The sequence below is a fragment of the Letharia lupina genome, assembly GCF_014066315.1.
Source record: "Letharia lupina isolate WasteWater1 chromosome Unknown contig_10, whole genome shotgun sequence".
In the NCBI taxonomy this organism is placed as follows: Eukaryota; Fungi; Ascomycota; class Lecanoromycetes; order Lecanorales; family Parmeliaceae; genus Letharia; species Letharia lupina.
Window position 1 is genome coordinate 433,829 of NW_023502979.1, and position 139,384 is coordinate 573,212.

At 40.9% G+C, this 139,384-nt stretch overlaps 31 protein-coding genes across 31 annotated transcripts; 15 read left to right on the forward strand and 16 right to left on the reverse strand.

The window, feature by feature from the left end:
* Window positions 1-1,183: 1,183 nt before the first annotated feature.
* Window positions 1,184-2,366, forward strand: HO133_000145 (uncharacterized protein; the record flags this gene model as incomplete). Its single annotated transcript, XM_037291085.1, has 2 exons — window positions 1,184-1,488; window positions 1,574-2,366. The coding sequence occupies 2 exons, from the start codon at window positions 1,184-1,186 to the stop codon at window positions 2,364-2,366; spliced, it is 1,098 nt and encodes a 365-aa protein (XP_037152520.1).
* A 149-nt stretch (window positions 2,367-2,515) lies between these two features.
* Window positions 2,516-6,141, reverse strand: HO133_000146 (uncharacterized protein; the record flags this gene model as incomplete). Its single annotated transcript, XM_037291086.1, has 7 exons — window positions 2,516-3,350; window positions 3,399-3,528; window positions 3,587-3,920; window positions 3,970-4,818; window positions 4,874-4,962; window positions 5,021-5,193; window positions 5,264-6,141. 7 exons carry the CDS (start codon window positions 6,139-6,141, stop codon window positions 2,516-2,518), a joined length of 3,288 nt encoding a protein of 1,095 aa, XP_037152521.1.
* A 1,466-nt stretch (window positions 6,142-7,607) lies between these two features.
* HO133_000147 (uncharacterized protein) lies at window positions 7,608-9,425 on the reverse strand (the record flags this gene model as incomplete). Its single annotated transcript, XM_037291087.1, has 1 exon — window positions 7,608-9,425. One exon carries the CDS (start codon window positions 9,423-9,425, stop codon window positions 7,608-7,610), a length of 1,818 nt encoding a protein of 605 aa, XP_037152522.1.
* Window positions 9,426-9,710: 285 nt separating this feature from the next.
* HO133_000148 (uncharacterized protein) lies at window positions 9,711-11,024 on the forward strand (the record flags this gene model as incomplete). The annotated part of the gene is made up of 1 exon (XM_037291088.1): window positions 9,711-11,024. The coding sequence occupies one exon, from the start codon at window positions 9,711-9,713 to the stop codon at window positions 11,022-11,024; it is 1,314 nt and encodes a 437-aa protein (XP_037152523.1).
* A 99-nt stretch (window positions 11,025-11,123) lies between these two features.
* HO133_000149 (uncharacterized protein) lies at window positions 11,124-12,327 on the reverse strand (the record flags this gene model as incomplete). Its single annotated transcript, XM_037291089.1, has 2 exons — window positions 11,124-11,843; window positions 11,920-12,327. 2 exons carry the CDS (start codon window positions 12,325-12,327, stop codon window positions 11,124-11,126), a joined length of 1,128 nt encoding a protein of 375 aa, XP_037152524.1.
* A 12,668-nt stretch (window positions 12,328-24,995) lies between these two features.
* HO133_000150 (uncharacterized protein) lies at window positions 24,996-27,193 on the forward strand (the record flags this gene model as incomplete). The annotated part of the gene is made up of 7 exons (XM_037291090.1): window positions 24,996-25,095; window positions 25,305-25,700; window positions 26,101-26,167; window positions 26,296-26,527; window positions 26,678-26,722; window positions 26,841-26,924; window positions 27,071-27,193. 7 exons carry the CDS (start codon window positions 24,996-24,998, stop codon window positions 27,191-27,193), a joined length of 1,047 nt encoding a protein of 348 aa, XP_037152525.1.
* A 387-nt stretch (window positions 27,194-27,580) lies between these two features.
* Window positions 27,581-28,034, reverse strand: HO133_000151 (uncharacterized protein; the record flags this gene model as incomplete). Its single annotated transcript, XM_037291091.1, has 2 exons — window positions 27,581-27,797; window positions 27,940-28,034. 2 exons carry the CDS (start codon window positions 28,032-28,034, stop codon window positions 27,581-27,583), a joined length of 312 nt encoding a protein of 103 aa, XP_037152526.1.
* A 2,732-nt stretch (window positions 28,035-30,766) lies between these two features.
* HO133_000152 (uncharacterized protein) lies at window positions 30,767-31,835 on the reverse strand (the record flags this gene model as incomplete). Its single annotated transcript, XM_037291092.1, has 2 exons — window positions 30,767-31,362; window positions 31,724-31,835. 2 exons carry the CDS (start codon window positions 31,833-31,835, stop codon window positions 30,767-30,769), a joined length of 708 nt encoding a protein of 235 aa, XP_037152527.1.
* A 1,737-nt stretch (window positions 31,836-33,572) lies between these two features.
* On the forward strand, window positions 33,573-34,291 carry HO133_000153 (uncharacterized protein; the record flags this gene model as incomplete). The annotated part of the gene is made up of 2 exons (XM_037291093.1): window positions 33,573-33,745; window positions 33,820-34,291. The coding sequence occupies 2 exons, from the start codon at window positions 33,573-33,575 to the stop codon at window positions 34,289-34,291; spliced, it is 645 nt and encodes a 214-aa protein (XP_037152528.1).
* A 2,075-nt stretch (window positions 34,292-36,366) lies between these two features.
* Window positions 36,367-37,070, forward strand: HO133_000154 (uncharacterized protein; the record flags this gene model as incomplete). The annotated part of the gene is made up of 2 exons (XM_037291094.1): window positions 36,367-36,657; window positions 36,951-37,070. 2 exons carry the CDS (start codon window positions 36,367-36,369, stop codon window positions 37,068-37,070), a joined length of 411 nt encoding a protein of 136 aa, XP_037152529.1.
* Window positions 37,071-37,359: 289 nt separating this feature from the next.
* On the reverse strand, window positions 37,360-38,039 carry HO133_000155 (uncharacterized protein; the record flags this gene model as incomplete). Its single annotated transcript, XM_037291095.1, has 3 exons — window positions 37,360-37,537; window positions 37,721-37,943; window positions 38,003-38,039. 3 exons carry the CDS (start codon window positions 38,037-38,039, stop codon window positions 37,360-37,362), a joined length of 438 nt encoding a protein of 145 aa, XP_037152530.1.
* A 479-nt stretch (window positions 38,040-38,518) lies between these two features.
* Window positions 38,519-39,699, forward strand: HO133_000156 (uncharacterized protein; the record flags this gene model as incomplete). Its single annotated transcript, XM_037291096.1, has 2 exons — window positions 38,519-38,799; window positions 39,339-39,699. 2 exons carry the CDS (start codon window positions 38,519-38,521, stop codon window positions 39,697-39,699), a joined length of 642 nt encoding a protein of 213 aa, XP_037152531.1.
* Window positions 39,700-39,771: 72 nt separating this feature from the next.
* HO133_000157 (uncharacterized protein) lies at window positions 39,772-41,098 on the reverse strand (the record flags this gene model as incomplete). The annotated part of the gene is made up of 2 exons (XM_037291097.1): window positions 39,772-40,829; window positions 40,906-41,098. The coding sequence occupies 2 exons, from the start codon at window positions 41,096-41,098 to the stop codon at window positions 39,772-39,774; spliced, it is 1,251 nt and encodes a 416-aa protein (XP_037152532.1).
* A 1,546-nt stretch (window positions 41,099-42,644) lies between these two features.
* Window positions 42,645-43,225, reverse strand: HO133_000158 (uncharacterized protein; the record flags this gene model as incomplete). The annotated part of the gene is made up of 2 exons (XM_037291098.1): window positions 42,645-42,971; window positions 43,079-43,225. The coding sequence occupies 2 exons, from the start codon at window positions 43,223-43,225 to the stop codon at window positions 42,645-42,647; spliced, it is 474 nt and encodes a 157-aa protein (XP_037152533.1).
* Window positions 43,226-47,186: 3,961 nt separating this feature from the next.
* HO133_000159 (uncharacterized protein) lies at window positions 47,187-48,692 on the forward strand (the record flags this gene model as incomplete). The annotated part of the gene is made up of 4 exons (XM_037291099.1): window positions 47,187-47,285; window positions 47,472-47,647; window positions 47,751-48,295; window positions 48,346-48,692. 4 exons carry the CDS (start codon window positions 47,187-47,189, stop codon window positions 48,690-48,692), a joined length of 1,167 nt encoding a protein of 388 aa, XP_037152534.1.
* A 939-nt stretch (window positions 48,693-49,631) lies between these two features.
* Window positions 49,632-53,447, forward strand: HO133_000160 (uncharacterized protein; the record flags this gene model as incomplete). Its single annotated transcript, XM_037291100.1, has 6 exons — window positions 49,632-50,340; window positions 51,003-51,479; window positions 51,547-51,704; window positions 51,758-51,803; window positions 51,853-53,132; window positions 53,190-53,447. 6 exons carry the CDS (start codon window positions 49,632-49,634, stop codon window positions 53,445-53,447), a joined length of 2,928 nt encoding a protein of 975 aa, XP_037152535.1.
* Window positions 53,448-62,336: 8,889 nt separating this feature from the next.
* On the forward strand, window positions 62,337-70,080 carry HO133_000161 (uncharacterized protein; the record flags this gene model as incomplete). Its single annotated transcript, XM_037291101.1, has 7 exons — window positions 62,337-63,873; window positions 63,926-65,702; window positions 65,753-66,513; window positions 66,574-67,479; window positions 67,542-67,839; window positions 68,224-68,690; window positions 68,741-70,080. 7 exons carry the CDS (start codon window positions 62,337-62,339, stop codon window positions 70,078-70,080), a joined length of 7,086 nt encoding a protein of 2,361 aa, XP_037152536.1.
* Window positions 70,081-74,584: 4,504 nt separating this feature from the next.
* Window positions 74,585-80,078, reverse strand: HO133_000162 (uncharacterized protein; the record flags this gene model as incomplete). The annotated part of the gene is given in 3 exon segments (XM_037291102.1): window positions 74,585-75,355; window positions 75,407-76,670; window positions 76,690-80,078. 3 exon segments carry the CDS (start codon window positions 80,076-80,078, stop codon window positions 74,585-74,587), a joined length of 5,424 nt encoding a protein of 1,807 aa, XP_037152537.1.
* Window positions 80,079-80,812: 734 nt separating this feature from the next.
* Window positions 80,813-81,480, forward strand: HO133_000163 (uncharacterized protein; the record flags this gene model as incomplete). Its single annotated transcript, XM_037291103.1, has 3 exons — window positions 80,813-80,833; window positions 80,887-81,226; window positions 81,383-81,480. 3 exons carry the CDS (start codon window positions 80,813-80,815, stop codon window positions 81,478-81,480), a joined length of 459 nt encoding a protein of 152 aa, XP_037152538.1.
* A 1,103-nt stretch (window positions 81,481-82,583) lies between these two features.
* Window positions 82,584-83,526, reverse strand: HO133_000164 (uncharacterized protein; the record flags this gene model as incomplete). Its single annotated transcript, XM_037291104.1, has 4 exons — window positions 82,584-82,787; window positions 82,846-83,126; window positions 83,182-83,371; window positions 83,437-83,526. The coding sequence occupies 4 exons, from the start codon at window positions 83,524-83,526 to the stop codon at window positions 82,584-82,586; spliced, it is 765 nt and encodes a 254-aa protein (XP_037152539.1).
* A 5,753-nt stretch (window positions 83,527-89,279) lies between these two features.
* HO133_000165 (uncharacterized protein) lies at window positions 89,280-91,120 on the forward strand (the record flags this gene model as incomplete). Its single annotated transcript, XM_037291105.1, has 4 exons — window positions 89,280-89,346; window positions 89,747-90,277; window positions 90,349-90,799; window positions 90,874-91,120. 4 exons carry the CDS (start codon window positions 89,280-89,282, stop codon window positions 91,118-91,120), a joined length of 1,296 nt encoding a protein of 431 aa, XP_037152540.1.
* Window positions 91,121-92,276: 1,156 nt separating this feature from the next.
* On the reverse strand, window positions 92,277-93,442 carry HO133_000166 (uncharacterized protein; the record flags this gene model as incomplete). Its single annotated transcript, XM_037291106.1, has 4 exons — window positions 92,277-93,059; window positions 93,136-93,202; window positions 93,269-93,330; window positions 93,428-93,442. The coding sequence occupies 4 exons, from the start codon at window positions 93,440-93,442 to the stop codon at window positions 92,277-92,279; spliced, it is 927 nt and encodes a 308-aa protein (XP_037152541.1).
* Window positions 93,443-99,163: 5,721 nt separating this feature from the next.
* HO133_000167 (uncharacterized protein) lies at window positions 99,164-99,421 on the reverse strand (the record flags this gene model as incomplete). Its single annotated transcript, XM_037291107.1, has 1 exon — window positions 99,164-99,421. The coding sequence occupies one exon, from the start codon at window positions 99,419-99,421 to the stop codon at window positions 99,164-99,166; it is 258 nt and encodes an 85-aa protein (XP_037152542.1).
* Window positions 99,422-99,744: 323 nt separating this feature from the next.
* Window positions 99,745-101,514, reverse strand: HO133_000168 (uncharacterized protein; the record flags this gene model as incomplete). Its single annotated transcript, XM_037291108.1, has 1 exon — window positions 99,745-101,514. The coding sequence occupies one exon, from the start codon at window positions 101,512-101,514 to the stop codon at window positions 99,745-99,747; it is 1,770 nt and encodes a 589-aa protein (XP_037152543.1).
* Window positions 101,515-101,942: 428 nt separating this feature from the next.
* On the reverse strand, window positions 101,943-104,167 carry HO133_000169 (uncharacterized protein; the record flags this gene model as incomplete). The annotated part of the gene is made up of 7 exons (XM_037291109.1): window positions 101,943-102,097; window positions 102,158-102,292; window positions 102,347-102,635; window positions 102,669-102,752; window positions 102,806-103,108; window positions 103,558-103,836; window positions 103,901-104,167. The coding sequence occupies 7 exons, from the start codon at window positions 104,165-104,167 to the stop codon at window positions 101,943-101,945; spliced, it is 1,512 nt and encodes a 503-aa protein (XP_037152544.1).
* Window positions 104,168-105,395: 1,228 nt separating this feature from the next.
* Window positions 105,396-106,854, forward strand: HO133_000170 (uncharacterized protein; the record flags this gene model as incomplete). Its single annotated transcript, XM_037291110.1, has 3 exons — window positions 105,396-105,567; window positions 105,626-105,693; window positions 105,751-106,854. 3 exons carry the CDS (start codon window positions 105,396-105,398, stop codon window positions 106,852-106,854), a joined length of 1,344 nt encoding a protein of 447 aa, XP_037152545.1.
* A 912-nt stretch (window positions 106,855-107,766) lies between these two features.
* HO133_000171 (uncharacterized protein) lies at window positions 107,767-110,667 on the reverse strand (the record flags this gene model as incomplete). Its single annotated transcript, XM_037291111.1, has 1 exon — window positions 107,767-110,667. The coding sequence occupies one exon, from the start codon at window positions 110,665-110,667 to the stop codon at window positions 107,767-107,769; it is 2,901 nt and encodes a 966-aa protein (XP_037152546.1).
* An 18,549-nt stretch (window positions 110,668-129,216) lies between these two features.
* HO133_000172 (uncharacterized protein) lies at window positions 129,217-130,579 on the forward strand (the record flags this gene model as incomplete). Its single annotated transcript, XM_037291112.1, has 2 exons — window positions 129,217-129,673; window positions 129,735-130,579. The coding sequence occupies 2 exons, from the start codon at window positions 129,217-129,219 to the stop codon at window positions 130,577-130,579; spliced, it is 1,302 nt and encodes a 433-aa protein (XP_037152547.1).
* Window positions 130,580-131,871: 1,292 nt separating this feature from the next.
* On the reverse strand, window positions 131,872-132,932 carry HO133_000173 (uncharacterized protein; the record flags this gene model as incomplete). The annotated part of the gene is made up of 2 exons (XM_037291113.1): window positions 131,872-132,799; window positions 132,871-132,932. The coding sequence occupies 2 exons, from the start codon at window positions 132,930-132,932 to the stop codon at window positions 131,872-131,874; spliced, it is 990 nt and encodes a 329-aa protein (XP_037152548.1).
* Window positions 132,933-133,325: 393 nt separating this feature from the next.
* Window positions 133,326-135,000, forward strand: HO133_000174 (uncharacterized protein; the record flags this gene model as incomplete). Its single annotated transcript, XM_037291114.1, has 2 exons — window positions 133,326-133,341; window positions 133,469-135,000. The coding sequence occupies 2 exons, from the start codon at window positions 133,326-133,328 to the stop codon at window positions 134,998-135,000; spliced, it is 1,548 nt and encodes a 515-aa protein (XP_037152549.1).
* A 666-nt stretch (window positions 135,001-135,666) lies between these two features.
* Window positions 135,667-137,054, forward strand: HO133_000175 (uncharacterized protein; the record flags this gene model as incomplete). Its single annotated transcript, XM_037291115.1, has 4 exons — window positions 135,667-135,687; window positions 135,861-136,055; window positions 136,220-136,988; window positions 137,044-137,054. The coding sequence occupies 4 exons, from the start codon at window positions 135,667-135,669 to the stop codon at window positions 137,052-137,054; spliced, it is 996 nt and encodes a 331-aa protein (XP_037152550.1).
* Between the last annotated feature and the right edge of the window lie 2,330 nt (window positions 137,055-139,384).

A 139,384-nucleotide genomic window follows, 5' to 3' on the forward strand; every position in this document is an offset into this window, starting at 1 on the left:
TTATATTATATTTAGAAAGTCGAAATTATAGCTGAAAAGAAAGAATATATCGCGAATTTCGCTAAAATTAATAATACTCTAAAAGCTAAAGTTAAAAAAGCTTAAGAACTTAAGATTAATATATAATAAATAAGTTTATGAAATCTTTTTAGTAAGAAATCTAAATAAAAGTTTATTACTAAGATTAAAAAAGTTATTATTAAAGAAAAGAAGAGGGGAATTAATTAATATCGCTATTAGAAAAAGATATATACGCTTATATTTCTTATACTTCTCCTTCTTATTAAATATAGATTCTTATTTTAAAGCTTCTAAAATTCGCTTAAAAGTATAAATGAGAGCGACTTAATATAATAGTTATGAAAAATAAGATTTTAGTCTATATATTAAAGTATTAGAAAGTAATTTATATATTAATAAATATTATTCGAATAGTCTAATACGATAACTCTTCGAATCTTAATATAATTAAGTCTTATTAGCTATAGATAAAGCGTTAAACTATTTAAAAAGATATATTAAGAACTTATAAAGATATCGAGAAACGATAACTATATTATTGAAATTACGAGCTTATATAAAAGAGGATTTAGAAGTAAATAGAGCGAATATTAAGATATATTACGAAGGTTATTCGTCTTAAGAGCGGTAATGAGTATAGAAAAAGTCGTAAGAAAGGTAATATACGGTTTTATAACTTTATGAAGCGAGTAAATGAGTATATACGTAGCTATATAAAGTATTATCACTAGAAAAATAAAGCTATTTAAGAAAAAGGTCAGATTTATCAAAATACCAAGCATGCCAAGAGATTTAGCGCATGTGCAGGACTTTTAATATCACCCTCCCTACAGAATCTCAAGAATCGAGTGCGTGCCAGGAACACTGACGTCCATGAGCTCACCCAGACACACAAACCATAGCACTGCCCATCTTATCCGAAATTTCAGTACGAAATGAATACTTAACCCTCTGTAGATGTCATTGTTTGGGTACAACTGTTAGCTCACCACGGCAACGTTTCGACAATCCCCTGTTAGCGTGCCAAAACCTATTATGATCCCAAGCATTTTCGCTTAACCCTCAGTCCGCAAAAAAGCCAAGCATGTCAGTCTTGGCACTCTGCATCAAAGCTCTCATCAATCCCAACCTTCAGCCGCGCTTCACAACCAGCAAACCATGAATGCCCCGTCTCCCTACCTCCATTATACTCCGCGCTCGCGCGCTACATCCACTCCTTCCTCTTCTCCTGCGCCCATGTCGCGATCTCTCCTCCGCGCGCAATGAGCTGCGCTGGTTGCGCGAACATGCCATAGCTAATCGAGAGGTCACTCTGACAAGTTCTGGCAGCATTAAGACATCATGGCCGCAGCATCTGTACCAGATGTGTCGCTCACGGGCGAGAGGGAAGCCACTGCAATATATCCTCGGATCCCAGCCATTCGGGGAGCTGGAGATACTGTGTAGGAGGGGTGTTTTGATACCGAGGTCGATCTACCTACCTACCTACCATTCTCTCTCATACTTACTCGGGCGGGCATGAGTACTGACTGACATATCTTCCTCTCCGCAGACCAGAAACAGAAAACATAACCACCCACCTCGCCTCCCTCCTCCTCTCGCCCCCCTCTCGCCCCCAACATCCCCTCCGCATCCTCGATCTCTGCACGGGCACAGGCTGCATACCGCTCCTCCTGCACTCTCTCCTCGCCCCACGCACCCCATCTCTCCACCTCCATGGAGTCGACATCTCCCCCGCAGCTCTAACTCTCGCAGCCAAGAACCTCTCCCACAACATCACCAAGAGCCAGCTCCGAGCAAACGCCAGGGAGCAAATCTCCTTTACCCACGGCGATATATTCGCCGCGGGGGCAAAACCATGGTGTGAATCTAAATGGGACATCCTAATCTCGAACCCACCCTACATCTCTCCCTCCTCCTTCAATGCCACCACATCCCGCTCCGTGCGCAACTACGAGCCCAAAAGCGCGCTTGTGCCGTCGTCCGCTGATCCCATCGCTGGCAACCCGGAATCCTACGCAGATACCGGCGATAGGTTCTACCCGCGCCTGCTGGATCTCGCAGAGCGAGTCTCCGCGCGGGTGCTGCTGGTTGAGGTGGCGGATATGGAGCAAGCTGTGAGGGTGGGGGAAATGGTGGTGGAGAAGGGAAGAGGGGTTTGGGATGGGTGTGAGATTTGGAGGGATTGGCCCGCTGCAGGTGCGGAGGAAGGAGGGGAGGTGGTGGAGGTCAAGGGAGGGGATGTCAGGGTGAGAGGTGAGGGCAATGGGAGAGCAGTGCTGGCTTGGAAGGGAGAAGATGGAGGAAGGATGGTAGGGAAGAAAAAGGCCTCTGCTTCCGGGTAGACACGTTTTCCATAGCAGAAGCCGTCTGACAAACGTGCGAAAGTCTAGGAAGACATCGATCACTCGTCGACATAATAGCGTCGGATTTCTCTCTGTTCTCGAGCTCCATTGCGCAATCAATGAACAAACATCTCAGGGAAGCCGGGACATCACGCCCATCCCTCCATCGCCAACGGCCCACCTTCGAACTCCGTCCCGACTGCAACACCGCCCGCCCCTTCTCCCCCAGCAGCGTGCTCTTCTTCCTCGGCAGCTCCCACTCCGCCGAGACCCCAGCCCATCTTCTCCAATTCTCGTGCGAAGAAATTGTATTCCTCTTTGCCCTCCTTGCCGTCCTCACCACCCTTGCCCTCTCCATTCCCCTCCATGACCCCCCTAAACTCCCTCAAGTGCCACCAATGAACCAGACTCCTCCCCGCCTGCTCCAATGGCACCGCTTCCTCGACCACGCCGTCCACATCCCCACCGCATAACCACTCATCGCGCAACTCAGGCCTACAGTGTAGGTATATGGCAGTGATGACACGCATGTTGGTCTGTCGCCATTTTCTACCGCAGTACGGTGTTTGCGATTTGAATAATTTGAGGGTGTAAAGACGGAGGTCTGGTTGGGGTATCTTAAGCGCTTTGCGCAATATGGTACTAGATTTGTACTGTACAAGCAACAATGCGCGATGGGCTTTGCGCTTGGTAATTTTCTGAAGCAGACGGAGGAGGTTGATGTTGGTGAGGAAGAAGCGAGGCGCGTAGTTCGTTAGGGGTGTTTGCGGTAGGGCGCCAGAGGTAGGGTAGCCGAGTTCGTCTACTTCGGGGCGAGCGGCTGGTCGCGGTGGGGTTGGCGGTGGAGTTTCAGAAAGGCTGCGGCGATGCTTGAGAATTGGTGGAGGGGCGGCTTCGTCGTCGCTGGAGGTAGAAGGTGAGAGGGCGGGTTGCGGTGGAGATACTGGAGGGTGTTTAGAATTGAGGTGGCAGAAATAGAAGAAGCTGGAGGTTGGTCAGCTAATGTAGGCGTAGTTGCAATTGTCAACGTACTCGAGATCTTCGCGGTCATTTTTCTGGTCGACCGCTCTGTCAACGTCTTGATGAGCGAAGAGCTTGAGGACCAGTGGCAAGTAGTTTGCGTCTAGCAGAAGCTGGGTCATGTATTCGTATTTGAGTATGTCTTGGCAACGGTCATTAAAACCTCTGCAACATACAAATAGGTACTTCAAGACACTCACGGGACAGCTTGAACCATTTCAAGAGTATCAGCAGGATACCAGACACAGCCTTCGTTGTTATTTCTCTAGACCTCAACGCATTCAGCTCTTCGACAACGGGATCGGTGACATCCTCATTTTCCGCAAGCTGACCGTTCGCCATACCACTTATGTTGCCCGAGGAATTGGTGTTCGCTCTCCTCTTGCCTTGAGCTTCGTTTGAACCGTCGTCAGGGAAAGACATTCCGTTCTGCAATCCGTCTCGACCATTTTGAGCGACCAAATGTGATACGTGGCTGAAGACAAGTTTCCAGAAAACAACCACTATAGACTGCAGGTGCGGTAAATTGTCACGCTGGGACAGACATCAGCGATGGAGATTCTTCAATACATATAGTACGTACATAAAAGCTATTGATAGCGTCCAATCTTCTTTGCACCTCTTCATTATCCGTCTCCTTCTCCCGCTTGGGCTCCTCGTCCTTTGAACGAGCACTCGGCCCTTGAGCTTCACACTCTGCGTCATCGTCGTCACTCTCGAATTCTGAGTCCTCATGCAGTGAATCGTAATCGTCCTTGGACCGATTCCAACCTCTTTCGTACTTTATGAATTTCTCTCGTACGTCCCACAGTTGACGAATCGACCTCGACATCCTCATGCGGCTGGCGAACAACTGCCCAGCTTCCAATATGGAAGCTGGTATATCACTTCCTTCCCACCGCTTGCCAACAAGCTGATCTTGCAACTCAGCATTACCCTTGCCACCAACTGTGTTACTCGTGCCGTCCAAAGGAGGATACAAGAAAGGGAAATTTTGGTTCGTTTGGTAGTTTTGTTTCTTCCCACCTTTGCCTCCTGGCCCAGCTGGAGAAGGGGGTGGCGAAGGCGCAGGCGTCGCGATATGTACAGGTTGATGGAATATCGATCTACCAGCGCCGTTGGCGGTTGCGCCTGCTGCCATTCGTAGGTTCTCTTGGCTGGCTTGTCGACTAGGGTGATTGGGTAAGGGCGGTAATATTGAGTTGTTCTCTTCCTCGATCGGGACTAGAGGCGGAGGAGGGCAGTAGGCTGGATATTTCGATGTGATCTCTTGACGAAATAGATGATAGTCGAGCGGGGAAGTTGTAATGAAGCTCGGATCGTGCTCGTTTTCGCTGATATCCGTATCTTGACGTAGTGCGACTTTGCTTTCATCTAGTTCCTTCATGTTGCCGAAGACTAGGAGAATTGTTTTCCAGAACAGGAGAACGATCTTTCAGCTTTCAGGTCAGCATATCATCCTGGAATGTTGAGCGCCAGGATCGTACCCTAGGGAGAGGGATATATGAAGTTTCTTCCCAGCGCAACTTGGCGATCATCTTTGTCAAGACCGTCAATATGGAAGGTCCGAGGCTAGCTATAGTCATGAGCGTCAGCTGCTGAAAGGCGCGAACATAACGTTGATCTGAACGGACCAACAGCCTCTCGCATGGATCCATCATTGCCTTTTGAGCGTTGCCATCTGCCGGTTTCGATGATCAGGTACAGCGCTGTAAGCGTCTGATTGACCTCAATTTGCCTGAGAAATCTCCACGAAGCAAGTTTCTCATCCTGGGACGGTGACCCATCTTCCGACATCTCGACATCTCTAGGCTCAAACGATTTAGTACGTGTCTATATCATGAAGAGGTTGGGTAAAGAGCAGCGGACTGACTGACTGTTCGCTTTCCCATAGCTTTATTAACACATCGAGCAGCCTCTGAACGGCGTCGAGCTCGCAGAGCATTCGTGTGCCATTATTGATCCATTCCAGCTGCAGCTTTGGTTTGGTGTTTGAAGAATCCATCCATTTGTTGTCGGCGGCCGTAAGATGAGATACTTGGTCATCTTTTTCAACCCCAGCCGTATCTCCCCAAACCCCAAGAGCCACGTAAGATAAGCACTCCAGACCTTTGACCCGAGATGAGATTTCCGGACTCTGCAACGCTTCTATAGCCCCAACCATAAAGCTCTCCCGGTCTTCTACACTCACATCCTGCCACTGTAGTGCTTTGTCTGATGATACTGGTTGTTCGGCCTGCGCTTGTTCCCATTTCTCATCAAATGTTTGCTTTGCCCGTAACAGCATGTATCTCTCTTCCTCTGTGTAGGAAAACCATTCCTCCAGCTCTTCTGGAACCGACCTTGTCTCTGAGTAGTCGTACGCATACGCTGTAGGCTCAAGCTTGGGTAGATCGGTTACGAGTCTCTTCAGCTCAAGCAAACTCAAAGAGTCCGTTGGATTCCTCTGCTCTTCTTGCCGTTGAGGTGGGGCAGGTGGAGGAGCCTGTTGCGGCGGGGGCGGAGCGGAGCCTTCTCGACGGAGAAGTGGGCGGGTGGCGGCTCTTGGAGGACTGGGTACGGCATTGGCGAGGATCTTGGGACTTGACTGAGCATCGTGTGCCCTCCGCGATTCAATGCGCTCAGTGAACTCAGATTCTGGGGCATCCGTAGGAGAGATGGTAGAGATGTCAGCACCCGATTCATCCACTTCGTCAGCTTTGACTATGATTGCATCGCCTTCCTCGTTTAAGCAATCAGGCCCGGTATAGTCCATATCGGTGAAAGAGGGTCTACAGCCGTGCGCTTGTACGACTGCATGCTTCAACGTGGATCAAGGGCGTACGAGTGCGCCACCTCGATACAACCTCATGAGAGAATAGGGGGAGCTTGCGGCAACAGCATGTGCATTGGAACTCTCACGTGGCCAGTAAGATGCTAGGGTGTGGTGGACGAGGCCGAGGGGACGAAAACGAGAGATATTATGGAGACGACACTGTCCTACATATATGACGGAGATAAAGGCGCTAAGCTAAGCAAGCCTTTCCCAGACCAGGAATTCCAACGGCATTGCTCCTGCTTCTCCTGCTTTCTCGCTCGAAAACCCAGGTATACTCACAGATCACATATATGATAAGAGGAGTCTCAGGACCGTCTCCCCTTGCTTTTCAAGATTCACATTGTCACAAAATAGCTGTAGCTACGGAAGTCCACTACTTCTCGCTTTCAAGCCGGTCTGATGTATCCAAAATGGCATCCTAAGCAGAATCTCGAGGCCCCCTCGCTAAGTAGCGCTCGCAAATGACACTGGTTGACTGAGTCAGTGGTGCTAGGAATAAGCATATCTGATCCCTGCAATTTCGATGTACTGCTTTGTATTGCAAATTTCTATCCCATTGTCGTCATACCCAATTGCTCTCATCTGTCTCATTGCCGAAGTTCTCGGGGTCTTAAGAGTCTAATGTAACGCGAGCTGTAGCTTTGTCGCCTAAAAGTGTGCTCTGTCATTAGTCTCAGCCCATATACAGGAGACAAGTACGCTTAGAGAGGAGCGCTATCTGACTTTCGGTCCAACCGTTCATGAAGAGACTTCAGCGCTGGAATTGCAGCGTTATACGGCACGAGAGCATCCCGGCCTCATTTGTGTATAAAACTCAATAAGACCTTGGTCAATTTTTGCCAAGGTACAGGTTTGAAAGTATGTGTTCATTGTCGTCGGTGTAGATTGCTGGAAAGAAATCAATGGTCGGCGAAAACAGAGCATTTCCGCTTTTGACTCCCTTCTTCCCCCTCAACCACAAACATCACGAAGCAAATCTTCCACCCTATCTATCCTTACCTATGAGCTCCCAAAAAAAGGCAAAAATATTTCAAGCGACAGAGGATCAAAATAGCAAAAGATTCAGCTACCAACTGAAGTTGGTAGCTTATAGAAAACGGTCGAACCGTTTTACTCATATCGCAAGATCAGGGTCAATGTCTACGCTAGCTCTGTCTGACATTCTTCCACAATTGTGGTGAAGGGTGAACGACTCAAGCTAACAAGACCAAATCTCCTTTCATTCTTGGATGAGAGTGAGACCGCTATCTTAATATATATTATATTATCTACTTGCCACAACTAGTATCACTTTCTGACTCATAACACATTGCATCTACATCAAAGGAATGTTTGCGCCATGGTAAACATGATTTCGTTATTATATGCATTTCGCTCACTAAAGTATATACAACACCCTGCCATTAACCGCTCCTACCCCACCTCCTCCAGAATTTCCAATCTCTCTCCTCCCCCTTAGTTCTCCTGCCCCTTCCCTTGACCCTCCAGAAATAGACCGGCACACCGGCCGCAACAAATGCTACCACCACCACTGTCTGTCCTGGCTTCGCAAATACTGCCCTACTCAGCAAGAACAAACTCACACAACAGAAGATGATGGGCGTAGATATCCACGTCCTGTATGGTCGCTCCAGATATGGCTCCCGTACTCGTAAGACAATGAGACCGAGCACGGTTATGAAATAGAACGTGTAGCCTGCCACACCGTAGAAGGTTATCAAGGTGCCGAATTCGCCAACAACGATGTAGGTGCCAGTGAGAAGCGCATTAAATAGCATCGCATTTATTGGTGTGAAGCCTATTCCGCCCTCTTCGTCACCGATCAAACGTGTGACTGTTCGACTAACCCACGACCTCCTTTGTAATCGGTTATGAGATTGAGAGGAGCCAGGCATGCCGATGTGCCCTAGTAGTCCAGGCAGAAAACCTTCTTTGCCTGCTGCATAAACAAGACGGCCACTGGTGAACGTCGTGGCGTTCAGGGCCCCAATGCACGATCCGGAGACGATGAGAGCGAGAACGAGAGAGCCGACGGGTCCGAAGACGACAGACCCGAATTGCACGGCTATCGTGTTAGAGGAAGAGATGATAGATGTGGGAAGGACAAAGATATAAGCGACACTGGCGAGGAGATAGGAGAGGATGACGAGCGGCATGGCAGTGTGGATGACCCGAGGTAGGTCACGGGCAGGATGCAGGAACTCTCCCACCACGTAGTTTGTATTGTCCCAACCATCGAAGGCCCACAGACCAGCGTAGATAGCCACAGCCCATCTGGATGGATCTGTACTCGTCCCATCAAACCAACCGGTCGTCTTCCACTCGGTATTCGGTGCCCCTTTCCACGTAAAGCCAGTCGCTGCAACGACGATGCCAGTAATAGTGATACCAAGGAGGGCAACGAACTTGAAGAACATGAAGACATCGCCCATCCGTGTGGCTAGCCTGGTGGAAAGACAGTTGAGAATGGTGATCGCAGTCAAGCCGGCCAATGCAACGCCCTTGTTGATCCACGCGCTCGCGTTCTCAGCATCCGGTCCAACAGCCGCCCGGACTACGTACTCGCCAAAGATGATGGCGATGATGGCTGCGGAACCAGGTTTCAGGACGAAAACCGCACTCCATGTGAACAAGAACCCAGCCCAGTCTCCGAAGATCTTTGACAGATATATCTGTGCTCCGCCATTGAGGGGTATTGCTCCTCCCAGTTCTGCGTAGCTTGCGGCGCCTGTCCATGCCAGTATCCCAGCTACTGCCCAAACAATCAACGACGCGCCATACGATCCTGCGTTGATGTTGACTTGGGCGGGTGAGGAGAAAATACCCGAGCCAATGATCAGGCCAACGATGAGGGAAAGCCCATTGAGATAGGTGAGGGATTTGTGTTTCTCGAGTGACGCGCCGTTTAGGTCGACAGGTCCAGAGCCCGGCCCTCCCAGCACTGAGTAGCCAGCAGCGGTTGACGAGAGGGGAAAGAGGTTCGACGCAAAGTCGAAAGCGGAGGAGACAGAGTAGGAGCGGCTATGAGGAGTAGGCCGTGGGGTGGTGGCAGGGTTGAGAGGTCCGTCGTTCGAGAGAGACTGCTTTCGAGAAGATGAGATCCCCGAGGGAGAGGACGATCTGGAGCTGTGAGTATGATCAAGGCTAGAGGACGCTAGAGAGGCCAATTCGAGTGAGTCTCTGGGAGGGGGGTTGAGGTTGGCATAGTTGACGCGGGACATCGCCACACTGTTGCTGTTATGGTTGATGTGTTCTTATGATCATGTTGTCATTGAAAGTCTGCAGTGCACACAAACGACTGATAGAGCTCTCGAGTCGGATGTGTATATTTGCGTGTGGTGGTGGTTATAATATAATGTGGAGGCTGCTCTCGTGCTCGTCGTGCAGGTGCAAGAAAGAGAGCGCTTCCAGCTGCCGTTCTTGGACTAGCGTATTTCCGACAATTCCTCGACGTCCTTCAATTCGTTTTGAGAAATTGAATACATCGTTCAGCAAGCATCAATTCAATGCAAGGTCTTCACTGCACTCGAAGATGCATTCAATTGTCAGAAGATCCAATTTTAATTCCCAAAAGGTTGCACGCTCGCCGCTTTGCAGGTCGTTCGTCCCCAAGTTTCAGCGGAGCTAAACCATCTTCGCCCCCTCCATCTCCAAAAGACAAAGCTTCTGGCTTCAATGCCACTGGACATTCAACTCAACCGCACAAAGCTCCTCGGGGCCAATCAGCTAAGGCGGTCAACAGTGCGGAGGCTTCTCCAAGGAGACGAGTTCGGATTGGGCCTGGCAAATTGATTGTCTTCTCCATTGTTGCGTTCTTAGGTTACAAAGTCTACACATGGCAAACAAATCCTGCCAGATCCCTCGTTCTAAATCCCCGATTTTTTACTCCCTTTATCCTCAAGTCGAGAGAAAAAGTCTCTTCCACGAGCGCTATACTAAATCTATTGTCACTACCCAAAGGTCAGAACACAGCGAACGTGTCCGAAGCATGGAAAACAGGCGTTTGGAGTGTGCAGGTGATGCAACCTGAGCTTCAGATCGCGCGATCGTATACGCCTCTTCCGCCAATTGAAGGCACAGAGCCTGAGCAAGTGAGGTTGTTCGTCCGGCAGGAGCCTCAGGGAGAGGTGTCTACTTTTCTGCATAAAATCAACCGGGGCACTATTGTTCACCTCCGCGGCCCGAGAGTCGAGTACGAGATCCCAGATGATGTAGACGAAATTCTATTCCTAGCAGGAGGCACGGGAATCGCTCCGGCGTTACAAGTAGCACACACGTTGTTTAACTATCGAACCAAACCGACCGATCATGGCCCAGAACTACGTGTTTTGTGGGCGAACCGGCGGCGAGAGGATTCGATCAATGGACTGGACCATTTCTCATCTCAGCGGGCGCCCGCTGGATTTGTCCCAAAAGTACGAAAGCTCGCAGATGAATGGCAAGGGGAGCCTCCAAGCCAGCTCAAAGAGGCAAACGAAGAAAGCGCTGCTCCTTCTCAACCTTCGCAGAGTCGGCTGGTCGAGGAGGTGGAATCTCTGAAAGCTAGATATGGAGGCAAGGTCATTGTAGACTACTTCGTTGACGACGAAGGCTCGTACATATCAGAGAGTCTTCTAAGAACATATCTGAGCGGCATCGATCAGACAGCGAACCAAGATGGAACGACTCGCAGGAAGGTCATCCTGGTATCTGGACCGGAAGGCTTCGTCAACGCCTTTGCCGGGCCGAAAACATGGAAAGACGGAAGGGAGATTCAAGGGTCTCTCGGCGGACTACTAAAGAAGATCGATCCCCAGGAATGGGAGATCTGGAAGCTTTAAGTCACAAATTGACAGTCCACTTTTATACATCAACCGTACCCGGTCTTAGCTTACCCGGTAAGAAAGCCCCAGGACATCAAATCCATGAACTTCCTATGTCTACCCATCGATAACACCAGGCTCGTGGATCCCTCTCAGGAGCTCCTTAACAACACATCCCCGCTGGACCGTCTCCTCCATAATTCCCCATACGTGTCTCGGCTCAACCCTCCCATACCAGATACCCATCCCCGCTAACGGCGACACCTTTCCACTTGCCAACTTAAAACGTTTCGGCAGATAAACAACCACATTACCCGCAAACGCATGACCTCCGAGATGGCTCGTCAGCGCGACCCTTGATTTGCCGACGTTACTGACGGGTTGCAACCCACTGAATCTGAAACCCATCGAGCGCTCATCATCAGCCGGCAGCTGAGTTCGCCCCCCAATGTACGAATTGAACTCCGCTCGCAACAGGGGCCCGAGTATACCACAGCGAGTATCTCTCGAATTATGCCCGCAGATCAAGATCGTAGGACTCACATTCTTGGCATAATTCAACCTCGATTTGTAAGCCACGAGATCTTCTTCTGGTATTGGAAATCCCGTCTGGTCAACATCATCTCCTTCCGATTTCTGGATCTCTCTCTTCGTCCACATCTTCTCTGCCATAGCGCCCTTCGATATCAAGAATTGGGACACAAAGGCCTCGTGAGCTTCGGGCGTGTGGGGTATCTTTGGCACGTGCACATGTTGTGGGAAGACGTGGACAGATGTGTATTCCGGACCAGCCTTCGCTGGAAGGGAGGAGTTGGTTATGAGGATGGGTCTTTGAGGCTAGTTCTTGCTTCCATCAGCCCTCTGCTCCGTATCACTTGTATCACTAGTAAATATAGAAACCGCACATACATACATCAAAGAACTTCCCACCCCTCCCGACCAACCCCCTCAAACTTCTCGCAAAATTCATCCCTATACCCTCCACGCTTCCATCCTCATCCTCAATCCTACTCCCCCAATCATCCCTACCCGTCCTCACAACCACATGCTGCACATACGGCGGCATCGTGCCATCCAACGGTCTCCCATAGTCGATATCCAACCCCGACGGCATCGCAGCGCAAGCGCAGCCGGAAGGCGGACACGTTGGAGTCGTGGGTATTGGATACGAGGCCTGAGAGCCGATAGGGACGGGGATCGGAGGTGCGGAGGCGGGTGGGGAGGTGGTGAGGGCGCGGCGGGCGAAGGAGGGACGCAGGCGGCGGATGATGAGGGAGATGCGCTGGGGATCGTGATGGGTGGACATGAGGGGAGAGCTCATGGTGCCATGTTAGGAGTGTTTCCGAGACGGAATAATAACATTGACGAGGTTTTGGGGGCTCTTGTTGGGGAAGGTTAGCCGATGCTTCTTGGCGGCACCAGGGGGTGCAAAAAGTCATTGGACACGCTAGGCCAGATTTAGACGTAACACCGTAGCAACCCCGTTAATATCATTTATTTACCCACATTTATTTATTTCTTATTATTCTATACTCTATATCTGATATAGCTAGAGTATTATATATCCTTTATAAAAAAAGAATTCTAAAGACTAATTATCGTGAGGGTAATACTATTAAAAAAAGTCGATTCTTTAAAATAATTAATAATCGAGGTAATATATCTTTAGTATAGATATTTAAGAAAAAAAACGTTTCTAAATTAATAGCGAATTTCTAGCTTTTATAACGACGTTAAGCTTTAGAAGTAGCCTTTCGAAGAATTAATATTTTTATATAAGACGACTATTTAAAATATTAAATAAAAAGCTTATAGCAATATTAAATTCGAAGAATAAGATTTATAATAAAGGCTATAAACGATAAATTAAGATCTTCTCTTTAGAATATACTATTAGATACTTATAAAACGTACTTCGAATAAGAAAAGCTAATGCTAAGATATATAAAAAGACTAAATATAAGTAAATATCTTAGTTAAATAAGAAAATTAGATAGGATTATAAGTATAATTATAGAGATAAGATAGTAAAGTATTTTTAGACCTTTATAAACTAGACTAACGAGATTTATATAGATCTTAGTATTAGCTAAGGTTTTTAAAGGAAACTTAGTTATTAAGCGAAGTCGTAATATAGCTAAGACTCTTAGCGTATATAGACTTAGTATAGAAGCTTAAGAGAGCGATACCTCTATTTTTCTTCTTACTTCTATAAGAATTAGTCTTATTATAAGATCGATATATATAAATATATATATATCTACTACTAAATCTATATTACTATATAATTTTAAATCTATTTATATTTAATTATATAAGTCTATCTAATAATTTTAATTCTTTTATTTTTTAAGAAATAATAATTCGAAATTAATATAGTAGTCGCTACTCGATTATAATTATAACGAAGTAAGAATAATAATAAATCTTTCGTATTTTAAACGATATTAGATAAAACGTAATCTCGAATTATAAATTTAATAAATCTCGATTATATAAATAATAATGAAGTTAATTAACTAGAAGATCGTAATAGCGATATTATTAATTTCGATATTAATAAATAAATAATATAGCGTACTTATCGTCGAGATTTACTATTAAAAAGATATCGCCTTATAACTCTTAATAAAGAAATTAATATTTTTTAAATATAATAAGATATATAATAATCGCACCTTAAGCGATCTCGATATATTATTATTATTATTGCGTGAAAGTAATCTAAATCTTAATATAAGATTAAAACGTATTTTAGAGAAAACTTCGATTTATAAATTAAGATATTCTTATAATATTTATTCGAAAAAACTAAATCTATATTATAATAAGTTTATATATAAATATTAAGAATAAATCTATAATACTAAAATAGTATTTTATATTAACTCTCGAAATTTTAAAATCGAAAGAAATAAAATTCTTTAGATAATATAATTTCTTAGAAAGGATTCTAAGAAGTAATAGTATAATAAGAATAAATAAAATTCTACGGTCTTAGATAGCTAGAACTATTTCGAGAAATTCCTTTTTAATAAAATTAAGAATTTTATTAATAAATAATTTAATATTAATTAAGAATATATAAATATGAGGTAAAGATCTAATTAGACTATATATTAATTCGATATTTATCTTATTAAGTTAGAGACTTAATTATCGCTATATAACGAATAGTAAAAAATTACTTAATTAATAATAAGACTTTATTTAAAGATTTAAAAGGCTATCGTTAATATAAATATTATCTTAATAAATAGAAATAAGTTAATCTCGCTAATCGCCCGCTTAAAGAATATTAAGTATAAAATAAATATACGCTTCTTATATAATTATCATATCGAGAAAGCTTTTAATTCTTAAAATTATAAGAGAGATAAATCTTAAAAAGAATATAAGGGTTAGTCTTATAAGAATAAGAAAGTGTATACTTTATATAGACGAGATATATTTAGATTTTATAATAAAAAGATTTAAGATAAGAAATATCTTAAGAAGGTTAAGTACTATAATTATTATAAGAAAGATTATTATATTAATAAGTATAAGATATTTAAATAGAATAACGTTAATAGTATTTCTATCGATTTAATTAATAAATTTAATATTTATATTATTAAGATAATAAAAAAAGATAAATTCTTATTAAAGATTTTGTAATGATGAGGGTAAGTAAAGAAATACTTATTATATTTAGCTTAATTTATAAGAGTTAAATAATTATTAAAGATATAAAATCTAGTTTAATATTAATTAATATTTATTTTAATAATAGAGCTAAGATTAATATAATTAGTTAATATTTTATTCTCGAGTATAACTTATAAAAATTCGATATATTATTATTAAATCTAAGATAAATAAATAATAATTTAATATATTATTATAATATCTATTATATAGCTTATAAATTATAAAATAATTAGAAGCGTATAAAGAGATATAAATATATCTTCTATTCGATTATAAAGAAAGATAATTTTTCTCTTATTTTAAGTATATTAACTTTATCTAATAAAGATATTAAGCTTAATATCGCTATAAGAATCTAGCGTTTCGATATTAATACGATATTAATAGATCTTCTTTTACTATAAGAATTTACTAATATATTAAAAGAAAGAGTATTATTTATATTTTAATTATTATTAATATTATTAATATAATTATAATTAAGCCTTTAATTAGCGTAGCGTAAATAAATATAATTTATATAAGTAATAATATTATCGCGTTAAAGTTATTTAAAGAATTATAAGAATATAAAGATATATTTTTAACTTAGAAAGTAGATTAATTATTATCTTATAAGAGTTATAATTACGTTATTAAGACTATAGCGAAGTTATTATTTAATTTATTATATAATTTATTTAATATTAAATTAGTAAAGCTAAAATGCTATCTAGATAATATTTTAGCGAAAAATTAGATTTAGTATTCTATTAGTCTAGCTAAAAATCTCTATTCTCTTTATATTAAAAAAGAATAAAGGCTTATATTTATATATTAATTATCGAAATCTAAATAAGATAACGATAAAAAATTATTATTCTTTATTCTTAATTAGTAAGATATTAAATTATCTAAATAGTATTAAGAGATTTATTAAATTAGATCTAAAGAATATATATTATTATATTTGAATTAGAAAAGATAATAAATAAAAAATTATATTTTATATATATTACGATTACTTCGAGTATCTAATTATATCTTTCGATCTAATTAATACCTCTATAATCTTTTAAGCTTATATTAATAAGTCTTTAGCGAGATTAATTAATAAGTTTTATATAATCTATTTAAATAATATTCTTATCTATTTTAATTCGTAATTAAAATATTTAGATTATATTAAGTAGATACTTAAAAGACTTAAATGATTTAGCTTATATATAAGTCTAAAGAAGTATAAATTCTTTATTACTAAGATCGAATTTCTAAACTTTATTATATCTACTATTAATATTTTAATAAATAAATATAGAGTAGAAATAATTCGAGATTAGTCGAAGTTTAAGATTTATTATAAGATATAAATCTTCTTAAAATTTATAAACTTCTATTAAAGATTTATTTATTATTATTTTTAGATTATTAAATTTCTAATAAAGTTATTAAAAGAAAGTATTAAGAGTATTAAATTAGAATTTTTTAAATAGTCTAATAATACTAAATATACGTTTAGCTAACTATAAAATATCTTTTTAAATATATTAATACTATAATATTTTAATTTTAAGCTTTTAATTCGAGTTAAGATAAATATCTTAAAATTTATTTTAGCGAGTATTTTAATTTAACTTTAAATAAATAATAAGTAGTAATATTTAATAATCTTTTATTCTAGAAAGATAATAGCGATAAAGCGAAATTATAAAATCTATAATTAAAAATTTCTCGCTATTATAATGATATTTAAATATTAGCATTATTATTTAAAAGAAAGTCTATATTCTATAAAAGTATTAATAGATTATAATAATTTAAAATATTTTATAGAATTATTTAATCTAAATAGTCGTTAGATTAGATAGATAATAAAGTTATTAATATTTGACTTTATTATTATATATAGATCTAATAAGATAAATCTAATTAATACACCGTCTAGACGTCTTAATTATAAGAATAAAAATAAGTCGTTAAATTAACTCTTATTTATATTATAGTAGAAGCTATTAATAATAGAGAGCTTAATAAATTCTATTTTTATTATAATAAGAATAGTATATAGATAAGTTAAAAGCTATAAGAATATAAAGCGTATTATTAGCGAAGAGTATTTATTTATATTATATAGTTTAGATATAAGTATATAGTATTTTTTAGATACTAATAGAATAAAAGAAGTAATCGCTTAAAGAGTAATATTTATAAATTTAATAATTGCGATAGTATAAGAGATATATTTAAATATAGTATATTCTTTAAGACTTAGAGAATTTTAATTTAAAAATTTAGAGAGTTTAAGTAAGATATTTATTTATTATTATTATAATATAACTAAAAAGCAACTTAACTTTATTATTAGAATTATTAATTATAAATAATTTATCTTATATTTAATTATCTAGATACCGACGGTTAACGAAATAATATATAATTCGAGTAGTAAATTTATATTTAAATTTATTAAGACTCTTTAATATAAGAATATCTATATTTAATAGCGACGCGATAGCGTAATATAGAATAAGCGAAAGAGAAATATCGAAGTTTAAATAATAGATAGCTAGAGATTATTAAAGTATAAGAATATATTATATATTTCTAAAGAGGCTTTTATTCGCGAAGAGCTATTAAGACTTTATTATAATAACTTCTTAATAAGATATTTTAAATTTAATAAAATAGTTAAATTATTAAATCGAAAATATTACTAGAGTAGTATAAAGATAAATGTAAAGTTATATATTAATATATATAATATCTATTAGCGAGTAAAGATAAAAAGATATCGCTCTTATAGTGAGTTAAATACGCTTTCTCAATCTAGTAAACTTTAAAAAGAAATTATAATAAATTTTATTATCGATCTATCGTTAAATAAGTATAATAAATATATTTACAATATAATACTTATTATAATAAATCGATATACTAAGATAATAAGATAGCTTTTTATAATTAAGAAGATTAACGTAATATAATTATTAAATCTATTTTATAAGGAAATTACTTTAAAATATAATTTATTAAATAATATTATATCTAATCGTAATTTTATCTTTACGAGTACGTTTTAATTAAAAGTTTACTTTTAATAAAAGATAAAACGTAGACTAAGTATCGTATTTTATCTTTAAACTAATAGTTAAACTAAGTAATAGAATTAGATATTAGAGTATTACTTATAAATCTACTATAATAAAAGATAGAATAATTAAATAGAACTTTTATTAATTATAAAGTTTATTTATTAGTAAAGCGAATATAAGATATTAGAATATAGTTTATTCTATATAATATATAATTATAATTTAATTTTAAATCTAATTATTAAAAATAGTAATTTTAAGAAAAAGATATCGATATCGAAAGAATATATAAAGAAGATTTATATATTACGCGAATCGCTAGCGAATAAATAGCGTAGACTTATCAAATTATAAGCGAAGATTTATAATAAGAAATATTAATCTTAAGTAAAAGAGATTAAATAAGAAGCTTTTAGATAAGGCTATTAGTTCGTTTATTATTCGAAATTATATCAAGACTTAGACGTATCGCTTAACGTTATTACTTATTTATTAAATTTATAACGTCTTTTATATATCTCTTCTAGAGCTTTATAAGCGTAGAATTAGTAATAATAATATATCTAAATATATTACTCTAGAACTTATTAATAATATTAAAGAATAAAAAGTAGAAAAGATATTAGATAAGCGTAAGTGAAAAGATAAAGTAAAGTATCTAATTCGATAGATTAAATATTCTATTAAATATAATTAATAGATTATTAAGAAGAATATAAAATATATAAAGAAGTTATATATAATTTTTTAGAAGTTAAAATTATATAAATATAAGCGAAGAGTATAATAAATATAGATATAAAAAAGAGTTTAAAGGCTAACGATTTTAAAAATAGTTTAAAGAATTGTAAATAGTAAAATCTAATATACTCGAAGATATAGTAATAATAAATATATATAAAAATTTATATATCTAAAGATATAATATAGCTATTAAAATTAAATTAAAAATTATATAAGTTAAAGTCTTAATATAAGTAGAATATAGTCGAGATTCTATAATTTAATTTAATTATATTATTAAAGTAGTAGTAATTACTATATTCTTTATCTTCTTATTTTTATTCTAATTCTCGAAAAAAAAAGTAAAAAAATTATATCTATTAAGCGATTTCTTAAATAAGTAAGGTGAAGATAAACTAATAGATATATAGATAGTAGACTTATAAGAGATAACGTCGTTATTTAAGTTATCGTTATTATTATTATTAATAAACTTAATTAAGTTTATACTTAATAATATAAAGAAATTATAAGACAAATAATTAAGAGAAATTAATCTAGATATATAATTAATATATATATTATATTCGCGAAACGTATTATAAGAATATAGATAACTATTAAGAAATATATAATATTATATATCTTAATTATTATATTTAAAATACTTTATAGAATCTTTATTTAATTTAATTAGATTATAATAGAATCGAGCTTCTTATATTTCTTAAAGTAATTTAATATATATTAATATTATATTAATATTATATTTATAATTATAATAATATCTTTTAACTATTAAAGAGTAATAAAGAAGAGTTTATTAAGTTAAAGCTCGCGTAATATAGTATATTAATAGCGCGAATAAGTATATAATATAGCGTTTATAACGTCGATAATCTCGAGATAAATAAATATCTTTTAAGAATAAAATTAGTTAATATTTTATATTTACTATAAATTTAAATATATAATATAATTATATCGAAATATAGTTACTACGCTAATAGGCGTAAACGTCGCACTTCTTAAATATATTTCTATACTTATTAAAATAAGCGTTATAGATTTTAAAGTTATATTTAAAATTATAATAAATATAATAATAATAAATATTCTTTTTAAGAGAAGATATAAGGCTAGCGAAGCGCGTTATAATTAACTATTAAGCGAGTTATAAATATATTAAAAATACCTCTATAACGCTAGCTATTATACTTATAAAAATAATAACTATTTTAAGATTTAATAATATATAAGAAAAGCGTAAAGAGATAGCGTTATCTATACGCTTTAAATTAACGAAATAAATAATTAATATAATATCTAACGAAGTATTAATTAAAGAAAAACTTTAAATAAAATAAAGAAGTTATATTTAATAATATCTATAAATTTTAATAATCGCGGGCTTTAGATATTAATAAATATATACTACGCGATAATATAACGTATCTTAATAATAATAATAATAATTAATTTTAATAATAATAAATAATAAGTTATTAATAATAGACTCTATATATATAATTACTTTATAATATTCTATAGAAGCGTAATAAGAGTATATATATTATATAGCTTTTATAATTTATAAATTAATATTATAATATTTAAGAGTAATATTTAATATTTTAAAAAGTTATAAATTATATTATATTAGTATATAGCTAATCTAGAAAAAACTCTTTTTCTTATATTTTCTCTAAGATTTAAAGAGTTTTAATAAGTTTTTTTAATATCTATAATTTAGATATAGTATAAATTTAAGAACGAATTCTCGAAGAGAGAAGATAATATTAATTAAGATTTTTAAAGGAGACTTAATTATCGGGCGAAGCCGTAGCGTAGCTAAGACTCTTAGCGTATATAGACTTAATATAAAAACTTAAGAGAGCGATATCCTCGTTTTTCTTCTTACTTCTATAAGAATTAGTCTTACTACGAGATCGATATATATAAATATATATATATCTATTACTAAATTTATATTACTATATAACTCTAAATCTATTTATATTTAATTATATAAGTTCGTCTAATACTTAATACTATATAAGTAGACTAGATACTTAGAGAGAAGAATTTAAATTAGCGTTACGCTTTTAAAAACGTAGTTAAAATACCCTCGCTCGAGGGGGTAGTTCTATATATATTAGCCTTTATCTTCTATTATTATAAAAGAGATCTATACTTTTATAACGATTCTAATAATATTTCGAAGCTAAATATTATTATATAAATAAATATTTTAAAGAGAAAACGACCTTCGAAGTAGTAAAAAAGTGAGATTAAAGAGTAATTTCTTCGAAGTAAATATTACTTAAAATAGCTTATAGCGAAGTCTTACGATATCGAAGTATAGTTAAAAGAAAATTCTATAATCTAGTAGTTCTATATTAAGAAGATTCTATTATTATATCTTAAAGAAATATAGAAAGTTAAGCGAAAAACTAATAAAAAGTATATTCTTTAGAAGAATAATAATCTAAGTTATAATACTTAATTAGCTATAAACTACGTATAGGCGTATAAATAAAAGTATAATATTAAGATACTAGATTATTTAATCTAGTTATCGAATCTAAATTCTATAAAAGTTATATAGAATATTTTAAAGTAAAGAGTTTATTATAAGAAGTGAAAGAATAAGAATAACTTAAAAAGAGTTATTCTCGAGATATAAAAGGATATTTCTCTAGAAGAAATTTAGACTAGGATTAATAAAATATCGAAACGCTATATATAACTTATAAATAATAGTAGTAAGGATATTAAGTTAACTATATGGTGATTTGGTAGTGGTAGAATAGTAGAAATGTAACCAAAATGACCTGGAGAAGCTACGTCTAAATCTGGCCTAGCGTGTCCAATGACTTTTTGCACCCCCTGGTGGCGGACAAAGACGGCTGATCGAACTCCATCATCCTTGTAGAAGGTAGGCACTCCGATACTTGCGTCGTTGATTATCCTACCGCCAGGTGCGCTACTTAGCCTTCTCGAGCACGAGGCTTGTCACGCGAAAACAAAATTCTGGTTCATGGGATGGGGAGGAACGCGTGCCCATGTTGCCAGATTGCCAGATTCGAGAGATTCCGTTCTTAACGGGCCTCGCGGGTGCCAGAAATATCCGCACATCTAAAAATTGAAAAGTCGATGATAATTTCACAATTAAGAGCCCTAGCTGAAGGTTCTTGCAGATAATTGAAGGACCTCATCAATACAAATAGATCGCTCCGCAAAAATTTATCCTTGAAGAGAATAATCATCGAGTTCTCTCAGGCTCTCAACTGACAAGGTGGAGAGACTTCTTGGCGTGTGCGGAAAATTCTGGCACCCGCGAGCGGGCCCACCCCGCCCATCGCTGATAAAGGGAGTATGAAGCCGGCGATAAGTACTATCATCACGGCATCATTTTGTGTAGTGCACTCATAGCGCTCAGTCTATCCCGGAGTGGCATCCAGATTCTCCGTTGTCTTATTCATGCTGCAGCTGTCGAGCATGGTGAGTTTGCGAAGTGTTTCGTTAGGAAAAGACTTTCATACACCTAGCTACTAAAGGTGCGTGTTCCATGTTGTGGTGATTCTAGCGTTCGCCAAAGTGAAGGTAGAAGACAGCAGCAAGGGCGCTGTAACGTATTGCACAAGTAAGATGGTGCCGGATCGTGTTCCCAAGTCCTCTTGACCTTTATCCAGAAAGTGGGAAATACACAGTCCTGATATGTCAGGAAAACTCTTTCCAGATATCAAGTCTTTTTCACAAATACGACGCAAAACCCTCTGGGAGTTGGAGTCATTGACGCATATCGAATCTGCTCGTGGCCGCTGCCAAGGATCTGCATAGATGCGTAGTGTATGGCGCGCCAGGGAGCCTTCAGCAAACACGAATCAGATCGCGGTGGTAGCTGTGGAAGGTGTTGCTTCCGGCTAATCTAGAGTGGATTCCTGTGATGTATCTTACCATCCTAAGCACCAGATAGCATAGGCCGAGTACGAGATTTTAGAAATGCAGCTCTCTACATCTAAAACAACATTGGAACATTATTCGTCGCGAGACCAACTACGAGGTATATCATGTTCTAGACCGGCATTTTGCTTGCGCCGACGATCGACTCAACAATTCTGAACAGTTCCTCACGCCATGCAAAATCAACAGATTGGGACTTACGGCCTAGCGCCAATCCTATATGAACAGTGTTCAAACACCATCTAAAGCTTCGGAGCCGTTTCACCCAAGTTACAGCTCCCCCTACGCACATCTCAGGTGGTTTGCCTAATGATGTTTCAAAACCACGTCTTAGCTTGGCTCGGTGTCAGAGATGGCATCTCACAGTTTGCCAGAACATGGTGCTTTATCTTGAGCTACAAAAGCCACCGGTCGGGAGATTAATTCCACCCAGCGTTAGGAGTAGGCAATTTCAGTCCATGAAATACTGCGCCAGAGTCTTGTGACGCCATACACGGTTCCCTGGACCAGGTCACCTATTCCGTAAGATCGGGTTTCTCCACGGTCGCAGTAGAGCAGATCTCAAGGCTTGTGCAGATCGAGAGAGCAGGTTGCATATTCGACTTTGGATTTTTGGACAAAAGCCCATTTCTGTTGGAAAAACGGGTGTCTGTAGTATACTATGTCTTGGCTTGCTATTCGTTTCAGGGGCGGGACTTCTCGAACCTTTTTGGGTGTGCCTGACATTTGTACCAGTTATAGCTTCATGCCTCCCCAAATATTCTTTCAAGATACTAGGTCCGCTACCAGACTTCATGTCACTTAGTAGTTGGTACTCCCTCAATTGTTTAAATCTCCTAGTCAAGATTTCTCGGGACAACGCCCGATAACCCAGAGTTTTTTTGAAGTTACCTTTCGGCGTGCGTTGAGAATACCATCCACGGACGGACTTATAATTGCATGATCGTTACTTCTCTCCAATCTTTTCATTTTCCATGTAAACCAAACCAGCAACAACATCTGACATATCTTATACCTGCTTAGTAGAGTACAGACCTTGAACTGCTCTGTGAAGTATTTATCAGCCAAAGTAGTTGCCCCAAACAACTGCCCTGAAAACACGTCTTCCACCATCCTCGCCAGTCCACCCAACGAAAGATACCAACTTCGCGTTATTGGACTAAGAGGCAGTGTTCTGCGTGGAGTAGAAATACCACGAGCATACGGTCCCCTCTCGATCAAGCTTGAATGATTATCAAAAGAATTTAGCTGCGACCATCGCGATCACGAGGTTTCCTCAAATAGCTCAAGACCATTACTCTTTTATCGTGGGCCAGGATGGAGCATACAGTGCCGGAACTCAGCGCTGTTACGATGGAGATGAGACTGTTAGTTAGTCTATGTGGATTAAGTGAGAGATTGCTCTTTTGAGCTGCAAAATCTTACGGGCAGCATGTCGATTGATTGGGTTCTGACTTTCACTTCGACTCTCTTTGGCGTGTTGGAGAGTGAGATCTTCCTTCTTTGGCCCGGGCTCGTTGCGAGAGCTCGCTTTGAAAGGTTCCACTTTTTCCTTCACCGCTATGGTACCGGTTCTGAATCTATTCTCCGCCCCCGCAAAGTCCCTACCCATGCCTCAGACTGCCTCAGCCATCGCGCAGTCCTGTGAAAAGGATCCCCAACTTGCTGATCAGGAATAAGGTCTCATACAACTGGATACCTATGCAAGAGTCGCGAAACTCAATTTCCTACTTCTGCATATTGAATCCAAAAAAAATCCGATATTAGCACAAGAACTTTAGAGGACGATTAGGACTGGAGGCCAAGTTCAGGCTTTCGCTCGACCATTTGAGTTTGGCAGAATAACAGGTATCTCAATGATTGCCCTAGATTGACTTTCCATGTGAAGAAGTTTTCAGCCGGCAAAAATAGGTCATTCGTGCCCGGTGCTTTGGCCATGGTTCGACTCGATGCCAGGCCAGCATTTCAGCTTCTCTGCCTGACTCGTATGCTCTGCACTGACGGGCGGAAAGTGGAATAGATTGGCATTACATCGAAAAACTCCTCTTCTTTGAACAACTCGTTCTTCAATGGATGCCTTGGGGTCAAAGGGTCAAAGCTCCAGATTTGTTCGGAAAGAGCAAATGCGACTTGGAGAATCCTGGGATACAATAACTTTAGGCAGTCTCGGCTAGATACTTCTCGAACCTTTAGTAGCATTGGACGCTCACTGGTGATTCCACCAACAATGTCTCCACGGAACGTCACACTGCAGTCTCATCGAATGTTATGTAATGTAATTAATTCTTCCGGAGAATTTATCTCTGAACTATCTGAACTATAACCTAAAGAGTAAGAAATGAGATCTCCCTTCTCATTTGGGTTTTCCCCGCACCAAAACAGAGGACCGAATTAAGCGATCTAACCCTTTTAGTGCTGTCAACCAACGCTCAGACCCCCAAATCGGAACATTCTCGCTTCTAGAAGACGCTATACTATAACCTCTAGCTTAGCGCCAACGTTGATAAACAACTTTATCGACTTACTACACAACATCATGGGCACGGGCATCGGCACCTCACCGGATTACACTGTAGCTGACAGCACGAAAAATGGCCACCACAAGATGCTTAAAGTCCTCCCGACAACACAAGAGTGTCCATGTTAAAGGCGAGCAAGATGTAAATTTATCATTCAATGAGATTGACAGTGGAGTAAACATGGCTGGCTAGCAAGCGCGTGCCATACTCATCTTCCCTCAGAGCATGCTGTCTCCGCTATCAGCGATCCGTCATACCTCTGGCGCTAAAACAAAAAGCCCGCCATGGCTACTAGAAGTAGAGCATGCTGAATCGGTGGTGCTCAGGCCATCTTTACATCTTACGAGGAGACGAGACCGTCAAAGATCTCAGCCGATCCCTCAGAGGCTGCTCTAGCATGGCGGGGAAACCTGAGCTTGGACGCACTTCGAGCTTGGAAGCTGGCATGGATTGTGGCATAAATACGTCCTTCCGTCCTTGTAAAGTCATGTACCAGTGTACAGAGATCGTTCCTCAATTCGCATTCCCAGTCAATCCTAACTCAGGATTCTTCAATATGCGCTCCTCTACACCGAGTCCGCTCGCGGCCTTCATGCTATTTGCGTCCTCTGTCCTCTGTCAGAACCCCACAACTACGACGATCAACCTTGGCTGTTACACCTCAACAGGCATAACTAGCCAAAAGTCGGTGCCCGTTGTCGTCTACACTTCTACTGTGACAGGTATGTTTTAGCTTGGATAATGTCTCCCATTTTTGGCATCGAGGTTGAAGAGCCAAAATACTGTCGAGCATTACGGGGGCCACTCTTTTCTCAAGATCCTTCTTTGCTGACTCCGAGTTCTACCAAGACACAATCACTTCGACCGTAGATATTGCGACGACTGCGACGCTAGCAATCGGGATCCCGGTCAAAACGACCATAGACAAATTGGTACGTATTTCGGACTGATACCTCACAAAAGAATGGGGCAGCATGAATCTTAGGAAAATTCCGGGATCAACAATACCTTTTTGGCTCATGCGGCTCCTGCAGTTGAAAGAAAATGTATTGACCAAAGCCTCTAAATAGAACCCCATAACCTCGACAACCACTCTTCCAGCCAAAACTACGACAGTACTAGTCACCACGGCATTGCCTAAGATTACTGTTACAAAGGTGACATCAACGAGTACAGCGACTACAATTAGGTATGTACATTCACTTCTTCCCCCCCGCCGCAATGTATACATACCCCTACCATAAGCAATATTCCTCAACCAGAAAAAATTTCATAATCTCTAGAAAACTAAGAGTACTGATCTCAACCTTTCAAAAGCACAATCACTCCATCTATCGCCTCGACTGCCACTTGGACAATCACACCACCACCTGTCACCGTAACATCCACCTCGCTAGTCACTGCACTAGGCGCAACGACTACAACAACAATCACACCTGGTTGGGACCGCCTAAAGCGGCATCCAGCACCGACGCCAGCTGCACCCCTTTTCCCCCGAGCCCATGCCATTGACCGCCGAGGGGGCTTCCCGCAGACGGTGTATTGCGGAGTACGTATTGCCCGAGACCCAATTCTTGGCTCTTCAAACTGCAGTCGGAGTCACGGGATTTGTCCTGAGAGCCGGCAGCTCCGCAGGACTATCCCAGGCGCAAACCTTTTTCTTCTATGGGCAATGCTGACTTCGACTTTTTTGATGCAGGCCGAAGTCTACGTTCGTACCACAAAGACGATTACGTCGGTTACGGTAAGTTATCCCTCGCCAGACATACTCATCCCCGGACTTGATTTTGGGCGACATGGTTTTTACCGGTTCACCTTTTAGGTTTCCATGACAGGCAAGACACGCTGACTTGATCAAACAGCACACGGCCGTGAGCTATGCCACTACAACCTCGACCTTTACCGCGACGATCAATGAGGTCGTGAGCACTCAGACAATCACTCCAGTACGTTTACTCCGAGCCCAACCCCCCCCCCCTTTGGCTCCTGAAGTCCAAAGACAAGTACGCCTTGGAGTGTCTACAATGAATTTATCTTCCAAGGCCCATATCATACTTTAAGCCAAGCAACGCTAACTCAAACTTCTACGCAGGCGATCAGCACGATAAGCTCGACCGTCACAGTCGCTTCAACCGTAGTCTCGACCTGCTTCGAGGGTGAAAAGACTACCGTATGTATCCACATCCTCAATCTCTACCCTTCCAGACTCGAGTGACACACAAGCTTTCCTGATCCTTCGCCGCACCCAAGCTCCAGACCACAGACATCCCCTTCCGAACAAGCAAAACTAACTTCTCGATCTCACCAGACAACAACACAGTTCGTGACTCAGACGAAACCTGTTTCCACAGTCACAGTCACCGCCTCTCCCTCGACCGTCACCAGCACCGTCACCAGTACCATCACTTCGCCCCCAAGTAAGTCTTCCCCAGCCCTGCATTTACCCCAGCGGTACCGCATTGAATCGCACAACAACAATCCTCGTCAGGAGACAAACGCCCCGCTCGCTATCTACCAGATACCCCGTCCACCCCAAGACTCTATCATATCCGCCTAGGATGCAAACACTAACCAACGTCTCCAGCAACCATCACAGTCACAGTCATAGCGACGCCGTCTCCGTCCTCCTCCCTCCTCCTCCCTCCTCCTCCTCCTCCTCCCTCCCTCCCTCCCTCCTCCCTCCCTCCTCCTCCTCCTCCTCCTCCTCCTCCTCCTCCTCCTCCTCCTCCTCCTCCTCCTCCTTGTCCTCCCCCCTCCTCCTCGTCCTCCTCCTCCTCCTCCCCACCGTCCGCAGCCACAACCACCGCGGGCTCCCCAACCTGCACGAACACTGAACCCAGCCCGACCTGCTCCGTCGTCTCGAACGGTAAGGTCACATTCACGCAGTATTACTCCGGCACCGGATACACCGAAAACCCCGACAACCCCGGGAATAAATTCCCGGCGGTTTTCCCGCCTTACACCACTACTTTGTGCGTTATAATTTCCCTCTCCTCCTCCTCCTCCTCCTCTCCTTTCCAATCCATGAGCGCACTCTCGTCGTCGTCGTCAGGCATGTTGCGACAGTCGTTGCGGTCGTTGTCTTCCTTGCTGCTGCGGAAGACCCCCCCCCGCCCCCCCCCAGTATCGAATAGTTTCCTTCTTTCATTCCGCCAAACTGACTCCCATCCACACCTCTAGTGACGACGACGACGTGTGCTCGCTGATCCAAACGTGCGCCACCGCGTGCGGCTACGACTATCCCGCCGGGTACGGCAGCTTCGACCTGCACTATTCCTGCTCCGAGGACCAGTGGTACTGCGTACAGTACGCGGACGGGGTGGTTCCCAACCCGGATTATTTCAACGTGGCCGATCCGGACGTGGGGGCTGTGTACGGGTTCACTGGTTAGGTGGGTGAGGGACGGGGGGGGGGTTTAGCGGTCGGTGGTGGATGCAAGAGTGGTGGGTCGTGTTGGTTGTTTGTGCTGTTGAAAATGCTCGCTCTTGGATCGTCATAGTATCTGAGCTACACCTGCCACCCCCCACCTCATGACCTTCCCCCAGTGAACACATCACCCCACCTACAACCTCGCCCCACAACCCCGCAGCACTCCCGCGGCCGGCCACCCTTCCCTAAACATCCAACAGCCCTGCATATGCCGTCCGGAAAGCCGTACACCATCTTTCCCCAAACCACCTCGATAGCATTGACCAATCCATCCACAACGCATTCGAACCCACATTCAAACCCCCCCTTCCCAACCACCTCCATCCACCCACGCACTCACTCCCCACCGCACCACCGCCTCCGCCCCCCGATCGCACTCATTCGAGCCTACATTCAAAAACGCCCCCTCCCAACCACCTCCATCCACCCACCCACTCCCTCCCCACCGCACCCACGCCTCCGCCCCCCAATCGCACTCACCCAGGGCCCCATACTCCAAACCCTCCCGGCACCATCACCACATTCCCACCCTCGACAACGCTATAATCCATCCCATTCCATCCGAATCTCGCCCCGTTCCTCCGACAAAAACCGTGCTCAAGTCTTCAACGCCCACCGTCCCGTCAAAAGTCGACACGGAACCAGCGTCGTGTGGATCGATGGTCCCGCCGCCTCTGTGCAACCAGCGCTGTTGGGCCTGCGTCACCACGCCGTGGATCTGTCTGTTCGGAGAGAGATGGCGACGCGCCGTCACGCGCACGGTGTCACAGCCTCGCGGACGAAGGGCGGAGTCGCGGGACCGAGGAAATTTGGACCTGGATGATGGAAGTTGATCGTGGGATTAGGTAGTTTGGAACGGAGATTTGGGCGAAGTTGGTGGTATATGCTGGCGCTGCGTCAAGAGGCTTGATTGTGATTTCTTTGGCACTGGGATCGGATTAGTAGATAGATGCTTGATTTGAAGGTTGGTGTTTCGTAGGTATCTACCGGTGGGTTTACAAGTTATAAGATGGGATTGACTATCCATCGGGTTCTTATCGTCACCGTGTGGCCGAGCTTCCAAGTGCGAGTGGCTGCATGGGCGGATCTCTGCCGTCCGTAGCGACGTTTGAACGGTATCTCGGTTGGCGGTGGATGGCTCAGGGTCGCGGAACGGCTGGGCGATAGTTAAAGTATTTGGGTTTGAGGCCGGAACTGGATCGACCACTTGATTATGAACCTTCCACTGATTAAATACCATATGTACAGAAACCTATCATCAATAACTAGTGGAACGGTTTCAAAAAGCACAACATCAAATTGTCGCCGGGCAAGATGAATGACTCGGAGGCTGTTTCTAGTCATTTCGTAGTATATGTAATAGAACAGTCGTACATGTAATCTCAAAACTCATATCGATAAGGATACGGTGTGAAAAAAAGAGGCTATGGTTCGACACGCTAAGAGACAACACGTGACTCAATCTTACGACGCGAAGGTGCAATAGTCATGAGGTCTCGAATTTCAACAGTGCTGTGAACCTGGTGGGGCGGAAGACTCGCTTGTTTTGGCCACATGAAAGGTCAGAAGTTGCATGTCAGGACTATCAGTTGAACCAGTCGGGACAGTTGGTTTCCAGAACGTAGCTGTTCCAACTACCAACCGTCAGACCTCCAACAGCATCATTACCCGCTAGAAACCGATGGTTTAATTGATAGTGGAGCAGTTATTTGATGTATCAGCGCCTTCACTAATCCCGGCGTCGAGGGGTTTTTGAATCATGGCGTCCTTGGAACTCCTTCCGTAGACTCTGCTCATGAAGAGCTGTTCCTCAAAAGCCAACGGACGATGTTCGATGTCTTCCTGACTCCGAGAACTTTCGGAGCTATACCGGTGATCGATCGTGGTAGACATAGAGGAGGCCGCAGGTGAGTCGATCGTGGAAGCGCTTTTATCAAATTCTTGGATCTGCTCTTTTGATTCTTGCAGCAATTGTCCCGTTATTCGCTATGCAAGACTGCAGTACGTTAGCGCAAGAGCTGAACCAGTCTCAGTCGGCAGTACACATGTGGTCAGGAAAGCGGCCAGAGCGAAGGAGTATTCCGCGTCGGCCTGCTTTCGTACTCGAACAATTCGTGGACAATTAGTCGAACAATGCGCATTGACTGGTCTGAAATATTTATTGGAGTCGATGTGTTCAAGAAGTTATGCCAATACGATGGTCTATCCTAGCAACGGCTGCCTTAGGACACGAGAGAGAGGCCAAAAAAACATATGAGTATGACTTTGAGTGAGGCTTTAATGGGATGAAGGTCACTTATAGGTCCAGGCTCAAAGCCTTAAGAAGGAGGCTCATAGATGCTTATTGGCTGACGCAGCTTTAAAAATCTTCCAGGGTATTTCCAAGAGTTTTAATGATCATCTCTAGAGCTTTGAGCAATTGTCGCAATCGCTCAACGAAACCGTCGTCATCCACACCACCATCCGATTCGTATGCCTGAGACCATTTCTTTATCCGGGACCAAGCCAGCTGTATGTTGTCCAAGCTTGAGGCAATCGACGTAGCCGTGAGCTGAGCGTTTTCAGACGTCCCTAATACGAGTTGAACATCCGCGGATCCGGACGGCGACGATTGCGAGCCAAAGGACTTTCCACAGTTATCAGGACTTCGAATGTGCCCGCGGTTAGGCGCGAGGGGCTCCGAAGCTGATGATGCCGACGAGTTTGCAATACTCCCGTAGATTTGACCTGGAGTTACCTCATATCCGCCGTTTGGCAATCCACCCACAACTAATGATTTGATGTGCTCGATAATTTCCTCTTTGTTGGACATGATGTGAGCCATTGAGACGTCCTCAGCCAGAAGTTCGGTCTTAAAGATCATCCAAACATCATCTTCGTGAGTTTCAATCTGCGAAAGCAAAGACGTGGTGGACGCCACAGAAACAAACCTCTGTTGAGCTCGAGCGCCATCGTCTTGGAGGATCCGAGCCTAGGTTTTATGAAGCTGCGTCTCGATACGAGCAACTGCTGATCCTTCCAAGCTGAGGAGGAACATACTGATCGTGGAGGCATAAAAGGTCAACTTGCCCCGAAGGGAATCCAGATCACTCGAGCCGACTTGCTATGCGTCCCAGATTCGAGTGAATTTACCATGATCATCGTTGAGACTGCTGTGTTTGTCTATCATGCCTTAAAGTTCTTGCATCGTCGTTCTGCAGTTTCTGATGATACCAACAAGCTCAGGCTTTCTCTTCACGCCTTTTTTGTTCAAGAGAGAATGGGGATATTTGGCATCATCAGACAGGCTATTGATCGCGTATCGCATGGATCGTACCTCTCTCGATATCTCTTTGGTACTCTTCTGGTCCATCTTTGCATGCTTCGTAGACACCTTTAGCAATGTTTGAGGCTGCTAGAAAGTCACCGACACCGAAACCAAAAGACATTACAGCAAGAAGCGTTGTTTATTGAGAATGAGCGTCTCCGATAAGCAAAGTGGACAAATCTCAAAGGATGAGGAATTGTCTACGGGGTCCTTGGAGGCTGAAGTGGGGGCAGTTGCGGCTCAAGCCCCAATATCAGTGAGCCTTGACGCTGGCATTACAAATGGGTTCATGGTGCTTGAGTTACTCATTCAAATTGACCTATTTCGAGTATCCCACGACTCATAACATTGCCTACATTCACCGAGGGTGTATGTCGACGTTGTCAGAAAGAGGTGATTCTAATAATTGTTGACGATAGACAGCCGTGACATCTCGTTGCATTTGTATGTAACTGCTCTTGATATATAATGGCAGCCATTATGTATACAGCCCCAGTCTATCAGGCGTACAGCCCCAGTACGTGGATAAGCGGTGGGTTGTTCTTTGCGATTCATCGTGAAAACCTGCCTACAACAATAGAGTAAGGTAGTTTCAGTACTCAGACTCTATTCGGAAGGGTTGGTGGTAGTGATAGGTCGGAAAAACCTTTTTTCCGGGCCGAAATTTCGTCATACCCTTCCCTTAGAGTCTGAGTAGGAAACCCTGGAATCGCTACATTGACCGTTATTTTGTATGGGATCCTCACCAAAATTGACCGAAATAGAAAATAAATAGTTTCTTTTAAATATAACTTTTTATTAAGAATTCTAATAAAAAAATAATCTTTTATAAAATAACTATTTAAATATCGTAGAATTAGATTTTTTTTTTCGATTTTTAATAAAATAGCTTAATTAATTATTTTTGAAAGATTTAAATTAGAGTTTTAAAAATTATATTTTTAACCCCCCTCTTATTTTTTAACGTGCACCGGCAAAACTCTAAAAATAATATCAAAATACTCGTTATATTTATAAGTCTATTTAAGAATATTATTATAGAATTCTCTGGGCCAGATTTTACACATTAATATTTCTTATATTTTTATCTAAAATTTATTTATCTAAGCTATTATCTTAAATAATTTATTAAATAATTTATAATTTTAAATTATTATTTAATAATTTATAGATATAAGTAAAGATATATAAAGTTTTATTAATATTATTTTTTAATTTATCTAATTATTTAAAGATTTTAAGATTTTTAGAAAAAAAATTAAAAAGCTTAATAACTTTAAAGACTTCGAACTTCAAATTTAGAAAATTTATTATATTATTATTATATATATTAAGAATATATTTATAAATTTTTATAAAAAGTGATGGTTCGGTTATCGAGTAATAATATATCGAAGTTATAGATTATTAAGTCTTTAAAATAGTTTCGGGGTAGCTTCGGGGTAGCTCGCTCCGGGGCAAAGCTACCCCGGAACTTACTAATGCTGATATATACCCAGGGGTAAATATCTCATATCAGTCAAACCACCAAAAAAACGAGGCTTGGCAGGGTTTCCTACTCAGACCCACTGCGTGGGGCCTTTTCTGAGACTAAGAGTAAGGTAGTTCTGAGGGCGAAGCACTGCGGCATGACTCGCTAGCGTGGCTGATCTTTGCTGTTTGCACACCAACTTCAAAGCTAAGGCAACCCCGCGAATCCGCCCACGAACACGCCCCAAGGTAAAGTATAGAGCATCTACATACCCTAGCATCACATACTCACGCACATTCATCATCTGAACAATCCTCATCCTCTTCAACTCTGTACTTCTTCTCCACTCCGAACGAAAGCATTCTGAGGATGCGATAAGACCTCGGCATGTCTACTCTCAGCTTCCACAACTTCTCCTGGAAAGGCGACCCCAAATGGTGGAACGCCTCCAGCTGGACTGGCTACGGCCCCATCGTCGTCTGCGTCATCTTCGCAATAGCTATCGTACAAGTCGTGTGCGGTTCCATCTGGATAGTCCAGCTAGGTAATCATTTGACAGTGTACGCTCTGCTCCGCTTCACCAATCGAATGTTCGAGCCCCTCCCGTACCATCATTACGCTGAAACAATCACAGGCCAATGATCATACAAACATTACTCATACCAGGCTGTTCCTTCTTCAATGCCATCCCTTCCATCCATCTACACATGCTGCTCCGCAACAATCCTCCTAAAATGGCCATCTGGTTCTCCTCCATCTTCGTCATCCTCTACCTCTGCTCCGCGATCCTCTCCCTCGCCGCCTGCGCCGGCTCATCCCCCACCGGCATCCCTCACGGCCTGCGCCGCGCCGAATGTCCTCAGGGCACCCCTGGCGGCCCGGAGCATGGTGTTAGTAAAGCGGTCTGGGATACGATGGTCGTGTTTCAATTCTTCTCGGTGGTAGGCTACGGGTTACATGGTAGTATGGCGTATAAGGTGCATAGGGTACTGAAGGGGCGGAGGGAAAGAGGCGAGATAGAAGCACTGGATCCGGAACAGGAGGAGGCGAGGAGGCAGAAAGCTAGGGATCTGTGGCAGAAAAACTATCGAATGGAAGGTCTATAGACGGGTTGCCCGTGGGAGAAGAATGGATCTGGATGGTGGGATCTTGGATCTTTGGTGTTTGAAGTACAGGTTGGGACGATCATGAATGGCAATTTTGAGAGGCGGTAACATATTTTGTAAACTAAGTCGAAGGCCGAAATACCTACAGCCCCCACTGCCACAGAGAGCGTGGTACGTCGACGAACATGGCTCGAACGAGGAATTCTAAATGCCAACCCAGACAGGGAGTGGTCATGGAAGCATGGGCAGTTTGGGCGTTGGCGCTTCTTTCCTCACTGGAGCTGCATTCAGTTGGAGCATCATGAGCTGAATAGGTGAGAGGAACTAGTTGATCTCAATAAGCCAACACTGGAACCCCACAGGCTAGTCTTCTTCTTCTTCAGTTCTTGGGTGATATCCTCCAATAGAAGGGCAAGTTCTTTGCTAAGTCTCTTCGCTACCATACCAACATCGTCTGGTATTGCCTTGCGCTGTGTGTCTCCTCGGTTATGACAAGCTCGGCGCATATGTTGTACAACTGGACAGAAACCGCGAATCGCTTATGAAGGGAGCTCGGTCTGACTAACCTGGATGTATCCCGAGATGGTCATGAAGATAGAGAGTTTCATGTTCTGTCCCATTCTGTTGTTGTGAAATCCGGATTTTATAGTACATCACCACGTGCGCGATGCTACGCTCACCTGCTTCCTTTCCAAGAGCTGTCTGAATCGACAGCAACACCACCCACCACAAAATCCGATCCAACACAGCCACAGCCCCGGAAGCACCACCAAACCTCCCACACTTCCCCGAGCAATCACCGCTACGCGTCCCCCCTACTCCTCATCCTCGTTTCGACACGTTTCACATCTCCAATTCACGGCGATCAAGCACGCATGGCTCACGAAATCTTGGCAACATGACAATCTCCACAAGATCCCTTCGATCCGCCTCGCATTATTCCTCCCTGATTACCCTCTTCAGACGCGCACGAATCCACACCGACCTCTCCGCCCACGGATGGAATGTCCGCTTCACGGCCAAAACCAGCCTGATGCCCTCTAACTGGTCCCGCCGCCCTCTCCCTCGAACAGTCTCATCAACTTGTCCTCGTATAACGACCCTCCATGACCCCCCAAGGGTTAGAGAGGGAGCCCCGTCACCGTGGGTCCATTACTAAATCTCGGGCTAATGACGCCGACCTTCAAAACCACTACTGGGAAAATCAACAATGGAATTGATAACTTGCTGGAGGCCGTGCCGACGCTGTAAGATACCTGTAGTAGAGTGCGGGAGACGGCGTTCAGCTTCAGCGTAGTGGACCAGTCCGACGATGGATCCGACGATTGATATTTGTCGCGGTGCTGGCGGGGAGCGATACGGCTTCGAGGGCTTCACCTACGCCTGGGCCGCTTGAGAGGGCGAGGATTGGATGGTGCGGGAAGTCGAGTTGGATGTCGGCATCCTGGCCAGAACGAGCTTCTGCCCGCGCATTAATTTATTTGTTCGGATTCTGAGAAGCTCGCTCTGAATACTCGACGGCTATGAATGCTGTGTGATTATTTACGTGTCGATGCGTCATGCTTGTCGTGAGTTGTGGCCGAATTTCATGATAATGATTACTGGTCGCAGATCCAATTCCTCAGATACACTCCACGAGACCGGGCACTGCGCGCTTTCAAAAACCACGGTCGAAAAAGATAATGGATCTGTTCTCCCAATATTAAATGATACTACCTCCTCGAACCCGAAGCCGCCCCTTTCATCCAGCTCTCCCAGCATGCCACCGCCGTACTGCAGCCCTCAAACGAAACCCAGGTACCTATCTAGTAGTTCACCGCCACTTCAACACGATCCCTTCGAGTTTCACCGCCCTGCCTGTCTCGTGGTCTCATATTCTGAAGAAGCAGGGGGGGCCTGCGGCTGGTGTTGCAGTGGCGATAGCGATGGTAGATGACGCTTGCGTATATAAGGGTGGCGATGTGGGAGAGACTGCTCGCGAGGACTGTCAACAGGGATCGATGTTGGCAAGCAAAATCTCATGTTTTTTTCAAAAAAAGATTTGGCGGTTGAGGAAGGGAGAGAGGAAGGAAGGGATGGGGAAACTGGACTCACAGCGTCAGGGCGGCAGCAAGGACATAGCGAGTCCAGCCATCCACGGGTTGGAGTTGATACTCGCTGCTGTTTATCAGGGAGGTTTCCGCCGCTTGGTTATAGATTGTGACGACGATGAAGTATGTGGACCAGAAGAGCGTCTTTGCGGTCTGGAAGATCAGGTAGGTCAGGGGTTGGAGATTGCGTTTGGCGTAGAGGAGGATTTCCGTGAGGGTGAGGACAAAGGTCGTGATGCAGAAGAGGACGTATACGACATCGATGCTATTGGGAAGGTTAGTTCGTGAGCGTTGGTTTCTAGAATGTAGGAGAGGTCTGGGTACGGTGTGAGCGGTGGAGAGGCCGCTATGCTGAAGACGAGCCAGCCGAATATGGCGGCTGTTAGGAGGCTCTGGAAGATCCATAGAGGGATCAGAATGTGTTTTCGCCATGGTGAACGGCGTGGTGGTGCCATTGAGGTGTTCGATGAGGATGGTGGAGGGGAAGAGTGCATTGGACGGGGAGAAATGGAAAGCAAGAGGCCCAATAATCGTTGGTATTGTTTCCGATATCTGTCTTTTTGAGACAGGAGACTGCTCTCGCCGAAAGGAGATGTCTCAACTTGTTCCAAGACATAGCCAAAATGGGTGAGTCAACCGAAAGCGAAGGGTTTGATGAGCAAAACGGGACATGGATTGGATATGTTTGAAGCCACAACACCTTCAAAGTATTGCTTTCCGATCCACGAAATATTATGGTCGGAGACGGCAAAAACAAACGGTACCAAGAGTGCAGACCCTGGGGATTGGTCAGTTTGCGGTGCTCTCAAGCTTCATGCCCTGCAGCGTTGAGAAATCTAGACATAGAGATTTCATGACCTATGTGTTAGATATTGAAACACTGGGTAGGCACGAGCTTATTACCCAAAACACCATTGGTTTCAGCGACGATGGCGGCGCATTTGATCAGGACTCTAGTATAGGATGATGGAGTTGCACTCAACTGTTGATGTACTCCAACAAGTCTTGCGCCGAACTGAGCTCAGCCGTAGGCTTCGCGAGTAGTCTCTTTGTAGCTTCAAAGGGGTTCTGTGCATCGCCGAAAAAGCGCTTGGTATGTCTTGACTCCGCCTCCACTCGAGCATCCGAGTAGTCCTTCGCTAAGTCGCCTTTTATACTAAGCCCATCATCAGCTAGACTCACACGAAACTTTATTTGACAGGTTATGCAGGCCACTTACCGTGCATGTAAACGACTGCTCTTTTGGTGCTCCACATTGCGTGCGGAACGCTGTGAGACATATCTCTGTATGAAGCATAAGTTGAAATGCATCGTTCCGGTAACTATAAGCACACCTTACGTATTCGCATCTCCAACCATGAAGACTCCAGGCACGCTTGACTCCATATTATCATCCACCTGGACCGTAGCATCAATCTCGTTACTCAGCTTCAAATTCAACTTCGTCGGAAGATCCGAAGGCAGTCCTGCAGGGAAAGCCCTTTTGATACCATTCCGTTCAATGCTTTCTTCATCTGTTAAAGTGATCCTGAAGTCATCATCGTGGTCTGCTGTGGAGCGGTCTTTGCACGAGGCTGCCAATCGCGGCTACCATGAAATTGTCCGACTGCTTTTGGCTCACAGCGCCAAAGGAAAATACAGGAGCCTTTGGGTTCCATTTCGTGTCGCAAGCAGAGGTGGTTATGAGCCTACACCCAATACGGTAGGCCCGGACGTGGGAATAGCGTCTGAGGACTGAGGCAAGCTGGTGGGGACAGCGCTAGAGGTATCTGCAGCTCTGGATAGTAGAAGGGAGATCAGGGCGATGCGTCTTTCACGGGGTGGAGACCCTGGCGTGCTTTGTTATGGAGCCTGAAAGGAAATCGAACAATGGTCTTGTCCTTTGAGGAAACAACCTGTAAGCATCGACACAAAGAAGGTTGGCAATGAACTATGAAGGACAAGCAACGACAATAGCATTGTTTTGTCATCATTGATACCCCTTAACAATGTTACCTCGCAACACCCTTGCCTTTTCACACATAACCATTCTCTGCCTCAAATCACATTTCCTCGCAGGGACTCACAACAGACACGCAGGTTCAAATACCATTTACCACACCCGCATACTCTTCCCTCAGAGGGACTTTTACGCACCATGTATCAATCCTTCCCAAGTATCTATTTCCACCGCTTCAATTGCGGACACTGCGAGTCCTTCCATGGGATCCTCGTGAGTGAAACAGAAACCGTCAACCTGGACGACCCTTGCGCACGCTGCGAACCAAATACCACAGCTGGGCAAGAGAGGCTGGAGGCCATGTGGATCTGGGCCAGTTTGACCATTCCTTATCTAACCGAGGATGGAGACATCATCATGGCGCCCCGTGGATCCAACGGTTTCCCGACTGTGCTAAATATCAGGCAGGAGGGTGACAGGTACGAGGCTAACGTGGTGAGCCAGGATTCTGCGGAGGGTCGAGCTGTTAGATCGATATACGGGATGGATTCGAGGTGCATAGATTGACGAGCGGTGAAGTCTCTTTCAGGTCTTATACCAGCGGAGACACCTGAAGACTGAAGCATTCTTCGATGTTATGGCGTTTGGTTAAAGTGCATAGCCGTAATCTGATTCAGGTTCCCAAGACTCCTCTACTTTGATACCCTGAACCGAGCCTTCCATTTGCGTCCAGCTTTCTGTTACCTTCGACAAGTAAACGCGATTAATGACAAGATATCTGACTCCTGAGTAAGACGCGGATACACTAACAAAGGAATTGCAGGAATGAGTCTTTATAGCTTGGTCCAAACGGTAAGCTTTGAGAGCAACCATCCTCTCAGCACCCTTACTAAAAGAGATATTGACCTGAAAGCGTCGAATATATTCACAATCACGCAGGTTACGTACATCTGTAAGGTATTCTCCGTTATAACGAAGTTGTGGCTACTCTTCCCTGACAAGACGCTTATTCAAGCAGCGATGCTGAGATCTCAAGTCATGATATATTGATTATGTCTAATCTTACACCACAAGCCCGAGCAAAGCTGCTCGAACAATCAGAAACTCAGTTTCAGAAATCCTATGAAAGCGCCTACTCAGTCGATTCCGTTGTGCCTTCTCGGATGTCGGTATCGACTAGTCAAAGAGACAGCTATGCAAGCGGGCAAAGTCAATACACCATAGAATATCGTCCTTTGAGCTTTGAGAAACGGCTCTTCATGAGCAAAGTGTATATGAGAAGTTCTAAGAACGTGATGATCAAAGAGCTCTCTGAAGCAGATTTGTTCTCCAAGCGAAAGGATACAGCGACAGAAACCGACCAGACTGTCACGAACTAGGGACCAATTACGTCAAAAAAACCTCCTCCCATACACGATCATCAACCAGTCATCCTCATCATTCATAAAGATTCAAACCGCCCAACTCCCAAAATAAGTATTTCCCCAGCCCTGAAAGACGCCATCATTCCACCCGATCATCGCCCCTCGAAGTCCCGCAGTGCCCAGCTCCCCTTCATACACCGTCACCGCCCCCGCGTCCATGACGATCCAAACCTTCTCCGAGATGCCCGGCGGCAGGATGGTACTGTAGACGACCCCGAACACCAGGATGAGCCCCAGCACCGCCACGCCGCTGAACATGGTGAACCAGGGCCGCCGCATCTTGACGCCGCGCCAGCGCGTGCCACTGTGCACGGTCGCGAGGATGCCGATGTCGACCAGCTCCAACGCGATTGAGATCCCCGTGCCGGCGACCGTGGCCTTCAGCCAGGCCATCTGCTGGTTTCCGGGGATCAGGATGCATCCGACGCCCTTGGAGAAGGTCTGCAGGATGGGCCAGACGTTGCAGTTGCCGTCGAGCACGGCGACGCCGAAGGGTTGGAAGATGGGACTGCACCAGGAGACGGAGGGGGCGGACTGCCTGGCGGCATTCACGGCGTGGTGGAGGCCCAGGAATTGGAGGGCGAAGACGGAGATGAGGAGGAGGGATGATATGAGAGCGACGTAGAGCGGTTTGGAGGTGAATAGGGGTGGGTGGGTGGAGCTGGTGGGGGCAGTGGTAGATGCAACAGGGCTTACGGTGCGCATTGCGATGAAGACGCCTTCGTCAGGATCGCCGCTTTTGCCGGCTTCCTCGTCGTGAAGGAAAGGCTCTTCCGATGGTTTTACTCGGAGAGGCATAATGGCGCGTCTCAGCCGAGTGAGCAATTCATAGTCCTCGACGACGAGAAAAAGTACTTGCGCCATGCTACCGGCGTCAATGACTAGGAGGAGCGGCGTCCAGGTCAGGATCTTATCCGAGCGGAAATTCGTGGATGCGAAAGCTTGAGCTGTGATCGCAATGGTGAAAACGGTGGCGCCCAAGCACCATGTCTGCACGGCTTCCCATTTGACGACGCGGATGATCACGACCGGTATGTGGACCAGCAGGATGATGATGCTGTAGACCCACGGAACCAATGCGCCGCCTGATTAATCTTCCGTCAGCACCGTTGATACTGTAAAGCTCGGTCGCAGGATGTTGGAGGCGGCAGAAGTACGTACCGATGTCAGGACGCAGATAGGAAGGGCCATCAAGCTGCCTGATAGGCTGGTCTACCGCCTGGGCCCATGTGATGTTTGATGACGTGGTGACTGTGTCGTTGGAGTTGAGTGGGCATATATCGAGAGAAGCAGCGACGCAAGCATTAAAGAAGAAAACCCACGAGAGCACGATTAGAGTCCACATCCAGGTCATCATCCGAAGTTGATAGTGGACTGTTGAAGACACGAGGAAAGATAAGATGAAGGAGGGGAAATACAGCGTTCAGACGCAGGTCTTATTTCCATCGACCGGTGAAAACACCACGGTCTGCGCCGCTCTGGCCAGTCATTCCTTATCTTGACCGATCGAAAAGAGTCACTGACCATTGCCTTGGTGTGGCTCCCAAGATTTGGTAGCCTGGTGATAAGGGACGAAGTCTACGATGTGAGCCTGCGGAAAATGAGGGGTTCCCGCCGTTAGAGTGAGGCTGAGATCTGTGAAAACGCTGGTGGCGTGCCAATAGTGCCAATAATAGAAATCATGTAATTCCAATGTCATCTAGATGGAGGAAAGAAACACGCCCACCGATTACCTAAAGAGTATCGGTGCATAGAGCCGCATAACGGGGCATGCTAGATTGACCTGCCGGACAGAGCGTTCTTTGCGGCAAGGTCCATAAGTAGTCCGCCAAAAAGGCAATGCCTAGTACAGATAGCAGAGACGGGGAACCGTAAGTAGTGCGCCTCTCGGTCATCGATATTATCAAGGTCAACGCTGTGCTGTCGCACAGAGTACCTGAAGAGTTGAAAGGCTGAGTAGGAGACTTAGCGTGCGTGGCTGAGCTCAGACACAGTCCGAGTGTTTGCTTTCTCTTGGCGGTAGGGCAGATTCCTACACACTCTGTACAGAAGCTTCAGTTCCCTCGGGTTGAGGAAATATGCGAGGTGTCAATAGCTTTTGACCTTGCGTTCAATCGTTCCATCCTAGCTCATCCCCACATCTCTTCTCATCTAGAGCGTGGCTCAACATTGTTCGTCCTGCCATACTTGCAGCCCGGTCGCAGGAGGCAGATGCATTTCCTTCTTTTTCTGAGTCTTCGAGGTTTCGTCCGTCTCCAAAAGCTTCCGTGTTGACAGCGAGGTTCGCGGATAGGGGTACATCTCTTGATTCTACCCGTCCGGCTTCCAAGAGACCAACTCGTACACCCTCCGCCAAATCGATACCCGCTTGCGCTCTTTCTTTGCAGTCAATCTCATCGATCAGTCAAGATACGCTCCATGGTCACTTTGAACCGGTCGCAAAACTCTAACTTGTTCAAGCGCTTGTGATGCCGAGATTCGATCGGATGGGATAAACCTCATCAACCCCTGGATGACTGAGAGCAGAGGTTTCCAGATCCCTTCTGTGACCCTTTCATTAAACCTTTGCTCCAGTTTCGAGAGACGTCTCTCACCTGCACGAACGTCAGCTCTAACAAACAATCCTTCATTCACAATCTTGGTAGAGCAGATTTTGTATCGATCCATCAGGATCACCCTTTCGGGGTCCGCGAACCATGCTTTCAAGGGAGACAGACATACTTTTCACGGGGACAGAATTGGAGGCCAGCTGAAGTTCATGCCATTTTGGCTGCCACCCGGGTGGCATTTCTCCTACGAAGTCTATCATTTGTGCAACCAGAGCGTCCATACTTCCCCAGTAGTGGAACGGAAGTCCTCCCACAGCGCATGTATAAATCTGTCTACGAATTTCAGTGTCTCTACTCTAAGAAATAGAAGCGCAATGTTCTCACCACAATACCGGCACGCCATAGGTCAAGTCTATGATCAAACTTGTCTTTAAAGATTGTTTCCGGCTTTCGCAAAGTGCCAGGCTGGGCAAGCCGTTTCGGCTCTGCCCCTTGAAGGAAAGCCTCTCCGAAGTCAATGATACGAAGATCTTCCTCATCTTCTTCGGTCCAATTATCCCAGCCTACTGTCTTCACTAGCTGCTTAGGTAGGCTATCTCCTGACGGCTCGCCATCAAGCCGAGTTAGATTCTCTGATTCTGGTGGTCCAGGGATATTGAAGAGGTCTTCCTTGGACGCCTGAGACAAATGATTACATGTAAAGACAATGTTTCTACTGCTAGTATCTGCTGAAAGCCAGCTGTAGAAAAGAGAAAGAGATTAGAAGTCGCAGGAGCTACAAATACCTCGGGGCTCATCGTACTTCCATGCGCATAGCCAGCTTCGTGTATAAATGTGACGGCATCCAATAGCTGTTCAGATATCCTCAAGACTATATCTGGGTCGAGCCACTCTTCGCGGTCATCGTAGTTACTGTAGTCGCTCACGACCATATCCACTGTGGGTCCAAGTAATTCGAAGACCAGACATTGATGGTTTCCACTAGGCCCCTGGTGAGAGAATTCATCGAGTAGCTGAACGAGATAACTAGAGCTTAAAGCTCCTTTGCAAAGCTTAGCGAGGGATCGAAGAATACCAAGTTCGTGAGAATGCGTTGTTGCATCAGCAGTCAGGATCTTAATCGAGACCCATCGCATTCGCCTTCAATCATCAGTAGAGATCTAAGCGCGTGATCTTAAGATAGCATACTCCCTATCCTCTGCCAGCCAGACTGTTGAAAAGCCATCCCAGCCTAGCTTGTGGTGGAGTCTATACCGGTCGTTTTGAAAGGTGTCACCAAGACAGACCGGATGATATCCGCCATCTCGTATCTCAATATGCTCTCTTGAGTATAAAGTAAATTAGATCGATGATAAATTTCTAGTTCCTCCATGGAAAATAAAAGGCTGTCGATGGCATAGAGAAATTGAGAAACGTTTATCAGTGTAAACTCCGTTTCTTCTGTAATTACTTCGCTAAGCCCTTTAGGTTAAGATGAGCGTCTCTGGCTCATGTGACGCTGAGATGTGCCTGTCGAGAGATTCGTAGAACAAAGCCCTTAGCGGACTTGGGCGTGTAGTCTAGATTTATTGGTCTATATATCTTGTTTTTTCTTATAATTGTACAGTCAGTCACATCGTTTCCAACCCTGATGAATACCCCGTATAGTCCACTGCACCATTCATGCGCCCGACACCGATACGATTCTCTTCCAGAGGCCATCATCCACAGGCGAAAAGAACCTCTGAGTACAAGACTTCTGGCGCTCTGATATCGATCCTTGCGGAACAAGCATGGCATCTGCCACGCTGTCTTCAAAGGTACCGTCTGGGTCCAGCGCGTGCACAAAAAGAAGACGTCCGCGTCGCACGAGAGGGTGAGTGTCTCTATACTGACACATTATCCATCGGTGAGTTGGAGTAAGGCAAGTGATCTGCACTTGGAGTGTATGCGCCGTTTGACCAGCAGTGGGTGGTCCATTGAGTCTGCTGGCACATAGATTCCTAAAGGAGCGAAAGGACTTCTACGCTGAATTCAACTTTGGGAACTTGCGGCTCAATTCCTAAAGTATGAAAGCTTGATAATCGTGAATGGCTCGATGTCTACACTGCAAGCGCGTCCAGGCTTTGAAAAGGCGACATGACCACTTCGAGATCGCCCTTGGATGAGATTGAGTCAGTCGAGTGCACTCGTCCTCTTCAACGTACTTGTGAATAATATCTTGCAGTAATAACGACGCAGCTGTCACCTTTCCTGCCCATACCAACCGGTTACTTAAAGCAAGCGACTGTTGTGTGATCCATTGAACCAACACTCGTGCGAGGAAGGCACCACGGACCTTCATCACCAGTGCTTTTGCTATCTTCAGAGCCTTTTGCAGAGACCACTCCCATAGTCGTACCTCTAGATGTCGCATCTCAAGTGTCAACCGTAGCGATTGAACATAATTATCATGCGCGAGGGATGCGGTGCTGGTAGCACTTTCCAGCCGAGGACCCGCATAGCTCACCCTTCCTACAGCCATGAGGCACTCAGGCCTGATAGAGACCTAACAGGATCCTCGTCTCTGCAACTTCACCCAAACGTATTCGAAATGGGAGTCTCGTCTATATGGATCTTGAAATTTTGCATCATATTCAATACTAGTGAGCCGCGTCTCTGCATGCTGCCAACAGCCGAGTCTAATCAGCATCCCTGAAATCGCGTGTTTATTTGGGAGCCAGGGTAACACATGAGTGCGGACGCCAACCACTCTTCCGCTTGCTTGAGATGGCCAGTTCGCAAGAGATGATGACCATAGAGAAGGCGATATTTGGGTGACACCAGTGTAGATGTATTTAATGTTCCAGAGACCAGAGTTGGAATCATCTGGAAGTTGGCAAAAACACAGCAAAGAGCCGCACGCTCAATTGTAGAGCCCGAAGACCAGGCACCCTCAACCCAGTCCATAGCAAATTGAACAATGTTACTGGCCAAGGATTTCCCGTGCGTTGCCCCGCAGCCTTAAAATACTCAACCAAGAGGTATCCGATTAGACCGTTGGCCCGGCGTTGTCTTCTTCCTTTCCAAGACAAAAGGCTTGTAATGCGAGTGGTGAGCGGCGTCTTGATTCTGGAATCGCCACTGGAAATGACTTCTGTTAGCTCTGCAGACAGCAACATTATCGCCCAGTCAGAACCGTTCACGGAGGATGGCCATGCTCTTGCAAATAGCATGAGTTCCTCATCCCCATCTTGGTAGCGGTGCGTCAGCACTTGCAATACCAGCGCTACAGTATAGCCTTTAGCATTCTTGAGTATGGTCTGATTAATTCGCAAGGTTTCGAGTGCGAAAAGACGAGCATGTTAATAAAAAGCCTCTCTGTGTCGTTCTACAAGCGGAGACACACCCTTGCTTGGCATCTCTAGAGACACATACAGCAGGTCCATGATGATACCCTTTCCGTCCGAATCGCCCCACAATGGGACCATCAAGTGTGTAATCATCACGGTGCTAGAAGTGCGCCAGATTCGCTCGTCAGTGTACCATTCACGAGTGAAGATGATCTTCCTGTTGCAGGTTCAACGACAAGAAGACGCATTGACACAAGTCGTTCTTGCAGGGCATCAATACCGAATGAGTCAGAAGTCTCGCGCACGAAAGCATTTAGGAAGGAACAATCCGTAGGTAAGCTTGCATCGCCAACAGCCCGAAAAATTGGACCGATCTCACCACTCAGCCAGTGATTCCCCGACAGTTCGAAAGAAGCTCTCAGTGTAGCGAGCATAATTAACTCGCGCAAAGGCACCCCATTCGGTCCATAAAGAGACGGAAATGCTAAAAAATTTGCTTCGTCACGGGTCGTGGCAAGATATTCACTGCTCCATTCGCTGATGGTCTGTCCGGTCTTCGATGGAGACGGAAAGAATTTGTAACTGGGACTCTCAGTAAACAATGAGACCTCAACAGGCGTAGGTCTGATTGGTGCAGGAGGACGAAGACCTCCGACTTCTAGCTGATGCTCCTCTTGTGTGTCCTTGGTTGTGTCTTTTACAGCTTTGTAGGAGGAGCGAAGAGTGCGAGAGAATCCTAATGCGATGTTTACGAGACCTGCTATACTTGCTGCTACGGATAGAAGATCCATCACAGGCTTGACGTAACACGTCTGCTGCTAGATCGATTCCAAGGGTTCTTGGCACCTTTTGTTCGCTTCCTTGAGTCTTACTATCCTTGACCATAGGCTGATTTGCAATGTCAAGAACCTTTTTGCTGCTATTCTCTTATCAGCACGCTCCAGCCTTGGTGCGCACTATAGACAGGTCGGCGATGCCAGCAAGGGATGATCTAAGTTACTTCTGGCATCGCAACCGCTGAAATGGCTAGAGTGGAAGACATGAGGTGTTAAGTGAGGAGAGCTTACGGTAGTTGACGGTAGGCTCGGGAGTAGCTTCTCGTCTGACCAGCTAAATGACCCCGCAGTCCGAGAGCTTCCATGTTCCGGGAACGGAGGAAAGTTTCCGGTCTTGCATCAGCGGCAAAGTCGATGCTTGACGTAACGAGAACAGAAATGCGGAGAAGAGCATTTGCGTCCGCTGGCCCCGCAATTTGGGAGCAATTAATCATATAACCCACCGCGAACTCATTGACTTCTTCCCTAACAACAGATTCATCTCGTGTCAATTATTATTCGATATCAAGGCAGTGTTCTCCTATCTGAAACAAACCCTAGGTAGTCTAGCCATATTTCAATTGCCGTAAGTTGGATAGTCACGTCTGCCGATGCCAATGTTACTGACGTACTCCGGCCTAGCCGTAGAGCATCCCGCCATTATTTCCGGCAAAAAAACAGCCCCTTCGACTTCCTTGCCCTTCAACAAAAACCAATTGAAGTCTAACAACCGGTCAAAATCTGCAATCAAATCATTATCAATCATTATGGTATTTGTTCGCTCTATCTCTCGCCTTTCGCGACCTGCTTCCTCCCTTCTGTTCTCAAGGACTGCTCTCCCGGTCCAGCGGGGAGCTTTCGGCGGGGTACGAACGCTGACTGCCACGTCCCGACTACAGGTTGTTCCCAACTCCTCAGACACCCGAGAAATACTGACAGTACTACTGGAATCCAGTCCAAAGTACTCCTAGTCTTATACGATGTAAGTGGATTTCTCCGATTGACCCAAATCCTAATGACCAAAAGCTCATGCTAACCAACGAATTGCACAGGGCCATGAGCACGCGAGAGAGGTTCCTGAGATGCTAGGAACGACCGAGAATGAACTTGGTCTCAGAAAATGGCTCGAAGAGCAGGGTCACACCCTAGTCACCACCTCGGACAAAGAAGGCGAGAACTCCAAGTTCGACCAAGAGCTGGTGGACGCTGAGATTATCATTACTACACCGTGAGTCTGGCAATACCTGAGAGCAATTGACTTGGGAGTAGAATCAACCTCGTGAGAAAGAGTCACGTCCAGAATCCGTCGGCTGATCATTCGTTGCTGTCAGCTTCCATCCAGGCTACCTGACCGCTGAGCGACTCGCCAAAGCTAAGAAGCTCAAGCTTGCCGTCACCGCCGGCATTGGATCTGACCACGTTGACCTCGATGCTGCAAACAAAACCAACGGTGGTATCACCGTCGCGGAAGTGACTGGCTCCAACGTCGTGTCGGTGGCAGAGCATGTCCTCATGACTATCCTCACCCTCGTTCGCAACTTCGTCCCGGCCCATGAGCAAGTCGCGGGTGGAGACTGGAATGTAGCCGCTGTTGCTAAGAACGAATATGATCTTGAGAACAAGGTTGTAGGTACAGTCGCTGTTGGCCGTATTGGCGAGCGTGTGCTGCGAAGACTCAAGCCATTCGACTGCAAGGAGTTGCTGTACTTCGATTACCAACCCCTTAAACCCGAAATTGAGAAGGAGATTGGATGCCGACGTGTGAACGATTTAGCGGAAATGTTGGCACAGTGCGACGTCGTCACCATCAACTGCCCATTGCACGAGAAGACTCGAGGCCTGTTCAACAAGGAGTTGATCTCCAAAATGAAGAAGGGTGAGTTGAATCTTCGCAATTCGACTGCTTCTGCTAAATGGCCGCTACAGGATCGTGGCTTGTCAACACCGCCCGCGGTGCCATCGTTGTCAAGGAGGATGTTGCCGAAGCTCTTAAGTCTGGCCACCTCCGTGGTTACGGAGGCGACGTCTGGTTCCCACAACCAGCACCCAAAGACCACCCTCTCCGCTACGCCAAGAACACCATGGGTGGCGGTAACGCTACGGTCCCTCACATGTCTGGTACATCGATTGATGCCCAGGCCCGCTATGCGAAGGGCACCAAGGACATTCTTGAATCATACTTCTCCGGAAGACACGATTACAGACCACAGGATTTGATTGTCAAGGATGGAGATTATGCTACAAAGGCATATGGGCAGAGGAGCAAAAAATGAGAAGCTTGAATATCAATGTGTAAAAAGGGAACCTCGGCCGTCTGCATGTACTTAGTTTCATGAGGAAACGCGAAATACTAGGAAATGCGAAATTTTTAGATCCGATAAGTCCGGTCCAACACTCAAATGCCTACTTCTCACCAAAATTCTATGACAACTCCGCACAATAAGGATAAAAAAATCTGGTTCCTTCTTGCTACCAAGGCTTCTATATCGGAGAACCCAATTCACCGTTTTCAGGCCTTATCGGTCTACCATTTCGTGAAAATCGTACCTCTACTACCTCTTCTTCTACTACCTCTTCTTCTACTATCTCTTCTTCTACTACCTTACCTCTTCCACCTCTTCCACCTTACTATTGTTGCTGCGGTGAAGCCTTCGGGGTATCGAATGCTACTTAGATACATATGTCGCCAGATAAAAACAGGCCACATCTGAGTCTAAGGCAGGAACACCTACTATGCCAAGCCTACAGGCGGCGACTATGGTACCGTAGCAATGGTCATTATGGTAGACTATGGTAGTAGGCCATTTGAATGAGTGGTAGTGGTAGTTATGGCCATGATAGTAGTAGCCATCTAAATCGGATTTATCGGATTTAAAAATTTCGCATTTCCTAGTATTTCGCGTTTCCTCATGAAACTAAGTACATACCTCTGAACAGGCCTGTCTTTTTGTGAAACCCAGTAGGGAATGTCAATGTAGTTACACAATATGTATCAGAAGCCGAAGATTCGATGCGATACAAATTACGTCGATCGAAAATTCTGTAAGCCATTAAGCTTTGATATAAGTCGAGTTGTCAATAATTTGTTGCGTTCCCTCTATCTTCGGCTACAAACATCGGATTCGAGCTCAACCCTATCAAGACCACCACCACACCTTCGCCCCACGCCCCATCACCCTCTTCTAACGATTCACCCAAATCCTCTTCCAAGGATGTCATACCTAAGCACCTTAAACTCCCTCCTCACATCGACAACCTCCCGCTACGCCTCCCTCCGCCGCAACCTCACCTCCACCTCTGAAGACGACTCCAACATCACCGACCCCGACGACTCGCACGTCTCCCGCGTCCTGCGCGCTTACTACACCGAAAAAGGCCGCCCGTTCCCCGCATGGCTGGGTACAGATCCGCGGGAAGCCGCAAGAGCGCAACAGAAAGAGAACCCATACGTGACCAGCAGGCCCATGGGCAGTCTACGTGGCAATTCAAGTACGAGCGATGCGGCAGAGAGACCGGGGCAAGGGAGAGGGCTGAGCGATCTGTGGTCCGACTCTCCAGGCCCCGGCGCCCAGTCGCCGGTGGAAGAGCGAGGCAGTCTGCGACGAGGGCCACTGGGCGGGCGACGGATGGGTGCGCAACCGCAGCAACAGCAAGAAAGTCTCAATGTACGCCCACTGCCCAGTCAACGGGCTGGGAGCTATCAGACGCAGAATCCGGCATATGCTCAGCAGCAGCAGCAGCAGCAGCAATTGAGAGGTGGTGGGAGGGATACGAGTAGTCCGGGGCCTCCGCCTGGGAGCTCGGGGAGTGGGAGTGCGCAGGAGAGGTTGAAGGCGAGGCTGGGGAGGGGGAGCTCCACGCGGTCGGTGGAAAGTGATGATGGGAAGGGTGGGCAGGGGCAGGGGAGTTATGCTACGCAGGGTTTGAGTGGATGGCAGGGGAGGAGGTGACGAGACGATATCCGGAGAAGTATCGGTGGGGTTGTAGTTAGGGTTCCGTGCCATGATCTTGAGTGGGGTGTAGGGTGTCTTATGGAACATATGAGGAGTCCGAGAGCCAGTTGGATTTGCATCAAATGATTTCACGGGCTCTATTCGTTGTAATAGTGGAACATTATATGCATGACTGCTGCACGAGAATTGAAACCAGCGCAGGGTAGGAACCGTGAAAATTTCCCACGCGAGGCTATTCGTGTCCACAAGTCAACATTTCCTTTGTCTTCTTCCCAGCTTCAGCGAGCCATTGCGCTGGTTACTTTCTGTCGTGGCTCTTCTTCGAGTGATGTTGCAGCTATGGCGCCTCTCCGCGCTCGGGATTCTGCTTTCGCTGTTTTCATTGATCCTTGGGGACGACACTGCACAACATGTCCTTTCTGAAAAAGCCAAAGTCTCGAACGATTCGCTGCTATGGGGTCCTTACCGGCCAAACTTATATTTTGGGGTTCGACCGAGGATACCGAAGTCGTTGCTGACAGGGTTGATATGGGCGAAGGTGGATAGCTTTCAAGGAGTGCAGAATAGTATGTGGCTACAATTTTTAGGAAACAGCCCGGGTTCATATTTGCTGACCAAATGCCGATATAGACTTCCGGCATACCTGCGAACAACATGAGGGTATGGCTGGATACGGGTGGGACGAATACGATGTGCGGTATGGCGGGCGCCAAACCATACACGATGCGGGCAACTCAATAGACATTACGACCGAGTTCATTAAGATACCAGGAGGACAGCATGGTGGCAGCTGGGGCGTCCGAGTCAAAGGAACACCGAGAGAAGACGCGCCAGCCCGGCTGATGAGTACCGTGCTCTTCTACGCTGGAATGGAGGGCTTCGGGAGTCTAAGTGTGCAAAACGAGAGGGACGATCTGGGGATAGTAGGGCCTGTGACAATGGAAGGCTCAAGCAATGAGCTGGGAGACTTCAAGCTCCAAGTCACCGAGGGACCAAATAGCAACCTGCATCCACCTCCAAACCACAAGAGCTATGAGAACAAGCCTCTAGATCGAACAATGGTTGCGAGTCTGCAAGTACCTGAAGGAGCCATGTGGCAGGCTAAATGTACGTCAATCCACAATCCACGTTTTTTTGGTACACGTTAGCTGACTTGTTGCTTGGTTGAGTGAAGCACTCATCTTCTCTCAGATGAAAGAAGAGATTGATGCCATGATCGCTGAGTATGGACAGGAGAACGCACCACCACCTTGGGCGACGTTCACAGTAGGCAACGACATCAAGGAGGGGAATATGCATGTTGTGCAGAAGGTCTTCGAGGGTTCTTTCGAGGTCAGCTGGTGCTTCGGGGTCGTTGTTAGATTTTGTATTGACAGGCAGCACAGTTCGACATCATTTATTCTTCAGCGTCCGCTGAGGCGCCTGTCACGTGTAAGCCAACTTTCAACACTTCTTTGCACCAATCACTGACTATCAGAAGCGGACGATCTTAGTGGAGCCATCGAGAAAGCAACTACCCAATTCGCGCACCGTTTCAAAAAGCTACTGGCACCCCAAGCTCCTTTCAACAAGTCGAAGTACCAAGACTTCGCCAAATCTATGTTTTCGAATCTCATCGGAGGTATCGGTTATTTCTATGGGGATTCCGTCGTGGACAAGTCATACGCTCCCGAATATGAAGAGGAAAATGAAGGTTTCTGGCAAGAGACCGCAGAAGCTCGTATGCGCCAAGGAGGTGTAAGGCTTGAAGGACCCTCTGAGCTGTTTACGAGCATACCATCTAGACCATTCTTTCCTCGGGGTTTTCTGTGGGATGAAGGGTTCCACTTGATACCCGTCGCCGACTGGGATATGGACCTGACGCTAGAGATCGTTCGGAGCTGGTTCAACCTTATGGATGAAGATGGATGGATTGGGCGAGAGCAGATTCTGGGTCAAGAAGCCCGCAGCAAGGTGCCCCAAGAGTTTCAGGTCCAATATCCACACTACGCCAACCCTCCCACGCTATTCTTAATCTTTGAATCCCTGATCGACAAGCTGCAAACGAAGTGGCCTACTAAGGGGCTGGACGACCCTCTCGAGTCTATTCGCAGTGCTCACTTGCAGAATTCTGATGTCGCTAAGGACTATCTGCGCGATCTTTACCCATTACTAAAGCGCCACTACTTCTGGTTCCGCAAAACCCAATGGGGCGACATCAAGTCCTATGACCGAGAAGCGTTCTCCACCAAAGAAGGCTACCGCTGGCGAGGCAGAGACACCCGTCACATATTGACCTCTGGCCTGGACGACTACCCTCGGCCGCAGCCACCGCATCCAGGAGAGCTGCACACCGATTTAATAAGTTGGATGGGCATGATGACACGCTCAATGCGACGAATCGCTGAAACTATTGGGGAAACCGATGATGCGAATGAATTCACAGGGTACGAGACAGCAATTGTCAGGAACATCGATGACTTGCATTGGGATAACAAAGCAGGGACGTACTGTGATGCGACCATTGATGACTACGAGGAAAGCGTACGTATTTGCCACAAGGGATACATATCCATCTTCCCATTCTTGACTGGTCTTTTGCCACCGGATAGTCCGAGGTTGAAGGCAATACTGGACCTGATCAGCGATCCTGAAGAGTTATGGAGCGACTACGGTCTAAGAAGTCTGAGCATGAGCGATGAATTCTATGGGACAGACGAGAACTACTGGAGAAGTCCGATATGGATGAACATGAACTACCTCGCCGTAAAAAGCCTCTACGTCAGTCAAGACTGTTGCCTTTAAGTATTCCACAAACATCCCACTAACAATACCTAGGACATCGCAATCCAACCCGGCCCTCACAAGTCCCAAGCAACCGAAATCTACACCTCCCTTCGCAAGAACCTCGTCGAAAACGTCTTCAATGAATGGGAGCGGACGGGCTTCGCGTGGGAGCAGTATAACCCTGAAACGGGCGCTGGGCAGAGAACGCAGCATTTTACGGGATGGACGAGTTTGGTGGTGAAGATCATGGCGATGCCGGATCTGAGTCGGGGTGGCGACGGGAATGGGGTTGAGCATGGGGAGTTGTAAGATAGATACAGTAGGTGTTCGGGTAGTGTATGTATAGTAAATTTTGACCCCCGTTTTGAGATCGTTTAGGAGGGACGATGCTGGATCTGTTGCGCGAGCGCATGGCAAGATGGGTATGCGAAGCTCCTGGGACGTTGGGAGGAAGATACGACATACTATGCGGCGCTTTGACCCTTTCGTGCGCCAACGTCAAAGTCTACTGGCATCGTGTATGAAAGCCTCGACTCCGCTGGTACACGAACATGCTCCAATCTCACCAGAAGAAGTTTCCGGGTAAGTCGCCCACTACAAGTATCACCAGAGGCTCGTTTGGGATGACGAGTGGGAAAGACGATTGGCAATGGTACTCCGTAATGGCGCCAAACATTGATCTGTGGTCATGGAAAGAACCAGCAAAGGTTGAAAACGCTATTGAGAGCAGAAAGACCTCAGCATGTTGGTCCGCAGCCTGAGATATAACCATATGGTCGGACCCGGTGAGGAATATGAAGATACTTCGATATTGGGGGCTCACAGGAACCGCTAGCACTATTCGAGTTAAGAATAGTATTAGCGTGTGCAGAAAACGTTGGAATACTTGGCACTGAGATTATCACACATACACCACCAAAAGTAGTACTGAATAGATGAATCTTCTCCCATATCGCATTCTACCACCTTCCTTATTATATTTAAAGCTCCTATATATCTCGCTTAGCCGATCCTTAGTGTTTTATCTTAGTATTTCGAAATACCTCTCAATCGACGTAGTTAGATATTCTCTCTTTCTTACTATCGATAATATAAATATATAGATAATTAAGTATCTGAAAGTAATAAAGAACTCTATATTTACTATATATCGTATTACTATATAATTAAGAGTTTTTAATACTTTAGCTAGAGGCTTTAAGATAGACTTAAAGATATTTAAGTTTTAATAGCGATAGATAAAGATCTTAATAACTTTAAAGTAATAGTAGTAGTAGCAAATATAGTTTAGTCTTTAAAATCTCTCTAAATATCGTACTTATTAAGAGCTCTATTTAACTCCCTTATATTCGCCTTAAAGATATAATCTTCTATAGTACTATACTTAATTATTATAAGAAATATTTCGAAATAATAGAAATTAGCTAAGTGTAAGAGTGAAAGTACTCGAAGCGAACTAATAGGCTCGCTTACGTTATTTATTAGATTATAAGCTACGTAGTTAAGACGAGTATTTAATATACTTAGCGAAGTCTTAAATATTTATAAATTCTCTTTTCTCTTTTTCTTTCTTTAATTATTAGTTTATCTAATAATTAATCTATTTATTTTATTAATTATATATCTAGATCTCGTAATTATATAGCTATTATATAGTTTTATTAAAAGAAATCTTATTATTTTATAATTCTAATAATTTTATTTATATAAAGTTATTTAGTTTAGCTATAGTAAATAACTCGCGAATTAATTCTATTAACTTATAAAGTAAAAACGTTTTATTATAATTAATTAGCGATATTTTTAATTTAATAGATAACTCTTATTAGAATATATCTATTATATAATTAAGTAATTATAATTTTAATTTTAATATTAATAAGAATTTTAATAATATTATTAACGAAAATAATAATTATTAAAATATTATATTTAATAATCCTTTATTTATAAATAAAGACTCTTACTTTATAGACTTAATTTAAATTTAACGCTATTAACTTTTAAAGTTTAATATTAAAAAATAACTAATTATTAAAAAATTTAAATTAATTAAAATATAGAATATATAAGAATATCGCTATAAATATAGCGATAATTACTATTATAATTTAAGTTATAAGAAGATAAGTATTATTAAGATATTTAATATATAATATCTTAATAACTATAGCTTAATAATTATATTTTTTTAAGATTATAATAATTTTATCGTCTCGATATCTTATATCGATTTTTATATAAATAAAAAAAAGACTCGCTAGGTTTCTACTCTCTTAATAGATACTAAAAAATAGATTTAAAGAAATATTAGAAATATAATACTATATAATATTAAGAAATCTATTTAAAAGAAATATAAGAGATAATATTTAAATTAAATTTATAATTTAATTATTAAGTCTTATAATATAGAATATTAATTAATTAAAATAATTATAAGAGATATATAGTTAATAACTAGCTTTAATAATTATCTTACTATACTCTAATTATAGCGAGATCGCTATATAATTAATCTAAAATATATAAAAGATTTATAAGATAAAGTAATAGAGAAAATTTCTCTAGAAACTATAAAGGAGATTATTTAATTTATTATTTATATTATATTATTATAATAATATTAGAATATAAAGTAAAAATTATAAAAAATAAAAGAGCTCTCTATTCTAGATAAAACTCGCTTTAATAATAAGATAAATAATTAAAAAAGTAATAATTAATAATATATTAAGCTTAAAAGATAATATATAAAGAGCTAATAAGATTAAAAGAAGAGTTTATTTTTATTAATATTATAAGATTAAAAGTTTAAGCGTATTAAATTTAAAGATAACGACTCTTATATTAAGTTTAAGACGTTTTTTATTAAGATATAATACTATAATTATAAATAATTAGAGTATTATAAGAATTCGCTTAAATATTTAAACTACGTTATAAGTAATAAAGCATATAATTATAAATTAAGTAAGAGAAAAGATAAAGTCTAATACTTATCGCTATAGTATTAAATATACTATTAATTAAATAATAATCTTACTCTCTATTATTAAAAGATAAAATTATTATATTAAATAAAAAGTATAAAATAATTACTCTAATAGATATTAATAGCGAGAAAATCTTCGTATTATAATCTTTTATTAAAGAGATATAGATTTCTAAATCTAAATACGCGTTAATAATAATATATACTATTAATAATTATTAAATATTCTTATATAAGAAGTATAATTTAATCTTTAATTTTATAAATAGTTAAGAAAAAAAGTAAGAGTAAATCTTAAAGGTATATATTATAAATATATAAGAATATAATCTTATTCTTAATTTTTCTTAAATTTATAATATTAATTTAAATATTTATTAATATAAATAATTCTAAATCTATCGCGATTTTTTTATAAATAATAAAAAACAAATAGATATTATAATAATAAATATAAAGTAATTTACGTTATTAATTAATATAATAATTATATATAATTTAAGATAAGCGTTTATTATATTTTTATATTAGATTCTATTTAAAAGTAATAAAAATAATTATAATAAAGTTATATAGTATAATATTATATAACTAGATAATTCTAATATATCTAAATAATTTAAAAATCTATTAGAAGTCTTCTTAGAAGAATTATTTAATAATCTTAATACGTATAATTAGATTAAGTACTCTATTAATCTATTATCTAAAAAACTATTTAGAAATAATTCGATTTATAATATATTATATAACGAATTTATAGCGATTAAAGATTATTTAAATATTATACTTAAGAGAAAGTAAATTTAATTTTTAATTAGTTAGATTAACTCGCTAATACTATTTATTAAGAAATTAAACGATTTACTATAATTATATATTAATTATTAAAGACTTAATAAGATAATTATTAAGAATAATTACTTATCATTATTACTTTTAGAAATTTTAAAAAAATTTATATATATAAAGTATTTTATTAAAATTAATATTTATAATATATATTATAGAGTATAAATATAAAAGGAAAATAAGTAAAAAATTATTTTTTAAACTCGCTATAATTAGTTTAAATATTAAATAATATCTTTTAATTTTATAAATATCTTTATAATCTTTTAAACTTATATAAATAAAGTATTTAAATTATATATCGATATTTTCTATATAATATACTTAAATAATATATTAATCTATTTCGAAATAAAAGAGTTATATTAAGAGTATATATATAAAATACTATACGTACTATTAAAATATCGACTCTATATAAAATTATCGAAATATATTTTTAATTATAATAAGATTATGTTTCTAGAGTTCTTAATAAATTAACGCGATATTTAAATAAAGTTATCGCGTATTAAGATTATTACTAAATAATTAAAATTAGAATCTATTAAAAATATCTTAATCTTTCTAAAATTTATAAACTTCTATTAATAATTTATATAAGGCTTTTTATAGATAGCTACGCTTTTAATAGATTTAACTTAAAAAATAAAGAAAGACGAGATTAAATTATTCTTTATATTTAATAAAAAAGTATATAAAACTTTTAAAATACTTAAGCGAATATTTATTATTGTATTTATATTAAAATACTATAATTAGAAAATACTATTTATTATAAAGATTAATATTTCTAATATAAATATAGATAATATATTTAATTAACTAAGCGAAGATAGATAATAATATTTTATTATTTTTTTTAGCTATAAATTTAAGAGCGCTAAGTTTTACTAGAATATATATAATAAGAAGCTTTATATAATTATGCTAGATTTTAAAAATTAAAAATATTACTTATAAAATAATAAGTACTCTATTTATATAATTTTAGATTATAATAATTTATATTATTTTATAATAATAAAAGAGTTTAATATAAATTAGATTCGCTAGATTAAGAAATTAGCTATATTTAACTTTATAATTAAATATTATAAGAAAAAATTTAATTCTATAAATATATTATTAAGAAGATTTAATATTATTAAATTAAATAATAGCGAGAATAATAATAATAATTTTCTCTTTATCTTACGAAATAAGCTTTATAATTAGAAATATTAATTTAATTTATAGAAATATAATAGTATATTTATTATAGTTAAATTTATAGCGTTAATAAAATAATTAAATAATATTATTATTATAGATATTTAAGTTATTAATTTAGATAAGAGAGTATTTAATAAATAAATACGTATTCTAGATATTATAATATTATCTTAATTTCTAATTTATTAAATTTTAAAGTTAAAGAGATTTTATTTAAAGTTATAAGAATTAATAATAATATAATTACTTAAATTATAATATAAGAATACTTTTATTATAAATAAGGAGTAACGTTAAAAATACGCTATTAAATAGAATAAGTTTTTAAAATAAAAAGTCGATAAGAATAGACTATTACGTTATAGTCTTATAATTTATATTCTTAATAATCTTACTATAAAGAAAGAGATTTTTTATATAAATTATAATAATTCTAATACTAGATACTTTACTCGTAAATATATTAAAAAGAGTATTAGATTTAAATATTATTAAATAAATATAATAAGTAATATAGTAGAGTATATTCGTATTTATCTCGATTATTAAAAAATATAAATTTATTATTATAAGTTATATAGCGAGTTAACATCGATCTTTCTAGATAATATAAATCTATTTTATATTATAATATTAGATTTTATTATAAATCTATTATTTATAAGAAATTTATATATTAATAAAATTTATAATATTATCTTAATTATAATAGATAAATTAATTAAATATATAATATATATAGTAATTATAAAGAATTTAAAGGCTAATAATCTTATTAATATCTTATAATAAGAATTTATATTATTATATAATATAATATATAACTTAATTTTAAATTAAGACTCTTTATTTATAAGTAAGTTCTAAATAATATTATATTAATATCTAAGTGCGAAGTGTAAACTTAATATTATATTTTATTTTTAAATTAATAATTAAATTAAGAGATAAAATTAGATATTAAAATACTATTTATAAATATATTATAATTATAAATAAAATAATTAACTCGAGATCTTATTAATAGCGGCGTTTATATATAATAATAGTATATATATAAATATTAATAAGATTTTATAAGAGCTATTAATAAGATATATAGTAGATCTAAAAAATGCTTTTAAGAATAGAATCTTAAGGGGAAAAGTATTACTTATTATAGAGTGAATAAATTAATTATAAGAGATAAGATTATATCTAAAAGAATTATAAAAGCGAGTATTAAAGTAATAAGTAAAGTATTATAATAGTAATTATAAGATTATAATCTTTAAGAAAGAGAATAAAATACTATTATAAAGCTTAAATATATATATTTTATAATTAAAGAAGAAATTAAATTATAGATAGCTTAGATCTTTTAAAATATTAGAGAAAATAAATATATAGATTTATAAACTAGATCTCTTAACTAAATATAAAAAAATCTATTTTATATTTTATATATCGCTATTAGAGCTATAGTATTTATATAAAAATAATTTAAAATTATAAGTAATTTTAATTAATAAAGAAGAAGAATAGAAGATTAATAAGATGCTAGATAAAAGAGTTTATAAAAATAAAATTAAATATCTTATTAATTAAAAAGATTCTTTATCTTATAAAACTTTATAAAAATTAATAAAATATTTTAAAAATATTAAAGGTGTAATTAAGAACTTTAAGTAAGTAAAAAAATTATATAAATTAATATTTAAGATAAAATTAAAAATATAATTATTAAGAGAAATTAAAAAATAAGAAAGATTAAGAAAGTAGTAGTAGTAAGAGATTTAGATAGATAAATAAAATTATAATTAAAAGATTTAGTGAATATAATTAAAAAGTTTATAGATCGATTTTAAAGCGTTAAAATGTTATATATAATAAGAAAAGTAATTATTAAGATTATATATATAATTATTACTATCTAGTATTAATCTATTTATTCTCTTATATTAAAAAATAATTTTTTATTTAAAAGATTTATTAAATAGTAAAAAGATTTAATATAAGAGGTGATAAAAGAAGTAGTAGAAGAAGTAACGAAGATAGTAATATTATATTAAAATTTCTTAATGCGATAAGCCGCTATATATATTAGCTATATAATCTAATATATACTAATTAAGATTTATATTACTTTATATTTAAAGAATAATATAAATATTCTTATTAATATAAGTTATAATAAGAATATTATTTTAATAATAAAAGATTAAGTCTATAATATATATATAACTCTTATAAGAGTATTATTTATATTTATATTAGCGCGAGCTAATAAAAAGCGTAGTATAAATTATATAAGAATTATATATAAGAGTATATATATAATAATAATAAAAGGAGATTAATATATATTAGCGTAATCTCTTAGTTATTTAATATCTCTTTTATTTATAAATAAAGATAAAAATAATAATAAGAGAAGCTATTAAGCTTTTTTAGCTAAGTATATCTTTAAAATAGAGATAAATATCTATTAGTTATAGCGAGGGGCGTAGAAATAATAATAATTATAAGTATTTAATAGCTTATAGAGCTATAAGAGCGAAGATTTAATATTATTATTAATATATTAATATACTTTTTATATTATTTATAAAGTATTATAAAGTATTCTTCGAGATATTTATTATATATAAAGTTAATTTAAATAATTATAATCTTATTTAATTATTATCTTAATTAATATATATATTATATTATTATAATAATATATAGCTCGCTATCGCGATATTATAATAGAAATAAATAAAGATAAGATAATAGATATAAAAAAGAATTAGGTATTTACTTATAATAGTATTAATATTAATATTATTATTAAAAAAAATAAAAGTTAGATTAAAAGTAAGATTTTTATATTTACTAATATAACGTTTATAATTATAATAATAAAATTATTATAATTATTAAAGTAATAATAATTATAATAGTATATAATAATAGTAATAATAGTATATCGTAATAAAGTAATAATATATTTATATTTTATTAATTAAGATAATAATATATAAAGTAATACTATCGCGATTTAGTATATAAATATATTAATATATTTAAGAAAATCTTAAGATAAATAGTTTAAATACGTTATTATAATATATATTAATTTAGACTATATTTAAACTAGTAATAGATAATATATATAGAACTAGTAAGTTTATAGTATTTAATTATAAGATATAATAATAATAAGATTTAAGGGTTATATCTTTTAAAGAAAAATATAATTATAAGAGTAGAAATACTCGAAGCGAATTAATAGACTCGCTTATATTATTTATTAGATTACAAGTTATATAGCTAAAGCGAGTATTTAATATATTTAACGAAGTTTTAAATACTTATAAGTTCTCTTTTCTCTTCTTCTTTTTTTAGTTATTAGTTTATTTAATAATTAATCTATCTATTCTATTAATTATATATCTAGATCTCGTAATTATATAGCTACTACGTAGTTTTATTAAAAGAGGCCTTGCTATCTCACACTAAGCGAGATATATAGAAGTTTTAAATATAATAAGAAAGGTGGTAGAATGCGATATGGGAGAAGATTTATCTATTCAGTATTATTTTTGGTGGTGTGTGTGTGATAATCTCAGTGCTAAGTATTCCAACGTTTTCTGCACACGCTAATACTTGGATCTTCGGCTGGCTTTCCCTTCAAAATCCACCGAGAACTCTTCTCCAAGCTCCGTAGAACGAAGGATTTCCTCCGATCATGCTCAGTCCTTTTACCGTCTCAAGTTCAAGATCTGTTTTGTAAAGATATTCATGCTTTCACTAGCTACAAAGATGTCTCGTTACAAAGTGGAGACAGATTGATGGGCCCAGCGTCTTTTCGTTCGTCTTCAAACATGCAATGTTTGATTGGTTGCCTCTCCGCGTCTATGCATGTCCTGATTTGTTGCCGGCCTCGTGCTCGGCTTTATGCGGCCGTCCGAACAAGGCTGGCTCTGCCCACTTTGTTGCCTATCTCCATTTATGCCCAACTTTTGTGTCATCGAACCTTCTGAAGCTGTAAATCCGTTGAACAGAGGACTCAGACTCAGTCTACAATAGCCTGCTCTCCTTCTTGTGACGAAACCCTCTCGTCCTTTCCTCCATTTATAGTCACATTTGGCATTGGATGTTGAAGCTTTGCAATGCTCTCCTCGTCGTCCGCTGACCCATCTGTTAGGACAGCAAAGCTCGCAAGATACTTCAATTCAATTCTGCGTGGAGATCAATCATTGAAGACAACTAAACAGGCAGAGCTTTTTATCGAGGCGCTATGTGATCAGCCTGATCCACCAACATGCATTGACAAAGTCATATCAAGCTCAGCAGGTCTTTCAGCCGTGCAAAGTAGTCTTCGATTCGACGCCTCCGCCTCCTTCCACAATGGACCAGCCGCAGCCTTGATTCGGTACATCCAAGATCCTGGGCTAAAGATGATTCTTGGGGGAGATTATGTCCGCCAGGTCACTCGGCCAATGGTGGAGCCGCCCATCTTCTGGAACGGCTTCTTACAGTCCTTCCGTAACGCCTTACTGAATATAGACTCCCAACAGTGCTTCGCCTGGCTTCTACACGAGCTACTGTGCCAAAATTCCGGCAACAGTGGCTCTTATACTGCTATTGCGCAAGATCCCTTGATCCAAGCTTTGCTCCTCAATTCTCCGGCCTTCGAAATACGAACAATGGGGCAGAAGATCAAACATACTATCTCCAGTCTTGATGCACCTGGTGTTGATGACGATGGACATGGTCCAGGAGGAAGACATGACAATGACTTCGCAGACTTTCGTGAAATTGCTATCCATCCCACGGCCGATGAAATTCGCTCGGCGGAACCGGCATTTCTTCGTCGAGCTGAGACACTGGAAGATCCAGCTTACGAAGACAAGCGCCTCACCATGCATCTTGAAAATCAGTTCCGACTCCTTCGCGAGGACTTGTTAAAGGAATTGCGCGATGAGCTTCAGATCGTTTTGGGGAAGAAGAAAGGACGCCACAGAGGCACAATGGTAGACGGACTTACAATTCTCGGTGTTGATTGTGGAGAGCCAAAGAAGCGACTACCATGGTCCCTGCGGCTCCAGTGTTTATCAGACCTACCCGAACTAGCCAAAGTGAAGGATAAGGAACGCAAAGACAACCGCCTAGACCCAACTGAACCAGCGAACGTGAAGAATAAAGAGCGCAAAGACTATCTCCGTGCCAACCAGAATCTATTCAAACATCAATCCTTAGCATGCTTGATTGTGGACGAAGACATTGCCGCCTTTCCAACCATACATCGAGACGTCGATCAACTCGCTCGCAAACCTCCGGTTATCGCGCTACATCTCAGAGGCATTGCAAGCACGTCCAAGTCGCTGCTCAAGCTGAAGACTGCACAGCATGTGAAACTAGTGCAAATAGATACAGCTGTTTTTGCTTATGAACCGGTGTTGCGAGGGCTTCAAGAAATTCGAGAATTGTCCCTCGCGGATGAGCTCTTGCTTTGGAGTCCCGATAGCGTCCCGGTCAAACCTCCGCATGCACCTGTGGCGTTGATCAATAGTCTCGAGAACGATCCCTCACAAGATGTCCAAGATGTCCTGCAAACCGCCAAGTCAATCCGACTGGACGAAGCCCAAATGAAATCTCTTTTAACAGGGCTTAAGCAGCGGGTGAGCTTGATACAGGGCCCGCCGGGTGAGTTCGTTCCAGTTCATCCCGACATGAGGGGTGTCTAAACGAGTTATAGGTACTGGCAAATCATTTATTGGAGCTCTGATCGCCAAGTCCATTTACAGATTCACAAAGAAGATAATTCTCGTGGTTTGTTTTACCAATCATGCTCTGGATCAGTTCCTCGAAGACTTACTTGACATCGGAATTCCGGCTGATGAGATGCTGCGGCTTGGGGGAAAGTCGACCCCACGAACGAAATGCATGTCTCTGTACGAACAGTCTACTACATACAGGCAGACGAACGCCTCTTGGACCAAGATCAATGGCCTCAAGTCAAAGATAGAAGCTCATACTATCCGTTTGGAGCGCGCATTCGATAGATACAAGTCGACTAACCTTCGGTCGGCGGATTTGATAGAATACCTTGAGTTTCTTCCTGATGGTGAAGACTATTACAATGCATTCACAGTGCCCGAAGCTGAAGACGGGTCGACGATGGTTGGTCCAGGCGGCAAAGCTGTTAGCGACTCATATCTCTTCGATCGATGGTCAAATGGCCAAGACGCTGGTATCTTTTCCGACGAAGTTCCCAAAAATGCACACGATATATGGCAGATGCAGGTGTCTGCAAGGCAGGCCTCGTTGTCGTCCTGGAAGCTTGGCATACTCAAAGAAAAGGTTTCCGAGCTATACGCCATTGCGGAACAATACAACGAGGCTCAAAGCGAGCTGGACAACATGTTCAAGAAGGGGAATGCCCAAATAATAGCCTCAAGACGTGTCATAGCATGTACAACTACAGCTGCAGCGAAATACACGCAAGAGCTTCAAGCAGCTTCCCGAGACGTTGTATTAGTGGAAGAAGCTGGTGAAATTCTGGAAAGTCACATCCTGACAAGCTTTGGTCCGCATACGCAGCAATTGGTGCTCATCGGCGACCACAAACAATTACGGCCCAAGGTCAAGAACCACGACTTGAGTGTAGAAAAAGGCGACGGCTACGATCTCAACAGATCCCTGTTTGAGCGACTGATACTGAAAGGCTTCCCCCATCAAACACTCACTCAGCAGCACCGTATGCGTCCAACAATATCTGCTCTGGTCCGCTCTCTAACGTATCCTGATCTCACTGATGCCCCGAGAACCCTGATTCGCCCTGATCTTAGTGGGTTCCAGAACAACTTGATGTTTATTTCGCATAACAAACCTGAAGACGACGCCAAAGATACGGCGAATGGGAAGGACATGAGTTCTATATCAACGAAACAAAATCGATTCGAGGTTGACATGGTATTGAAGTGCGTCCGCTATCTTGCTCAACAAGGCTATGGAACGGATAATCTTGTGGTCTTGACACCATATCTCGGACAATTGAAACTTCTCAAACAAGTGCTAAGTACGGAGAACGACCCCGTTCTCAACGATCTTGACACGTTCGATCTTGTCCGCGCTGGTCTTATGCAACCTGCGAGTGTAAACGCAAACGAGCGGAAAATTCGGCTCGCAACTATCGATAACTATCAGGGAGAGGAAAGCGATATCGTTGTTGCATCTTTGACGCGGAGCAATCCTAGGCACGACATTGGCTTCATGTCTGAGGCCGAGCGGTTGAATGTTCTTCTCTCTCGAGCTCGTAACGCTCTAATTTTGATTGGCAACCCTGAAACTTTCCTGAAGGCTCGCAAAGGGAAGGATATTTGGACTAAGCTCTGGGGTCTACTCAAGAATGGCGGCCATGTCTATGACGGGTTTCCTGTGCGGTGCGAGCGACATCGTGAAACAGCCTGTCTATTGCGTCAACCAAACGATTTCGACGTCGAATGCCCTGATGGAGGGTGCAAAGAGCCATGGTGAGTAAACCTTAGTCCACGGTGCCGGCCTAGTGCTAATACAGCTCTAGTGGCACCATGCTCGGCTGTGGTCTCCACCCCTGTCCGCAGCGATGTCATCAATTGTCCGACCACTCAAAGGTGCAGTGCGAGTACATGCTCGACGATAAATGCCCAAAGGGCCATGAAAGGTCCTGGCAATGTCACAAACCACCACGCGAGTGCAGCAAATGTGGAGCGGAGGCTTTGAGAGCACAGAAAGAAATACAAAAGGACCTGAGACAGCGAGAGAAGCGTGCTCGAGAAGAACAAGAGCACATTGAGAACATAGCCAAGCTCGACGCAATGCTAGCTGAAGAGAGACAGAGACTCAGGGATGCTCAGTTATCCAGAGACAGAGCCCTGGCAGTTCACCAAAAAGAGGAAGATCTTGCTGGCGCGCAAGCCATGACTCTTCCAGCTTTTGATTCCTTGACGAATGCCCAACATGGTTCTGGAGGGTCGTCAGGAAATGAGGCCAGTCCCATATCCACGCAAGCTTCGTCCACTCCGTCGAACAACCGTGGTATGCAGCCACCCGATGCTGCCAAATCACCAGCGCCTAAGTGGACCAATAGACGCCATTCACCAGCCAAGGAAGAGTGGAAACGTCAGAAAAATTTAGATAACGCCCGAAACGATGCTATCGATTCCGTCATGGATATGATTGGACTGGAAGAAGTCAAATTGCAGATTCTTCGGATCAAAGCCATGATCGAGGTCAGCATGCGGCAAAATGCTGACGTGTCAAATGACCGCTTGAATATTTCATTTCTTGGGAATCCGGGCACAGGTAAGATCACCTAGTCTGCAGCTCTATTTCTATAACATGACCAATGACGGTGCTTGCCAGGCAAAACAACAGTTGCTCGTCTGTATGCCAGAATTCTGGCATCCCTTGGAGCCCTCCCATGCAGTACTTTCGTGGAAACGACGGGCGCACGTCTGGCTCATGATGGTGTTGCTGGCGCAAAAAAGATTCTAGAAGGCATTCTCGGTACAGGCGGAGGCACTCTTTTCTTGGACGAAGCGTATCAACTCACAGAAGAACACAACCAGAATGCTGGTCACCAGGTGCTAGATTTTTTGCTTGCTGAAATGGAGAACAACGTTGGTAAGATCGTCTTCATACTCGCCGGCTACAACAAAAATATGGAAAAGTTCTTTGAGCATAATCCCGGGCTCACCAGTCGCGTGCCACATACTCTACAATTTGCCGACTATCAAGACGATGAGCTATTGTGGATGTTGCAACAGCGAATAGAGAAACGATATAATAGGAGAATGAGGATCGAAGGCGGCAAAGATGGCCTGTACATGCGCATCGTCGTCAAGCGTCTTGGAAGAGGGCGTGGCCGTCCAGGCTTTGGCAACGCTAGAGCACTTGAAACAGTCTACTCCAAGATTGCTGCCCGCCAAGCTGTACGCCTGACCCATGAGCGCAAAGGGGGACTTCGTCCAGACGATTTCTTTCTTTACAAAGAAGATCTTATCGGGCCAGACCCCTCAAAAGCCATCCTAAAGTGTTCAGCATGGGATGAAATGCAAAAGATGATCGGCCTAGGTGCTGTCAAGGAGTCTCTTCAAGCTCTGATTGACCGTATCAGCGAGAACTACTATCGCGAGCTCAAGGAGAAGGCTCCCATCGAGGTGTCTTTGAACCGTGTCTTTGTTGGCTCGCCAGGAACCGGCAAGACGTCGGTAGCTAAGTTGTATGGGCAGATCCTTGCTGATTTAGGTATCCTCAGCAATGGCGAAGGTTGTTACAGCCATGCAAATTCCCCAGCTCCATCGATCATGGCTAATTACCCGCGTCTGCAGTCGTCGTCAAGAATCCGGCAGACTTTATTGGCAAATTCATTGGCCATTCTGAGGCCAACGCCAAGGCAATCTTGGCAAGTGCTATGGGGAAAGTGCTAATCATTGACGAGGCGTACATGCTCTCTACAGGTACAGCTGATGGCGGAAGTACGACCGACTCATTCAAAACTGCGGTTGTTGATACAATCGTTGCCGAGGTCCAGAGCGTACCAGGAGAAGACCGTTGCGTCCTTTTACTTGGATACGAGGACAAGATGGTAGAGATGTTCCAGAACGTCAATCCAGGCCTCTCGCGAAGGTAAGCGACCCCTAAGCTTCCGGTTTGTCTACACGAAGCCCCTCATTTCTCAAAACCAGTGGGCCCAAAGCCCTGTTTTCGGAGTTGTCATTGCTACGAATTCTCTCTTACGCTCATCTTGCGGCTGTTGTATACCATCTTGGCCCACTCTTCGCCCTCTTCCATCTTCAAAATGGGTGTCGTGGAATGGTCTGTAAATGGTGTTGACGCCACTCTCTTGCACTTGACAAGCAATTTCAGAGACCGAGAGCGGCTATATCTCTTCGATTTGCGCCATCTGTGTTCCTGAGTTCCCTAACCTTTCGTCTGTGTGCTATTATATTGGCTCCCTTCACGGAGGACTTGAAAACAAAACAAGTACCACACACTGACCTCTATCTTCAGATTCGCTATACAAAATGCTTTCCGTTTTGAAGACTTCACGGACGAGGATTTGTTGAAGATTTTGAATCTCAAGTTGAAGTCACAAGATCTCGAGGCCACAGACGATGGAAAAGCTGTTGCCATAGAGGTACTGAGTCGAGGACGCAATCGACCGAATTTCGGTAATGCTGGCGAGGTCGAGAACCAGCTAGGGCTTGCAAAGGAACGACATCAGCTGAGACAATCCGCCAAGAAGCCCTCCGAGCGACCATCTGACATAGTCTTTGAACCACAAGACTTTGATCCAGACTATAACCGAGGGGCGCATGCCTCTACTAACTTGGACAAGCTTTTCGAAGACGTTGTGGGTTGCGAAGACATTGTCGCCAAATTGGGCGGCTACCAGCAAATTGCACGGGGCATGAAAGCAAAGGGATTGGATCCTCGAGGCATGATACCGACCACTTTCCTTTTCAAAGGTCCCCCAGGTAGGTTTGTAGGTTACTCCAAAATAAGCGATCCTGACACAGTGCTATAGGCACCGGAAAAACCACAACTGCCCGAAAGGTGGGCCAAATCTATTACGATCTAGGTTTCCTGGCTGAAGTCGAAGTCGTTGAGTGCTCCGCTTCAGATCTCATCGGCCAATACGTCGGACAGACTGGCCCCAAAACCCGCGCGCAGCTCGACAAGGCCCTGGGCAAAGTCCTCTTCATCGACGAAGCTTATCGACTTGCAGAAGGCAACTTTGCTACCGAAGCGATCAACGAGCTTGTGGATCAACTCACGAAGCCGAAATACATGGACAAACTTCTCGTTGTCCTCGCTGGTTACGCTCAAGAGATCAACCAGCTGATTTCCATTAACCCGGGTCTTTCCAGTCGCTTCCCAGAGGAGATCACCTTCAAGCATCTGAGCCCGAGGCAGTGCCTAGAGGTTTTGGAGCTCACGATCAAGAAGCAGAATATCCAGACACCTGCCTTGACGGACCCTGACAGCCAGATCCACGGTAAGATGGTGGGCCTCCTCAAGAAGTTCAGCGCATTACCTTCATGGGGAAATGCCCGAGACATGAAGACGCTAGCCAAAACACTGGTGGGATCTGTCTTCAAAGCAAATGCTTCTTCCTCAAACGCATTGGCTATCTCTGAAGATGACGTCTTCCGCCTCACCAAGGCCATGTTGGAAGAGAGACAAGAGCGATGCGCCAATCGTCCTACAATACTCCCATTTAGGACCACCCAGAAGGCAGCCGACCAGTCTCAAGCCCCACCGCCTCCTCCTGCTCCTACGGAAGGATCATCGACCCAGGCCGACCAGACCACCAGCCCTTCAAATGAATCTCCTGACCCCACAGAAAACCAAGATACCGACGCCGATGGCGAATGCGAAGGCGAAAATTCAGCGCCCCAAAAACCAAATACCGCACGGGATGCCGGCGTGTCCGACGCAATATGGACCCAACTGCAGACCGACATCGCCGCCGCCGAGGCCGAGCCCGAAATCTCCGACGAAGCTTTTTGGCACCTAGAAGACGTGGCCTCGACCACGTGGGAGACCGCGCATCAGGCAGAGCTCGCTTTCCAACGCCTCCGGGAGAAGAAAGCCAGAGACGAAGCAGACGCTCAACGGCTCAAGCGCCTGCAAGAAGAGGCGCGCATGGAGCAGGAAAAAGCTGCGAGGGAGCGAGAACAGGCGAAGGCGGACTTGGAGCGGATGAGGATCCGGCAGATCATGCAGAAGAGGGAGGAGGCGGTACAGGACCGGTTGAGGAACTTGGGGGTATGTTGTCAGGGTTTCCAGTGGATCAAGCAGGCGGGCGGGTATAGGTGTGCTGGTGGAGCGCATTATGTTGGTAATGATAGACTGGGCGTGTGAATTGCATGGGTTAGAGGGGAGAAGTAGCCGTGCTACTGCACGCATAGTTCGTTCACAACAGGTGATAGTGATAATGTACCGTTTCATGATCATCCAGAGCAAGGATGAAGAGGTTCTAGGCTAAGACCCCCTCAAGTTGTGTCATCGAAGTTGTATCTGCGACAAGATTGAAGAGACCTCAAGGCAATGTCTCCAGAGACCCTACCATCCTTTAAACTTTGAAGTCAACCTTGAGAGCCACTAGGGTCCGATTCCCAGAACAGAAGTCGTCGTACTCATATCTCGAGCAAAACGGGAGCGCGAAAATGGCATCGCCCATCGAACACATCATTCCAGCCTTGCTCCCGAGTGAAATGCGACACTCCAAGTGATATCCTGTACCAGCATCGGTATATGTCGCTCCGGACGGTATTCTTGCCTCCTCCCGCAAATCTTTAGCGGCAACGTCCTCCAACGAAACCCTGCGCGACAACCGTCTTCGCCAGCGAGATGCCGAAGGAGTGCACGACCGGAATGGCTTTTGGCCCGCCTTCGGTCGGCTCGAAGCGGTCTGCTCGGTGTTGAGATCGATCGATCGATCGATCGTTTCTCGACAGTGTATCGAGGCAGATCTGGTGTCTGCTGCTACAGATGCACGAGCTGGCTGCGGGGGAATCGGGGTCTTCGGTGAGCAATGCAAAGGCCGCTTCTTCTTACGAGCCGCATTTTGCTCCGGATGGACGTTAGCGGCATACGAGTATAACTGAAAAATTCGGCTTGGGAATCACTTCGAAATGATTGGTTCGAAGAACGACCCCGGTTGATGAAATTGATGACGGCTTGTTGTTTTTCTATGGAGGAGTACTGCTACTTATAGTTCATGCCAAGCATAACAGGGCTGAGTTGCTGAATTCCAACACTCCCCCTGCAGCGAAGACCTATTTACTTTGCTCCCCCCTGGGACTGTAGCTGTAGCTCCATAAATCAATTGCCTGTGTCCTGCTTTGAAGCCTCCTTAAACCTGTAAACCTCGTTCGTTCGTAGGGAAATCGAGAAGAGTGCTTGTAGGGTATATCGAGTGACTGGTTTGTAGGCTTTGAGTGGGTGTCTGTTCCTTCATGCCTCTTTCTAAACTGTCCTCCCCTAACTGCCTTGTCGAATACCTCCGTAGAGGACTTTGTGGCGTGTTGTAGGGTATATAGAGTGACTGATTCGACTTCGAAATGTACGGGCTTCTGGCACTGGCATCGGGCACAGGCGACGTTGGCTCTGGCACTGGCATCTGACACTGGCATCTGACATCTTTCTAACTGTCGAGTCCTCCCCTAGCTGCCTTGTCTGGTGCGCTTCCACTTTTCTCCTCTGTATCCTGGCTTAAGCCTTTAAGCCCCTCAATATTCTGCCTTTAACAGTGTTGTGGTCGATATCGTATCGTAGGATATGCGTAGAGGTGTGGAAATGCGCTGAAAAAGCCGTAGAGGTAGTGATTTGCAACTTGTGTTAACGCAGCGGACGTCGACCGGGACCTCTACTCTGTAGCTTAATTGTACGACGTAAGAATACCTTTAGTAATCCCTTACGAAGGAAGCCGTCGTGGCGACGATTTTCGTCAAACCGGGCTCATAACCTGATGAAATTGATGACGGCTTGTTGTTTTTCTATGGAGGAGTACTGCTACTTATAGTTCATGCCAAGCATAACAGGGCTGAGTTGCTGAATTCCAACACCGGTTCACGTAGTCGAATGATCTGATCGGTGAGGCAGAGGGTGGGGCTCATTGATGCTAAGGTTAGAAGCCCCAGGGACCAGAACTTCTCTACGCTCAATGACTTCAGGCTCCTGGGTAGGTCCACATCTGGCCCCTTTTGCCACCTTCACCGGCAGTCCATGCATTTCGGCCTGCAGGACCATCTGCACCGGCTTTACCTCGCCCTTCTTCGCCGTACCATGACATACCATGCCTATCTTAGATCGCATAACTATGAAGAGTGTTTGGCGGTAATGAATGTTCTTGGCAGAGAGCCAATGAAGACTTCGTACGGGAAAGGTCCAAAGAATGAGAATGGTTAGAGACAAGCGGGATTCTGTTTGATGGCGGGAGAGCTCTCCGGTTTTAACGAAACGAGACAGTCTGCTTCTTTTTCGCTAATCCTTCAAATGTGGTTGACTACATTGGGGGCCTGCGGCAACAGGTTCCCTTGACGCAGAGCCAGGATATCATGAACGCGCGAGAAGATGGCGAGACGGATGTGAGTTTGCTCGGCAAACTTGCGGTATGCTGCTCCTGGACTCATAGAGTTCAAGGTGGGTCAGAGACTATGGTCTTCAGCTCGTAGGCTCCAGCGTACATATCATTTCAGAGGCCGATGCTCCGGAACCTTGCATTTGTTAATAAACGCAATAGTTGCCTTGAAAAATGATCTGAACACGACAAGCCTGTTGCAAGTCTACTATTGAGACAATTGGTTGTCACCACCATACAGTTTCGAGGTTTATACTCAGAAATCTCGACTTCACTAACGTGATGGTATGGCATCCAGAACTTTCGTTGCACTGATATGAACATTCACCCTAATTACTCCTATTTTTGGGCTCGATTCGGCAAGCTCGCTAGAGCTGATCATGCCATGAGCTTAGGGAAGGGCAATGCTTGTTGTTAGGGGTATTTAATTCGTATTAGGTTCGATTCCTAATGGCGCTGGTACAATGGTGTTGCGGTGCTTTTTATTTTCTATGCTGTCAACCTCCGTCATCCATTTCTCCCGAGCTCCGCCACCCGGAAGATTCGCAGTAATACCCAAAGCACAGACGCCAAGTCTTTCAAGCTGAACATTTGTCGCCCAGTCATGATCCTTCCACCCATGAACGAGATCACTCGTATCGACTTTGACAGATTCTGGGCGTCTAGGGAAAGTCCATCGCTTGGTCTTCGGATCACAAGTACTTCTATAGTGCCACGAGGTAAGCAATGCGGTATTTACAACATTCATTCTAATATGGAATGCGTTTGCCAGGAAGCCAGCTTTGAAGAGTGAGTCTAAGAGAATGTGTTGAAAGTGCTATAGCCGATGCGTCCGGTCGATGCCCGAGGCGCTGAGGAATCCGGTTTGCGATGGACTGTCAAAGGGGGGGGGGAAGGGGGGGAAGGCCAGATACATCGACTTTCAATGGCGAAAAATCGACTGTGGTGGCGACCCCAAACGCGTGCGGGACATGGCCTCCGTAGGGAAGACCATCGAAATTCGGTTGATGTTCTATTGCATTCACAGCTGCAATGCGAAGCATCTCGTGCGTGTCCAAGCCGTGTGAGTGCTCGGAACAGGCATCGATACACTCTTTCGATTGCAATCTCGATCTTCCAAAATTCAGCATAGCGAGATCGGAATTAAGCACAGAGCCTTTGGGGGGAATTAAGCACAGAGCCTTTGGGGAGGATTAAGGTTGTCTCTCGCTCAAGACGCGCGAAAGAAGCATGTAACTGCGCTCTGGAAGGGCGTGTGGCGATTGGTATGCTCAAGTAGTGGGTAAAGTCGATCTGCCGGCTTTTGTTGGGGACATGATGTTCATGCGATGGAAGAACGTGAGATAGATGGTATCCCACTTTCACCCCTTGCCAGTGCCGACATTAATTAGCCTCATGCATGGAACCATTTACGGGCCACCATATCCATCGACGTCCAGCGAGGCTTTCTAGCCTGACAACACCGTAGCTGCACCCATCATTTCGATTCCAAGGTGCAAAGTAGAGCGATCTCAACCATGATGGAGCGTAGGAGTCCAGAAAAATCAGCAGCGGCAAGAATGCCATGCTGTTTACCTAGCACTGGTGAACGCACTGGGCTCGATTGATACACCCTCAGTGTTGCCCTCTCGAGTCTCGTATTGCCCCATGCAATGAATGAGTCCAGTCAATTCGATATCACGGAGTCGATGTCCTCATTGCGTATTTATTGGTGGTCTGCAGCCGTCTGCCTCCTCGGTGAATCCTGCTCCAACGTTAATACTAAGTCAACGAACCCGTACTAGTACTTCCTCTACGATCTCCGAACATATCCTTCCACAAAGTTCATACAAGAGAGCAGCGAAAAAGAGGCAAGTCCAATAGTCCCGCACATGAATCGCAATTCTGCCTCAAGAGACCTAACATGTCGCATTGGAGTTGGAAGCCGGTTTCTTCTACACTTTGTCTGGGGGTCAGAATCCAAGGCCGAAAAAGGCGACGATCAATAATGTGGTGGTGAGGGCGTGAATTTGATTCATGTGATGCACCTGTGACGAGGTGCCATAACATCCAACGTACACTACTCTCTTGCCATGACAAGCCTCATGCCTGTCACGGGCCTAACGCAAACGCTGTGCGGAGACGCTTATCACGAACTCTCCCCGATCCATCTGCTCCAGCGCTTGCATGATACAGTAAAGGGTATTAGTAGAGTAAGTATCCTATACACACGAAACGAAAAGCGCTGAATGGATATAACAATATACAACCCCAATCCTTTCAACTCACCACTCGTCGATTTCCTTAGTCATCCAACAGCAGCGGTTTCGTCGCTGTTCCCTCGGGACTCGGCGGCACCACGAAGGTCTTCGGCACGTCCATCTCCTCTGCCTCATCACCGCCGTCCTCGCCCTCTGGTTCCTGGATCTCAGGTATAGGAGTCTCTTGTCTCGGACTGAGCGTTTCCGCTTCATCGCCAGCCGTGCTCGAGCTTTCTCTCCCTCTCCTTCTACTTCGCCGGTTCTGTCGCTCGTCGTTTGCGCTTTCTCTTCTCCTTCTTACGCGAAGACTGCCATCTCTGCTGCCAGGTCTGCCGCTATCGGCATCGGCATCGGCATTGCTACGAAGACCTTGCAGCATGCTGGCGGCGCGCTCGGCGACGTCTTCGCCTTCGCTAATAGGTTCCATTTTCTCGCTAGGGGCCTCTCCATCGGTGGCCGCTGTGGGGCTCAGCAAGGCCTTATCAGGTTCCTCGTTCTCAGTACCGCTGTTAGATACTTCCCCCAGGTCAGGAATGCTTTGACCGCTAGCGATGCGGACCTGGTGTCGGTCCTTGAGCCGTGCTCTGCGCCTACGGTCACGAGTGTCCCGGGCTTGGGGAGCGGCGGCTCGAAGCTTTTCAAGGAGGGAGTCCATAGCGCCGGTGGATGAAGGAGACAGGGGACCATCTGGGATATCGGCACCAAAGTTGGCGGCAGCAGGATTGACGGCTTTGGCGTTGGCACGTTTGCGGGCCATGGACGCCTCATTTCGTTTGTGGGTTTCTTCCATGGTAACATTCTTTTCTTTGGAGCGCTATTGGGTATCAGCAACAGTCATACACAAAGAGGGTTCCACGAAGCTTACCTTCCATTCAGTAACAAATTTGGCTAGCTTGTCAAAGAATTCCCGTCTCGCATTCTCGTCCGTGCTATCCTCGCCATAAAACGTCATGATGTCGTCGTAAGTCCGATTCATCTCATCAAGATACAATTGCATCTGCTCTGCTTTCCGTCGGGCCTCCTTCATGGACCGCTGTACAACTTGATTGACACGATCTTGTGGATGGAACTTTTTGCTGTCGCTGAGATTGCCGGAGTCAAGTGACATTTGTACGTTCTTGATGTTGTCGATATACTTCTTTGCGTCCAGGCGCAACTGTTCGACGTTAAGTTTCTGCACAGTGACTACACCGCCGATGTCGTCGACAAAGCCTTCCCATTGTGGGTATTGTTTTCGAACTATTCGCTCCACAAGATCTGCAAAAGTGGACTCGTTCTTCTCATCTTTCACCATCCCTAGGCGCGCGAGCGAGCTCAGCTTGAAACCAGTGGCTTGCTTGTTCGAGTCGTTCATGTAGTTACCAATATCTAGGATAAGGCCGAGAATATTCATCAAGGCAACCGAGTCACGCAGAGACTCGGAGACAGTGACGATCTCTTTCAGATGCCTTGATATCTCGTCGTATTCGCCTTCAAAAGTGCGCGTCAGTGACAAAGCTCTCATTCTTGACTTCCAGTAATGATGGAGCTCGAATGCAGTCGCCAGGTATATCTGATCTTCCCTCGTGAGCTCGCTCGGATCCTGCTCTCTTTGCGTCCGCTCTGCGTCTGGTCCAGTCCAGTCCTTGCTGTAAGGAGCCATGAGCTTGGCGGTGTTGTCAGGTACTACGCACAGGTCTTCTCTTTGTAAGAATTCCATGACCACGTGGTTATCTAACATATCCTTATCGCAGTGTAATATCATGCGGACGATCTCGTCGGCAGACTGCGTCGAGAACTTGGATAATGAAATGAGGAACTTTTGCCTCAAATCACTTCCAACAATCTGCTTCTTGTCAGACTTTCCGCCCTTGGCAGCACCAATCTTTTTGATCTCTTTGGCCATGAAGAGCTTCTCGACCTCATCTAGAACACCTTTCCTTGACAGCTCCATATATTTCTCTTCTTTAGCCTGATGGGTTGGAGTATGAGAAGCCCAGACTGTGACTTGAGGAGCATCGACTTTGTCCCAATGTATAGCCTTGAGCTTCCCCTTCGGACGAATGAAGGGTAGCCCGAAAGTGGGTGCTGGGTTGTACTGGGCCTGGGGAAAGTAGCCGCCTCTTTGTGGGCCCGGAAGAGGAGGTGCACTTGGCGTAGGTGGCGCACCGGGAATGGGAGGTGGACCCATTGAAGTCCGGGCAGACGATGTCGCTGTCCGAGGTGTGCCTGGCATTGGGGGAGGGGGGGGGGGGAGCGCCTGAAGAGAAGCCCGGCATGGACGGGGGAGGCATCGGAGGAGCCACTGGTACTGAGGGGAACGGTCCTGGAGGAGCCATTGGAAGTAGCGAAGGCGGTGGAGGAGGCGGTGGTGGAGGCGGGGGACCCATCTCGAAACCGGGCATTATGGTCGCTGTGGGTAGCGGAGGTGGTGGCATTTCCTTGGACTTCTCAAGCGGAGGCGGAATCTCATCGATAGGAGTCTTGGGCGAGTCAGACTCAAGACTTGGGTGAGAAGGTCCAGTGGTAATACCGTCGCCGTCGACATCATCGTCGTCGCTTGCATCGAACCTGCGAACCTTGGCAGCAATTTCGCCCAAGAGCCCTGTGGCTTGTTTGGTGCTCATCTTGGGCCGGCTCATCTCGATAATCCGCGGTTTCTCATAGATGATTGCATCGCCTTCGCCCGACATCCGGTAGGCCTGTTCTTCGCTCGCAGCCAAAGCATCGGCAGCAGCGCGCCTTGGACCTTTGAGTATCTTGCTCCGCGAGGTCATAGCAAGGGGACCAGGACTGAATTGCCTCGTCACCCTGCTTGAGAAGTCTTCTTCTGAGGGACTCGATTCACCGCCGTCCATTTGCTCGCGCAGTTCCCTTAACCTGTCAGAAGGACCAGCTTGCTGCCAGACTTTGCCCTCCAGCTTGCATTGCGTCTTCGCCCGCTCAAGTTGCACTTCCAATCGAGACATGAGAGTATCGCGGTCTAAGATGCCCTGCATTTTCTTCGGGTCCGTCGAAGCAAGCGCCTCAGGGACGCCCTTCTTAGCCACAGAAGCAGCGAAATCCTGGGCATCACGAAGCATAAGGTATAGCTCTCTTGTCTCCAGCTCGTTCCTTTGCAACTCTCCAGCGCGAATCCGTTGGAGATCAGCAAGCTCGGCTTTCAAGGCCTGGAATTGCCGTCCTTGAAGCTCTATTATCTGGGTCTGCTCTTCCAATTGCTTCTGCAACTTCGCTACCAGTCCATCGGCTCCCATGTCTATTCTTGCCTTCATCTCATCACGCTCAGCCATAGCAGAGTCCGCCAATTGCCTCGCCTCGGTAGTCTCATCCAATGCCTGGCGCGCTTCGGAGTCTGTGTGCAGCTTATCCAGCAAACTTTGAACCGAGAAGTTGAGACTCTGCTTGAGGTCCATGTCTGGCAGTCTCCTATCCATAGCAACATAGCTGAGCATGGCATCGACTAGTTGAAACATCCGCAATCGATCTTCTCCATCATTGTCTCGGATTAACAACATATGCTGCATGGCAGAAAGGAAGTAGTCCTGCGCACGGCTTCCCTGTACCTTTGACTGTATGGCATCCACAATCTGCAACGGATCTTGCATATCCTTGACTTCTGCGTCTATATCATCTTTCATGCTGCTGTTCTCGCGCTGAAGCAGGTCCTCGTAGTCAATGGCCTCGTTTTCTCGATATCGCTCAACCTGTTTGTCGATGGCCTCGTATTGGAAGTCTTCCATCTTGTTTAGGATTCTCTTAATACCGCAAGACGTGAATTGAGCCCTGATGTGGCATCGCAGCTGCAAATCATGCTCCGGCGCATCGATAACCATGTTCATTAGGAAGAGTGTAGCAAGTGCGTATTCCATGAGGAGATTCTCCATGCCTATGCCTCCACTACGGACCTCTTCGCTGGCACCCACAAGACTGCCCATCTTGCCTCTACCATCTATTGTGACTTCCACTATCCGCATCCAGGCATCGAAACGCCCGTTCTCGCCCTGGTGGCTCTTGACTTGGTCCATAGCTTGGAGCACCTTCAGGTGCCCCTCTCCTTCTGCCCAATGACATAGGAACGTCAAGACTTCGCTGACCAATTTGCGAGTAGTCAACCGTGGTGAGATCAGGGAGGTTGCGAGAGATACAACGACTTGTTGGTGAGCCAAAGCGTCGTCGGCACCGTATTTGTTGTTCATCAAAGCTTTGAGACATTTGATAATGTCGTACTCGCGATCCAGATCTTTGTCACTTGTAGAACCTGAAGCAGGAGCCGGCCCTTGGCCCTGTCGTCGATTGAGTTTCGCAAGAACATTTGTCAAGGCCACTTGACCCTGCGCTTCGACGAATGACTTGACCCAGCTGATCGGTTGTGTCCTCAAACTGACACTCAGGCTACCCAGTTGCTTCGGCGTTATTGTATCATTCATGACCCTCCTGACATACCATTCGGGGCTTCCCTCCTCGTCTGCTCTTGTCAGGATGCCTTGAGAACCATCGTGGCTAAGCATCGTCTGTCGGGCATTAGTCCTTCTCTTTTGCTCTCCTTGCCATTCTACCATCCGATCTTGATGTACTAATTGCCATTTTTTACTTGTAGGGTAGGCCATCATCTGCCGCCGCGCTTGTTCAGGCATAGCCTGCCAGTTGCGCTTGTTCATCATGTCGACAAACTGCTTTTCGATGATTCGATCATCAGTGGGCCGTGGGAAGTGGAAACCGTCTGGATTGAATGATGTAGTGGAGCTAAAACCCGAGGGTTGCTGCGGTGCCCAAGCGTTATGGTGGTGTGAGCCCCGAGATGATGTACTTGGTCGCGATTCCTGCACAGCAGTTCGTGATGAGTTGTCGGAGGAGAAGATGCTGGAGCCTCGTGTAACAGACGAAGCTGCGGAGAGGACGCTCATTTGATCGAATGAGTTTCGGTGATTGGAAGCTGTGTCGCCTGTGGAGTTGGAGTTGTAGGTGCTGTGTGACTCGTTGTAGATGCTTCCGGAGTCAGTTGGTATGGGTTTGCGACTGCTGTCGCGTGTAGGAAGAATGCCGTTGAAGGGCTTCAAGGATGATTGTGAAGCGGATGAATGAGGTGGGGGTCGCGGTCCAGTAGGATGTGAGGAACCATTTGTAGCTTCTGAGGGGTTGAATGAAGGATACTGATGGAAGTCTTTGCCTCCTTTGCCCAAGTGATGCGGTAAGGGCTCTTTCCGGGGAAGACTCATGTCGTTCTTCGGCAAGTAATCCACGGAAATAGGGGTCTTCCCACCCGGTGATACACTATCATAAGGTATTGACGTGATAACGCCAGCAGTCATCGACAAGCCCAAGTTATCTCCGTCTTGCCCTGCGTCCTCAGACGGCATTTGCGATCTGTGCGAGTATCTCGAAGATCTTGATCCATTGGCGCTGCCGGTGGTACTGGGCACCTCCAGGACTGGACCGCCATCATCCGGACTATACGAGTCTTGCGACCTCTCTTTGTGTATCTTCCGCCCAAAAAATGATCTCCCTCCTGAAGACTGCCGCGACTTGCTATCAACGGGTGCGTTGGTTGAAGGCATTTCCTAGAGACAACGCCCGTTCTTCGCTCCCAGGCGCCGTGGGAGTCGGATGTCCTCCAGCTCGACGACTCGACCGTTTGGTCGCTCAATAAGTGTAAGGATCTTGGGGTTTCTGTAATTAGGACGTTGGACCAGTGATCAACCTCGGTCGACGTGCCGTCAGAGAATCGGCAGGGGGCGATTGTTTGCCAAGGATCGTTGCATGGCAGTAAGAAGCATGCGAACGCCAAAAGGTGAAGAGAAAGCAAATACAAGCCTGTCGAAGGCTAAGAAGGGTACTAGTGGCTGTGAAGTGTTTCAACGTTGAGTTATTACTCCCCTCTATACAAAGTGAAAGACGGCGAGGTTGTTCCCTTGTAATCTTTCGTTGCCGCATAGGGGATCCCTTTCGCGCTAGTGAGATACTACGGCAGCCGCAAAACACGAGGCATTTCGAGGCGGGCCACACAAAGTTATCTCCAATCCAGTCTCCACCACCGCTCACGCCGTCCCTCCACCTAGCTACATATACACACCCTATTTAAAAGTTTGTGCATTCGATCCCTCTTCTCCTACTTCCTGGAGATGTCCTGACCCTATAGCACAGCTTATACAGTAACTATTTCAGCAACGCCTGTCAGCATGCTTGCAGCTCTGCCCATCTAAGGCGTCCGCTAGCCTGGAATCCTATCAGCCGACCAACATCCTTCGTCCATGGTACAACGCAGTAACCTTCCTTCAACCACGTATACATCATGGGCGCATTCACTTGGAAGGTACACTACATTTTCCCCTTCGTCGTCCAACGCTTTTGACTGACTCCTGACAGTCAGTACTTCTTCCGCCTATCTTCGCCCTTGCTCTCTACGCCTTGACAACCTACCTCGTCCTCCCTTACTACCGCCACCTCCGCGCGCGCTCCTCCTACAGCCTGCTACCTTCCTCGCAATCATCTTCCAACAATCCATCCCTCACCACCCGCCTCCTCTCTCGCATTCAAGCCCTTGTCGGCCGCTCAAAGCGACGCGCCAGCTCGAATAGCTTGCTCGGCGATGAAGAGTTAGAAGAAGGATTCGACAATCTCTCCGACGAGGTGATTCGAGGAAGAGATGATGTGGCTGTGGACTCGGATACGGAGGGTGACACGAGATTAAGTCGTGAGTTGGAGGGTGGGTTTCGAGATTCGAGTGATGAGGATGATGATGATAGAGGACGGGGGAGAAGATGATAGCTTGGAAATATTGCAGAACATCAAGCTATGCGAATTGTCAAAGTCAAAAGCAGTTGCCGCTGTCCAATTGCCCAGAATGCTAAAATCCCGCGAGCAACAAAGGGAAAGCCACGACCCGTCGAATGCTCAGCTCAGATCCTGTCCTACCCAATCGCCGAGCGGCTCGAAGATAGCTTCTGCGTCGTGGAGTAGCAGACTACGTTCAAACAGGGCCTGGCAAACACATCTCGGCAAACCCTTCCCAATCTGGCAAAGTCCAAACCAATCTTACAAAAGCTGACCCATGATCACCGAAAGCTTTTGCAATCCTGTTGCCACAACAGACTTCCGAAACCAGGACTCCGTCATCCACCCCGATCTTTGCGTGAACCAATCCTACGCACTGTGCACGCCCTATCACCCACAGTGATTCGAAAACCAGGAAGCCCGGCATCAAACGCTTTCGCATTCTCTGGCCCCCCGCCTCGCTTGTACGGCTGATGGCGTGTATTTTTTTTCTCGGCAGGAAGTCAAAGTCGAACCGCGTCGGCTGTGCAGGAGAGGGTCTCGTGACACGTAGACACTGACCTGGATATCTGAATAAACGCAATGTCATACAGCGAAAAAACTCGGAGGCTTGGATTGATTGATTGATTGATTGATTGATTGATCCACTGTCAAACCATGTCGCTACCGTTCGTGCTGCATGAAGAGCAGACTGACTGTGCTACAACTTCCGTGACCGCATCGAGATCGTCTGAAGCACCTTGCCTGATCCCGTTCGAAAAAAAACCGAAAAGGAGCGTGCGTATCAATCAGCTACGAGGGTGGACGAAACGGCGCGGAGAAAGGACCGGGTTGGGGAGCAAGCGCTGCATGAGTGTAAGGGGTCGTTGCATGGATGAGTACGAAGACAACTATTATCGAATCACTTTGTGCACCCTCCTCGTCAAAGCAATTGGTTAATGCAAAAAAAAAACAAAAAGCAATCTTTGTTCATTGGTACCGCCAAGCAGACAGAGTAGGTACAGGAGGCAGATATTAGGGTTGGGGTTTGAAAAAGACGGAGCATAGCCATGTTGAACGCTGAAATCCATATTAAGCAAGCTCCTCCTCTTTCTTTCTCTAATTCGGCTCAACCGAAGGGTATTTTTGAAATTCCTCGTATGCGACGTGACATGACAGGAAGTGGATGCGGGAGGGGTATCGATCTTATGCAAAGAGTGAGAAGTAGCACGCAACGACGACTTTTTTCCAAAATCCGCCGATTTGCACGCTGAAAGTTTTGTTTGTCCGCGAAACGATCTAAGGCCGTACTACAACAGCACGTAAGCGGCGAGACCGGCGAGACCGACGAAAGCGCCGGCCGCGACGTGGCCGGCCTCGGATTTCTTGGTTGCGCTGGGTGAGGTGGAGCCCCCGGTGGCGGTGCCGGTGCCGGAGGATGATGACTCGGTGCCGCTGCTCGAGGTGGACGAGCTGCCGCCGCTGGATTGGCTGGTCGAGGAGGAGGATGTCATCTGGGGGATTTGTCAGTATCGAACACGGCAGGCATGGGAGTGGACGTGTCAGGCTTACCGTGGACGTGGTAGTGCTGCCGAGGCTGTTGGTGGTGGTGACGACCTTTCCTCCTCCGAGCACTCCTCCAGAGGTGCCGTTGGTGCTCGCAGTCCCGTTCGTGCCCGCACCGCCCGCGCTTGACGTCCCGTTCGTGCCGCTCGAGGTTGCGTTGCTGCTGCCAGTTGCCACGGCGCCGGCGGTGGCGCTTCCGGGAGAGGCTGAGACGGCGGTGGTACCGGTGAGGACGGTCTGTGCGACGGTCGTGGTGGCTGAGCCCGTGGTGGCCGCTGCTGACACTTCTGTAGCACACCGTCAGTGAGGGTCTACGGTGGTCAGGGAGTGGGTTGGGCGAACCGGAGCAGAAGTCCATTCCGATGGAGATGATGCTGCTTGGGTCGACCGGTGGTTTGGCCGCCGCGCACACGGGGACGGAGCAATCGCGCACGCCGAAGCCGAAGTTCATGTTCTTACAGAGGCACGCATAGTCTGATGTTCCGCATCCTAAGCTCGATGCCTTGCCTAACATGTTGTTGATACATGTTTGCTGATTGCTCATTAGCAAATGGCCATGACGCTGTAAGGGTATGTCCGCATTCACGAAGCACATACGCCGCAAGGTGGAAGGTCCTGGATCTGGGTGAGGTTTTGGGAGAGAGTGAGGCCGGCGAAGAGGACGGCGGTCAGAATGAAGCGCTGCATGGTGTTTGTATCTGTACTGGTTGAGTTGATGTGTGTGGTAGATGCCTTGTCAGAGGTGACAATTGAACGCTTTACAGAGTAGAAGGTGTAGTGAGAGAGAATGCTGTAGGTAGGATGCAGGTGATGAGAAAGGGGGAGCTGGAGATATGTTGCGATATGTTTAATGGTCGAGAGTGGGCGGCAGTGATGGCGTGAAGCTAAAATAGCGCAGCGGCCTTGTTTTTGTTTTTGTTTTTGGGAGGAAAAGAAAATCGTGGCGGGGGGGGATCAGGCGGGCAAAAGAGTTCGGTGGAAAAATTGAGATTAATGATGGTAGATTGCATACATCGCTTGGCCGCTTCTCAACGAATCAATCGACGGCGACTCAGCTGGTGCCAGTCCATGTTTGGATCAAAGCAGGATTTTTCTTGGAATGAGTTTTACAGGGGGTGGGGGACGGTTACAAGCAGGGGGGCCAATGATCTAGATCAAATCCAAGCCTAAAGCTCGGTCTGGTCCGGCGCAGCTAATCAACCATTCGGGGTCATCCTGTGGCTCGCCAGGGGAAATCTATACCTACCGCCTCAGGTACCTTAACCCCCCAAGCAAACCCCAAGGGGGCCAAGCTTTCTACCCATTCCGGCCAACACCGATCGGTGGGGCTGTCAGGTGATGCTCTTTTTTCAGCCGGGCGAATTTCCGCACAATCTTCCCCGGGGAGTTGTTTCCCCAACTTCGGCAATGTTAACGTTTGATGTAATGAATACCTTTCCCATCGCATCACACTGGAACATGCATGCTCTCTATCTCTCTCCGTCGCGTAATAATCGCCAACTCTCTCCCAAAAGAGAGATTCAAGGCTCCCTGCATTTGCTGTAAGAGGTCCATCGATTGTGAAGCATTGTGACAAGTCTGATTGGCGCATCTGTAAGCGCGATGATGAAACACCACACCACACCACACCACCCCGCCACTAAGAAAAGGAATGTGGTGTGGCGGAAATTAGATTGTCGCCACGCTCTGGCTCCTGTGAACTGACATTTAACGCTCATCTTTTGATTTGGAGCTTTATACGGAGGTCGGCACCAAAAGTCCTGGACAGCGCTAAAATACTTGGCACTCTTGGCATTCTTGGCATTTTCTGTATAGTTACATTTATTTAACGATAATGCTTTATATAATTGCGTATATACTCATTAGCTCGCTCGGCGGAGTCGTATAATCGTATATCACCTCCCCTACGATCTTTTCTATACTTATTACTATCTTTAAGACGTATTACCTTTATAATATATCTCGATATTTACTCTATTTACTCTATTTACTTTTAAATCCCCTTTTAAATAAACTTATAATTTTAATAATATAGTTATTATCTTTCGACTTTCTTATAAGTTCTTAATATATCTTTTCGAGTAATATAATATTTTATTTATAGTTAATAAGACTTAATAAGTATTTAAATTTAAGTCTTATTATTATAATTAATACTTTAAGTATTAGATATATTAATAAAAGATAATTAAGATAGAGAATAGTAAGAAGATTTCTATTTATTATATTATATAAATAAGACTTATATATTAGAAGTCTTTATACTCTTTCTCTATTTCTTTACGCTATAATTAATACTTTAATATTATTACTATTATATATTCTATTAATATCGCTATTATATATATACTTCGCATATATATACTTCATATATATACACTTCGTATATATATACTACGTCGCTATTATATAGAGTACTAATACTTATTAAAATAAAGAATAATAATGCTATTCATGAAATTTGGAAGTATGCCAAGCACTCAGCCCTACCTAGACCCTTGTCTTGGCATGTCTAGGACTTTTGGTGCCGACCTCCGTATAGCATAATCGTAGTCCGACTATTCGCTCCGCTTATAGTAGTCCGCAACTCAAAGACGCACTAGTCTTAAAGACGCGTTTTTTCGCGATTTGACACCCTATATTATAATCTATCATTATTCCACTATATCATATCTATATCTTATTCTAAGTAAGAGGAACTCGTTTAAAAGGCTATTGATGAGTATAAGAATAATTATTTTCATAGCGCTATAGCGGCCGTAGAGTATTATAATCTCAAATCGCGACAGGTATAAAGACGACTTCGGGGATAAGCTTCTAGAAGTACTTAAATATCTATCTATATACGTCTTATTATAACTTAAGAATAGTCGCTATATAACTATATTAATCGTCTAAATAATATCGAGTATTTACTTCGACTAAATTATATTTAGAATACTATTAAGTATATTCTAAAAATCGCTTTAGATTCGTATTATCCCTCTAAATCACTCGATAAAGATTAGACTATACGATTTATAAAACGATATTTTAAATACTATAAACGAAAGCAAAAACCTCTTAATGTCGAGTGTAAGAATACGTACGATATTAAGAGTATACGCGTAACGTATAAGAAATTTCGACGGGGCTATAAAGAGAAGGGTATATAATATCAGAATATTTAAAATATAGACGAGACTAGCTTTCGAATTAACTGTGAAATCGTCTATTATATTATTACTTTGAATAAAAAGTAAGCCTCTACGGTTCGTAGATCTAGATAATCGTGATTATATTATATCCGTAAAATGTATCAGCGCCGAAGGCTGAAGTGTGCCTTCATTCGTAATTCTAAAAGATATCTATATTCTATATAAATGGGGTAAAAACGACTTACCTCCGGACACTGTATTGGCCGTTTCACCTACTGAATATTTAAATAATCGACTGATATACGACTAGCTACTGCATTTTAATATATTTTCTTATCGTCGTTAAGTGGGAGAATAAAGGGTCTTAATTCTAGACGACTTCGGATCTCACTACACCTACGAATTTTATACATTTATTTAACAATTAAAGATTAACTTATTTATACTTCCCTCGTATTCTACACATATTACATAGTTATTAGATGTAAAATACTTTTAATCATTTAAACATTATCATACGGAGGCTATAGATTCGGCTATACGCCTTGAGAGTAGCGACTTTAACAGACTCGACTTTCTCGCAGCATTTAATTAAATAAAAACCTAAATCTTTACACCTAGTACTATATATTCGACCTTTTAAAAGACTAATTTTATACCCTATAACTCTAAAGTAGTACTCGAAAAAATCAGAAATCTGACACCCCGCGCTATAACTTTAGACGAATTTATACCTCTCGTTCTTGTTAGAATCCTCCATAAAGTTGAAGACGTTATTAAATACGATTAATGATTTAAAGAACTACTTACTACTTAGACTTTTATCATTTCAAAGGGCATATAACAGCTATTAGCTCGGTTTATAAAAGGATCTATTATTAATAGCTACTCGAGACAAATTATCGAGTAAAATATTAAGGCTATTTATAAAGAGGCCGTAGTTAAGTAGGCATATAAGATACTTTCTAAGACGATTATTTAGAAGAGAGAATAGATATTAGTAGATCAAATACGTAAATCTCTGACTGTGATAAAAGAAATAGCTATAGAAAAGGCGGAGAAGGCTCTAAAGCGAGTTACTCGGGCTAAGGAAATTTAATAAGAAAAGATCAATAAGACTATTAAGGCTTATATTCGAAAGCTGGATTATGATTTATAAAAAGCTAGTGCATATATATTAAGACGTATTTATTAGGATTTAAGTCATAGAACGAGATCTATGTAGAATTAGAAAGGAATAATAGATTTTCGCGTCTTTGAGACTAGTGCGTCTTTGAGTTGAGGATTACTATGAGCGGAGCGAATAGTCGGACTACGATTACCTACATACTATCATCATCATCATTATGATTATCATGATGATGTCGCAAAAGTCTTTGACCTTTTTCTGGACTGCTCCTATCTAGGTAAAGCAATTTTAAATGAAGATCGATGAGGAAATCCTTTCCTTCGGTGCCCGTTGGGCCTTTCCCCACACCAAAAGCTTCCGCCTCGGCATCTGCCGCCTCTGACATCATTCCGCGTCTCCAAATCCAATATTATGCACCTGCACGTCAACATACATCAAAGGCTACAGAGGTACATAAGACATAATCTACTTACAGACGAGCAGAAAGAATATTGGGCCAGAGTGCTGCCCCTCGACTGAAAGGCGCAAAGAGCGTACATACGATTCAACAGTCCGAGACGAGAAGCTGTCCGCAATAAGGTCTGCTGCTTGCTCCGCCAATGCGTTAATATAGGCCTGATAGTGTCCTGAGATGGGCAGCGGCAGAGTACTGGCATCCACCACTCGCGACGCCTGAACCCCATAGACGCATGGACTACTATCCGCCACCTTGCCCATCGCTGCTGTGTCCGCGGGATGGTGTAGGGTTCTGTGCATTGGCGTGACTTTTCCTGTCGAGTCTCTCATGATCTCAGAGGCAATCTTCAACCTACTTTTCGTGCTTCCTGATGCGCTCATCAAGCTTGCTATCCGAAGCATTTGAGGTCAGCGGTGTCCAACCTCCAGCGATGGTCTCTTTTTCCACCATCGCTTGTCCTTCTTCAGTGTCCATTATAAATTCCAGCATCTTCTTCCCTCCGCCATGACCTGAACACTAGCCAAAGGGCGAATTGTGCTGGTACGCTGTCGTGCTCCATCATTGAGATTCTCTACGAGCTCGCCCATGCCTTGGGGGGATCCTGAGTCCGCGTCGACTTTTAAAGTTACAGCGCACGACTCCCAGGCAGCTTTGGTCCTTTCGCATAAATGGTAGTGTCGACCACTGGATGTTACTGACTGCGTGTGAACTCGACCATTGTATCTATGCTCGTTCATATCCAAATCAGCCGAATGACAGTGTTCAGTCCTCCGGAATTATCGGAGCAGGCCTTTGTAGCTCCATCTCAAGTCGTTCACAAGCTTCGTTCAAGCACCATAATCGCTAGCATTGTCTCGAGTCGAGCAGGCTCCGCTCGGAAATGTCAGCGTTTGCCTTCTTAGACTTGGTGAAAAGTTTTTATCGGACAGACATTGATGGCTGACACTACCTCGTGGACTTTACCCGCATGATTAGGGCACACTCGGTTATTCAAATGCTTTTGAGGGACGGTAGAGTAGTATCAGTCCAGTTCTGAGCCGACCAGTTCTCCGGCATTCCTGCGATCGGTAATTAAAGGATGATTGATAAGGTCAGACCCTGCTTCGATGAGGAGTATAGAGGAGAAAGGTAGGTGAGCGTGAAGACGCGAGGCCAACACCGAGCCCGCGATGCCACCTCCGACTATGATGAAAACGTGAGTTGGTTAGCCAGTGAAAAATTTGTTGATGAGTATTGATAACAGAGCTCGAAAATTTTCGTTCCCCATGCACTCATATTGTTCTGATATCACGGAGAGCGTATGTCAGCAACGAGGACACAAAAATTCTGAGGGGGTGCTCATGTCGACTAAACACGACAGGTATCGAACTCGTAGACACACTGCCACCAAAGAGAATTTGCGAGATGGAACCAGCCTTTCTGAAATGTGAATTTCGTTGCGAATCACTCTAATTGGTACCGAATTCTGGGGCACAGGCCACACGTTGAAAGAGCTTCTATCATTAAAGATTTATCCAAACTCGACTTCAGTCTTTGTCTTTAGGCGAAAACTCCGACCCTGAAGCAGCTTGTGCTGATAAGGCCCAACTATGTTTTTAGCTTAGACGAACGGTAATCTGTTGATGCGATTTTGATAGAGATGGCGGAGAAAGTAGTTACATCTGTCGTCGTCTTGAGGTACGCCGGCAAGAACTCGTAGGAACACCCCGGTTTCGAGATGGATGTCTTTGGAGCATTGTCCGGTGATACCAAGGACCCTTCTTCTAGCGGCCGCGACTTCGACCGTACGCTAAATCACGGTCCACCATGATTATAACGGTACTAGCGATATTCCACCTCTCATCTACCGCCATCGTTCGAAGCTTCCTTATATTAATCATTCATACGTGAATAGCTATATTTTTGATTACCATGTTTTTCCACTACCGGTAAAATTCCGAACATTTCGTCATAGGCACTCACCTTTTATATAGAGCTTGCATACTCCCTCATTCTCCACCAGTCTAAATACAATACTCAAACCAAATACAAGACTTTTGCAAAATGATTTCCGCGGTCAAAGCAGCCCAGAGATTGGATTCGAGAGGAAACCCTACGGTGCAAGTACGAATCACCACTGACAAAGGCAAGGAACTCGGCAATCGTCCAATATCAGTGATGTTTTATTAATTCATTACTTTCCAGGTCAATTCCAAGCACTTGTACCATCCGGGGCATCCAAAGGTGACTACGAGGCCATCGAGCTTCGCGACGACAACAAAGACGTCTATGGGGGCAAAGGTGTCGAGACGGCCGTCCACAACGTCGAAAACGTCCTCGGACCCGCTCTCATCAAAGCGAAGCTCGACGTTGCCACAGATCTAAAGAAAATCGACGCTCTGCTGCGCGAAGTGGACGGTTCCAAAGACAAGAGCAAACTCGGTGCCAACGCCATCCTCGGCATCAGCATGGCGTGCGCGAGAGCCGGTGCAGCCGCGCGGGGAGTGCCCCTGTACGAGTTCCTCCGCGAGGAATCGGGATCCAAGAAACCTTACGTCATGCCCGTGCCCTTCTTCAATGTCCTCAACGGCGGCGTGCACTCGGGCAACACCATGGCGTTCCAGGAGTGCATGATCGCTCCCGTGGGCGCGCGGTCAATGGCCCACGCAGTCCAGATGGGCTCCGAAGTGTATCAGGAGCTCAAGAAGGTGCTGACCAAGGCCTTCGGACCAACAGGTAAATCAATGATAGTGTTGCCGCTAGAACGTTCAAGTCGTATATCCATTTGACTGAAAAGCCGATCCCAGCAACCGGTATCGGCGACGAGGGGGGCTTCGCGCCGCCGATTTCCCAGCCTCACGAGGCACTCGACTTGCTCGTCACGGCGGTCGAGAACTGCGGGTACACGGGCCGGATCAAATTCGCCATCGATCCCGCCTCCAGCGAGTTTTACCGGGGCGGCGAGTACGACCTCGGCTTCAAAGGCAAGACGTCGGAGAAATACACGGGCGAGAAGCTAGGGGATCTGTACCGCCAACTGCTGGACAGGTACCCGATCATCCTGCTCGAAGACCCGTACGCACAGGATGACTGGCCGTCCTGGACGGCGTTCAACAAGACGTGTCCCGTCGAGCTCGTGGGCGATGATCTCCTGGCCACCAACGTCGATCGCATCGAAGAGGCCGAGGAGAAAACCGCGTGCAACTCTCTCTTGCTGAAGATCAACCAGATCGGTACCATCACCGAAGCACTATCTGCGTACGTTTGTCTGACTGTAATGCGTTGGTTGACAAACGCATCCTGAACCCGACTGACGGAGCAAAACAATCTAGGGCAAAAATGGCATACGAACTGGGCTGGAGCGTCTTCGTCTCGCATCGATCCGGCGAGACGACGGATGACTTCATTGCCGATCTGACCGTGGGGTTGCGGACGGGCCACTTGAAATCGGGAAGTCCGTGCCGCGGGGAGCGGGTCGCCAAGTATAACCGCTTGATGGATATTGAGGATGAGATCAAGGCGTCGGGTGCGGAGGTCATGTATGCCGGCGTGGAGCTTAGGACTATACATTCTGCATAGATCAACATTAGGTATAGATTTACTTCTGAAGCCGGACTTCGCATCTTGCCCAAGTAGTCACCCCGAGTGCTCACCATCGCGCCATCTCTTTCATCGTCCAGTCGAGCTCTAACCAAGCCATTGTTTTACCGAGTCTGTCTCCGACCACATCAAAACTGCCCCATCATGCGACTTGCCACAATCACCCCATCATCCACCCGGCAGCCGATCCGATTGCAAAGCTATCCTTTACAAGCCCGACATACAAAACCCCCTCCCTCCCATCCAAGTCATAAAAAAAGCAAAGCAAAGCAGCTCCGAGTACGAAATGCGGGGACCAGGAAACCGGACCCATCTCCGGCAGCGTGGCATCTGGAGAGGCGCGATGAGGAAGGGCCGGCACCTCTGGTGTCTCCTTTTTCCAGCATTACTGTACTATTTTAAACCGCTGTGGAAAGCGCTCGCATGTGCGGAAGCCGCTAAGATGCCGGAGAAGCATCGGATGGAGGCGATTTCATCGGAGGTAGAGGTTTGCGTGGGACACCCTACCATATCTTTCCGGCGCGGGAAGTGTCTTCTGTGAACTATTCGACTGTGTTGACAAGCTTGATGAGAAAAGGCCTCGGCAATGGCGGCTCAATGGAGAGAGAGGTTCGAAAGTTGCTCGCAATGTGATTGCGGGGAGAGCCATTGGCACCGGCGTGATATCAATTACTTTACTTTGTAGCGCAACAAGGATATATCTGAGCGCTTCCAAGAGCCGAGAAGGAGGCGCTGGAAACGTCAAAGCTACAGACAATGCACAACGGCAAGAGGCTGAGAGCTAGAAACTTTCAGAGGTTTTCGACGACCCAGCGCTGATGCTGAGTCTTTCTGATGTTGAAAGCTGTGAGGTAGATTGCAAGATGCCACTCCGGGTAGGAGGAGGGATATCGTAGATAGAGAACAAAAGCCATTGAAGATGCCACGCTCTCCGGCCTTCTGTCAGTCATTGCAGAACGTCCGTTAGTATCGACAAAGCCATCGTGCCATAGCAAGGGCGTCAAATGCACACCAGCACAAGACGCAAGAGCTACTCGGTGCTTCTTGAAAGAGGACCCAGATTTCCGCAGCGTTTGGTAATCTTGGGAGGAGAAAATGCTTGGCACTGAAGATCGCCTCGGGGATTACTCTTCTGTCAGAAGGACCCCTCGTTGACCTCGTGGGACAAATTGAGAGATGATGTAGGCAGATCATCACCATCAAGCTCCGAGTTTTCAAGCCTTGTGTCAAAGAGCAATGAAGGATCCCACCACATTGTTGACCCCCAATCATGTTGTGCTCCGATATCTGATAATGCCTCCGTCGATTCCCCAATTGGATATGCGCTTGTGGTTCCATTAATCTCAAAGGTAGGATCATCATCGTTGGTGGTCAGTGACTGGAATAGATCGTTCCAGGACGAAGCTGGCATTTCCCATGGCTGTCGCAGGGCGTTGGACACATTTAGTAAGTTTGCATCAGACGTTGGGTTCGAGTCCGCCGTGCCAAGTATTGTCGGCGGCTTGGATGGATTGTACGGAGTTGTGACCTGGTCGAAGTAACTGTCAAGTCCCCAGTAATCATCGACCACTGTAGGAGCGGCGGCCTTCTGGCGTTTCAAGGGTGACGTTTCTGATTCGTGTGCCAGATTTGAGCCTCCGTTCGTATCTGGTGAGCTATTTCCAACATTTGCAACGACGGCCACATCACTACCTGGAGTGATAGCCATGTTCAGAAGTTGTCCAAATTCCGCCCTCTTTCTCTTCCCGAGGCAGTCAAGCCCTGTGGCCAAACTCGTAGCGCTGTTCCTGTTGTTCCCATTGGCATCCTTGTTATCATTGAACCCAATCGTAGCTCTGCTCCCAGAATGTTCTATATTATCGTGCCCGGCTCGAGGGGTGTTGCTTTTCGGGGGCGTTGTACTGGATGTCCTGTACGCCTTCAAAGTCAAAGCCGCATGATCTTGCTGTCTGCAAGATTTCCTGCATGTCCTCCTCCTCGATTGGTTGTTTTACATGGCGGTGAAGCTTTCGGAGTGCTTCAATGAGACGTGTTTGCTGCGACTCCATGGAATGAACATATCTTTGGTCAAATGTTAGTACTTTGCTAATTTAGGGTGACATTTTATGGTGAGTATGATTGACTTACTCTCTCAGTCCTCCCTTTGGGTCGTTGGACGCCTTTTTGGTGGTGACACACAGGAGCTTGTCCTGGAAACACCGTAGACAAGGTAGGTCGCCATCACACTATATGATGATGTATTAGCACAAAAGTGGCACAGTGCGATACTCAAGATTCATGACTTACCTTGACCTTCTTCATACGACATCGATCGTCTCAGCGTAGCACAGCAGTGGTGATGATAGAAAGCGTGTAGATTTAGTAGTGGGGCTATCAGCTATTATATAGCTGATGGAGAACAAAGCACTGCTATCTATGGCTAGCTACATGAAAGAAATAATAATGGAATATATATGAAAGGATATAGAAGAAACGCATACATAGAATATGAAGGAATTAGATACGCTAACACTCCCCCTATCTAGTAATATTTAAATACCTCTATTCTAAGGTTAAAATTATATATTATTCTAGCTTATTAGTCTAGATCTTTATTTACTAATCTTATTATCTCGATAAAGTTACTAAATTTAATAGTAATTAATACTTTAATAAAATCGTTAGCCTTTATATTCTTCATAAGTATATATTTATATCTTCGCGTTTAATTAGTTATTAATTCGTATATAAAATAGTAGTTAATGTTAATATAACATAATCTCTTATAATTTATAGAGTTCTTTATTAAATCGATAGCTCTTTTATTATTATATTATATTATAAATAATTTATCTAGCTATTATTCTAGCTCTAGTAAAATATATTATATTTATATTATATTCTAAGTAATATTAGAAGTAGTTATATATTCGATTTTATATATAAATTATATTATAATCTTCTACTTAATAGATCTTTAATTAATAGATCTATTATTTAGTATTATAATTATTTTAATTATTAATTATATTATAGATATTTTATTAATCTAATTAATATCTAAGTAGTTAAATAATTATAGTATTACTATTTTTATAATCTTAAAGATTATTTTATATATTCTAATCTTAGCTAAGTATTATAATATTTTTTTATATACTTATTAGTATTAATAGTTTAGATTAGAAGAGAATATAGCTAGTTTATTAGTAATAAATACTATATTTAATTATATTTAAGTAATTAAATAATTAATTTCCTCTAAGTTACTCTTAAATATAATAATATTCTCTAGATTAACTATATATATATTAGATATAGAGATAAGATAGTTATTTATATTTAATTTTATTAGAGTAGATAATATATAATACTCTTCTATATTATAAATTACGAGGATCTTATTAATAAATATAAGTTAACTTATTTTAAGTATTCTTATTAAACGATTTCTCTCGATCTTTATACCCAGATAGTATATATATAGGTCGAGATTCACGATATTAAATTATTTATATAAAAGTCTCTTAGTCTAATTAATTAATAATCGATTATTAACGATTTTAATATTATTAATATAGATGACTAGAAAGATAATTTCTTTATTTAATTAATAGAGAAATAGATATAAGTCGAATTATAAGTATATAAATTTAATTTTAAGTAGAAACTCTACTAGCGTCTTATATTATTTATAGCTAGACTATTTTAGCTCGTATAGTATTCTAAGTAGTAAATAGATTTAATCTTAATCTAATTCGATAAAGCCTTCTAGCTATTTTATATAGATCTTATATTTAAGTTTTATATATAGAAATACTATTATAATATTAACTAGATCTATTTTTTAATTATAATATATAATTAAAGCTAAGAGAATCTTTTATATAATTAACTTAATAATATCTAAAAAGATTTTATTATAGTCGATATCTTCTTATTAAAGAAAATTCTTAATAACGTATTTAGTTTTATAGCGTAGAATTTCATTATCTACTCTTAGCTTCTTCTTATAGATTTATCTTTTTTTAAAAATAGTATAATATACTAGTCTTAATATTAGCTTTTATATCTTTATCTTCTATAGTAAGTTTTATTACTTCTATATAGCGATTATTTATTAAAATACTTTAGATTTATTAATTACTTCTTTATAAGTATAAGACTTAATATCGAGTATAAGTAATATAGCCCGTATTAACTTAATAAATCCCTTCTTTAAGATATCGAAGTTAGTTTATTTATTGTCTTAAATAGTACTATAGTTTTTTAATACGTTCTTAATTCGCTATAAGCGTCTTGGTAGATTAGATATAGAAGAATTTAATATATTAGAAATCATCTACAAATTTAGAAAGTGAATTTCCGTACGATTTCCGCCGGGTCCGCACTATAAGCACGATTTAGTCTATTAAGCAGACTTTATCTATGTCTAATCCTTTTCGCTAGTTCTATTAGTTTAGCAACTTTAAAAAAATTTAGCAACTTTAAAAATTTTACGCAATGTACTCTAATACACTCTAAGTACTATTCTATATATATATGATATTAATATATATTATTATTAATATACGCTATATTAGAGTATTACTTACGCGACTAATTTCATTAAATCGTTTAATTTCGTAGCCAAATTTAAGTTAACGTTAATACTCGTTATCGTAGAACCTTATCATCGCAACGTCGATTATTAGAACTTTTCTTTTTTTATATATATTACTATTAAACTAATAGAACTAATAGAAAAGATTAAGATAGTTATTAAATCGACGGAATTTTAGCTGATTTTTAAGATAGTTGCTAAACCGACGGAATTCTTAATTTCAGCCCTATTCGCAAGATCAGCAATTTAAAATTTAGTAGAAACTTTTCAGATTTGCAGATAATAATACTCTCCTAGTTACTTAGCTTAGATAAATCCGAAATATAGTCGACCTTAGAATTTCCTAAGTCTATAGACGGATTTTGGGCTATAGCCTCAGAGTCTTCTCTAAGCGCATTTATTATTATCTTACTATTTGTGACTAATAAAGGAGAAGCTTTATTTTCTAGGGATTACAAAATTCTTCTAACGATAGTGACAGTGTTCATGACGTCCTCGTCCTCTAATATCTTATTTAGCTTATCTTTAATATTACTAAAAGACGGGGTAAAAGTCTAAAGAGGTCTTTATAAGATATTATATCGTCGTATTAGACGAGATTTATTTTATTTCATAATCGATATTAATTAGATTTTCCTCGTAGTTAAGTAAGATATATTTAAACTCTTATTTAGCTATTTTTCTCTTTTATTTATACTTATAGTCGTAAATATAAATTATTATCTTAAATAGCCTTAGATAAGCTATATTTAACTTTTTTTAATAAAGACCTTATATAATATTATAATTATCTTTCTTAATAAAGTCGTAGATAAGTAATTTATATTTAGAATAGTTATTTTAATTACTTTAGTTTATAGACTTAATAATAGATCTATAATTATTAACTAAGTATATATCTTCTAAATAAAAATACTATTAATACGCTTATTAATACTATTCTATTTAGATAAATCGAGTATAATTAACTCTTATTATATATTTTAAAAGACTAGCTAATCTTAGATTTTCTTATTATTATACTTATTATCGTTATTAAAATAAATATACTTAAAAATAATATAAAATTATATCTTAATTATAATAATAAAGTTTTATAGTAACTTAAATATCTAATTCTTAGTTTTTAAGAAATCTATCTATCGAAATTAAGTCTTTTAATTAATCTTTATAGAGTAATAATAATAGTTTTCTTTAAAGTAAAGTAATATTAATTCGCTATTAAAGAGATCTATATAAACATTATTAAAAGTATTTTTTATCTTAGTTATTAATTTATAATCTAAGATTTTCTTCTATTTTCTATAGATATATAACTTATAAAATTATCTTTTAATATTATTTATAATTTTTATTCTCTTTATTATAGTCGATAATCTAATAATATTATTAAAATTTAAATAATTTAATACTTAATATTATTTAATAGCTGTTATTTTTCGATAGTTAACTTTTTTAATAACCGCGGTTATAGCGATTTCTTTAGTTATTATAACTTTAAATAATATAAGTCTTAGCTTATAAAGTGTATTTATTAATTCTTTCTTAAGAACGATATCGTTATTATTATTATAGATTCTTAGACGATTTCTCTTTTCGATATAAGTAAGATTATTATATTAAAATATATCTAGAAAGAGTAGATTTATAAATAGATCTTCGATATAGTAGATATTTATAAGTGTAAGTATATATTCTTTATCCTCATCGTTATTATTCTTAATAAGAGTTTTTAGTAAAGTATTATTTACGGTAGTAGCCTCTAATATCCTTTTATTAGTAGTCTCGATTAAAATAGAATTTTCGAGGGGTGTTGGTTTCTTAACGAAATAGGCTTCGGAATATATTATGTGGAATAAGGCTGTATTATTAAAATATTAGCCGTCGTTATATAATATCGTAATAGCCTTTATATAGACTATTCTTACTATTTTTAATTTTTTGATAGTTTCGATAGAGGTAAGCTTGCTAGTCTTCTTCTTCTTCTTAAATTTCTCGATATAATTCTTATTTTTTTTAATTTATTTAGCGGAGGCCTAATCGAGATTAAATAGTTAGTAAGTTCTATTATAGCGTAAATTATAGTCGTTATATTTAAGCTAGAGAGTATAATTATTATTATTATTACGATTCTTATCGTCGTTTCTCTTATTCTTATTATTTATAAATATAATTTTATTATTAAAGTTATTAATACTAGTTAATTTTTAATAATATTTCTTATTAAGAAGTTATTCGATAATATAATTAAAATCTAATTTTAATAATCTTTCGTTAACGTCTTTATCTCGACTATTTAAGATAATTTTTATAAATAATTTATAAGAGAAGAAAAGTCTATAAAGGAAGAATATTATAATCTTTTACGTGTATTAATAACTTAACTTAGCGAGTTTTATTTTAATTTTTTTAATTATCTTAATATATTTAGTAACTTCTTTATAGTTAGCTAAGCTTATATAGCTAATAATTCTTTATAATACTTTATGAAAGATATATTCTTTAGATTTATATATACTTTCGAGTGTTTTAATTATATTATATATATTATAAATATCTATAATATAGATATAGTTATCTAATTTAAGAGATATATATATATTATCTTTAATTTATAAGTTAGCGACCTTCTATTTATTATACTCTTCGTTCTCTTATAACTAGATTAATATTTTAGCGAGAATTAAGTATATTTTAGCTATCTAATAGTAATTATATATTATTTAATATTAGCGATCTTAATTAAATACTTTTTTAAGTATAGAAATATTAATTATCGATAAGAGTATAGCGAATTTAAAGATCTTCTTAAGTCGTAATTATTTAGGCTTTATCTAATTTGTCTTCTAGATTCGTAGATTATATAATTCTTATAACTTCTCTAGTGTGAATATAATAGACTATTAATCTTTATTATCTTATTATCTTAATTTATCTATTATGACTAGAAGGATGTGTGTGTGTATATTTTTTGAAATTTGATGTAATTGGAATATTAATGTATTATTAGTATTAATTGAGGGCTTATAACCTCTCAGCGTAGTATAGTAGTAGTAATGATAGAAAGCGTGTAGATTTAGTGGTGGGGCTATTAGCTATTATGTAGTTGATGGAGAATAAAGCACTACTATCTATGACTAACTATATGAAAGGAATAATGATGGAATATGTATGGAAGGATGTAGAAGGGACGCATGTATAGAATATGAAGGAACTAGATACGCTGATCGATCGCATGCTGTCTGCACTCTGGCTACTTTGGAAGTAGCAGTGATCTTGGCTATGGGTCGAATGGTAGGAGGATTGGAGTCGCTGTTACTGTTGGCCTTCGGTTTAGGCGTGACGAGGAACATTGAAACGATGAGGGAGTCAAGTTGAAGCGATAGGTTTGCAGTGCAAGTGCGAGGATAATTAATTGAGAAACACTTTTATCGGTCATTTTATTCCCGGCGGGGCGCCCACAGATCTTGGCGCCGGAACAATACCGCTTTATCGCCTGAGACCTCGATGACCAGCGCCTTTGAGAAAAAGATGTCCACAGCACGATTACAGAGAGTATCGGAAGCTCGAAATTTGTTATCACCAATGTCTCCTTCGATAGAGGTCTCCTTGTGCAACTGTGTCCGAGGGTCTTGGTTTCCACCCCACCGGGATCTAAAAATGACAGCCACGATTGCGCATCCCAACAACCCCTCCATTTGTAGGGTTGACTTAACAAGGACCCTCAACCCCTTGGACCAAGGCAAACACTGTCATGCCCAATTTTAATCATTGTGAGTTTTGAAATGTTGATGCTATTGCCAAATTCGCCACCGACTCAACCGGACTTGTCAGACCGTGAGGAAGCCAGACTGAATGCCAGGTACCCGCTGTTGCTGAGTGGTCAGTCAGACCCTGGGAACTATTCTTTGATACGTGTCGGACACCGGCGAAAATGGAACGAGGACTTTGGGAAGTCAGTAGGCCCATCCGGATCACTCGGGATGCTACTGCTTCTTAACCCAAGTGTGATATTGTCTATTCATACACTACATACCATTGGCCGGTTCCCTTGTTCCCACACAAAAGTACCCATGATAACCACTAAACTGGAAACGCCAACAGCAACGCTCATCGCTCCATAGAAGTACCCATGTTTTCGCTGCAAGCCTTTCAATTCTATAACCCACGTACTGACAGTGGTGAGACAGCCGCAAAATCCGTCTTGAACGCCTTGGAGCGCTTGGCAACCAACCCTACCGCCACCGATTGCTCCATTGGTCAACGGTGCACGCTGCAGATCCCAGCATGCGCCCAACACGGTTGTCCCTGCAATATTGACGACAAAAGTCCCAACCGGAAAGTGACTTATCAACCCGTTGAACTTCAAGGCGGCGTGGAAACGAACGAGACAGCCCAAGGGTGCGAGAGCAAGTGCGAAGAGGACATTGCCCCGCCAGGTTTCTTGCGCCCAGAGGGTCTGTCCATCTGCCGCCGGACCAGATGGACGGTCGGGAGGCCAGATGACCATGACGATAGCTCCCACCCAAGAACCCCACGCAATCAAAACCACTATCCGATCCGTAATCCGTCTGATGTTCAGCCTGGGCACTTTCGACATCACGGGCTCGAGTGTGATTGCGATGTGCGCCCCAAACTCTAGAGCTGACAAACAGAGGCAGATCTCTACAATCAGAACGGCCAGGACTGCCATGACGCTGTTGCCGTCGTCGCGAGGAGGATTGGTACCAACGACTGTCCTGTTGTCTGTATACGCGCTGGTGTTCAAATGGTTGGAAAGAGCGAGGAAAATGTCACGCATGAAAGAAGAAAAGGAGGTGAAACAGCCGCAGAAGCCGACTGTGAGCCCGATGAAGACTGGAATAGTTTTCTTTTCTGTTTGATGCTCCTTCCTAGCTGCTACCAAGATCGCTTCTTCGTCGGCCGCCTCTTTCGTGGTGTCGTCGCTGTTCTCTCGTTCTAGATGGAGATTTCGCCGCGCGCGCTTCTCTGCAATTTCCCATTCGTTGTGAAACAATGTCCGGTCTTCGCTCAGGTATCCCATTATCAAGCATCCTCCGACATTGGCCCATAGTTCAGAAATCGCAATTGGGGAACCTGGGTATACTGTGAGAGCTTGGAGTCCAAGCCGTGCCAGAGTACCCAAGATCGAGAAAAGAATCAAGTACGACGTGACATAAAGGTGAAAAATCATCCTGTGTAATTTCCACTCCCGCATCTTTTGCTGGGACCCTTTTTCATCATGTGGGGACGGCTGTCCGCTCCGTTCTTGGCGAGATCCTCGCCGCTCGTACTGCTGTTCATTCGTTCGAGCTTCTTCCAGGTCATGATGACGGTAACTTCTTCGCTCATCCGGATTCTCATCCGGTGGAGGCCCCTCTAACTCATCAAGATTCGCGTACTCACGGAGATCGTCCTCGTCTTCCTCAATCGACTGCATAGAGAGGGGTTGTATACCTTGTGTCTCTTCCTGCTCTTTAGGCTCTTTAGACCGGAGTTCTTCAAGGTCGTGATGGTGATACAATCCTTCCCCATGTCGATTGTCGACCGGTGACGGTCCGGCAAGCTCATCGAGGTTGGCGTACTCGTCCGGAATGTCGTATTGTCCATTGGACACGGAAGAGCGATTCTCTCCTCCGGACTTCTCGCTTTGTTTGGCGGTTGGCTCAGATCCACTTTCGTGGTCGGTACGTAGCGGTGCATGTTTTACGCCCGAAGTATCGGCCGGTGGGAGCGCTTCGGTTTCGGGGAGATTACCATAGTCTTGGGGTATCTCGTAGTCCTCCGTCATGGCTTATGATTAAGAGATGAATGTCCATGCAATGAAAGTCGACTCGGTGATTTCAATGGTTTACAAACGAGGAAGGGTTCAATGGGATGAGAAAGGACGTTAGAGTAATATGACAAACTCCGAGGGCGTATCTGCCAAAGTGCCAGGGGAAGTAAATCTGCAACGGGAATTCGCCTGAGGTGTGCAATAGTGTGAGACTCATGTCAAGATGCCGCATGGAATGTTAAAGTAAGCGTTCCCGATGCTGCCGAGGTCAATCGCGGGGTAGAACTAATGATAAAAGCCGGGCCCGGGGGACTCGGCAACGCTAAACTTAAAGCAGTTGTTGTGGCAGGATGTGACAATCTAAGCTCTCACTAAAGGTTTATTACACGTTTTTCCCCGCAAGTACCTTAGTCTCGTTTTCATACCGCGTCCCCGAACAAACATCAAAAGGGGCTGCTTGGCTCGCCTATCTGACCAACCGAGAAATCCTGCAACGCGGCAGTCAGCGCCTCCATCAGGCCCAAGACCTTTTCTTCCTCGAAGCGTTTGCCCATGACCTGTAGACCAACAGGGGCTCCGTCAAACAAGTCTTTCTGATCTGTTGATTTGGTTATATTTGACAGCTATACGAATCGAGTGGCAGAGGGCAGGAACTCACATGTGCGCCATACTGCACGGTCGGTCGGATTCAAGGGAACGTGGTCAGGTGTCTCGACATCGATAGAACGATCGGCAAAGGTGACGGGAAAGCTGCCGGAAGTGTAATCGAGAAGGTTGACAATGCCGGAGTAGGCTTGGGATATTTGTAAGCAAGCGAACGGGTATGGGACACGACAAGAGGACTTACCGTAGTAATCAAAGCACCCCTCTTCTACCGCCGCCGTTGGAGCCACAGGCATGATGACACCGTCCACTTGTCTTTTGGCAACGTTTTTTTCTCGCGTTGATGTCCAATATTGGTTGTATTCCGAGCGATACTGGTCTCGTTGATTACAAAGATCCCAAAATTCTGCACTGGACGAAGGTTCCACGTTATCGTTGTCGTACCAGGTCTGTAATTGATGGACAGGAGGTTCCCCGCTTGCGTCTATAGCGTTGCGAACCTCCTTCCCTGCTGTACTTCCGAGTATTTGGAACTGTCGCCATGTTAGATGTATCCTTGCGCTTACCCAGCCCTGAGTTGAGTCTGCTGTGTGCTGCCTTACTAGAGTCTGAACTGCGTCATGATGCGGTGGCGGCTGCCATTCGATAACCTGCACATGTCAATAGCATAACAGTATAGAGAGCAATTCACCGGATCGCGGACCTCATAGCCGCGTTGCAAAAGAGCTTTCGTGACGAGCGCCATAGCTCGCTGCACCGGCGGATGTACTTGTACGTTTCCATCACAACTCATGACGGCAAAGACAAGCTTTCCATCTCTCTCGCGGTGTCGAGCCGTCCGACTCCGAATGTTTTGAAGCTTTTCTTCTCTCCAAGGCATCTCTAAAACATCACAATCATCTTGCCAAGGGAAAGTATCGAGCACTACCTTCATAGCCATTTCTATTGTCGGTAAATCACCTGCCATAGGACCAACTACGCTTCCATTGACTGGCAAACCTGGCAACTATTCGATTAGTAAAGTAGTGGATATATCAAAGCGGCACATACGCTTGTGGCCATTCCACTAGCAGGCAGACGCCCGAATGACGGACGCAGCCCAAAGAGGTTGTTGAAAGCGCACGGTATGCGAATCGATCCAGCTATGTTTCAGAATCAACACCAATCCTTACACCACCAAACGGTCTTGTATCGTACCAATGTCAGATCCCCAACCCAATGGAGAGCCTTTCAAAGCCAGCAGTGCGCCCTCGCCTATCGAAATGTAAGTCGAGGAGACAATGTTCTGGGATTGTGAATTCGGATAGATTTACCTCCCGAAGCTCCTCCGGCAGAGAGGTTGCGATTATATGGATTTATCGTGGACCCGATGATGTTGTTATTAGTCTCTCCCATCTGTGTCACGTCAATGAGTGTTTACATGCTCCAGGGCATATCCTGTGGACGGCAACCTACCAGCATACTCATCGGTACGTTGGTTTTAACGAAAAAGACAGCGCCCATGCGACGTAATCGCTTGACTAATATGCCCTCGTCATTTTCACTTTTTTCTTTCCCAAGCCAGCTCACATAGCCGCAAGCGGACTCGAGTCCGTCGATATTGAACCTGTCTTTCAGACTGACTGGAAGTCCATGTAGTGGTCCTACCGTCTGGCCAGTCCGAAGAAAAGACTCATCCAGCGCTTTTGCCCGTTGCTCTGCGGCCACAAAGCAGATTTCCGATAAGCAATTGGTCTAGCAAAGTGGTGAGTGTGACTTGAGAAGGAGTCTAATGGTGACTTGACCGTCCACTGCTTACCAGCTGGTGCGCGACTGATGCGCGATGACAGAAAGCTCTGGTGACATCCACGGATGTCCATTCTCCAGATCGGATGTTGGCCAAAATCCTACTGCTGGGTGCATTGGTGATTTCCAGCTCCCGACGATCAAGGAACCGACATATGTATTCACCAAAGTCGCGAAGTCTGGTGACGGATGGGATGTCGGAAGTTGGAATTCGCCATTTCAGCGGAATCAGCTCGATAAGACTCGCTCTTTTGCCTTGAGCGTTAGACTGCCAGCTCATGGTTGCAGGTGCGCTTTGGGAGATGATGGTCCGCTGGTATCACGTATTCATGTAAGATCAAGAGACACTTGGGCTAGGCATGAATGGATGATTGTGGGTAAACAGAGGCTGAAATGATTAACAGCTTTTTGTTCAGAATTGGCCCCACCATGCAGGGACCGCCTCGGAAAAGACAACTGCTAGAAATCATCGGCTTCCGACTTCTTTAAATCTGATAATTATTTGCAGTGAATCGCCTATGCCTATATTCTGCAAAGAGAACGCCTCCCGTCGACGAGCCGTGGTCCGCGTCGAGTACTCGTACGAGTAAGTAGTGCCGGTCAAAACCGAGTCCTCTGATAAGGATAGGACAAAAATTCAGGGGAGGATACCGACGAATGTCTGAGAAGTTTGATTGGTGTCCTCATTCTACTCTGTTATTAGGAGAATCAATTTGGACGGCACGTATCGGCCATAGGCGGGAGCTCTCGGGAGACCTAGCTAAGGTATCTAGTTTCCCTAGTTGAAATACGCCAATTTAGTATTTCCGTACCTACGCGCGCGTTTCGGTGGGATTACATGGCCCCACTACTTGTTGATACATTCTCAAGGGCCCAGCTCATTTCTTTACCTTCTAGCGTATCACAGATATCGACATCAAGCCAGTAAAGTACGATCGTCAATGCTGGTAACATAATGTACTCATTTTAATCACTTTCCCTAGTCATGATTAGTTGCGAGATTCTTATGTATATTTTTTAGTTTTTTTTTTTTTTTATGTAATATTGATAAGGGAAATAAAAAAATTTTTATTTAAAAAAAAAAAAAAAAAATTTGTTTAATAATATATATATATATAATTATTATTATTATTATTTAAAATTAATATTGGTGATTGGCGAACTTATGATTGAGCCGGTAACTTACTGGGTATCGTTGGATCACGCGATACCCGGAACATGAAGTTCCAGCACTTTTGCGTCCGTGTGGGCCGGTGTGGGGAAGGTGAAGAAACCAGGCCAACTTGCATATCTGCAACTAAAACCTGTGGCTAAGGGGGGACTGGGCCAGCTGATATGGCCAGCAAATATGACAGACTTCGACATAGCGTAGCGCCTTCGCATTCTCTCAAACTTCATCTTCTTTGCTCTCGTAGTAATGCTGCCATCTTTCGGATTCCGGATGTTCTAAGCTATCGGGACACGACATTATCGGGGATTGTTTCTTTTGCGAGGCTCTGAAAGAATCGATGGCACCTTTTGAACCTTCAGAGGCCACTCTCCGGATAGTACTCTTGCCTGACGATGGTCCAGAGCGAACGGAATGCTGTAACACACGGAAAGGCGGTGACATACTGGCCGGCTATCTGGAAGTGTTTTCAGAGAGTCTTGTTGGCGTGAATATTACCGTCGTGTTTCAAGGTGCGTGCATGTGCCAGTGCTTGTTGCGGGCATCCTTGTTGATACTCCTTCGACACAGGCATTATAAGGACATGGCGGCCGTCACTCAACGCACAGCCAGATCACAATGCTACAGCAGAATACAAAGTAAGACCTTTCTCTTGGTGGAACTGATAGATGACAAGATACTGATTTCCATGCAAGTTCCTGAGTGAAACCCAAGAGATCGAGGCAACATCCTCTCATCGACATCGATGGGAAGGGCTCTCGGTATACCGTCTGCCTTTTGCGTTCACCATTCCCACTGAGCTCATCTCTTCGAGGTCCGATGTAAACCCAGAGTATCTGACTCTCCCTCCAACCGTGAGAGAGGGCCAAAGCTATTACGGACTAGCCACCAAGCAAGAATACATGCAACCGAGAATCACGTATGTTATTACTGCCGTGTCCACCAGGTTCCCACGAGGCACGACTTCAGCGACGAAGTGCCGGACCAAGCGAGAGGTTACCGTCATGCCTTCCATTCCAGCGTCTCCTCCCCTTCAGATCGAACATTTCCCTCACGAGTACAAAACGACCTGTGTCAAGACCTTGAAGAGACGCGTGTGGAATCGGCCACTGGGTGAACTGACCATCTCGGCGGCGGAACCAAAGGCCTTCAACATCTCGACATCTGCCCCTAGAGCCTCCACTGTAGCAGCGGTCAAGCTTCTATTCCAGCCGTGCGAAGCCCACACCCCAGCCGCCACACCGTACGAGTGGAGATTGACCGTGAAGTCTCACCTGAAAGTCCGAACATTCTATTCCACAACCCCATTCACTCAGGTGCCCACCAAGGAGAGCGTCAAATCGGAGCCGCTGGCCGAGATGACCTCCAGCTGCACTTATCGAGAGATCCGCCAGTGCGACACCCTCTCGTGGCGCTTACATCGCCTGTCCTCCGCCGGCACCATCGCTTCAGACACTCTTGCCACCCCGTGGACGACCACGCTGATAGTCCCGGTGAACGCGTCCAAGGCCCTGATCCCTACATTTCTCAATCCGCTGTCGGCTCGTCGATACGTGCTGGTGCTCCACATCACCGTCGACAAGATCCACCACGAGGCCATAGTGTTAGAGGTCCCGGTCCAGGTCATCTGCGACCCTTCTCAGCCCGCGACCCTCTCGAAGAGGGGGGCGTCGAGCGAAACGAGCCGTGACGGTGCGGAGCACCAGATCGCAGAGGGGGTGGGGACGATGGACCTCGAAGACTGCCACGTACCCAGTCTGCTGGACACGACTCAACCACCGCTATACGCCGCTCGTTGACGCGCCATCATTCATGCACTGCGACCGATTCGAACAAGTGTGAAGCAAACCGCCAGTCAATCAATCAATCGTGGAACGTATAAAGAAGAAGGGGCTCGAAAAGACTCAAGTCGTTCGGTCCATTCCCATCCTCGTCTTCTCTCCCCTCCCAGCACCTAGACGACTTGTTACTCCCTTCTCGCCACCGATGCCGGATGCGCCATCCACTGCACGTAGCGACCACCCGACTTCTTCCAATCTACCTAGGTAGCAAGACGAGCCAATGTGAGAGATCGGCGAGGAGTCACTACGTCATAGCACGTTCGAACAATGTACCGTGTTAGATCACGGAGTGCGTTGGATGGTTGGTGCGGGAGAATTCAAGGTGACGGATGACTAGGTAAGGTAGCTACGGGTCGGATTGAAGGCTAGTAATCAAAACTCGAGCTTTGATATCTTTGACTCTTTCATCACCTTAGATAGACACCTTGACTTCCTCAACATCGACGAGGGTTCTTCGATTTTCTTCCTCGTCTCTCTAGTGAGGTGCCGGTGTCAGGCCAAGTGAGCGAAAGGGACGACTGCGACGGACACAGATTGAAATCGTCGTGCACAATTCTTTGCATGTTTGCCATTTGACATTCTTGCGACATTCAGATATCTTTACTCTCAGCCACTTTTTCCCTATGCATCATACTATTTTCACCATCACACCTGATCCTGTCTCCTCTTGCAGAACGAACGCTCGAATTGACAATGTTCAGCTAACGCCTTCGAGCAGAGAGGCGCCCATACCCTGATTGCAAATAAAGCGAAAGGATGAATGACCACGTCTTTCTTTCTAAGCACAAATCGCCTCCATAAATCACAGTAACAGAATCCTCGCGTAACTTCAACCTACTCGTCCTCATCTAACGCCTCGTCCCTAGACTGTTAGTATCCAACGATTATATTTTTCCGCATGGCCGAAAGCGCTTGAGACTGAAGAAGCGGATCCGTAGATGTAGGTACAGCATTTCCGTCCTCGATGTGCTCGATGTGGTACTTAGAAGCAGTTGGAGGAGGCACGTCCGTGCGCCTGGGTGCAAGTGCTGGAGGTGTACCGTTACCATTTTCGATAGGGAGTTTAGTCTTCGAGCGTTGTCTCCGCCTGGTCGCAGACTCAAAGGTAGAGCGGGGGAAGGTTCCGTCCCAGTCTTCAAGGGAGGGTCTAGATCGTAGTGGTTTTTGCCTAATTCTAGACTTCAGAAGTAGAGGCGTGGCATCTTTGTTTGAGTTGGACGTAGGAGGCTGGTTGAAGGCGTCTTTTGCGACGGCTTTTCCCTTTTCGATAACATAGTACCGTGTATCGGAGACGCTTGGAGATGTTTCTAATCTGGTATTGGCCCGTGAGGTTGGTGGTCTCCTAGGTCTATCTTGAACAGGTACCAGGTTTACGTTTGATGATCCAGGCTGGGCCGAGAAATAGGAAACCCCGGATGAAGGAGAAGACTGGGGTGGAGGCTTCGACTTCGGAGACAGATCGGGTTCCTTAGGTGAGATAGATGATGGCAACGGCTTGAGTCGCTGGGAGGAATCAAGCTGTTCTTCGTCCAGAGCAGCCTCGTCTGGAACATCAGAGACAGCATCCTCCGATGGCCTTTTTGGAAATAATTCAGCCCTTTTTTCGTTCGGAAGACTTAGAGTATCCCTATTCGTCAATTGGGCCGAACGCGAGTTGGGAGATGCAGGGCCACGAATCGCTGATGATGTCTTTGAAAAGGTTCCAGCTTCAACATTGGGCTCGATTCTCAGACCGTCATAGAAGGTCCAGCCGTACGTGCGCTTCGGTTGAGCCCGGGTGGAAACCTGATTCGAAGGCTCAACAGTCGTCCTGCAGATTCCATCGTGGAATGTCCAGCCGAGCTTCGACTTCGACTGAGTCAAGGCTCGACTTGAAGCCCCATCAATTGTTCGCATCGTGACACCATCCCAGAAAGTGTATGTGATACGCCGACGCTGTCCGGCGTTCGGCTTAGGGAACAAAGGGTGCAGGTTCCTGTCCACACCCTTTCCCTTTCCTTTGCCTTTGGAAATAGATCGCTGCTTGATTGTCAAGCCTTCGTAAAAGCCCCAGCTAGCAGACATTCCCCGGGACTCAGTACTCGTCGATGTACTTCTGTTTTGGCCAGAGCGCTTGGCGACGCGGCTATTAGTCCTAATTACTAGGCCATCGTGAAAGCTCCAGCTAATACCTTGCCTTGGACTAGTCCCAGTGGCAAGCTTCCTGTTTTTGAGTGAAGCCCCTACATGAGCCTTGATGATGAGGCCGTCGCTGAAGGTCCAAGTAACTGAACGTTTCGATTGGGTCCTAGTCGCTATCCCTCCATTGTTGGGCGACGTCCCGGCACCACTTTGTATTATCAGGCCGTCAGTGAAAGTCCAGCCAACAGTACGCTTTGACCTAGGCATAGTGGCAACCTCTGTGTTATCGCAAGCTTTCTTCGAGGTATCTCTGACTTTAGCATTATTCCCGAGTATGAAACCATCGTGAAAGGACCAGGCAATAGGCAGACGTTGAGCACGAGCTTCCGATTCGATGTCCTTGCTCTTGTCAGACGAAGTCAAGGCATCTCGGACCGAATCATCAATGGTGAATATGAGACCCTCTTGGAACGTCCAACCGATGGGAATCATACGCTTCGACTTGCTCCTAGGCACAATCTCCTCGCTTCTTCCAGTTGCTTTCGAGATCGCTTCGATCGAACCATCAGGTCTGAATGCAAACCCTTCGTAAAAGCTCCAACCTATGGGTATCATACGCTTCGACTTGGCTTTCGAAGAACCATCCTCATCTTCGGTACACTGATCAGCTCTGAATATCATGCCTTCATGAAAGCTCCAATGGATTGGGATCATGTGCTTCGATTTGGCTCCCAAATCGAGGTTTGCGTTACCGGTAGACGTCCCTGTAGTACTCTGAAGTCTGTCATCGTTCCTTAGTATGAGACCATCGTGAAAGGTCCAACCGACGGAAGCCTTTCGATCCGACCTGCTTCTAGGCACCATCTCCCTGCTCTTTGTGCCCACGAGAGGCTTTTGTGGAATAATTTGCAATGCCCCTGGATTTGTCTTCGTCTCTTGTGGATCGACGACTGCGATCGTCTGATCCACCACTTCCGATACCATCTCATGATGTGGTATGGTACTAGGACTGATGCTGCCAGAAGTCTGTCTCCTTGAAGATTTACCGCTTTCCTTCCCAACATCCGGCGGCCGCCAGCGATCTATTGCAACACTAGCACGGGTGTTCGAACGAGAGACGGTGTTGTCGATGGGAATGGGATCTTGGGTAGAGTAGCGACTCCGGATAGAAATACGATCTCCTGAGTCACCCTCCTGAGAAGAGATAATTGAGAGGCGGCTCGGTGTAGAGGGTTTGATCGGAGTAGAGTAGCGACTGTGTATTGAAATGACCGTCTGGCAAGCCGCGTGTTTCTGTTTATATACTCGGCTCACAGCATTGCTCTGATGTGGAGTCTGGGCGGTCGATTCAGACAGAGGGGGAGGTGGGAGTTCCTTGTTCAGATAAGATAACCGATGGAGCGCGACAGAGGGTGGACGGTATTCTTCGCAGAAATGGTCGACCGCGTTGATTGTACTGGCCTTTGACATGTGTCTTTCGTCCCCGGAGTCTCTATCCATGACGATATCCGTCCTTCTGCCCTGCCTCGGTCCTGCTTTGCGAGGCACGACCTCCACTCGATGTACCAAGTTGTTTATTTCCCGCGCGGCCAGTAGTTCTGCCTTTTCAGGAGAGAGGAAGAGTGATCGGGCCCGCCGTGGAGACGCCATTGTCGTCGAGGCTCCGGAGTAGAGGGAAAAGGTTTTCAAGCGTGAAGGCTGTAGTTGAGGTGAGTGGTCAGTGATAGTAGTCGGCAACAGAAGTCGTCGCTGAGGGCCATGATCCAGCAAAAGCACAAAAGCGAGAAGATGCTCTGAGAGAAGTGACTGGTGCCTGGGTCGGACTGAGGGAATGTCATGTACGAGGATAACAGAAGAGTCGGGATTGGAAAAGCATAAAAGCCAAGAGCGTCTTGGCGCAAAAGTTTATCAGAAGTAGAGAGCACACCGCATGTACTCGTAAAGTAGACAGGAAGATGTAGTCTAGAATTTATATGTTCGTGGCATCATATTAGGATGCCGAGGTACTCAGAGGGTTGTGTGCTGTCAGTATTGTCCGTCATCTGTTGGACAGGCATACTTGGGAACATCCAGAACTTCGAGTCACTTGCAACAGACGCCATTCCCATGTTAGCGCCTACCTAGTGACGGAGAGCACGTACATTCATTCTATCAGTGACGTTTCGCATTGGGGTTCATGTAACAATTGATACGGTACTACCTATATGTGGCAGCTTTCCTGATAATGCATATCACCTCGCTGCTAGTTGGAGAGAAGCTCATCAATCGTCACGCCATGTCTGCGTTGGTTCGGTTGGCTCCTTGTCCTTAAAAGCGAGTATTTGCAGGGCAGTGCGTGAGGCTCAAACATGGCTTTCTGCAAGGCTGCAGCGGGAAGGAGGTTCGTTTTCCACAGCGGCTTACACCCCTCCTGCTTAACCCGATTCCGTGAGCTTCGATTGGCCAGAATGGCTTACTAAACTTCCATTAGGGCCCCTGAGTTGTAGTTGGGTTTCAAGCAAGAACATCAGTAAATTGTTGAAGAACGGATGAAACAAGGGGCTTGAAAGGCTTGAGTCGGAAGACGGAGTCGGATGACGCACAGAGAAAAGCTTAGTCTCAGAAAGGCCCCACTTCACGCAAGGGGGGGTATGCCGTAATGAGCTTGCGATATGATTGGCCCCCGAAGCGAGGAATGAGTGTAGGGCTGGCCATAGGATACCCCACTATAGAGGTCTGCACCGAAAGTCCTGCACATGCGTTAAAACTCTTGGTATTCTTGGTATTCTCTGATATTTAATAAATTTCTTAAATAGCTTTATTTTTTATTAATAATTCTTTATATAACTATATATATACTTATTAGCTCGCTTATTTAAATTATATAATCGTATATCTCCTTTAAAATAGTTTTTTCTATATTTATTATTATCTTTTAAATAAATAACTTCGATAATATATCTAGATATATATTCTATCTATTTTTAAATACTCTTTTATAAAAGCTTATATTTCTAGTAATAAGTTTATCGCTTTTTAATCTCTTTTTAAGTTATTAATAAACTATTTCGAGTAGTATATCGCTTTATTTAAAATTAATATAGCTTAATATAATTTAGATTTAACGAGTTTTTATATTATAGTAATCTAAGTATATTTATAAATATAAAGATTAATTTCTAAAACTTTAAGATATAGGTCGAGACTTTATCTTTTATAACTACTATATCAAATTTATTCTCTTTATATTTTTAAGCGAATTTTAGAAGTAATAAAAGAAGAATCTATATTTAATTAGCGAAAGAAGTTGAAGAATTTAAAGAAATATATATAAATAAACCTTCTTCTAATAGCGATACTAGTTAATTCTCTCTTTTTTCTCTATAATAATAACTTTTCTAATTTCTACTATAAATCTTTATTAAGGCTTTACACTAGAAAGATTACGTAAGCCTATATATTTTATATCGATCTAGAGTTTCTACTATAATTTAGTCTTAAGCTTTAAAACTTTATTAATAATAGCTAGTTTCTAAATATATTTATTCTTTTTAACTATTATTTCGACTTTTTAAATATAATATAAACTCTTTTTATTATATAAGAAATATCTCTAAAATATAAACTCTATAGCGTCTATAAAATAACGTCGAATAGCGAACTTAATATAAATCTTAGCGGGCTAACGCTATTATCGTATTTATTTTTATTAAGAGTTTAAAATTATATTAATCTTATTAATCTAGATTATATTCTTTTAATTCTCTATAATTTAATCTTTATATTATAAGGCGAATTAATAATACACTTTTATTTAAACTATCGAAAGAGACGATTTTTTAATAATTTTAATTAATCGAAAGTTATTACGTTTAAATACTCGTAAAACTATTATTAAGAAGATTTCTTATTTAGTAGCTAGTATAAAAGAGATTTTTTTAAACTATAGCGATTCTTTTATATAGTAACTAAAATAGTACTCTTAAGCTTAGACGTAATAATAGAGAGTTATTTAGATCTAGAGATATCGAATATATATAATAGTAATAGCTTTTTAAATATAGTAAGATTATATTCTCTATTATAAGCTTATTATTTTAGATAACTAACGATTTAATAAGAGACTTCTATAATAATTATAACGATTTTTATTATAATATTATATTTAATTAAAGTAAGTATCTAAAGTCTAATTTCGTTATTATAATTAATACTCTAAGTATTAGATATATTAGAATTAAAGAGTAATAAGAAGATATCTATTTACTATATTAAATATATATTAAATATATATTAAATATATATCGAAATTCTTTATATTCTTCTTCTATTTCTTTATTTCTCTATTAATATAAGTATATATAATATTTAATATCGCTACTATCGCTATAATATATATAATAATATTATAATTATATATCTTATATATATATAGTAATATCGCTACTATATATTATATATAGTAAGTATTAATATCGCTACTATATAAAGTATTAATATTTAAGATAATAAGAATATTTATTAAGAATATTAAGAGTTTTAGCGTATATATAGAACTTTTAATATAGACCTCTATAATACGAGTCTAAATATCTTAAGAGCCTATTTAACTATTATCTAAAATCTATATTTTCAAGAATATTTTTAACATTTTCGTCTTATATAATTTAGTTGTCACGGAAATAAGTTAAGCCTTTTATTAAGCTTACTTTACTAAGTCTTATTAAGCTTATTATTATAAGTAATAGATTTCTAGATAAAAACAATCAAGCTTATTATACACTACGATTATAGATTCTTATTATTATTATAATATAATAGCAATATCATTTCTTAATATTAATTAACTATTAAGAGATCTTAGAAGTTTCTCTATCAGGCTAATTGAAGAAAGCTTATTCTTTAAGAAAGCTTATTCTTTAAGAAAGCTCATTCTTCAAGAAAGCTTATTCTTCAAGAAAGCTTATTCTTCAAAAAAGCTCATTCTTAAAGAAAGCTTATTCTTCAAACCTTATTTCAAGCTTTCGCTACGCGAATTCTTTAAGTATACTACTACTATCTAAAACCGCTTTTAATAGCGAATTCTCTATATCTATCGTAGTTTTAGCTAAGAATTCATAAGGGGTAGAAATCTCTTTTTTAGAAATCTTAATTCCTCGTAAGACTTCTTAATCTTCCTCTACTTTCTTTTAAAAATTATTAATATTATTAATTAATAGCTAAGCTAACTTTCTTAAGTTATTTAGCACTTAATTCAATCGCTTATAATATTATTATTCTTATATTTCAATTATAAGAGTTTCTTAAAAGTAATCACATATTTATAAATTTACTTAATAAGAAGAATCGTTAATTTATTAAAAATATCGTCGAAAGCAATTTCTATCTACTCTTAATAACTCAAGAAATCTTAATAAGAAATAATCGTTTATATATTAGATCTAATTTAGTTAAAGTATTATTCTAATCTCTTAATTAGACTATTAATAAACTATATTTTTATATAATATTTAGAATATTTAATAAAGAAGTAGAGTTATTATAAAGACTTAAGGATTCTTTATCTACGAGAGTTACTCTAGAAAACTCGCCGAGTTTCTTATCTTTAAGAATTATCACGCTTCTTTTAATAAGCTTAAAAATTATAATAAGAGTAATTTCTATTAATAAAGTAATCTATTCTCGCTTAATCGATCTATTAAATAGAATAAATCTTAATAATTTATAAATATAAGTCGTTATCGCGATAGCTGCTTTCGCGACGATAGTCTAATATATATATAATAATTTATTATAGTAGAGAATATTAGAATTATCGAGCTCGCTAGATATTACTAGCATCTTAAAAAATAATAAAGATTCTTTATAACCGAGATAAAATCTAAGCGATATTAATTTCTTTAATTCGATATATAAAGATAAATCGATAGCGTTTAAAGTCTTACTAATAGAATATATATTAAAGAAGATATACTTTTATAACGTTTATCTCTTTATTAAGTATACTTATAATATAGCTAGTATTAAAGATAATAATCTTATATATATAAATCTTTAGACTTACTTAAAAGACTCTATTTTAGAATAGTAACTTAGTAAACTTATTAATAATAATAAGCGTCTTACTAAGCTCGACAATAAACTTAATAAATAAAAACGACTACTTATTAAACGATTTAAGATACCCACTAATATAGCTATTAACTCGATTTTTAAGAAATACTATATACTTTATAATATTAATAATTATTAAGAATCTTAAGAATATACTTAACGAATTTTATAAGTAATAAAAAACGTTAAGTTTATAGATATCGATAATTAAATTAATATTATTTATAATAATCTTAATTTCGATTTTAGATAATATATTAGATATTTTAAAGAAAATACGAAATTATAAAAATTTCTTATCGAGCTTAATGATTTTAAGTATAATTAATAAATATATATAGATAGATATAGAGTAGAAAAAAGTATAAATATTAGAAATACTTCTAGATCTTAAATAAATTAATAATCTTAATTTATTAATAATAATAGAGATAATTATAATTAGTTATAATCTCGATAATAGTAAAATTCTAGATTTAATTAATAATTATCTTATAATTACTAATCTTATTAGTCTTACTATTTATCTTTTCCTTATTATTTTAATAATATAAATATTTACTTAAATTAATAATAGTAAAATTCTAGTTAATATAATTAGTAATTAAATCTATAATATTAGCCTCATCTATTTAAGCGATAATCTCTTTAAATTATCGCTTCGCTAAATAGATATATTTTAATATTCTCGAATCCTCGATCTTTATTAGAAGAAAGCTTTTTAAAAAAGGAAAATCGCGGTAATTAGACTTTCTTAGATTAAGGCTTTTAAAGATCTTAATAATAATAACGTCTAAAGATGTCTATTTATTAAGCTTCTATTAATAAGAATAAGAAATCTTATAAAGAAAATAATACTTAGAAAGAAAATATTAAGATCGAGTTATTATACTTCGCGGGTAAAGATTAGTAAGAGAATAAAATATATTATAGTATTATTAACTACTCGCTAAGTTCTTATAATAAATAATTCGCGAATTTTATAGAATTTAAAACTTACTATTATTTTTATAAAGATATCTTCTTATTTAAGATAAAGCTTTATAAATATCTTTATATCGACTATTCGAGAAAGCTCGATATCGTTTAAATTAATAATAATAAGATATTATTACTAAAAGCGTTACCGAAAGATTCCTCGAAGGAAATTTTAAGAATAATTAAATTTGACTTTTTAAGTAAAGATTTTAATTCGAGCTTCGCATTTTACAATTAAAACTACGTCTACGTAGAACTTCGTTTAATATTAAAAAAAGAAATTAACGATATATATCTAGATATAGATTATAGTATAATTTTAGATAATAGATTATAGCTTAAGAGTTTATTATTTAAAATTAAAATTATTAAGATAATTTCGTCTTTAAGAGTTTATAAAATAAATATTAATAAGTATAAAACTAACGAATATATAATTATAAAGCTTTATTTTCTAAGATTAAATTTCTAAAATAAGAAAGCTCTTATCTATCTTTAAAGAGAAGTTTATATTATCGATAACCTTTATATTAAAATATTAATTAATAATAATATTATTAACTTTAAAGGTATTATTATTAACGTCGTTAATAAGAGTATTTATATAAGAAGTTATAAGATTACGATTAAAGTTTTTATTTATTTATAAAAAGAATTTATAAGAAGAAAGATTTATATAAAATTAATAATGATAATTCCTTTATATAGTAAGATAATACTATCTATAAAAAACGTTAATCTATTCGCTAATCGTAATTTCTTATTTAAATTTACTATTTAAATAAATCTTACTCTTTTCGTCTATATAATAAATTACTTAATAATTAATATTTTTACTAGAAATAAAATAAGTAACTTTATTTAAGTTTCGAAGAAATTAAAACTTAAAAGCGTGCTTGAGATAAACTATAAGAATTATTTTTAGATCGCAATCGAGCTTAACTTCGCGATAACTCGCTTAAAAAAATCGCTAATCGTTTCTAACTCGCCGACTTTAATATCTATTAGTTATCTAAAATCGATATTTTTAATCTCTATTAAATAAGAAATAAAGCTATTTAATAAAATTATAGTCTATAGCGATATTTAAGAAACTTAAACCCTCGCGAAGTTAGTTAAAGAATTTTTCGATATCTAAATAAATATCGAATTCGTAAAAGTTTCTAAAGAAGAATAAATAAAAATCCTACTATGAGATAATTAGTAATTTAAGATTAACGATAAAGTTAAGATTTACTTACTTAAAATTAAAAATCGTAAAGTTATTAATTAAACTTTCGATAAGTTTTAATATTAGAATAGACTAAAATATATTAAATAAGCTACTTTCTTCGCGTATCTAGTCTTCGTAATCTAGAAAGCGCTTTTAAAAGATAAATATAAAGATTAATTAATAATAGATATTAGAGACTTAAACGACTTAATTTTATATAACGCTTATTTAATTTCACTATAAAATAAAGTAATTAATATATTTATAGATTATTACTATATTTTAGTAGTTAACATTATATCTTTCTTCTATTAATAATATATTTATCTCGATTATCGATATATATTTATAATAGTAACTTATCGCGATTAAGAAATATTTAATATATTAATTATAAGTTATATAAATTTAATTATTTACATTTAATATTAAATTAATAAGATCTTATAATAATTAAGTAGAGTAAAAGTTTATATTAACGATATTATAATTAAGGTAACTATCTTCTAAGAATACTTAAGAGATCTCTAAGAACTTTTTAAGCTGTTTATAAAATATAATATTATCATCTCATCGATTAAAGCTTTTCTAAATTACTTTAATATTAATTTACTCGATTATAAAATTAATTTATTTAACTTAATTTCTCTAAAAGAGAAATTAAAAATAATCTCGAAACTTTAATATCTTAGTACTCTTAACGAGCTTAAGTATTATTTTAAACTTATAGAATATCTTTAATAATATATATATTTCTATATTTAACTCTCAGATTTATTATAGAAATTAAAAACTCTACTTCTTAAGAAAGCTTTCTTAATAGATTATTAATAAAAATAATTTATATCTATAAAGCGTCTTCCGAATTCTATAAAATCTTAATCTATCTTATTTCAATTACTATAAAAAGTCTTATCTTATTTTTCGATTCTTATTTACTTTAATAATAAGAGAATATTATAAATAAATCTCGATATTTCTAAAGAATTTAATTTTAAAGCTATAGTTTTTTACATTAGAGAAGATAAGAATTCTATCGATAAGTAGTCTTCCCACGCTATTATAGAATTTATACTCTTTCTATTAAGACTCTTAACTTTCGCTAAAAAAAACTATTAATCTACGAAGCTCGAAATTATAAAGTTTATTTAGATATTTAAAAAAATAAGATATATAGTAAAATTCTTTAAGCACTCAGTAAGAATATAAACGAATTATTTTATTATTCTCGATATTATAAAGTAAAGCTCTATTATATCGACAATATCGATAATATAAATAAATATAAGATTAGTAAAAGCTTTTTAATTTCTTCGCTAATTTAATCTTAAAATAAAATATACATCTAGCAAAGATTATATTATTTCTAATATCTTATCTAAACTAATAAGTCTTAATAAGAATATTATTATTACTTTAAATTATTTAGAGCTTAATATACTCTTTATAATAGCCTTAATATAAATAAACTCGAACTTTTACGATAAATATATATTTAGATATTAGTAAGATAAGAATTAGAAGCGTATAGTTAAGCAATTAGATAATAATTATATACTCGACGAGAACGTTATCTCCTTATATTTTATTTAGAAAAAGAATCTTTAGACTACGAATTCAAATTCATATTTCTCGCCACGCCTAGAAACTTCATCTTTTACTCTATCGAACTCTTAAGAAATAACTTTAAAATCTCATTCCTCGAATTCTTCAATAAAAACTTCGTCTTTCACTTTATCGAATTCTTAAAAAACTTCGAAATCTCATTCCTCGAATTCTTTAACAAAAACTTCATCTTCCACTCTATCGAATTAAAAAACTCCGAAAACTTATTCCTCGAATTCTTCACTATCGGATTCTTAAGAAATATCGAAATCTTATTCCTCGAATTCTCAAGAAGCAACTTCGCCGAAAGAATTCTTAGAAAAAGATTTAATAAACGCTTAAGAATCTACTTTATTAATCGATAACTTAATCTTTTATATTAATAAAGCCTTAAGACGCTAGCGCTTATATATACCTTTAAATCTAATTAAAAAAATCTTAATCATTATTTATAGTTTCGATTATTTAAAATTCTAGCGATATTACGAGATAATTTTATTCTTCTAATATATTTATAATCTTATTAGAAAACTCCGCGACTTTATTCGTTATTACTCGAAATATTTAATCTTATAAACTCGTTAATATACTCTATATAATAGTCTTTAATCTATTTTATCATCTCTAATATTATTCTATATTCTAATATTAGATTTTATTCTAATATTATCAATATCGCGAAACTCTTTAAACGTTATTATATCGATAATTTATAAATATATAAAAGAAATTTAATTAATACTCGATAAGTCTATTTAAATAGTAATTAAATAGATAAAAGCTTTACTTAAGCGTCTTAATATTATTAATTAAGATATTTCTAGAATTCTAATCTTAAACCGTAATTTAAAGTTCTTATTAAAACTATAGATAGAACTTTTTAAGATACTCGATATAAATTTACTTTACTTAATAATTTATTATTTTTAGATTAATAGTATTAATAAATATATAAATTAGATAGCTGAAATAGTCTTAAAATACTTCGTCTACGCGCTTAATAATTTATTAATATAACTTAAGATTCTTTATCGTATTTAGATAATCTTAAATAATTTAATAAGCGCTAAAGTTATTCTTAATAAAATAGTCTATAAATTTACGTTAAATAAGTCTCTAGACCTATTAAGTCTTTTATCAAAAATCGATTATATTATAGTATATATTACCGCTAAAAACATCGTCAATTTTATCTAAATATCGAATAAATTTCACTACGATTATTGATATTAATTAATATTTCTTAAGGTTAGAGACTAGATAATACTTCGCCTTTATAAAAACTATAAAATTCTCTTTATTCTAAAAATTACTAAGAAGCTTATCTAGTAATATATAAGATCTTTTAAAATTCTTAAAAGAGTTAGCAAGCTAATATATAAACTTATTATTTCTAAAAATTAGCGAGTTTATTTAATTTTTATAATAGCTTAATTAAAACTAGCTCTTAATCTATAAAATAATCTCTTTTACAAATCTCGCTTATAGTATATTTCGTTAATCTCTATTAATAAGAATAATATTATAAATTATAAAATTAAGCGATTATTTAATAAGCGAATTATTAAAAAAGAGAAAGAATTCGCTATAAAGTATCTAATACGCTAAAAGAAATATAATCTTAAGTTCGATAGATAATATAATATTAAGAATCTTAATAACGCTTTCGATTTAATAAAAGAATATAAAAAAGAGCGATAATATATTTATTAGTATACTCCGCGTTAGGAAACTCGCTGAAATAATATTATTCTTTAAGAAAGTAATATTAATTCTTAGAAAAGATCAGAAATTCTTTAATAAGAATCTCGTCGAAGTAATATCATTTCTTAGGATTAAGACACTTCGAATTATAACGTTATAATATCCCTATAAAGGAGTAGAAGAGTAGCCGATGATTAAGATTTCGCTATTCGAATCGAAAGTTTCTTTAAACACAGATTTACTTTCTTGCCTTATCGACTTTTTAGAGATTTCTTCGAATATTTCTTTAAGAAAGATATTTCTTTAAGAAGTTTTTAGATAGACATTTACTTTCTACTTACTTTTACTTTAGCGAGATCGCTATACTTTCTTCTTATCTATGGAAATACTATCACGAGAATAAGCTAAGCCTTTTATCAAGCTTACTTTACTAAGTCTTATTAAGCTTATTATTATAAGTAATAGATTTCTAGATAAAAACAATTAAGCTTATTATACACTACGATTATAGATTCTTATTATTATTATATTAGTACTCTATTTAATAACTATATATAAGAGCGTAGTTTATTAGCGATTAGCTAGCGAATATAGACTATAAAAGATATAGAGTAGTTATAAGATTTAATAATATATTTAATAGTAGAATTAATCTCTAAAAAATACTAAAACTTCGAGATATATAAAGTAAATCTATATCTATTAAGTTCTTAGATATACGAAGTATATTATTAAAATTAAATTCTAAAAGAAATCTTAATATAATATATATAATATCGAAGTCTTAATATAAGTAATACTAAGACTTATAATAGTATTAAACTTAATAATTATCTCTTCTTCTAGATCTTAATCTCTAAACGTCTAAATAAATAAAATATTTATTAAAAAATCTTTAAACTCTAGTAGGAAAATAAGAGAAAAAAGTTAATCTATCGCAATATCGTTTTAATAACGCGATAGAATTAATTATTACGCGCTATAAGCGCGCTATTAATATATTATATAATAATATTAATACTACTTTTAAGAATAATATCGCTTTTATAATATTAATTAATAATAATTTATAATAAATTAATATACTTAATATTAGTATTTCTATAGCGCTAATTAATAGTCTCTATAGCGAATAAATATTTAATTTATAAATTTATAATAAAATCTTAAAACTTTAATAAGTAAAAGAAGATAGAAGAGTTACTTTATAAATAATATTATTTTTATAATATATAGCGTTAATAGCGAAATAACGTAGTAATAATCTCTATTATAAATATTTAAAAAAAGTAACTAATAGAGTAACGCGTTTATAATAATATCTTTAATTATTAATTAATAATAATAATAGAATAATAATAGTAGCTAGATAACGCGATCTTATAGATAATAGCGAAATATTATTATATCGCTAATATTTATATTACTAAGTATTATTTATTAGTATTAGCATTATAATAGAGAATATAAAAACTCTCTTCGAATTATTTATTTTTATTCTTTATAACTTCTAATATCTCTCTTATAAGTATTTACTTTAGCGTTATAATATTAATATTAATATTAATATAAATATAGTATATCTTATTATATTAATAATCTATCTCTCTTTACTATAAGTATCTTATTATTATTAATTATATTAATATATAGACTAATAATTTTATAATACTCTTTTTTAATAATAATAATAATTTTAATAATAAGTATATAGTCGTCTTATAAATATAATTACTAATCTCTAACTATTTCTATTATTATCGCTTTATATATATAATTACTAATAAATCTTAATATCTAATTTATTATATAGAACTTATTTTTATTAAGACGATAATTTATATATTTAAAATAAATCTCTCTCTTATAATAATTATAAAATTAAAAAACGCGATATTAATCGCTATATTAAAATCTCTCTATATCTTTAAATATAGATAAAAAAATTAATATAATATTATTATCGCGCTAGATAATTTTAGTAAATATCTTATTAATAAGTTAAGCTCGATAAAAAAATTATTTAATAATATAAGTTATAGAGATATATAATAATAATAACTTCGATTATCTCTATTATAATTATAGATTTTTAAAGTTAACTTATAGCGATAAATAAGCATATAATAAAGTTAGAGAAAATAAATAAATTATTAAAGAAGAAGCTTAAGAGCCTTCGTTAATATATAATAAATATCGAAAAATATTAACTCGAAGACTATACTTTAATTAACTTCTTATTAAAATAATATATTAATAAACTCGATTTAGAATCTAACGTTAAGATAATAAAGAATATTTAAATAATAATCTTTTTTTAATAATAGCGCTAATATAGAATTTTTAGATAATTCTTTAATAACTACTTTAAGTAAAAATATACTTATATTAATAATATATATCTTAATATAATATAGTTTCTTTATAATAGAATTTAGTAGATAATTAAATAATATAATTATTTAATTAATTTATATCTTAATAGTAATAAATATAAAGAAATATATATATAGTATAAATATTATCTAGAAATATATCTAATCTAGTCGATATTTATATCTTATTTTATCGCATTTACTTATTCGTTATTAATTTATATAATTAAATAAACTCTTTAATAATAAGAGACTTATTATTATTTATTACTTAATACTTTTACTTATTATTTATCTATTTATAAATTTAAGTTAGCTTACTAGTATTAATAAGTTTATTATTTAATAATTATTAATTATACTCTTTATCTTAATTAGTCTATTTAACTTTATATTAAACGCCTTTCTTATATTTAATCTTATTAATAATTTCTTTAATCTTCTAAATCTTATTATTATTAATAAGCTTAAAAGCTTATATAAAGATATTTATTATATTATTATAATCGCAATTATAATAAAACTTAAATAATAATATATAAAAGATATTATAGATTTTATATATTAAGAATAAAAGTAGATAATATATCTATATCTCTATCTTATTTATAATTTAAAATAATCTTATAAATTTATATAATAATTTCTTACTTAGATATTTCTACTTTAGATTCTTAATTATTAATATTATTAAATTATCTATTTTATAGTTTTAAAATTAATATATTTTATTATAATACTTAAATTAAGTTATAATAGCGCTATAAAGATACTTTACTATTTTATCTCTTAATATTTATAATTTCTTTACTCTATTATTTATAGCGAATATCTTCTTCTTAATAAAGTTATTCTTAATCTCTTAATAAATTTTAAAATAATATTTATATATTAGAAAGAATAGTATTATTTTAATAAAGAAATATTAATTATTTATATAAGCGAACTCTATTATTAGTAGTTATTTTATTTAAATATTTTACTTATTATTAGCGAATATATATAAAAAGTATTTTAATATCTAATTTTAATACTTAGTTTACTTATTAATTTACGAGTAAAAGACGATATTTAGATATCGCTTAATTTTGAAATAAAAATAAATAATAAATTAAAAACTATTAATAAATATAGAGTTTCTATTATTAATAATATTATATAATATATTATAGCGATATATTATTTCGAAATAAAATACTTTTATTAGTTAAGCGATATCGATTATAGTAGATATAGAAATATATTTTATTATTTTTATAAATTAATTTATTATAATTAAAATAGTATTATAAATAATATTTTTATATTTACTCGCTAATAAGTCGATAATAAAGTCTATAGAAATTTTCTTTTATAGCTTAATAGTAATAAGAAGCGAACTTAATTCGCTATAAAGGCGATATCGCGAAGTCTTAATTTACTAATAAACGTTATATATCTTAATATAATTAATAATTTACTTTAAGCTTTTATCTTAATAGTATTTATAAATAAATAACTTATATATCTTTATAGCGTTAAAGTATTTAAATAATAAATTATTATAATATTTACTAATAAGCTCTTCTTTTAAAGTTTTATCTCTAGAAATATAAAGATAATTATTATATCTTAATAGTTTTTTAAAGTTTAAGATTTATACTTAATTATATATACGATATTTAATTACTAGTTTATTAATATTAATTTAAAAAAAGTTTATTTAATTATTATAGACTTATAGATCTTAAATTAATCTTTTTATTAATCTTTAAAATACGTTATAAGTAATCTCTTATATAATCTTAAGCTCTCTTTTAAAAATAATTATTTAAATATTAATAATACGAAATATAAGCGTTATCGTCGCTATAATCTTTTTATCTCTTTATAATTATTTATCGCTAATTTAAAATATAAGTTTATTTTATAATATTAATAGTAGTTTAGTATTTAATAGCGAAGTTTTTTTATAGTTAGAGCGTCGCGATAGCGGGTTAATAGAGTTTAATTTATCTATTTAATAAAAAATCTTAAAGTTATAAGTAGTTAACTTTAGCGTTTAATAAGTTTATCTAAAGTTTAATTTCTTCTATTTTATAAAGTCTTTAAGATTATTATAGTTTATTAAAATTTTAATATAAAATATATTATCTTTTAGATAGTAATATTATTATTTTATAAATATTATAATAATAAATAGCTCTTAGTTATAGATCTTATAGTTTTATTTTATAGAAATTATTTTTCTAAATTAGAATATTATTAATTATTAATAGCTATTCTTATTTAATTATAAAAATATAATTTTTATATCGAAGTTAAAAGCGTTAATTTTAAAATATAGCTTTAAATTTAAATTATAGTAGTGTAAAAATAATATAATTATAAAAATATTTTAAAACTACTAGAATATTAGCTTAGCGTTATCTATTTACTCTAATAATTTAAATTTCTTATTATTTTTATTTTCTTTAAATAAATTAATAAGTAGTATTATTATATTAAAATAATTATAGATAAATTATTAATAGAAATTAATAAAGTTTAAAAAGATTTATATATTTTAATAATTTTTTAATTTTAGTTACTTCTTAATAATAGCGATATATTTTTAATTTATCGCGATATTTTTAATAAATATAATAAATTCTAGAAACTTAACTCGTTTAATATAGAATTAATACTTTTTAAAATTTATATATAGTTAAAATTAATATAAACGCTTAAATATTTATTTAATATATCGCTAATATTTCGCTAAATCTATATTATAAATTAAAATATTATTTAAATATATTATATATATTATATTTATTAAATCTATAAAAGCTTTATTAATATATATTTAAAAAGTTATTAAGATATTAATAAGCTTAAAAGATATAATTAGATATTTAAAATAATTATAATAATTACGAAATATTATTTTTTATTTATTATCTTCTTTAATTTAGATTTAATAGTAGATATTTTTAAGATCTAGCTTTATAAAGATCTTAAATTTATATAAGCGATTTAAAGTCTTAATAATTAGAGATAGCGAATATCGATTTTTAATAGTTATCGTATTTAGACCTTAATAATTAATATAAAATTAAAGTTTTTTATTCTTTTTAAAAATAAAAAAAATTAATATTTCGATTAAGAAAGTTAAGTAATAAATTTAATTTTTTTAAAGAAAGTTCTTTAGATAGCGTTATAGTTTTACTAATTTTATTTAAGATAGATTATATAAGAGATTATATAACGACTTTTTATCGCTTTTAATCTTAATAATATAATCTCTCTATTTAAATATAAATAAGATCTCTACTTTTTTATTAGAAAAAATATTATTAAATTTTAATAACTTTTAAAAAAGCTTTAGACTACGTTTATTTTTTAATTCGCTTCGCGCTATTACGATATATATAATTATAAATATATTTAATTTTTATTTAATAATTTAAATAAATTTAGTTAATTCTTTAATCTATAATTTATTAATATTAATTTTAAATTATTATTACTTCGCTATTAAATTTAATAATATTTATAATTAATTTAATTTAAATATATCTAATATAATATTAAAGTCTTTTTAATTAATAATATAGAAGAGTATATTATATTTTTAATTTTAATTTTAGTTATCTATTAATTAATAGTTTAATTAATATATACTATAGTAATATATATTTTAATTATTTAGCGCTTTCGATTATAATAAGATAATATTATAAGATTTTCAATTTTATTAAATTACGAACTTTTATAAAATTAAATTAATATATACTCTAATATTAAATAGAGTAATAAGTTATCTTTATTTACTCTAAAGCTTTATCTATCTCTTTATAAAAATAGAAAAAATTATCTCTATTAATTATTATTCTTATCTCGCTTTTAAGATAATTATAAGATTTAATCTTTTTTTATTAATATTATATTAATATTAATTATAGATAATTTATTAAGATTTAAATATTTAGATATTTAATAATCTTATTTATTATAATAAAAATAATTATTCTTTTTATAATTAGAGTTAAAAGATTCGACTTTATATTTTATATTATTCTCTTAAATATACGCTACTTTAATATTATTATTTAAAATTAATTTAGACTTCGAAATTCGCTTTTTTAAGAGCCTATTTTTAGTAAATCTTCTTAAAAACTTTAAATAGAAATAGTCGCTAAAGTATACGCGTTTTAAAAAAAGTTTCTATATAATAATTTAGATAAGATTTTTTTTTATTATCTCGATATACTATTAATATTTAGAATTTTATTTTTAAACTTTAATTTAAATTTAGCTAAAAAGAAATTAGTTTAATACTTTTTAGAAAATAAAGATAAATAAATCTTTAGCTTCTTTAGATAGATCTTAAAAATAAATATCTTTTAATTAAAGCGATATTTAGCTTTTTTTTATTTTTTATAGATAAAAAGATAGTAATTTATTAGATTTATAATTAAATTAAATAGAAATTACTTAAAGAATTTAAAGATTATATTTTTTAGATTATAGATTTAATAATATCTATATTATTAGATATTAAAATTATTTTTTAAGAATTATATATAATAAATAATTCTAACTTAATCGATAATAAAATATTTAGAATTTATAAGAAATTTAATTTCGACTTCGCGGAATTAGCGTAGATACTCTCTTTTATTAATATTTTTATAAAAATATATTCTTTTAAAGTAAAGTATTTTCGTTTTAATTAATATATTCGCTAGAGATATAATAGTAATTAATATAAATAAGTTTTCGCTAATTATAGACGATAAGCTAGTATTATAAAGCTCGCGATTATAGGCCTTTAACGTAATTAATTCTTATTCTTATTTTAAATAATAGTTTTTAACTCTAATAATTATAAGATATTATTTTATAATAAGATTTTTTATTAATAAGAAATTTTTAAATTAATTATTAGCGCTATAGCGACTATTAATATTATCTTTATTATTTATTATATAATTTAGAGATAAACTTAATATAATAATAATAATAAGTCTTTTTCTTTAAAAAATAAAGAGATTAAAATTATAAAGACGTAGTTTATTAGTAGTTAATTAGCGAATATAGACTATAAAAGATATAGAGTTATTATAGAATTTAATAATATATTTAATAGTAAAATTAATTTCTAAGAAATATTAAAACTTCGAGGTATACGAAATAAACTTATATTCGCTAAGTTTCTAGATATATAAAATATATTATTAAAATTAAACTCTAAAAGAAACTTTAATATAATATATACGATATTAAAGTCTTAACGTAAGTAACGCTAAGGCCTATAATAGCATTAGATCTAATATTATATTTTTATTCTAAATGCTTATAAAGTATAAAATATATATGAAATATATAGAGATTATTTCACATTTCTGAAAACTTAAGATAGAATAAGTTTTCATTTAAAATATACGCTATAGGTGGGCTATATCGCTAGATCTAAGGCTATAATTATTATAAATAGTTATATATATTATAACTATAATCGATAACGAAAGTTAGAAGCTACTATTATTACTATTTTAACTACTATATAATACTATTCGTATTATTTTAATAAGACTCCGCAACGTACTTCTATTCTTTCTAGTCATATATATATACAGTCGCTTCTTATAGTAGACTATCCATATTGAAGACTGATAGATATCTACTATACGAATTTTGCTGCGAAGAAAGATCTTGGCAACTTTTTAGCGTTTAGCTAAATCAGCCAAAATGTGACTACCAAATGAAACCGTATATAATCTGTATATATTGAAAATCTACTAGCCTCGTTTTGAAGCCTACATTTTTGAAATTAGTGTGGTTGAGTTGAAATGTATGAAAATGTGGATTTTAGGTGGTAGCCAAACGGGCCCTAAGGTACTGAGACTAAGAAAAGCTGTGGTTTGACATCAGGAAAACTTGAACTGTCAAAACCCTGGAATTTTAACCTCGGATCTTAGAGTCAATGTCTGTAAGCCAATGTATCATAGTTTCAGAGATTCGATCGCCACAGCTTCGAACCGGAAGCGTGTATACCAAAGTATTGAGTGGTTGCGGTAGGAGAAGGGAGCGTGCCTCTCGCTCTTGAACATTCCAAACTTTTAGCTCGATATACCCCACTCCATAGCTCCACGATAACAACATCATTACTCCAACCCCAGCCCCTCAAAAACCACCCTGGACGTAACATAAGCAATTCAGATGATCCGCCCAACTCTTTCCATTCTCGGGACATCTTCAATATAAATGCTTCAGTCCAACGGCCATAAGTATCTAGCGGCCATATCCCCCTACTCTAACATCTTCAAACAACCCCACATACCAGCCTCCTCCACAATAACCGGCGCCGTCTACCTCTTCCGGCATGGTATCCTCGAGGTTTCCCACCATGATTACAGCGCCTACATAGCCCCATTCCTTAAGAAGCTACAAGGGCTGCAGGAGCAGGGAAGGCCGTTCGTGCGGGGCAACTTGGCTTTTCTTAGTAACTATCGGAGCTGGATTACAGCAGCGCATGTGGGTACGGTATCGAAGGCCGGCCTGCAGCAGAGCCATGATCTGGGGACTGCTTTTCGAATACGATATAAGCAGTGGTTGACGCCGCCGTTGGGGGAGTCCGGGGAGAATCCTACGTTGTCCGTGTGGACTGATGAGGCGGCACGTTGCCATCAGTCTGCGGTTGCTTTTGCGGACGCTTTCTCTGGTATGAGCTTCCATAACTAAACATGCTATATCTTTATCATCCTGGCTCATCTGAAATCCAGGGAAGTTGAATGAAGCGTCTAAACATTCCGGAGGCAGCCTTCAGCAAGTAGATACCAAGGTCAAAGTGCTAGCCGCCGAGAAGGATAGCAAAAGCTGTGACAATATTTGCTGGCACAACACCTTCCAGGTGGACCAGCAAGTGGGTGGTGAGCAAATGAAGCAGCTCATGGATGTGACCACCTACGCCTCTCTTGCGCGCCTTGAGAATGACTGGCTAGACCCAATCACCATGCCCTTGACCGCCCAAGATATCTATTGCATGCAGCTTCTCCACTGTTACGATGTCGTCTCTGGGAGAGAGTCCCCCTTTAATCATTGCTTTGATGCCGAAGACTGGGCCGGCTTCGAGTACTTACGAGACACGAAATACCATTTCAGCGAAGGTTATGGCGCAAAGAATAGCGGCCTGTATTCCGTTCCTTGGATGAATGCTGCCGTGAGGGTTCTTTCTGGGCTAGACGGTCAAACAGGTGCAAGTCTACCCCTTCGGGTTGGCTTTACGCACCGCGAGGAGGTTCTCTATCTCTGCTGCTTATTGGGCATCTGTTATGAGAAAGATTGGCAGCCGAGCCTGAAAAGGGTCGATGCGGACCGCCAGTGGCGCGTCTCGCTTCTAGCACCCTATCTAGGGCACGTGGGAATAGAGACGTATGTTGGCAGTTCTAAGCAGGAGCGTCTGAGGATTATCGTAAATGGCGAGGTGAGGCCGGCGTTTTTCGGTAATGTAGAGCCAGATGAAGATGGAGGATACGACATGAGCGAGGTCGATGCATGGACCCAGCGGAAAGTTCAGGAGTGGGAGAAGTTTGAGGGGGGTGCCTTGAAATTCTTGGATGAAGAGTGAAGAAATGACTGCATTCGAATAAAAAACATCACCCTGGAACGCTTATGTCAACATTCGACATCAGGTTTTATTCAGTCAGCTATCTGTCGTACTGGTATAAAATTCGGCAAGACAGGTTTCAAGCAATCGGATGGTTGGCAGAGTTGAACATATCAGGCAGTCGATCGTTATGGACAAACCACTACAACGAAGTGACCCTGTCACTCAAACCCCCTAGCGGTGCCTTCAAGACACTCCCACTCACACCAATCCACGCATTTCGGGCGAATGGCAATTCGCCCATTCATTCTGCTATCAATCCTCGATCTAATATCGGCAGTAACCATTCCAAACCACCATTTCCGTCCCGTCACCTTTGCACGCACGCACCAACAGCCAGCTGCCACGGCAGCACCCCAGAGGTTCTACCGTCCCCCAGAATCACATATTGGCGCGATCACGCACCGTTTTACGGAAGTGGACATCGCGCATGCCCAACTCCATACGGCCACTAACGATCGCTACGTAGCGACTCCAAACCCCAGGCGCACGATTCGGGCCCCACCCACGAGACCTAAAAGGCGACTGGGTTAGCACTGGTAGCGTTTCAAACCGGCCTGGTTGTCCTTTACGCTCGGTTGCATCCAATATATCACCCAGCAAGCGACGCGGAGGAGGGGTTTGGGGAACGGTATTCTGAGATGACGGTCTCCTCTGCTCACTGTGTCACTGGTAAAACGCGTAGCTAGGGGCTCGCGCCCTGCGTCGATTGTGGAACGGGAAGGAAGAGTGGCGGGGATGGTGGGAGAGGATCCGCGAAGAAAGCATGTGGGTGCATGCTGCCGGATTGGGGTTCTTGATGGATCCGGGGTGGGAGGTCACGGCAGTTGGCGGGAGGCGAGTTCTAGGAAATGGTCCCAGTAGGCTGGGAGGGCATTTAGAGGTATAGATGGAATGAGAAGCTTGCGTCAAGGAGTATCAAGCCCCTGCGTGACCCATGGAGCCCAAGAGACGGCCGTTTTGACTTGGAGTGTGGAGTGTTCGTTATGCTGCTGGGGAGGGTTGGTTTACTGTTCTGTGATTTTGATCGAGATACATGTAGCGTCAAGGGGATGTGGAAGGAAGATCGGTTACTATTCCTTTAGTTCTGCTCTAAAGTAGGTAGACACGAGTGGGATTGATTTATGACACTAGTGAAATTTTTCGTGAAACTGGTCTCTTTATTTGCAAATGTCGAGCGATAGCTACTGCATCTTTTCGGAAATGCTCACGCACACCCCAATATCTCCTCTCGCTCGATCGACTGGAAATGCTCACGCAAGCACAGCTTCTCGCACTGGCAGATTCGCCTCATCCTCGTACTCGATCTCCATCCGCGGCTTTGTCTTGCGAGCAGATTGGGGGGCCTTTCCACGTTTTCTCTTCGCACCTGTCGCAGGCTTCTTCATCTCCTTCTCGTCCTCGTCTTCGCTGCCGCTCTCTTCTTCGCTGTCACCATCTTCCTCATCATTGCCTGTTTCTTCCCCACTACCCAGCCAGTCTTCGAAATCTTCCAATTCCACATCCTCCTCCTCATCGATGTCGCTCACATACTCCACTTGTCCCACACCCTCTTCCTCTAATTCCTCCTCTTCTTCGAGTTCTTCCTCGTCTTCTATTCCCTGGTCAAGATCTTTGTCCCTTTCGCCATCACCGCCTCTTTCCAGGCCCTTTAGTACTTTCTTCCACACTCCCTCCTCAACATTTAGAGGTCGCTCTCCATATGCCCCACTCCTCAATCGCTCGATCAATTCTCGCTCAATCGCCCTCTCTACCTTCGCTGCCGCTTCCGCTTTCCTCTCCCGGGTCGCTTCCCTCCTTCGAACTTTGGGGGCAAGTTTCGGCACCACTTTCTCCCCCAATATCTCTTCTTCTTGTGCAAGGCGGCGTGAGCGAATCGCAACCTGTGTCAGGCGAGTCAAACGCTGCTTGCATTTATGAATGAGGAATTTAGGCCAGTAGATGAGACGAGCGTCGATCTGTTCGAGGGCTTTGCCGTAGTTCTGAGACAACTTGATCTTCTCCCATAGCTTCGAGGGCATGTGTTGCCGCTCGATGGTTTTCATGTAGAGGTAGATGGTACCGGTTTCGGGATTGCTGCGGACGGTGGCATAACGTGAGTTGGCGAGAGGACAGGATTGACGGTTGCAGAGGCCAGTGACGTTGTATTCGTTGCGGCAGAAATTTTGTTGTTTGGGTGTTCTGGTAGTAGGAGTGATGTTAGCTGTAGTCACTGGTGTGGTATATAGGACAAGACAGGGAGGGGAGCGTACTTCAGCTTGAACGAACAGAATTGTTGATTTATAATTTGCCAGACAATCTCATCGGAGGCCATAGTAGAGAGATCCCGCAGACTATACGCACTGTAGGCTGTAGAGGCACAAACAAACACAAATATCGGCAAGAGGCTGAGAAAAGAAGTGAAATTTCGTGCCAAATTCTACCGCAGTTTTGCCGCCGGCAACATTGCCAAGACTCTTGTCGATCCGCTAGTGGCTCGACTTGGGCGTCGGGCGTCACTGTCAAAAATGCATTATACACTCCAAGTTAAGTAGGGAATGAAGGCTCTTTGTCAGCCACTTCACACTCTTATATCACTCCGAACTTCGTTCTCTTTCCTAATAAAATTTGAACCACAATCTCGAGCACAGATATCCAGAGTTCGAGCATACTCATCTAGGCCAGGTCCTTTTTGGAGTGTCAGGAGGAAGTATGACACACTCCAAGCATGGCATCGAACGGAAGTGAGGAGAAGCTCCAATCTCATCAAAAATGATGAACCCACTATATACGCCTTGTCGACTGCTCCAGGACGAGCAGCCATAGCAATTATCAGGATATCTGGTCCAGCTTGCTTGATTGTTTATAAAGCACTTTGCCCACACAAACTGCCACCAAAGCCCCGTGTCGCCACACTGAGGACTCTATTTGAGCCTTCAGTGACTTCGGTAGACAGCCGACATGAACAAGTCCTAGACTCAAATGCGTTAGTCTTTTACTTCCCTGCACCACACACAGCAACGGGCGAAGAAAGCCTCGAACTCCATGTACATGGTGGAACAGCAGTGGTAAAGGCCGTGTTAGCTGCCATACCTAAGACCGTCCCACAGCATGCTCCTCAGATTATTCGATATGCCGAGCCTGGAGAATTCACACGCCGAGCGTTCTACAACAATAGACTCGATCTCCTGCAAATCGAAGCACTTGGGGATACCTTGGCAGCAGACACAGAGCAACAACGCCGGCTAGCAGTTCGAGGCTCAACAAACGTCCTTGCAGAACGCTATGAGGCATGGAGACAGAAGCTGCTGTATGCCAGAGGAGAGCTAGAGGCTTTGATTGATTTTTCCGAAGATCAGCATTTTGATGAATCGCCTGCAAAGCTGTGCGCATCGGTTGCGAAACAGGTCCGACAACTGAAATCACAATTGCAAGCGAACATCGAAAGTGCATCTCGAGGAGAGTTACTGCGAAATGGCATCAACATAGCCCTCATTGGAGCACCGAATGCTGGAAAAAGCTCTCTCCTCAACCAGATCGTGGGCCGAGAAGCAGCCATTGTGAGCAGCGAAGCAGGTACAACAAGAGATGTAGTGGATGTCAATGTCGATATTGGAGGCTTTTACTGTCGATTCGGTGACCTTGCTGGGCTTCGGCAGCAGACGCAGACTTCTGACACTGAGCAAGTCGGAGATGTAGAAAAAGAAGGTATCAGAAGGGCTAAAGAAAGAGCACTCAAGGCAGACGTCGTCATCGTCGTGCTTTCTGCAGAGGTAGTGAAGAGCTCAGCAAACTCGAAAATCAACGTCTCGATAGGTTCCGAGGTCCAGAAGGTGTTGAACCAGATCGATCTAGGCTCACAGAAGGTCGTTTGCGTTCTAAACAAAGCAGACTTATTCGCCAGCAATGCTCATCTCTCGAATACACGATCAAAGTTCCGACGACATCAGGCACTCAGAGATTTCTTTGACCTATCTGAAACCCCACTCTTCGCAATCTCTTGTACCAATACTCAAATGTCCAATATCGATGACAAATCTGATCCAAGTGGCATTCGGGCTTTTCTTAACGGCTTGACCCAACTCTTTGGCAGGATGACCACTGCGGCTGTCCCCATAGAAAAATTCGGGACGGGCAATCACTCGGCTTGGGCCGAATCACTTGGTGCCACGGAACGACAACGGTTACTGCTGCTACAGTGTCTTCAGCACCTGGAGAACTTTTTAGCCAAAGTTCAAGATAATGACCAGAACGAAAGTATAATTACTGATCACGGGGATGATGTCGATGTGGTCCTCGCAGCGGAGAGCTTACGCTTTGCCGCTGACTGTCTAGCAAAAATCATTGGAAGGGGCGAATCTGGCGATGTCGAAGAGGTGCTGGGGGTGGTCTTCGAAAAGTAATAGAAGACTATTACCTTTAAGCAGTGCCAATATGCTGACGGCCAACAATAGATTCTGCGTGGGCAAATAACCATTAAGCATCTCTCTTGTTGTAGAGGGACTTGCAAGCAAACACCTGCCACGAAATTGGCGCCTTCGTCTTATACGACTCGCTCTCGTCAACCCTTTCTATATAAATACTCCAAAGTTGGAGACATTTCGTGTTCTTGAGAGACCTTCTTGTCGTATATATTGCGGTCTTGTCAAAAAATGTGGCATTCTTGAGTGTTGGTCTCTTCCAATGCTTGCGCAGTCAGGGATCTCAACCCGAAGTTGTTTGCTGTTGATTTTTGGAAAAGACTGCTGGCAGATTGTGTGACAGAAACTATATTCTGTCTCACTGTTAAGGCTGCCGATAGGTTGAGGAACTATGTCTTCGATGTTGCCATTTTGCCTGGTAGAGATCTTGATGTTGCGCCGAGGGTAGTGCGGCTGTCAACTCTTGTGTTGTGCACCGTCTTGGCTTAGTCCTTCGGTGCCAAGAATTTCCGCATCTTTGGCCTCAACAGCCTACCTCTCAGCATTTGTTGTGCTTGCTTGCGTTACAGAAAATATCGCTGGTTCGCATTCCCTCTTCTTTGCAGGGCCACCAGTTTCCAGAAGTCTCGGAGACTTATCACGACCAGTATGGACAACCTACCAGTGGAGGTGCGTATCTATGGAGCTCTCTTTTCTTACCCAATGCTTGCTCGCAACTCAGGCTTCGGAATCAGACCACTATTCGTACATGTCTCGCAAATGGGCGTCTCTGCACCAGTTCTATCCCCAGTAGTGGGAACTCTTACTTAACGACATCATGCTGACTCTCATGTCCTCTATAGCTAGTGCTCGAGATCGTGGAGTCCTGCCCACGAAACGACCTCCCCAGTCTTTGCCTTACCGCGAGATTCTTGTACGCCATCGGCAACCCGATCCTTTACAAGCACGTCGATCTCAGCATCCACAACCGCGGCCAGGTCATGATCCGGCCAACGGACGGCTTTTCTCAGTCTTCCGACAGCTACTGGTGTACACAGGTATGGAGATCCTTCTAATTCTCATCTAATTCCCCAAAATTACGTCATACAAATGTGGGCTGCGTGGCACATTTTTCGAAACAGAAGCCCTGCCACTCCTTGAACCTATCATATAATCCTGGTGTATGGCCCAAAGATCTTGCTGACTCCTTTCGCTTCTCTAGGTACCAGCAGGGTCGCTCTTAAGGCAGGAGAGTTTTATTGCAGCAGTCTTGGGGAATCCGGGGCTGGCTACGCTGGTGAAATCCTTCACTTGGACTCTGCTGCGACCACACACCAAAGAGCTCATTCGAAATCCTCTGTTGGGAATTACTCCACCTGGAGCCATTTCAAGACGTGCCATCTTGCGTATCTGGGATGCCTTTCACCGTCTGACAGGTGTCGAAACTTTAGACCTTGCATGGTTGTCCAGAGATCATGGCGATCCGCTTGCCGATGGCTACTCCAACGGACTATTTCCTGCGGCCATCTCCATTCGGCTCTCGGGTGTCATGCACTACTCCTTCGCAGCCTCGATCCTCTACAACAATCCTGCGAAGCTCGAACACCTTGAGCTTGACAATCTACAACAGGTGGGAAAAGGTTGCGATCATTTCCTTTACCGCCGAACCAATCACCGACAAGACTATCAGCAAAGACCTTCCGTTTGGAACAGCGAAATCCGTCGGTACGGAAGCCTCCTCCCTTTCGGTTCTGCCGGTCCAATGCAGAATCTCCTGGGACCTCTCATCGGCCGCTGCCCAAATTTGAGAGCGTTGACATTGCGTAAAGTCGGGCAGAGGTACCACACAGAATTCCCCATAGAATCCCAAGCCAAGGACGAAGACTTATACCACGAGTTTGCCCTCTTCATCAATTCGGTGAAGCATACACTCCGGCATGTCGTCTTTGAGCAAGGTGAACGAACGGGTCGACCTCCCCCTCCGGCTGCAGGTCAGATTGTTGGTCAATTTGTTGGTCAGCCTTTTGCTGTGTGGCCCATGGACAGGCGATTTATGAATATACTCTATCCGCGACTGTTTCAAGGACATTGGCCGTGTTTGGAGAGCATGACCGTCGGAGGAGTGCACTTCAGATGGACTAACGACCTCCTTACCATCAGGGGACCGCGTAGGGGTGATGTTAGGGCTGTTGCTCGGAGGAACGTGCAGACGATGGATCATATTGGCCTAGGTGATCCGCTGGCGGGGGTCATTCGTTAATGGAAGGCAGAATGTCCGTCAACGGAAAAGACATCGTGCCGAACAGAAGCAAGTGGAGCAGGAACGGTGTCTGTCACACTGTGCATTCTATCATCCTAGCGGATTGACACGAGCATAGAAGCTTTGCATACACGAAAGAACCTTGATCCTTGAGGACAGACTGAAGCCAACGCAGTGACGCCTAATAATATCACTATGCCTGCACCACCACGCTGTATGTAACCTTCACCCACCGCAGCACAAACGGTAGGTACTCTGTACAACAACATTCCATAGTCAATGAAAACCTCGTCGTATAAACGTATAGAATCCCAAAATCAGAACCCCAACCCCTACAAGCACCCACCTCGTTATCCGAATAGACGCAGCCAGTCGCTTCTGCCCGTAAGCAGAAAGTAATGCAGCAGGCTCATGCCCCGAGTCCGTCCCTGAGCTCATCATCTCTCGCCTCCGATCTCCAGACTCGGCTCCTATGGCGGAAGACTCCAAAGCGGACGTTGCGACGATGTAGTACCCTGCGAACGTGTCTGCAGAGCCGAGGAGGCCGCACCTCGTGAAGGCTGTGGGGAGTGGGGGAGGGGGACGGCGCTAAGTACGCCGAGGAATGTGGCTAGGAAGCCGATTGTGATAGGGTGGGTGTAGGTGAGTGGTTGGGACATGTGTTGCGAATTCTCATGGCGACGGAGATGTGCAAGTTTGGTGCGGGAGGAGGTTGGTAGGGTCGAAGGAATATAGAAGACGTGACCCCCTCGTTTTTCGAGCCCCTTTGCTCCACTTACCAGCAAGGGATCATGCATGCACCAAGGCTCAGGCCCAATAGCTGGCGAATCCCCAGCAAAACCCCCAGCGAAACCCCCAGCCAGCACAACACCATCTCACATCCCGAGAAGCGGCCGCAAGGCAGTTCCCGCCTTCAAGCAGACAAATCCCTAGAAACCTCGACTTGGTCCACGCTTCTCACCCCGTGCCTCTGCATCTCCTTCTGTTGTTTCTTCCGCTCTCGACGATACTTATCCCTGCTAACGTCAATCTCTATCGCCACCGTTGTCCCCAGGTGTGCGTCTCCTAGCGTTGCTGCGAAGGCCCGTTGAGCGGCTGACTGGGAATCTTGCGGACAGCGGTGTTGTGGGCTTCATCGGTGGTCTTCCTAGTGACGGCGACTGCGGGGTGATGTAGATGTTGTGAAATGCGTAGGATGGTTAAGATTCTAGAACATGAGTAAGATAGCTAGTTTTCATCGGGTCGAGCCTTTGCAACCTCATGGTATTCGGCTTTACGTTCCCATAGGCAAGCCAAGGCGTAAACAGATGAGTTGATTAGAATGGAGCAAGACTTCAAGTCTTGACCATTTAGGCACAACCGAGATGGATCTAACGGATGAAGTATTTCCAGAGGACAAAAAAGCATTGTTTCAGCTGGAGCAAATCTGCGTATGACGATCAGATTCTCATTTATCTGTGCGGCCCAGGACGGCAGAGACCACCGCAGCAAATCCTCCTCCTATTCCACCACAATCCAGTCCATCAACCAGAAAGCATGATACACGTCGTTTTCTCTCGACACTATGTACATCAAGTAACAGCGAGCAACTCTTGGTCCTATAACCTACGACATGATTCTCGTTTTCCTCTCCTCTTTGTGCTTTTTCTCAACCACATCAGCTTCTTCATTACTCTCGCGATCGCCGAACCACATAGCCAGCCACGGAATGTAAATAATGGTGGTAGAAATGAGTCGTGTGAGTATCTGTGAGCTACACCCAATACAAGAGCAGCACCTACGAAGATGGGAATAAGGTTGGGCGGATTCACGGTCAGCTTGAAGGTGCGACGCTGAGCCATGGATTGAAGGTCGTGGTTGTCTGAGTAGGGAAAAGTATGCGTTAGATATACTGGGTCCGAACACAGCCCAGTCAGTAAGACCTGGCAGGATGAATGGAAAACATACCGTATGTTGGTAAAGGAAAAGAGAGCTCAAGCTAGCGTTTGCCAGCCTTCATACCCTCTTTCGTCATGCTTTTATTCTCTTGTGGCGCGACCACAATCTATTCCAGCGAAATGAGAAGCACGTCGGCTTTTTCTTCCAAACGCTTGAGACCCTTCTTTAAGGCGACGATGGTAAGCAGGT